The sequence below is a fragment of the Miniopterus schreibersii genome, assembly GCF_964146895.1.
Source record: "Miniopterus schreibersii genome assembly, chromosome: 19".
NCBI classification, from domain to species: Eukaryota; Metazoa; Chordata; class Mammalia; order Chiroptera; family Miniopteridae; genus Miniopterus; species Miniopterus schreibersii.
The window spans coordinates 32,533,836-32,676,208 of record NC_138119.1 but is presented as its reverse complement, the minus strand read 5'-3'; the positions used below and the strand labels follow the sequence as shown (position 1 = coordinate 32,676,208).

The 142,373-nt window shown below is 48.6% G+C and overlaps 2 protein-coding genes across 5 annotated transcripts; both read left to right on the top strand.

Moving 5' to 3' along the window:
* Positions 1–25,409: 25,409 nt before the first annotated feature.
* ATP2B4 (ATPase plasma membrane Ca2+ transporting 4) lies at positions 25,410–118,101 on the top strand. 4 transcript variants are annotated; one of them, XM_081121833.1, is made up of 22 exons: positions 25,410–25,837; positions 68,922–69,573; positions 83,287–83,484; positions 84,096–84,353; positions 85,054–85,179; positions 85,617–85,742; positions 86,824–86,859; positions 88,375–88,536; positions 91,033–91,247; positions 91,590–91,832; positions 92,424–92,665; positions 93,582–93,813; positions 94,647–94,826; positions 95,508–95,595; positions 96,352–96,458; positions 101,140–101,331; positions 101,813–102,026; positions 102,567–102,778; positions 103,357–103,464; positions 105,226–105,402; positions 108,515–108,695; positions 113,594–118,101. In XM_081121833.1, exons 2-22 carry the CDS (start codon positions 69,384–69,386, stop codon positions 113,617–113,619), a joined length of 3,513 nt encoding a protein of 1,170 aa, XP_080977959.1. In that variant the 5' UTR covers positions 25,410–25,837; positions 68,922–69,383; the 3' UTR covers positions 113,620–118,101. The 4 variants fall into 4 exon arrangements, with proteins under 4 accessions (XP_080977959.1, XP_080977960.1, XP_080977957.1 ...); XM_081121834.1 differs by lacking the exon at positions 86,824–86,859; XM_081121831.1 differs by lacking the exon at positions 108,515–108,695.
* Positions 118,102–138,235: 20,134 nt separating this feature from the next.
* On the top strand, positions 138,236–142,078 carry LAX1 (lymphocyte transmembrane adaptor 1; the record flags this gene model as incomplete). Its single annotated transcript, XM_081120524.1, has 4 exons — positions 138,236–138,368; positions 138,746–138,841; positions 139,408–139,493; positions 141,134–142,078. The coding sequence occupies 4 exons, from the start codon at positions 138,236–138,238 to the stop codon at positions 141,986–141,988; spliced, it is 1,170 nt and encodes a 389-aa protein (XP_080976650.1). The 3' UTR covers positions 141,989–142,078.
* Between the last annotated feature and the right edge of the window lie 295 nt (positions 142,079–142,373).

Genomic DNA, 142,373 nt, shown 5'->3' with positions numbered 1-142,373 from the left:
TATGTGCCCTGACCAGGAATCTAACCCACAACCTTTTTGGTGCATGAAACAACACTCCAACCCACTGAGCCACCCAGCCGGGTCCCCACTTACTCATTTCTGAAACACCCTCGCTGCCGTCAGCAGTCCTGGCACACAGCAGAAGCTTGGTAAAAATCTGCTGAATTGAATCAGCTCTGGAAAGGACCCTTCACAGCTCAGCCTCCCAGGTTCTTGGTACTTTAGCAAATAGAGACAGGGGTCACCTCCAGCCAGCAGCCTCTCCTGCTTGCTGAGGCTTGGTGATCGGGAAAGGTTTCTGACTGTGCCATATTTAAAATCCTCAGCTTCTGCACCCCCACCTCCCACAGCCACCCACATGCCTAAGCCTGGTGTAAAGCATTCAGATACTCTACCGCCGGAGGGGGTGCAGAAGCCCCTCTGGCCCCTGGCCATCCCTCCCTCAAGTGTCCCCGGTTTGGACTGCACGTCACCAGGGAAATCATCGTTAGAGACCGTTGCCCAGAGTGTAGGGGGGTGGGAGGAAGTCATTTCGATTTCTCAGGGAGCATAAATGCTTTTTTAATTGCTGTCAAGGCGGCTCCTCCAGAATGTGTTATTGATAGTGATTGCTATGAAAGAGGGGGAAAGGCAGCAATCTCTCCTTTGCTGGTGGCTGTCCTCCCTCCCCAGCATCCCACTTAATTTCCTCCCTCCCCTGCCAACCTCCCACGCCTCCCCCCTCCCGGCCCCCCTCCCTCCTTCGGTGCCCCTGCCTTTCCTCCTGCTCGTCAGTCTCTTCCTGCTCCTCCGGCCTCCCTCTCTGCCTCCCCCATGGGCCTGTCGCCCCGGCTCCCCAACCTCCCCTCTTGCTTTCCTTCTTTACCTTGCTTTTATGTGCACGCACCTTTATCCTAAACGTCCACCATTTAGCACTCCTCTCCCTTCCTTTGCCATGCCAGCCCCTCTAACCACTGCATTTCAACACCCTCTCTCCCTCCTTTTCTCTCTTTCTCTCCCTCATCCTGACCCTTTTCTGCTTGAGGTCTTGAACCCTCCGCTAGCCTCTCACCAGGAGAGAGGCTGGGCTATCCATGTGGCGTTTCCTGCCCCTGAAACCAGGGATACAGAAATGTTTATTTCCACTGTCCTTTTGTACCCAGGCCCCAGCCATCCCTCGCGTTCCCAGCCTTTCTCTTTGGTTTGTGCCAATTGGTCAGGCGAACTTGCATCTGTCCTACTGGCTCTGTTTGGGGCCAGCACTGGCAGAGCCTCCATAAGATTTCCCTGAGAAGGTGGGGCTGGGAGAAAACCTCAAGCTCCTTCCTTCCTTCCTTCCTTCCTTCCTTCCTTCCTTCCTTCCTTCCTTCCTTCCTTCCTTCCTTCCTCCCTCCCTCCCTTCCTTCCTTCCTTTCTTCCAGCTGGGGTCTTGCCCTGAGCCACCCGGGCTCTCCCCGAGGGACGTCTGAGCTTCGCCCCTCTCCTCTGCACTGGAAGCTGCCAAGGGCTTTGGTGTGGGCTAGATGCAGCCCTCCCGGCCTGCGCCTTTAAGAAAGCACAGGCCTTCATGCACCGCCAGCTCCTCCCGCTCCCTCCCCAGCTTGGGGGGGGGTGGGTGAGGGGGAGGGGAGCGAAGACGGAGATCCCCGTGGAGCCCCTCCAGGCGAGCTCATAAATAATGGCTTATCTTCCCCCAGGGACAGGAACTGTTCTGCTCTGGGTTCCAGGAGCCCGGGAGAAGGGAGACAAGGCTCGTTTATCTCTGCTTGGGCTCTGCCAGGGAGCAAATGCACCTTCCTTCTTTCTCGGCCCATTTCTCCCTCCCAGGATCTGGGGGGAAAGGAAACGGGGTGAGGAAGAGGACAGAGTTCCAGCCTCCTGCTTCCCCTCAGGTGTTCAGTCCACCTGGCCTGTCCTACACCGCCACCCAATGATTACTGAGCAGCTACTAGGTGCTACTGGAGTGGAGCAGCAAAGCTCGCCCACCCTCCCTCCAGAGTGCCCCGAGTCACCTTTTACAGCAGAGCAGGGGCCTTGCCGAGCCTCATCCTGCGTCCCAAGGGCCGCAGCTGTGGACCCAAAAGTAGTTGCTGTGAAAGCAAATCTAGTTGCACATACTGTTTACCGTGAATTTCCCAGACCTCTCACAGTCCCCCAGTTCCTGCCTCTTCCCCTGTGCTGGGGCTTCAGCAGTCTCCTCTCTCCCCAGGACTCCCCGCCTCTGCGAACCCCGCACCCCCACCAGTCTAGCCGGCTCACAGCACCAGCCGAGTCTGGTTCAGCTCAGCTGGACCTGCCCCTCCTGACTTGGTTCTACCTCAGTGCTTCAACCTGCTTTGCCTCCATGGCCTGGCAGGCGAGGCTTGAAGCTGTGCGAGTACATTTCTCCCGTCTTTGAGGCTGCACCATCTCACTACACCCCAATCCCACCCTCACTCACCAGGCCACCGTCATGCCCACAGCGACCCACCTGAAGGACACACCACCACCACCATTATGGGGAAGCACAACCCCACCCCCCACCCAAGGCCACCTTAAATGCTGCCAAGGGGTCAAGCTAATGCCAGGCCTGGCTCCTAGGAAAGATGTGGGAAGGCAGGCAGGTGTCTTGAGAGGCAAGTTGTCTCTGCTGTGATCTTCACAACAGGAGATTAACAATGACAAGGGCTTTCAGCAGGTGGCCGGACCCTGGCTGAGCCCAGGTCCTCACCCCATGCTTCCCCGCCAAGCCTGCACCGGTTACTGCAGACAGGACTGCGCAGAGTTGCTGCCATGGCCAGCAACGCGATTGCTCTCCTGTCTCCTGCTTGCTCTTTCTGTCTCTCCCTGAAACTCTTTTCTGAGCCTCTATGTATTTTCTCATCTCTTCATTTCTCTCTCCCTCAGACCATCACTGTCTTCTTTCTTTCTCCCTTCTCTCCCCCCCTCTTGTTTTCCTTCCTGCGTCAGAACTCTCACTTTCCTTCATCCCTCCCACCCCCCACAAATTCACGCCACCTTCCCTCTGGTGACTATATTTAGCTCGGAGCTGGGGGTTTAGGAAGGCGCTGCTGGAGCTGGCGTCTAGTCTTTAAGGTCTGTCAGTGTTTCCATAAGAGGCTCAGCGAGGATGAGTTTATAACTGAGCTGTTTCCTATCCTTAGGCACCAGGCCCTAGGCTGAGTGCAGGCAGGGAGGGGGCCTCCAAGTACACTGGGCTGTTCCCCCAGAAGTAAGCAGGCTCCTCAAGAGAGAACTGAACTGCAGGTTAATTCAGACAATGGATCTGGGGCCCTGAAGACCTGGCAAGTCAGGACTCTGCCATGGGTTAAGACCTCCGGGAGCCTATCCTAACCATAGAAGGAGCCAGCAGTGACCTGAGGAACTTTGAAAGAACCCTTTCCCCAAAGCATCTCACCAGCCTGCTGCAGTGTCTGTAATCCCCACCACCGTAGCCATGTCTTTATGTTAAACCAATCAATACCTCTAGAAGACCTCCTGTAGAACCTCATCTAACATTGGAGGGACACTTTACAGTGAACTGCATGATTTGAACACACTATTGCTTTAGATCCTCACAATTATGAGATCAGAATAGAGAACTAGAATATTGACTTGTTTGAAGAACCCAGTTTAGGAAGTGATACAGCTTAAACTTGAACTCAGGTCTTTCATCTCTAGCCCAGCCCCCCGTCCAGCATGCCCCAGGAGACCATCAGCCACCAGGCTCCACAGCTGGCAGGTCGGGAACCCCAGGTGTGAGATCAGACCCTGGCTGGCAGCTGGTTCTACTACTTAGTACTGTGTCGCCTTCAGCAGTGTCACTTCACTTCTCTGAGTCCCACAGAGGACTGTTGTGAGAATTAAAGGAGATCATGTTTTTGTGAATGAAAAAGAGGATATGCGATAAATCTGACAAGTTCAGTGACTAAACCTTTCAAGGTGATCTGATCATAAATTCCTAACTGGGCAGGTCATGGTGGGTAATGCCCCAAGCATATATAACTTCTTTAGTAAAAGATTTACCTTCCCCTTAAGCTGGCCCTGTCCATTGTTTCTGTGCATCTAGGGTAACTTACCTTTGAAATGCCAAAATAATCCTCTTTTTCAGACCCCTGGAGGCAAAACCACCCTCAAGGGAGCACATGATTGTGTTACCTGCATGCCATCCCTATTTTTGTAAATGTTAAATGTTGACTATCTTATACCCATCAGTGTGAAAGAGGTACATCTCTTCATTTTACTTTTCACCCAGTTATAGGGATTTCCCTGCCTTGCGTTCTTTGCCTCCTCAATCTGCCACCAATGGATTTCATGTGATTTTCCTTACATTCCTTCTTTTAATTCCAAATGCATAAAAAGAACTGCCAATCTGCCATTCTCCAGAGCACTTTGAGATCTTGAGTCTAGGCACGTCCTCATAAACACTCATATTTTTTATAGGTTTGGATGTTCTTGTGTTGACATTCTAAATGTTTGACACGTGGTAGGTGTTCAAAAAGGGTAAACAGTATCACTGGTATGTTAACATAGTGCACAGATCCCTGAAGGTATGGGACATGGGACAGCCATATTTCAAGGGAGAGGACAGTAGGGCTCTAGAGAAGTGAGTAGTATGGCAAGGGTGGCTGAGCAGCAGGTCTGGTTAGCATATAGCAGGTGCAGAGCAGGGCTGAGGGGAGGTGACTCAAATAACTGCTGCATAGTCCCTAATGTGTGCCCAGAACCTTATGGTATATAAATACCATTTGTATCTATCTGTTTACCTGCTCATAAGGGTTGGGGGATGGCTTGGAGAGAGACAGGACCAGCATTATAATCCCCCTTTTACAGATGTGGAAACCAAGATCCAGAAAGATCACAGCTAATTATTTCATTATTCATGCTTTCATCAGATATTTAGTAAGTGCCTACTGTGTGCAGATGCTGTGTCATATACCAAGCCTACTCAGTGACAGGTAGAAGCAGAACCCAGGGTGAGGATGCCCAGCCCCATGAGTTCTCTATAATAAGACCACTGTTCAATTGGTGGTAAGTGGTAGTTGAGCCTGAGCAAGGAGAAAAGTCACAGCCCTATATGAACCACCTCTGACCCTTTGGCCTTTCCCTTTCCCCTCTCTGGCTTGAGAGGAGCCCCATTGCAGTGTTTCTTTGAATGGTGGGCCAAGAATAAGCAGAGGGAAGGGAAGTTGAGCCAGGAAAGCTTTTGGACCCTTGGGCCCATGGACCCTTCTAGGTTCTTCACCTTTCTAAGCCCAACTGCAAAAGCTGTGTGTACCCCCCCATGAGAAGCTGGCTGTTCCCCTGGGCTTAGAATCCAGGAATCCTGACTTTTGGTCCAGAGCAGGACTTCAGAGAATTCAGGCCAACCAGAGGACAGGCTGGGGGGAGACATTCCTCTCTAGCCATTCCTCTTCCTTTCTGGAACAAAGGAAGCTACTCCTCAGCTTCTCTCTCAATGCTTCCCCTATTTCTTTCTCCTGGGGTGGGAATGTCATTTATAACATGAGTGAATGTGGATGGGCTGGAGGGCAGGGAAAGTTGCTCGGGAGTTGTAAACAGGAACACAGGACATGTTGCCTGAGTGGATGTGCAGTTTCCCTAAGTCCCATCCATCCATCCATCCATCCATCCATCCATCCATCCAATCAATCTGATTTACTGGGCACCTAAAAGACAAGTGCTGACACCTCAGTTTTTCCTCTTGCTTCTTTGTTCATGAGACCCACAGGTAGGAGGTGGGGAGACTTTCTGGAGGTCACCTCTTTCATCACCTACCTCTGGGAAGAGCCGTGCCCACTCCTCCAGCGGATGAACTGACTTCCTCAGGGAGCTCGCACCTGCAGTGGGTGATCTGCCACCCGGAAATTCTTGTTGGATTCACCTGAAGGCCTCCCCACCATCTAAGCTGCATTTACCACTGTCCCCTGAACCCTGTATTTCTCCTCTTTGATGTTCATTTTCTTTGTTTGTTTTCCTATTCATGTGGCCTCCTGGAAAGAGCTGTGGACCTAGGAGTCAGAAAGCCTCATTTTGAATTCCAGGTCTATCACTCATAGTGGAATAACCACAGCCTTTAATTCTTTGAGCCTCAGTTTCTTCATCTGTGAAATGAGCACAATAATGCCTGGCGGCTGTGAGGAACAAATGAGATCCTGGATGAGAAGCAGTTTTGTAAATTGTACACTGCCGCACTCCTGTGAAGACTTCTCATTAATTCCCCTTGTTTGTCAGACACCAAACAGAGAAGAGCTGGGGAAAGGAGCCGGACTCCAGGTCAAAGCTGGGGATTGTGGATCCTAATTCTGCCCTCTGGCCATCCAGACGACCGTGGGAAAGCCATATAACCTCTGAGCCTCGGTTTCCCATCAGTAAAGGAGACCCATTTGCCTGCTTCAGCCCAGGAGAGGAGTTGCTCATAAACAGTGATTGCTCACTCTCTCTTTTAGAGATGCTCTCAGCTCACCACTGCCAATTACTGTTTATTGAGCACACATGAGGCATTCTCCCAGGCTGGATCAAGAGATCTTTCAAAGGCATGGGCAGCCAGTCTAGCCCAGTCCTGCCAAGGAGCAGAGCAAGGCACCATCTCACCCTACATGTGCCTCTACTCCTGAGCAGAAATGATAGCTGGTTCTTGCCCCCGCACAGGTCACCAACACCCAGTGGGACCCTAAGTGATCAGAAATAAGGGTTCCTCCTCATGTCTGGGTGTACTAGGCTGCCAAGAGCTAGTGATCTCTGCTTCTCGATGTCTCTGGCAACTATCCCTCCTTTGAGCTCCTGCCTTGCTCCTGGGAGTGTCTCAAGGTGACATTGTTGCAGTAACCTCCTAACTGGTCCCCACGAGGCGAGCCTTGCTTCTCTCCCCTCCACCCCACTCACTGCTGTGGGATTCATCTTCCTAAAATACTGCTTTAGCCTCTCAGTTCCCTGCTTGGTACCGTCAGCAATGGCCTATTGCCTAAAGGATTAAGTTCAAGTTGGATGCAGTAGGACATCAGAATCGAGGGAATCCTGGCTCTGCCCTTGAAGGGCAGGTTACTTCAGCCTCTCTGAGTGTCAGTTTCTTCAACTGCAAAATGAGACCAATAATACTGTTATCCTACTGCTGTGATTAATCTTTAAAATATATAGAAGGTGTCTGACCAGAGTGGCTCCATTGGTTGGGCATAGTCCTGTGCACCGAAAGGTTGCTGGTTTGATTCCCAGCCGGGGCACGTGCTGAAGGCAACCGATCGATGCTTCTCTCTCACATCCATGTTTCTTCTCTCTCTCTCTCCCCTTCTCTCTAATCATGTCCTCAGGTGAGGATTAAAAATAAATAAATAGATAAATAGTAAAATATATCTAAGACACTGTGTCTAGCTTGTAGAAGCTACTCAGTACATGTTAGCCTCCTTGGGTTTTCCTTGGTGTTACTTCCCGCCACATCTCCTCCAGCAAGGGGCAGAGTGTGTGCCTACTTGCACAGCCACCTGGAATTCTGGGAGACTGACAGTGACAACCAACACATCCCATTCCTAAAAGCCAGGAGGGCGCTGAGAAATAGGTTCTGGGATTGATGATCAGCCTCAAACAAAGCGGGAAGGGGCAGTCTGCCCGGGTGCTGCGAGCGTGGAGAGCCCTGGGAAGGCAGGGGACTCAGGCTGAGATAAGGACACTGGTTCTTGATATATAAGAAATACTTCAGTTAGATAACTGAGCATCTCTCTTAAACGGCCTTGGCTCAGCCCCCTGGGGGGCCCAGTTCATGTTCTTTCAAGAGAGTATAAAACCAAAACAACAGGCACCATTGGCTGCAGAGCTCCTGCTCCCGCAGCCAGGAGCCGTAAGGAGCAGGGACGAGGGGCCAATGGGCAGGACAAAGACGGCAGCAACGGCAACTCGAGAGGACTTCACTTACCGTGTTATCAAACCACAGCGTCTGCCCGGGAAGAGTATGAGTCACCAGGACCCACAGAGAAGGGGTCAGGGGTGGGTGGGGTGGGGTGGGGTGGGGTGGGGTGGGCAGCATCAGGCAAGAAAAGCAAGTATTTGGGCGGCACGTAAGTTCTAATCCTGACACAGCTCTGGGGCCTCAGTTCCTTATCATTAAAAAGTGGGGAAGAATAATAACGCCAATTTCATAGCGTTGTTTTGGGAATTAAATAAGTTAATCTGTGTAAAGGGCTTTAGCAATAAATGTTGCTTATTTTGATAGCTGAGTTCCGGATGTTCCCAAAGTTGGAGAAGGAAGGGTCACATTCTCTCCTTATCTCCCACAGCCCCTGACAAGGACCCTTGGCTTCAGTTAGACTCACGTCAACTCTGATATTCTTTGGGGAGATGACCTCCCTCCCTCGGTTCCAGCCATTCCGCCTGGTCCAGATTCTTGAAAGCATCCCGACCTGCATCAGCTCCCAATGGACATCCCCGACACCCCCAGCGCCCCGTCCTCTCGCCATCCTCTGAAACCCCACAGCCTTCCTGCTGATCCTCTCAACAAATCACAGACCACTCTGGGACGTTCTCGTATCACTCACACCTTGATTATGCTGTTGGTTAGTTCTTCATAGGTGTAAGATTTTACACCTGACGACACTAGCTTTTTCGTAACTCCTCCTGCAGCTGTGACAAAGCTAAGCGCATACTTGATGCTAAAGTGAATGAACTGAGCTTAGTTGAAAGGACTGGGCTAATGACATCAGGTTTTAGGATCCAGGATATAGAGGCCAGACAACCGTGTTGCTCTGCGCTGCTGGTCAGTCAGCGATGGGATGAGCAGGCATGGATGAGCCTTCTACCACCTCAGCCAGACGCCCTGCAGAGGGGACCCAGAGCCTTTTCCTCTCTCACCTTACTGATTCCCATCAGACTGAGCTAGTTCAAGGTGACCAGAGCCTGTAGAAAAGGAAATAACCAGATGGCATCAGACTGACACAGCAACACAGACCCTGCTGCACTGGCAAGGCTGGGGAAACCACAGACGGGCTAGGAAGGAGTCCAAGTGAACTGTATCTCTGCTAATGTGAAAGTAGCTGGTGCTGAGTATCTAATCCGTCTATAAGGGCACAGGGAATCCAGGGAACAGCCAATAGTCTGGAGTCCATGAGGGATGGTGGCCATTGGGAAGCAGTTCAAGTGCAGAAGGACCCCAGCCAAGGCACCTTGGGAAGTACCTGTGGACTGGGCCATGACCAAGCTAGAAAGGTACTACTGGTCCCTGTCTGAGTGGAAAATGCTCTCAGAGGAGACACAAGATCCTGGCAGGCATAGTCCTGGGTTGGAACATCCTTCAGCTTCCCTCCCTCAGGCAGTTGCTAGTTAGGTTGTTCTTCCTCTCATCTAAACACAGAATTTCCAGATGAAGAGGAAGCCAGAGGGGAGAAATACTGTGGAGGTGATTAATACAAGTCCTGCTTCTCGCAATGGCAATTCAAACACTGGGCTGGCCAGAAGCCAGGACAGGTGCAGGTGCCAGGAAACAGAAGGGGGAGCAAACAGAAGGCGTGACTGACAAATCTATCTGCAGTACCCCAAAGAGGAGGGGCCTGTGAGTCTAAAGCATTACAAAATAGCTCGTAGGAAGAGAAATCCCCTAATGACATTACCTGTCTAAAGTGTAATTTTGAAATTTGATGCTAATACCTGCTAAATTCCAGGTCCCTTTGCTCTTATGGGTAAAATCACCCCCATCTGATTCTTTGATTGGTGGGGCCTTGGATAGAAAAGGTTAGGAATAGGCGTCCATGTATTCCAGGGTTCTGAGGCAAAGAGGATAGTTGCCTCAGTCTCAGGAACCAGAAGGTCCAGGGCAAACAACTTCTCAGGAGCATGTACCATTAACTAACTGCCACTACCTCACCCAGTCATCGCCGAATATCCTCAGGGCTGTTCCTGGGATTCTATGCAGCCTGCTCCCGCCCGCCCCACACTGAAGGCTCCTGAGGCATCAGCTCTGCTCCTGGAGTCCCCCCAGGGCCTCGCCCTTCCTCCATCAGGACAGTGCTAACATGCTGATCTTGATAACATCAGGTTCAACCAAGCTCCCGGGACAACTTTGAAGGGGGAGTAAAGTGAAAAAAGGTCAAATTATAAAAGGAGATGTGGGGGAAGAGAAATTCACTCCAGTTCCTTTCCCTGGGGCTAGTAGAAAGGGGCAACTTTTTTTTTTTTTAATGAACATGAGCCTCAGATCCAATATTGGTCAGAATTTTTCCCATAGCAATTTTTAAGAACCCAGATATACCTGGCTTGAGCTAAATCCATGAGTGTGTCAGGCCTGGCTGCAGACAGAGTTCTAAGATGTGGTCAGGACGGATTTCTCTCCCATGTGTAGCTGGACTTTCTACATTGGCTCCACTCTCAGGTAGCATTGGCAAGATGGCCCCAACTCCAGGGCTTAATCCAACCAGCTTCAATTCCAACCAAAGTCCAAGACTGAGTCGCTTTGCCTGTCTTGGGTTAAGTGGCCATTCCTGGAGACAGGGGTGGAGTGAATTGCACTCCAACTGCAAGATTTTAGCATGAGAGAGCAGATATTTTTCAAAGAAAAATGGAAGCGCTGTTACCAGAAGCGGACAAACAACACATGAGCACTCTGGACCCTATCTTGAACCAGTGGGTCAAGTTTCTTACTATGAGTTACCCAATTAACCACTGAAGCGTGTGTCAGGGTTGGTGAAGCGTATCAACAGATGGATGGTGGAGGAACAGCTGACGAACCCCGAGTCCCCAAGAGGCAGTCAGTATTCCTTACCTTGGTCTCTTCCACCTTAAAACAAGAGCCTGACACGGGTCACTGCATTTGACTTGAACTACCTCCAAGGCATTTAGGAAAACTGTGTGTTCAAGAAAAATGAAGATTGACTCACAAAAATCTCATCTCTTCTGGGTGTCCAAAAGAGGCAGAAACCACTGGAAAATTCTAGTTTTCATAATTCAGGGGCTATGGTGGCTTCAGGTTGAGAGTGTTGTGATGAAAGCTATACCAACTTTGCTGCCCAGACAGACGACATTTTTGCTTCCTGTGTAACACAAGAAGGTGGGAGAAACATCCCTGGCCACAAACTGGAATGGGAGGAATGGGAATCGAGGAGAGGGGACATGGCTATGGACGCTGGGTAAGCGAGACCATGCCAACCTGTCCTGGTTGGAGACTGTAGGTCTGTCAGTTGGCTCATTGGGGCTGAGTTTATCTTCCAAGATACCAGACTCAGTAATAAACTATTTTGTGAACTGTAAACATCTGACTAAATGTTACAAGAGGACAAGTAGAGGGCAAGGGCTAGTGATGGAAGAAAGTCAGAGGTTCAGGAGCCACGGACTCCAGGTTTTGGAAGAAAAAAACACATGGGCTTTAGAGTTAGAAAACTAGGTTTAAAACCTATTAGTGCTACACACAAGCTGTGACCTTGGATACGTTACTGAACCTCTCTGACATTCAGTTTCCTCTCCTATAAAAGAAAAATGATACTAGACCAGCTGAGCATGGCTGAGCGGTTGAGCATTGACTTAGGATCCAGATCTTAGTTCGATACCCGATCAGGGCACATGCCGGGTTGTGGGCTCGGTCCGCAATCGGGAGTGTGCAGGAGGCAGCCGATGAATGACAACTCTTTCATAATTGATGTTTCTATCTCTCTCTCTCTCCCCCCTTCCTCTCTTTGAAATCAATAAAGATATATTTAAAAAATAATAATAATGATACTAAGCCCTCAAGAAGTCATAGGCTCACCCTGGCCGGTGTGGCTCAGTTGGTTGAGCGTTGTCTCGTGCACTGAAAGGTTGCTTGTTCGAGTCCCAGTTAGGACACATGCCCAGGTTGCAGGCTCAGTCCCTAGTGGGGCAGCATCAGGAGGCAGTCAATCAATATTCCACTCTCACATCGATGTTTCTCTCTCTCCCTCTCCCTTCCTCTCTCTCTAAGAAAATTAATAAAAGTTTTGTTTTTTTTAAAGAAGTCATAGGCTCAAATACAGTGAGTATAACTAAGGCCTCTGCCACAATCCCTGGGATTTCAGAAGTATATGATCCACAGTAGGTATTGACTCCACCCAAGATTTCCTATTTCAAAGCTTTTTAAGCACTTCAACATTTGTTCTTTCACCAGCAGCCTCAGAAACAGATAGTGGAAAAGGGTGAGTTCCTAGAGGAGGAGTCATTGACCCTACTCTTCACTTCCTTGCTTAATTTCTGTGGCTTCCAAAGGAGTCAGAAACCGACAGCAGTGTCCCCAGGCCTGGCAAAACCCAAGATTAGCCCAGACCAGGCAGATGGCATGTTGCTCTTTCTTAAAGACCTCCAGGTAACAAATTTCTTGGCCTGCTTGCCTTTGTAATTCTACTAATGAGTTAGGATGCTCTTTCTTGTGACTAATTTCAAACCCTCCAGCATTATGTACTGTTTACATTCATTCATGTATTCCCTCAACTGTTGATTCATTCTTGCTGTAATAATTATTGGGTACCTGTCATGCCAGGCACCATGCCAACTGCTGGAAATACAGAAATGAGCAAGATATCTTTGCCCTCAAGAAGCCTGGAGTCTTGTGGGAAGGGGACACAATCATCATAGCACACAGTAAGCGCCTTAACAGAGATCAGCTCCAACACTTTGGTAGCCCGGAGGGCCACCTAACCTGAGTTTGGGAGAGGGGACTCAGGGAAGGCTTCTCAGAGAAGGTGACATTTGAGCTGAGTCTTAAGGCACTGCTGAGCAAGTGGACTTGAGCAACAGCTATTTTGTGACTTTATCACGCAAGAAGCCTAATGGGTTGGTTAGTGTCTGCTAATTATCTCATGGATGATACCGTGTTGACTACACTGGGGTAATTACCAAGCAGAAGTTACAATCCAGTGCCTGCAGTTCCAGGGTAATGACCGCTTGGGCACTAAGCCCTCTTGTGGTGAATGATGCCCTGTGGTCTCGGAAGCAGGTGGTCCAGCAGGGATGCACCACAGGGGCTGCTGTAGCCTCCACGTTCAATGGTGAGTACAGTAAAGGAGGCCTGGTCCTCACAGAGGCTGGGAGTGGTGGCCCATCAGGCAGGAGCACGGGATTCTCGATCCAGGATCAGCTACTGTTTGGATGGTGACAGGGACCCTCCTGCCTGATGTGGAGGGAAGGGCCAGAGGAACTCTGGAGTCCCCTCTTGTCAGAGGAGCCCATAGGTTCAAAATCTGGTTCTCTATATTGAATTTAAACCAAGGGTGTTGACTTAAGGTACTGCCCTGGGCCTTTCCCTCACAGCATCACAGGAAAGGTAGCCCCCAAGCTGCAGGTGTGGGAGCCCGCGGAGCTTGAGCAAACCCCAAACAGAATGTTGTCTGGCCACTCGCACTGGTCAGATAAGCCACCCCCTCCAGGGAAACCCTTTTTCCTGCCTACACGCTTCCTCCCCACCTCAACCACCAACACCCAGAAGAAAGTAAGATGCATGGAGCCAGGCTGGAGCAACTGGCAGAAGCAATTCCTCTTCGCCTCTCCCTCTCTGGCGGGCGCCCTGTCCCCGTCACCCGCACTCTCAGTTCCAGGGCGCAGAGGTGCCCCCAGGGTAGGAGTCCAGGTCACACATGTCAGTGTGGGGTGGGGTGCGAGGGAACACTCAGCGAAATGCCTGTATCTCAGCTATTGTCCTCTCTGTTTCTGGTGAGTGTCCATCATAATGTGTGACAAGAAGGGCTCAGGTTAGACCTTCTGAAGAATTTACAAGATTCTAATAGACAAAAGCAGGAATATATAACCTGAGGAGGCAACAGAGTCTCCTTGGGGGGTTGGAGAAGAGATTCTGTACCTGCGGAGCCCTGGGCAGGTGGGCTGCGAGGCGGGGGCACTTCCCAGGAGGAGCACAGGGAGCCCCCCTCCAGGAGACGTCAGGAGCAGAGTGGGCACTCGCTCGAAAGGACACAGTTTTTGTCAGACATTGGCCACTCCAGCTGTCCCCTCACCTTGGGGTGTGCTGTCCTGGCTCCTGCTCTGGCTCACCCCACCCAGCCCCCTTCCCAGGTGAAGCCTTATGCACTTCGGGCCTTGTGGTGGCACAGAAATGCTCAACCACCCTCCTTCCCTGCCTCCTGGAAGCTGTTAAACTGAGACGGACACGCGGAGGAGCCAGACACTCAGAAGCTCTCTCTTTCCTCCCTTCTGGCCACCATAGGTGGGGTCCGGACACTGCCCAGCCTCAGGTCTGCTCTTTCTGGAGCGCAGAGGGGCCAGGCCCAGGCCCAGGGTCAGGATTCTGAAACCTGAAGAACTGGCCTGAGGTGTGGAGGGCCAGAAAGCCTGTCTACTCAAGGGAGGGGACAGGAGTCGTGGGCCGGCTTTCACAGGACCTCTGTTATATTCCTGCCATAGAACTCAAGCAATTCAGTCAGCCTGAGCTTCAGTTTTCCCAACTGTAAAATGGGAATAGCAGCTCACACCCTATTCTTCCTCTTATATAGGACTATTGCAAGGACCAAACTGAATACTCTATGTGAAAAAGCACTTTGTAAACTGCAAACAGAAGAATTATTAAAGGCTCTGAACAGAGGACCTGTGAGATGGGACAGGTTGTAAGCTCTTCCTGTTTGACATGGGAGCCAGGAAGGATCCTTCCAACTGGCTTTTCTTTGATCTTATTTGAAACTTAATGAGCACTTAAGGCATTGCTGACACTCTAATTAGGATTGAAAATTAAATTTAAAAGTCATCACTCGTTCCCTTCTTTCCACATTCATTTCCTCGGCTCTGTTGAGCACAACCATTAACTAAAAACTATTTTTAAATGGCACAAATTTGCTGTACACTAAAACAAATGAGACACAAATATTTTGTTAGAAAGACAAATCGCAAACCAAACTTGAGTTTAATGGGAAAAAATAACCTAGTTAATGAGTTCAAGTGAAAACCAAACAACTGCAGCTTCCAAAACAATTGAACCAGAATGAAACTGGAACAGCAAGATATGCCCCCCAGTAAGTCAAACTGATTCTGCATACCATCAAAGGGCCTGGGGCCACAAGTGCTTCTGGCCTCACCCGTCTGAGTCTGCTTTCCCACATCAGATTCTGCACTCCTTCATCTGACAGTGCAGCCCTGTTGTTGAATGAAGCAGGGTGCCCCGTTCCTCAGGGGGTGCTGCTGGGGGTGGAGTTCTTATGATATCTCAAGAAAAATAATTTTCTAAGGCTTGCACGGGAAAATTGGTGATTTTTATTTGTGTGGAATTACATTCCTGAGTTTCCAAAGTTCCATTTCTCTTAGTCCAGTCATAGAAGTGTAGCTGGGGTTTCAGTAGAGCTAGAAGCAACACCAGTGTCCAGAGTTTCCTTTCCATGTTGGAGCTGGGTCCGGTTCAGCAGCAGGCTAGTTGCAGTCCATTAGTCCACTGTATGTGGTCCACATGGCCTGGGCCACCTGGCCCAATGCAGGAGAGCCCCACAAACCCAGAGTCATCCAAGCCCCAAGAGTCCCAGGACCAGCAAGAAGAACCAAGAGTATAATAAGAGCACAGGAGCGGGAACTTCTTTGTTCAGAGGATTAAGTATCCCAAATTCCCAATCGCTTGCAATGGCCACACCCATTCCAGCCAACCATCTCTGCCCCCAGGTGTGATTGACAATAAGCACCTTCACTAGTCCCCCCAACTTTACTGAGCATGTGTCTCTTTTCCCTTTGTTGGACCCCTGGGGACTGTAAAGTTGTAGCTTCCTGGTGAAGCTGTCTAAATGACATGCCTGTAACATTTGGCCTTCCCTTCTTTCCTGTCATTAATAACTAGGTTAATTACAACAGTATAAGCCCCAGGAGCCATTGATGTGCTAAGTCACCGGGAATGCAAAGATGAAGAGATGACCCCTTCCCACAGGAGCCTGTGGCCCAGCACTCAGCATTTACCTTTAAAAACAAACTCCCACTGCCCAGCTCAGATGCTTTCTCCCCCCTAACCTCCTCTAACAGGACATCTGCCTGAAATCAAAGAGTAGAATGGAATTCCACACCCCCACTAAGCCTAGTTATTGCCAGGATCAGAGCATGAAACCAGCAACACTACAAAACACCAAAAGTACAACAAATCTAAGTTGAGCCAAAAAGACCTCTGTGGTAACAGACTGGTGAACCTGACACAGCTCCTCCAAGCCAGCAGAGAAAGCGTTCTTGATTTAATTCTGTATCACCCTTGCAGACTCTGACACACTTTCTATAACGATCTCAGTAAAGGTTGTCCCATCCGGTCCTCTCTACAGAAATCGCAGGAAGTGGGAATACAAAATTGTTGCTTGAGTGTAGATGACCCACACTCAGCAAGTGTGTGAGCTGGAAGCCAGGCCTCCTGTAGAGGGCCCAGCAAGGTTCCCACAGTGGAAGGATAGCTGAGCTTGCTGCTGCTATTACTGCTGAGACACTGCTTATCTCTAATACTGCTAGAACCATCCATCCTCGGGCCCTCCCAGCTGATGTCATTGTCTTCCAGGAGCAAAGTCCTCCCTATCTGGTTAAAGCAGTTCTCACCACAGACTTGAGCGTTGTTTGATTATAGATAAGTTTATCTCAGAGGGTGAACCTTAGCTATCTGCGTTCTTATCTAGGTACAGCCTTCCTCTATCTCCTATCATCTTGGGGGTTTCTGCCTTGATATCTCTGCCTAGCACTTTAACCCCCAGTCCCTTAGCTGGCAGTCTTGTGGGCCAGTCTGCAGCTAAATTCGTTTCCCAAACTCTGTCTTCCAGGATCCAGCTTCTACTCCATTAGTAACCTTGCCCTGGGTTACGTATGGTAAGGACAGACAAAGGTCATGAGGGCAGATGTTGCTTGAATAAATGTCTTTTTTCCACACTGCCTTCAGCCATCACCAGACTTGTTCTGCAGAGGAATGAGAGACACTTGGAAGAATATCAAAGTCCAGTTGGAGTCCCACCAACTCTAAGAAGCATTCCTCAGAAGATTCTATGGGATTTTTCATCTAGACCCAAGTTTTAGACTTAATCACATACTTTGTTTTGTTGTTTCTCTGTTTTATGTGTCTCTAAAACTACATAGAGGCTTCTATAAGGCAGGGACTGTGTCATATGTTGAGGTAAGAACATCCAAACTTGTACAAAAAAATTATAAGCATTTATTAAAGTTTATTACGTGAAGGTGGGAGAAAGCACAGCAGGGAAGTCTCTATGATTGGATTATAGGATAGTTACAAGATTATGTTCTCTCTCGAGGGTGATTACCCTTCTGAAGGGTCCGAAAAAGAGGCATTTCAAGGGTGTGTTAATCTAGATGTACAAAAACAATGGACAGGGCTTGCTTAAGGTAAAGATACCTTTTACTAGGAGAGTTATAGGCCTGAGTCATGTCTACCCACCATGATCTACCCAGCTAGGAATTTATGATCAGATCACTCTAGGAGGTTATTTTCAGTTAGATTTATTACAGAGTTCCTTTTTCATCCACAGATATATGTGTGATATAAAATTGCCCCACATTGCACTGGGCACGGATTTTCCCCACCTGCCACCTAGGTTTCCAGCCTACCCTGTACACTGCTGCCACAGCCAGACTTATGACCACAGACCTGATGTAGCCACTCGGGGCCCTCGAGAGTTCAGTTCCAACCCATCTCCCCAGCCTTCACTCTATTTTTCTACCTCCATACATCTGCATATCATTACCCTTACTGCTCACACCCCCACCTTCCATCCAAAGCAGTTTAAAGCTTACTCTTCAAGATTTTCCAGGTACCTCCAAATACTAGAGCCTTCTAAAGTTCCTGTCAGAAGGAAGCACTCCTGGGATTTCCATAGCTGTATTTTCATACTTTGTCTTCTAACATGTACTACCAAGCACATAATAAGCACTCAATAAGTATGTTTAAAAGAATAACCATAAGACCTTCTATTGTGGTTATTTATGCTACGAATATATTTTTTCCTCCATTAAATTGTAAGCTTTATAATCTTTGTACACCTCATCTGGGCCCAGTGGATGTTGAAACAGTAGACATTCAAGAGATGTGTACCGAATTGAATAGTAGGCACTCAGTAATGAATGAAATTCACTGAAATGAGCACACCTAAGTGGTAGGGACCAGTTCAAGGGATTCCTACATTCCTATCTACCTATCTATATTCCATTTCTATATTACTTAGTACAGGTGACCAAAAAACTCCCACAATATAATCATGGATAATGAGTCATGCCATTAACTCATTGTAGGAACTCCAAGGGTATAGTAGAATGTGAGACAGAGTTGACTCAAATGCTTCCAGGGCTCATTCTTCAGCTTTCTCCTCTGCCTCTCCGCCTACATAAGCTTTACTCCTTCCTACCTGCAGGCTTCTTCCACGTGGCAGGAAACATGGCCCCTGATATTTCCAGGGCCTCGCTCCTCAGTGTCCACTGCTGGAGGGACACTCTTTGGTCTCAAGTTTAAAAATCCCAGGAAAGGCCTGGCTGCCGTGGCTCTGTGGCTAAGCATGGACCTATGAACCAGGAGGTCATGGTTCCATTTCCGGTCAGGGCACACGCCCGGTTTCAGGCTCTATCCCTAATAGGGGGCATGCAAGAGGTAGCCAATCAATGACTCTCATTATTGCTGTTTCTCTCTCTCCCTCTCCCTTTCTCTCTTTGAAATCAATAAAAAACATATTTTGGAAAAAAAATTATTTAAAAAATAGTAAAAAAAAATTAAAATCCTAGGAAAGGATGTAATTGACTCAATTTAGATCAGGTAGGAGTGGGACCCCTAATACAATGACCGTTCCCATTTTAACAGAGAGGAAAAAGACCATTTTAAAGAAGCACTGGACCTGAGCATGGGAGGACATTTGCTGTTCTAGACAAACAAAAGATAGGTATCCACAATGGGAAGAGATGCAATTTGCATGCAAGGGAGGTGGGGAGAAATGGCAAGGGTGGTTGGGGATCTCAAGCTGGAGCTCTCAAGAGGCCAGAGGAGCATATTCTGTTAAACACCTAAGGGAGACACAAGGCTTGACTGCATTTTCTTCAAGTGAGAGTTGGGGTAGGGACAAGATCCAAGTGATGAAAGCCATGAGGAGACTGACCTACTCTGAGAGGCCATGACACTCAGCTAAGAAGAGCCAGACTAGAGCTAAAGAAGCAGAGAAACTGTGAAGTCACGGAGGTGCAGTGATAAGAAGGAAAGGGGGCTACTAAGCAGCTGGGCAGCCAGCTACGCACAGCAGCCTAACCAGGAGCTTTTGATGGTGGAGGCAGTGCCTCCCGTTTGCGATGGGAGAGGGGGGGCACAACTCTACTTTCCCACATTCAGTGGTTATTTTTATGTGTAGACTTATTTTTATCCGTTTAGACCTCAAGCTGCTGCTGGAAGAAGCAAGGCACCAAGGCCTCTGGGTTTTCAGAAAACACAGGCTTTGATGGTGGGCTCAGCCATAAAGATCAGGCTGCAGCTGCCCCTAGAGTCACATTCACCCACTTCTCACATCCTTCTCTCCAGTCTACACAAGGTTGGGGATTGGAATGTGGTAGAGAGTGCCCTTTCTCTCATCCTACAAACCCCCACTGGGGATGGGGAGCACTGGGCTCTTCAAGAAGGGAGGGCCAGTGTGGCTCAGTGGTTGAGTGGCATCCTATGCACCAAGAGGTCACCAGTTCTACTCCCGGTCAGGGCACATGCCTGGATTGCAGGCTCAATCCCCAGTAGGGGGCATGCAGGCAGCAGCAGATCATTGTTTCTCTCTCATCGATGTTTCTCTCTTCATCGATGTTTCTATCTCTTTTTCCCTCTCCTTTCCTCTCTCTATAAAAATCAAAAACATATTTTTTTTAAAAAAGGGAGGACCTACCTGCTGGCTACCACAGAATCCATACTCCTGGCCTGCCCTGAATCCCAGCCAGCAGAGGTGGGGCAGACATCAGAAATTCTTTTGGCAGCACCTCCCTTGCAGAGCCCGGCTCCCTAGAACCCAAGGAGTCTGAGGAGAGAATCTTGCCTTTCAAATACTAACCAGGCATCATTTGTAGCTCCACATGCCAGGCAGCCAAAGCAGACTTGTCCTTTGATGGGACCACACATCTGGCCTAAATTGTTATTCCCTCAAGACAAGTTTACTGAACAGTTAGGCAATGCCTCCCCACACAGCCACTGTGGACAAGCTTAAAATATACTTTAGTATAGTTAAAGCACGATGTCAGATACTGTCTTTCTCATGATAAAGATGCAATTGACACTCACTGGGCACTAAAATGTCAAATTGTTGGAATCCATCAGGGAGTCTGACAGGCCATTAAATCTGAAGCCCTGTCCAGTTGATTCTTTTCCATTCATTCCCTGTCTTTCCCAACAATTGATCTGGGCTCCTGAAGCTGACATTGTGGTAGGAACATCCAAACTCTAACAAGGTACCATCTCTATTCCTGCCATCAGTTCTGCCACTGAAATGCCCTGGAGAGTAGGGTGGGGGGGCCAGAGAGGGGCAGGGAATGAATGAGAAAAAAACCCTCACCTTTGGTGTCCTCCTAGTGCAAGGAGGGTAAGACCTTCAATCCCTATAAAGCACTGCCTGGAAAACTATTTATAGGTGGTTTCCATAGAGGGTGGCTCTAAACTCCCTCCCTACCCTGTAATCTTCCATCACCTGGGCTGAGGAGAGGCACAAAGACAGGCAGGGGATTACTTTGGATTTGGTTCCCAAGATAGATGGCAGCAAGAAACCTCTAGCACCATACTGAGGAACTCCAAGTTCTGAGCCCAGTCCAACCAATCTAAAAAAGTTTCTTCAGGTGATTCCTTGAGACCTCTACCGCACCCAACTTTTAGGCCTGCCCAAGCCCTTTCCAACAGCTTTTCCATAAAAATAACCTGTCTTAGTTCATACTGTGTACTTTCCTAAAATCTCTCAAAGGCTCATAAACCTCAAACAAGCACCATCCGCCCTTGGTCTGCCCCATACCTCTTGCTAAGTGGCCCCAGGCCCACCACCAAGGCAGCTGGCCTTGGTTTGCAGTTTGGCCTCTCCCGGTCACCTCCAAGCCCAGTACAAGTAACAGCCATCTGCAAATCGCTTTGTAGCTCATACAAGGTGACCCCGGGCAGGGCACAGGCAGTGGCTGACCTTGGCTTGTACCTCCTAGGAGACCCCAGAGCCAGCATACCCCGTGGATAGCTTCAGACCACACGCCAGGGCACCATGCAAGCACCTCCAGGAGCGACACACTCAAGGGGTGAACTTATCAGGCACCAGAGGCCTCTGAAGCAAGTCCTGCTCTGTAGGGTCAACCCTGCACAGAAGATGCTCTGCTGTGGTTGTAGTCAGTCCTCACAGACAACTGGCCTGAGGGTAAATCCCTCACATTGACATGCCAACAGCAATCAAGGCTCAACTACAACAGGAGGGTGCACACAGCCCACACAGGGATGAGGGGACTCCTGGAGTGCCCAGCTTGGGTGACGAGGGAGGTTGTGCAACTGGGCACTCTAGGGCACCTGCTACAGAAGGCCACTCTACCAAGACCAGGAGACATAGCAGCTCTACCTAATACATAGGAACAAACACAGGGAGGCTACCAAAATAAGGAAACAAAGAAACATGTCCCAAGTAAAAGAACAAAACAAAGCTTTGGGGAGGGGGAGGGAACTAAACAAAATGGAGACAAGCAGTCTACCAGATGCTGAATTCAAAACACTGGTTATAAGAATGCTCAATGAACCTAGGGGAAGAGTAGCTGATCTCAGTGAGAACTTCCAACAAAAAGATAAAAAGATAGGAAACATAAAAATGAAGATAGAAAACATAAAAAAGAACCAGTTAGAAATGAAGAATGTAATAACTGAAATGAAGAATTATGATAGGTAATCAACAGTACATAGATAAAGTAGAGAATCAAATCAGTGATTTGGAAAATAAGGAAGCAGAAAACACCCAATCAGAACAACAAAAAGAAAAAAAATTTTTTTAAATGAGGACAGTTTAAGGAGCCTCTGGGACAACTTCAAGTGAACCAACATTTGCATCATGGGGGTGCTGGAAGGAGAAGAGAGAAAGCAAGGAATTGAAAGCCTATTTTAAAAAATAATAAAGGAAAGCTTCTCTAGGCTGATGAAGGAAATAGACATACATGTCCAGGAAGTGCAGAGGGTCCCAAACAAGATGAATCCAATGAGGCCCACACCAAGACACATCATAATTAAAATGCTAAAGATTAAAGACAAAGAGAATCTTAAAAGCAGCAAGAAAAAAGCAGTTAGTAGCCTACAAGGGAGCTCCCATAAGACTGTCAGCTGATTTCTCAACAGAAACTTTGCAGGCCAAAAGGGAATGGTATGAAATATTCAAAGTGATGGAAAGCAAGGACCTACAACCAAGATTATTCTACTTAGCAAGGCTATCATTTAGAATCCAAGAACAGATAAAAAATTTCCCAGACAAGGAAAAGCTAAAAGAGTTCATCACCACCAAACCAGTATTACAAGAAATGTTAAAGGTTCTCCTTTAAGGAGAAAGAAAACAAGGATTAAAAAAGTATGAATAATAAAATGACAATAAATACATGCCTATCAACAATTACTTTAAATACAAATAGATTAAATGCTCCAATCAAAAGACATATGGTGGCTGAATGGATAGCAAAACATGACCCTTGCACATGCTGTCTATGGGAGACTCACTTCAGAAAGAAAGACACACAGAGACTGAAAGTAAAGGTATGGAGCCCAGCCGGTGTGGCTCAGCAGTTGAGCGTCAAACTGGGATCCAGGCGATCAGGGTTTGATTCTCGGTCAGGGCACATGCCAGGGTTGCGGGCTCGATCAATGACTCTCTCATCATTGATGTTTCTGTCTCTCTCTCTCCCTCTCCTTTCCTCTCTCTGAAATCAATAAAGATATATTTAAAAAAAAAAAAAAAAAAAAAAGAAAGTAAAGGGATGGAAAAAATATTTCACGAAAATGAAAATAAAGCAAAACAAGAGCTGGGGTAGTGATACTTATACCAAACAAAAAAAGATTCGAAAAACCAAGTCTGTAACAAAAGACAAACAAGGACCCAGCAATTTCACTTCTGGGTGTTTATCTGAAGAAACCCAAAACACTAAATCAAAAAGACATATACATCCACATGTTTACTGTAGCATTATTTAATAGTCAAGACATGGAAGCAACCTTTGTCCATCAATAGATGAGTGAGTAAAGAAGAGGTACATATATACAACAGAATATGACTCAGCCATAAAAAAAGAATGAAATCTTGTCACCTGTAACAACATGGATGGATCTAGAGGGCATTGTGCTGAGTAAAATAAGTCAGATAGAGAAAGACAAATCCCATATGATTTCACTTATATGTGGAATCTAAAAAACAAAATAAACAAACAGGCAAGCCAGAAACAAGTTCATAGATATAGAGAACATTTTGCCAGTTACCAGATAGGAGGGGGTTTGGGGGGACTGGTAAAAAAGGTGAAGGGATTAAGAAGTACAATTTGGCCCTGGCCGGTGTGGATCAGTTGGCTGAGTGTCATCCTGTGGGCCAAAAGTTTCCAGGTTCGATTCCCAGGCAGGGCACATACCGAGGTTTCGGGTTCAATCCTTTGTCGGGGTGCACACTGGAGGAAACCAATCAATGTTTCTCTCTCACATTGATGTTTCCCTCTCTCTCCCTCTCCCTTCCTCTCTCTCTCAACTGCTGGCCAGGCAAAACTTATTTTAAATTAAAAAAAAAAAAGTACAAATTGGCAGTTGCAGAATAGCCATGGTATAGCAAAGGGAATAAAGTAAAATACAGCATAGGGAATATAGTCAATAATATTGTAATAACTGTGTACGGTGTCAGATGAGTACTAGATTTATTGGGGTTATCACTTTGTAAGTTATATAAATGTCTAATCAGTGGGTTGTATAACTGAAACTAAATAATATTATATGTCAACTATAATTTAAAAGCAAGAAATTATTTTTTTAAAAGAACTGGGTTTTTTTTTTTTTTACAAGAACTGTTTAACCACTCAGATAAACCTATCTTGCTTTAGGTAATAAAAAAAAGGTTCTTTCACTTTTGTCTGTTTAACTTTCCCTGGCCCAGAAATAGGATGTGGATGAGTTGTGGAGAAATAGTAGGACAGGAAAGTTAGGAGAGAACGGAAAGGACACAAACGGTAGGAAACTGGGAAGGGTGTTAATGGGCAGAGGGAAGCCAGTGCCCAAGGTCTAATTTACAATCCTGTTTCTCAATGTGCATGTGGTTCTTCCACCTGGGGCAGGAAGGACAAAGGCAAAGGAGGACCCTTGTGGTGTGAAAAGCTGGGTTAGGGTAAAAGAGGCCTCTTCTCAAACCCCTGAAGCTGTGGTGAGTCACCCTCTTCACAGCAGTTTGCAACTCTAACCTGCTTTCTATAAGCATGTGCCTATGAGAGTGTGTGTGCTGAGGTAGGTGTGGGAACAGCTCAGTCAATGAAGACAGTGTGTGTGAACCAGCTATAGTGCATGTTTGTACTTGAAAGCCGTAAGGGTCTAGGCATACTCTATGGGTGGCACTGTTGTACAAAGCTGGTAGGTGTGTGGCTGCGGGGGTGTGATTAACAGTTTATAGGCTGTGCGTAAGTGCGCTCGATGTCAGACTGTGTACAGATTAAAATGGAAATGTGGGCTGGCGTATGATACAAGTGCAGGAAGCCTGGGAGTCCCGCTGACTTGGTCTTGCATCCTGGCTTATCCGGATGTGTAGCCTTGGGCCAGTCACTGACCCTCAGTTTTCTCAACTCTGAAGTAAGGATTTACAAGGACCTTTCAAGACTGCCATGAGCATCAGAAAGGAAACCGTGCATACAAAGCATTTGGTGCCATAGCCCACACACAGTAGGTCTCAGAATTAGGCAGCTGTTATCATGCCCTGTGGATGTGCTTCTTGAGGGTACAGAGGCAAGAGGGAGCAAAATGTGACTCAGGATTGTTTGTGAAATATGAGTGAGGCCCCTGTACTAAGGCGTGTGTATAAGCCACGTGCTTTCGCGGGTGTGTGCATCCCATGCATCCCAAGCAATTCCTCTTCTTTCTCCTTGGGACCCCTGTTCAGACCCGGCAGAGGGTGAGAGAAGGTGGTACAAGCCTCCACAGACACCTTAGGTTTCTGGTTCCTGTGTCTAAGTGAGTAAGAGGTCGAGAGGCCCGTAGGACCCGCAGGAAGCCAACCGCCTGCAGAAGCTTCCTTTTTTCCCTCCACCCAGCAACGGTTGATTACTGCTACCCACATCCACCCCCCACCTCCACCACCTCCACCCTCCACCTCCACCCCCCTACCGCCGTACTTGCCTTTCAACAAATGAGAGAGCAAAGGGCGGGCAGAAAACCCGAGAGGAGAAAGGATTCCTCCCTCCTTTCCCCCATTCCCCCTTAAGGCGAGCCGGGAGGCCGCGGCTCTCAGGCGGGCCACCTTAACGGCGGAGGCCGCCCTGGCCGCCCGCCAAGCCCCACCTCCCCCGGCTCCCGCTCCTCCCCGCGCTCCTCCCCGCGCTCCTCCGCACTGCTGGGCAGAGCGGGCGAGCTGGAGTCCCTCCGAGTTGGCCGAAGCTGTTGCCATGACACGCATTTTCTTCAGAAAGCTGTGCTGTTGAGACCATCCAAAGCTGGGGATTGAGGCGGGTGGCACGAACTTCCTGGGGCGCCATCCTTCCGAGGACAGCAAGACCAGAGACACTCGACCCGCCCAGCTCCCCAGCATTATTTTCTTCCAGGAACCTGAGAAGTCCTTCCCATTGGGAGGGCCGGGTGCAGGAGACCCGGCCCACTCCCTGCCCCGGCAAAAAAGGCAAGAGAGCAAAGCCAGCATCTCTAGCGTGGCTGCTCGTCGGGGAGACCGGTGGGTGGTCATCCCCGCCCTACCCTGTGCATGGAAACCCGGAGGGAGAGTCCTGCTCCGAGAAGCCTGGATCTTTGCTAGAAAGAGAGGTAGGCTTGCAGAGAATGAATTGACTCGCAATTTGCAAACTTTGTTTCTTTCCTCCCAATGGCTTCTAAAACTCCCTGAATTTCCTGTCCCTGGCATAGTTCTTGCTGCTGGGTTTGGGGGGTGTGTGTGTTGTGTGTGTGTGTGTGTCCGCGCCCGCGCACAGATTTGTCACATACTGTATTTCTTTCCTAGACTCAGCTGAGAAATCGTATGATCAAACAAGTGACTTCTTTTTCTTTGCCTAGTTTTTGTCATTCCTGGGCTGTGGGGGTTGGGAAATGGAAGGACTGTCTCTTTCACACCCAGATCGAGCTTTTGGAAAAAGCAGTTCATTGCCCCCATCTGCTCCTGCCCTCCCCTCCCCCTTGGCTTGGGAATCAGACGCTGAATGGAAAACTTGCAAAAATATTTTCCGCGTCTGTTCCCTTTCTCGAAAGCCCCAAAGAGAGATGGAAAAAAAAAAAAGAAAAAAAAAAAAGGATCGCGTACGAAATCTTCAACCAGAAGGAGGGGCTGCCGCGGGGACCGGGAGATGGGCTCGCTGGAGGGGGTGGGGGTGGAGGTGGGAGCTAGGGGAAGCTGAGTGAGGAAAGGGAGTGCCCAAGTTAAATTTCTTTAGCGTTGTAGAGAAACCTCAGCAGTTTCTCTCTGCCACTTGCAAAACATCCCCAGACTTTCACGTCTATAATTAGCCGTGGAAAAGCTGAGAGTTCCCCGTGCCGCTGGTGTTTTGAGTGTGTCCGAAGCGTCAAGAACCAACTGTGTGAGTGTCTCCAAGGGCACCGCCCCATGTAGCTCTGGTCCCAAAGGGAAGCCAGGAGACGTGAAGTTGGCAAGTTTGCAATTTCCAGGCTGGTGATGGGGGGGCTGGTGAGTGCTCAGGGGTTGGGGCTGGTCGCAGGCATCTTTGGGAAGAGCGTCCCTGAGTGTCTAGGGGCTGAAGGGGGAGAAATTAAGGCTGGATTGCCCCTCCGGCCCTCCCTGCGCACACGCTCACTCACATTCCTGGCTCGCTCGTGGGGTGGAGGCGGCTGCCTGGCGTCGTCCCCGAGTCAGTGCGGCCTCGCACACTCCTCCATCTCCCCGAAGGGCCCGGCGCTGTCCTCCGCTGGGCGTGGGGGACGCGGGAGGGGCCGCACACCCTGGGAGCGAGTGGGCACGCTGCGGGCCGGAGGCAGCTCCCTCCCGGGCATTCCTGCTGGACTCCCTGTAACTTGCGGACGCGACGGCGGCGCCGGTTGGCCTGGTGGAGGGGGGGAGTCAGATGAAGAAATTCGCGGGCCCTCAACTGACGCCGCCGGGGGGAGGGGAAGTGAAATCCCATTCTACTGCGCCACCTCCTCCTCTGGGTGGAGATCCTCGCTCTTGCTTGCCTTTCTCTCTCTTTTTTTATTTTTATTTTTTATCCACCGCTCTTAAGAGCCTCCCTTCCTTCCTTGAGCCCCTCCCAAAGCTGCCCCTTCTAGTCTGGTCTTCTAAGGGGAGGTGCCCCGCAGCCCCCTCAGCTCCGAGCCCTCTTTACCTGGAGGAGGGGAGGAGACGGGGTCTTCCCCGGCTGGGCCGGGCGGGCCTGGGTGGGGGCAGGTGGGGGCGGGGCAGGAAGAGGCGGGGGCCCTGGTGGCTAGTGAGCCAGGTCCCCTCGTGGGCTCGGCGTGGGGACCTGCGGAGCTGGCTCCTGGGCCTGAGAAGCGCGCGCGTCGGTGGGGCCAGGCCGGGGGGAGAGGGAGCGGCCGCCCTCTGCCCCAGCCGGTTTGGTCGGAGGAGTGTGTTAAAAGCGAGGGCTTAGGAGCTGGAAAGGAGGAAGCGACTGACTTGGAGGAGCGCTTAAAAGGGGGCCGGGAAACCACAGGAACCAGTTTTCATTCTGAGGTGTTGACCGGACGGCACCCCAGAGCTGAACCCTTCCCTCCCTCCCTCCCTCCCTCTCTGTATTCTGATCGAGAAGGAAATGAGGACTTCCCCGGTGGGCAGGGGACCCAAGGCAGGATCCAGCCCTTGTTCTGCAGGAAGGGAGGGGGGTGCATTTCTTTGCTCCTGCACGGGAGCCCCATCCTCCCTGCCACCATCTTGCCGAGCTACACCCCCTAAGTCATGACGCTCCCCGCCCCTCCCTCTCGATGCATAATCCCGCCATTCCTGCTGCCCCCCCTCCCTGTCTTCAATAGTCCGACTAGGGGTAGAAGGTGGCAGGTTTGGGGAGGGGTCCCTAGCATGCACCGGGGACCTGCCCCCGCCCGCGAGCAGTGCGTGGGTCGGGGGCTGCGGGGCTGCGGCCAAATCTCTGCGGACCCGCGGCTCCTCCCGGCGGCTCCGCGCCTCTGGCGCCGCCTCGGCTCCACCGGGCTCTGCCGGGATCCGAGTTCCCGGGGCAGGAGGTGCTCCGAGCTGGCGAGGAGACCTCAGTCCTTTCCCCTTACAGTGCCCGCCTCCATGTGTCCCAGGCTAAATTCAAGGTCAAGTCGAAGGAGCATCGCTCCCTTAGCCTCTGGGACTCCCCGCGGCGAGCACAGTGCCCAAGTGTAAAAAGCGCTTGGTCAATGTGTGTTGGAAGAAGGAAGTGGCATTTTAGGGGGTGGCCTGGGAATCTACCTCATCCTGGCTGATAGTAATAGTGGGAGGGAGTGGCTGAGTCAGATTTATCAGATTTCTATGGTCTCTGGTATCAAAAGAAAGTTAAAATGGGAGGGCCCAGTGAGGGGCAGAGGTAGAGCAGTTAAGAGTTTGCTTTGGGTGCCAGTGCTGGAAGAAGTAAGGGGGAGGGGGCGAAGTTCCTAAGCAAGGGTATTGGGGAGCCTCAGTGTTCCCCACTTTCACAGACTGGAGGATCTTAAGAGGAAGAGGGGCCTGGGCTGACCCAGCACTGACCCAGCTGCCACCTGTCAGCAAGTCAAGCATTCCACAGGAAACTGCCTCTTTTTTTCAAGAATAGCTTATCTCAGTAACCTCCAGGGGCCCTTTTCTCTTTTATTCTCTGCTTCTGGCCTTGACCCAGCAGCCAAAGCCATGGATAAGCCCTGTCCATCTCAGGCATCCCAGATCCACCAAGCTTTGGAGGAAGGAAAAGGTGTTCATTCTTGGTCCCCAGGATGTTAAGAAGCATGCCTGGCTTAGGGTGACCCAGGTATTTGATTTGACCTTGAAGAGGAATGCCTTGCCCCGGGCCTCAATGGCTTCCCTGGAGGAATTCGTCCTGCCCTCTGACCCCTTCCCCTGAGCCTACCCCTTAGACAGGGCCCCCTTCAGTTCCCTGCTCCTCGGATACGCACTGGTTTCTGTCATCCCCAATTGGTATTTGGCGGTAGGGGTGAGAAGGAGAGAGGGATGAGAAAGGCAAGGCCTCTGGGTCATGAGGAAGCAGAACTCCTGGGCCCCTCAAACTTGGACGGCAACCTTTTCCCACTCATTTCCCCTTTCTGTGGAGTGGCCAGAGCAATGAAGCAGGTGCTGGGTGCAGTCCAAGAGGCTTGTGTGGAATGTTCTGTGCTCAGCTTCCTCTCCCAGAAGCTCTCTCTGTCTCCTTTTTCCTTTGTATGAGCCATTCTTGTTCCACTGACATATCTTCTCTGCACGTGTTAAAACAGAAATGACAGGGACTTTAGACTTCTGCCTGCACCCTTCACCAGCCCTCTGTGTTCAGCCCTCATGAAGGTGGATTGAGGAGGGAAACCAGGCAGGATCTAGTTAGAGCCAGAGCCCCGGTCAGGGAAGGAGTTGATGGAGGCAATTTGTGTTGGGGGGATAGTGGAGAGGCCAAAGGAGAGAAAAGGGAGGTGAGAACATAGGCGTCGTGGGGCGAGGGTCCCCTGCTCTCTTTTGCCTCTCCTCACTCTAGTTCCTGTCTGGCTAAAGTCTTCAGCCTTTTGCTTCTTTCTGCCCTGGTTTTCCAAGTGAAGTACAGAAATCCGGAAAGATGGACTGGAATGGAATCAAGAGACCTTTGCTCTTGCCTTTTTGCCATATCTCTAGGACAGAGGGAGCTTGGGGTCCTGTGTTACTGATGGGGAAGTTAAAAGACTCAGGTTGGCTCAGAGAAACTCTCAGCTCAGAACACCTCCTGATAAGATCCTCCTGGATTGTGAAATCAATGCTAGGAGTGCAAACCAGTACAACCTCTGTGGAGGGGAAGTTAGCAACATCTAACAAAACAACATAAGCATTTACCCAGCAGTCCTCCTTCTAGGAATTTATCCAGAAAAATGCACATTCTCAAATACTGAAAGACATATGTGCCAGGTGATTCTCTGAGGCATGTTTGTGATAGGAAAGGAAATCTTGGAAACTACCCAGTGCCCATCCTTAACAGACTGGTTGAGTGAACAGCAGTGCGCCTGTATAGTGGAGTACTAGGAAGCCAAGAACAATGAATGGGGAGGAGCCCTGTGAGCCTAAGCTACGTTGTTAAATGAAAAAAGCAGGGCACAAAGGAACACATGTGATACACCACCTTTGGGTTGAGAGAGCAGGAGAAATATTTTTTGTCGACAAAAGCACACAGAAAAGATAAACCAGAAATTAATTAAAATGGTTACCTATAGGGGGTGGGTAGGGACAAAGTAGAGGAGATAGGAATGGGAGTAAAACTTCACTGATTTATGCCTTTTCAGGCACTTTTGATTTTTGAACCAGGCAAATATTTTACATAGTCACAAGTTAAATTGGATCCAAAAGAAAAAAAAGGAAACTAAAGCTCACCACAACAGAGGCAGTGAACCTAACTGTTTATCATCTTGATTACAAGAAAATAATTCATTCAAGTAACTTTTTAGTTTAATGTCCTGACTCTAAATCCTTAATGGAATATGTATTCTAAAGATAAAAAAACTGAAAAAATAATCATGACCTTTACTTTGTAGGTCTGTTATTATTCATGGTGTTGGTGTCATAAATTGGAAACTTTTTTGTTTACTGTAGGCATAGATCAAATGAGTAACTGTGTTGATATTACCGAAAATCAGAGTTTCACTGTGGATGAAGAGAGACAAAAATACAGAATGGGGAAGGTGAGGAAGAACCCTGTGTTTCTTTGTTTCTCCTGGGTCTGTCTGTCCTCTGGGAGGGTGTAGAAGCAGTGCTAACACATAGCACTGAACACACCGCATGCCCAGGTTTTCATTTCTAAGCACCATTTCCCACTAAAAGGGATTAGTGCTCCTTGGAGAAATGGCTGATTTCAAGTCTGGGACTGGGAAACTACAAGTGAGTCATGCTATGCCAGAAAGCTAGAGCATGCTCAGGACAAAAGGACGTGGGAATTGGCTTAAAGGGGCTCCTGCTGAGCAAATCTGGGACACATTGAGCATCAAAAGAATAACATTAATAGATTGTAAGACACAGAATAAAGGATTCCATGAGTCCATTCTGACACTTCAAATGGAGCAGGACGGAAAAACTCTTAACAAATCAATGCCAACTAATGAAATGTAGAAGTAATGACAGAACTCGAAATTTACCACTTTGCAGCCCCCAGCATAAGAGCCGATTCAGGCCAGGCTTACTAGTGGATGGTAAAACCGCTGGGTGAAGGTTGGTCTCAGTGTATCGCCTCATGGATTACCAGCGTGCTCCTTACAAAAGGAAAAACCTGTCTGTACAGCTGGGAGAGTCAGCACTGCCCACCTTAGCCAAGGAACCAGACAGTACTGGTGGAATCACCTGGCATTAATTCGTTTTGATGTGCTATGAGAAGAATTTCAACCACATCACCTATGTTCTTGTCAAAAATGTTTATCCTGAATCTAATTATGAGGAGACAAAAGACACGTCTAGATTGTGAGCCATTTACATGACAACTGACTGAGACGTCAGAAAAGTGGATGTCATTAACGTTGTGTTCTGGGGAGAAGGGTGAGAAGACGGAAACTGGTGTAGATTTAAAAGAAGCTAAAGAGACATTATAGCCAAATGTAATGCGTAAACCTTAACTGGATCCTGGGTCGCGCGCGTGCGTACACACACACACACACACAAGGCCATAAAAGACATCCTGGAACGACTGGGAAATTTTTCATATAGATATTAGGTAATATGTAATTATCGTTAATTTTTTAAGGTATGATAATGGTAATGATGGTGGTTTTTTAGGAGAATGTCCTTATTCTTAGCAATTATGCAAAAGTATTAGGGGCAAAGTGTCTGCAAGTGATTTTCAAATGGTTCAGCAAAAAAGTGTGTGTGTGTGCATGCGCACACTCTCTTGATGTATGTATACATACATACGTTAAGAGAGAGCATACAGCCCAGCTGGCGTGGCTCAGTGGTTGAGCGTCCCCCTATAAACCAGGAGGTCACAGTTCGATTCCCGGTCAGGGCACATGTCAGGGTTGCGGGCTCGATCCCCAGGAGGGGGTGTGCAGGAGGCAGCCAATCAGTGACTCTCTCATCATTGATGTTTCTATCTCTTTCACTCCCTTCCTCTCTCTGAAATCAATAAAAACATATTTTTTAAAAATTTAAAAGGAGAGGGCATACAGAATGTTAACAATTGGTGAATGTAAGTGAAGGGTCTGAAGGTTCTTTATTTTACTCTTTTTCCAATGTTTTGGGTTTGAAATTTTTCCTAATACTAAGTTGGGGAGAGAAGTCAATGCCAAGAAGGACTCCCACATTCCTGGACTCTTCTCACTCATCTCCCAAAATCCTGGCCAACTAAGCTCCCTCATCCCCACCTAGCACACACACGGGGTCTCCTGACTCTCAGGGAATCTTCCTTCTCACCCTTATTGCTGTCACACCAGGTTTTTCCATCCAGATGGGAAGCAGCTGGGTACAATGGGTGGGCCAGCTGGGCCCCTGGGCAGCAGGTGGGAGCAGGCATTTCCCCCCACCCCACTCCTCCCATGCCATGGGCCAGCTGAGGAAGCCTAGGGACAGAGGGCTTTCACCCACCTACCTTTTGAGGAGGGGTCTCAAAAGGAATCCACCGACAGCCCAGAGACATCCTTTCTGGATTCTACAATTGAGTGATTTGGAGAGAACCCAGCTGTGCCTGTCCTGAACTTTCAAGCCTGGGCTAAGCAAGGCCTAAAGCTGCCTGAAAGAGACAGCCCCTCACCCCACTTCATGCCCCAAGCTGCACTGTCAGTGACCCAAATCACCGTGCTGCCCCCCCCCCCCCCCAGCCTGGCTCTGGAGAGAGATCAGGTTGCTAGCACTGCTCATCTCTCTCCTCTCCCTGGAAACCCTGGGGCCAAGCCTGGCGTGACTCAGGCTCTTTTCATGTAGGAGAGGGCTATTGATCCTTTAGTCAATTCCCCTTCTGTCTTGCCAGGGAGCCTGAAAAAGTGGGAGCCAGGAAGTTGGAAGGGGGCAGACAGGGAGGAGTTTGTTTTCTGTGCTGCCAGGCCCGCCAGAAGAGCACGGGACTGGGAGTCAGAAAACCGGTGATCTGGGTTGCTGTGTGGCCTTGACCGAGGCAGCTGATGAATACGAGCTTGGACAAACAGGCATTTCTGACTCTAGACTCATTTTCTACAAAGAGGCAAATCTCTCAAAGCCCAAACCGAACCATTTTATCATGGAGTCTAGCCCAATCTGACAGCTTGTAGTTAAGTTCCATCTTTCTGCCTGGGATGGCCAAAGGAGACCTGAGAGGTTCTGCCTGTGGACAGCCACCCTTGAGGTTGGAGGGTAAGACCTGTACTGATATTCCCCATCTCACCTGCCTGGAGGTTCAGTTGAGAAGTATATACTCAACACCTTCCAAGGCCACTACTCTGCAATGTCCTAGGCCAGAAACTAAAAAAAATTGGCTGGAGATACAGAGATCCAAGTCTTCAGGGTGTTGACTGACTTCTAGGGAACATGATCCCCCAAACAGTTACCAGGGCCAGGCATATGAAGTTGCCAATACGCAACCACTTTTGACCTACAAAACACAGCTTAATATGGTTCAAGTAATATTAATATGATTATACATTGGAAATCAGGGACCACAGTCAGTGCTGTGGGATAGAGAGATGAGATTTTCATCTGAACTGTGGTTGGGCTCAGAAAAAATTTGGGTAAAGCCTCCTGCTGCTAAGCCAGTCTGCCTTCCCTCTTTTAGCCCTGGAGGTAAACACATTGGCTGAGCCCTTGTCCAGACTGGTTGAGATCCCAGCATTAGCCTTTTTGCTAACTGGCCAGGGCTGCTGCCCCTGGGTAGAGAGTGCTGTCCCTTTGTAGTCCACGATTCCTGGGCCCTGAATGCCCTGCTTCATATCTCAGGAGCTGAGGATGGAGGAACCTAAGAAAGGAGGAAACAGAAAATATTCATCCAGCTCTTCCCCCTATCCGGTGGCAGACAAGAGCAGGGATACACCCTTAAAACCCCTTCTGGCACAGGGACACATGATGCTGGGAGCCGAAGGCGTGTTAGCGGGAATGTGGAGACCAGAATTTGGCACGACTCACCTGGAAATGATCCTTCGAGGAGGTGCTTGCCAAACAGGATATGAATGAGGAAAGAAGACAGATGTGATGGAGGAGAGGATGGGGCAGGGGAGGTGGGTGGGGAGGAAAGGCCGTGCTGCTGCATCTGGTAGGCGAGGAGGCTGTCTCCCCCCCACACCCCAACCCCACACTGGACCACTTTCAGTCTTTGTCTGAACCAGCACCAGTGTCCAGGGCAGGATGGCACCTGGCCTCAGCAGCAGCCTGCTTCCTGCCTGTTCTCCTGGTGCTCATAGACCCTTAGGATGATATCTCGATGTTTCCTCCCTGCCATCTGTACTACAGACTTCTTTGTGGGAAGCACTCATAGGACATCTGTTAGGATGCTAGAACAGGTACAGCTGGCATCCAAACTTCCAGGGGCTTTCTGACCTTGGTACAAGAGAGGTCAGGCACTGGGCTTTGGGCTGGATGTTGGAGTTTGGTGGGGGTAGAACATCTGAGATGAACAGGGTTGGAGAAGTGGTCCAATTTCGCTCTTTTGCAAGTGAGAAAACCTAGAGAGTTGCCCAAGGACACTGGACTAGTTTGAGCCTGAGCCAGAGCTGGAGCCCAGTTCTCCTTACTCCAAGTTTGTGAATGAGCCCCTGACCCCATTAGTGTATCACTTTGTGACCTAGATCAACGATGAACCTCCTCGGTCCCCAATTCCTCTACCCACGAAACAGGGAGAAACATTCCAGCCCTTGCAAGGATGCTGTGAGGCATGCTAGAAGCACTTGGGAGAAAGGAAAGATGCTAGAAACCATCAGAGTTCTGGGCCAGGGTTGTTGCTGCTATTATTATCAATTAAGGTCATTAGCACGAGAGAAGATGCAGAGGAGAAACACTGTTGGCACCACCCTCATCACTGCGCGGCTCCTAATGGAGCTGCATTTCTTTTCATGGTCCTTGTACAGCGCCTCTCAGACAGGGAGCCCTGAGCTGGGAGAAGGGTAATTGAGAGGGAGCAGAAGTCCTGGAAAGGGCCGGGCAGAGCCTTCCTCCTGCCTGGGCTTCCTTACCCCTGCCCTTTTCTCAGGGTGTAGCCACTCTGAAAAATCAGAGGAAGTGTGGAGGGGAAGCACTGTGACCAACTTCTTCCTCATCAGCTGACTAAGCCCGAGTGGATGTGGAGCTCTGATTTCGGGGCTCCGCAGAGAGGGGTTGCCCTAGTGTGACAACACAGGCTGATTTTATTGCCAGAGCCAATGTGTCATTCATTCCATTTGCTTATTCAACAAACACTGAAGTGCGCACAAACCGCACGTCAGGCACTGTGTTAGGATTTGGGGAGAAGTGATGTCCAGGAGGCAGAGAGTGGCTAAGAATGCCTCCTTTCAGCCGAAGGATGAGTGCCTGAGCCTAGGGGTGCACAGCAAGCCCTGGCTGGTAGTGTTCTAGGGAAATTGCATTTGTGTCCCTAGAGGACACTTTAACCCCTGACTTCAGCAATATAAAGCCTTGTCTCCATACACAATTGAGCTGGGAGGGGCCTTAAAGACCATTGCGGGGCAGCCCCTGGGTTACCAAAGAGACTGCAGCCTGACACTGAAGGACTTGCCCTGTCCTTTGCCCCAGCAAGGCTTCTCCCGGGCCAGGGCCTGGTGCCGAAGCTGGGTGTTCATAGAGCCTCGTATATCCTTTCCTTGGGGTGGCATCCAGTGTTACCTGATTTTGAAATCCCCTGCTTATGTTCTGGGGCCTCTGAGTCTGCTGCGATGCCCAGAAGAGATGTGAATGGAATCTTGGAATGAAAAGATAAACTCCTAGAGAAATCCTCCAGCTTCCCTTTTTATCCTTACTTCTCATTTTAGCCCCTTGCCCTACTTTCCAGAGGCAGTAATAGTATTACAGGATAGAAGAGTGGATTTAGATTTGGTGGTACATATTATACACACTTTTATTGAGCCTCAATTTTCCCATCTATAAAATGTGTATAATATCACCTTCCATTATCTACCTTATAGAGTGTGTGATTAGACAGATGAGGCATGGCAGGTAAGAGCATTGCATGCAGGCTGAAGCGCTGGATCTGTGTGCTCTCCTTCTCATTTCAGTTTCTTCTCTTTACTGCCCAGCCCTCACTCCCCACTCCAGATCCTTCTTTTACTGTGTCTTCCCTCTTCACCCAGATCAAGGCCTAAAATAATACTCGTTGCATCATAAATAATAATCACAACAGTGTAAGTAGTAGTCTGAGCTAACTAATATTCATTAATTATGTGCTCAGTATTAAACTTGGATTTCTCATTTAATATTCTTAGCAAATAATAAAGTCAACACTAGTATTGTCTTTGTTTTACGGATTAGTAAAGATGTTCATGAAACATAAGGCTGAGGTCCTACCTTCTCCAGCCCACATATGGATTTCCTCTTCCCATTGCTCAGTGACTGACTGGTTGACAAGAAAAGGGAGAGATTCAACAGCATTTATTAAATGTCGACTAAATGCCAGCTGCTTTCAAATTATGTCACAACAACCACCTCTGAGGCAGGTACAGGATTTGTCTTAGAGATTATCTGGTTGCAAGAACAGAAACCCACTCAAAGAAGCACAGTAAAAGGGGGCTTTCCTGGAAAGTTGCAGAGATCTCTCAGGATTTAGTGGTGGGTGTACAGCCCCATGAGGACTGTGCCTTCTGTGGACCTGCAGGCGCTCACTGCCCCCTTGTCCACATGTGCAGCACCCATTGTGGTTAACCGAGCAGCAGGTTCAGTCTCCAAGTTTATGTGACCATCCCACTTACCTCTCCAGAGTAAATTAGCTCAGTCTCAGTCCAGGAGATGTTGGTTCCAGCTCGGTCCAATCTGCACCCCTGCTCACAGTCTGTGGCCTGCTGGAGGCGGTGGAGACTAATCAGACATGACCCCGAGGCCTATCCCTTCACCAGGGCCAATGGGTGGGAGCAGATGTTTTTAGAGGGGAAATTCCTTGGCCTTAGGTGGATTCAAATCGAAACATGCTCTTCACCCCACCTGACTATCTCTAAGACGTCATGGAGATGATGCCCTGATTGCAGAACCAAAACAAGAGGCCATGTGAGTTGTCCCAGAATATGTGGGTTTAGGTGGGCCTGGAAAAATAGGTTACGTTTTGAACCCTGCTCTGTGCCAGGTATTTTATGTACATTATCTTTAATCCTTCCAGCATCCCTACAATATGTTATTGTCTCCATTTTACAGATAAGAAAGCTAGCATTCAAGAAGTTAAGTAGCTTACCCAAAGGTCATCTGGCTGCTTAGGGTTGGTTATTTGACCCAGGCCTTCTCTGACATTAAGATCTATGCTCTTTCTTAAAAAGAAAAAGACTATTTTACTTTGATTCTGCTGTAATGTACATTCCATGAGGGCAAGGATAGTCTTTTTGTTCACTGATGTGCCCCAGGCACCTGTAACAGTACCTGATACCTGACACATAGTGAGTGGATTTTGCTTTGCTATCTTCTGCACTCCTGGGCATCCCATGGTCAGAGGAGAAAAAGTAATAGTCTAGGCCTTGGGAAAAGGGCCACTGAAATATGTTGGGGTAACCCTCTGGGTGTGGGTGTGCCTCTAATCCTACTCAGCTCCCTCGGTCAACTGTGATGGGGACATTAGGAACAGTCCCTTAATCTGGAGGAGTCAAGGAAAGTATGGCCCTAGATCCCTCTGTGTTGCCCACCTGTACATCAGGCACTCAGCCCTGGGAGGGGAGCAGGTCAAAGGAGAGATCCCTAAGCACTGGATCATCCACTTACTGAGACAAGGAAACAGGGAGCCAAGGTCCTCTATCACTGGAAAAAAGAACACCAATTTCCAGAGTTTTCAGCCCCAGGGGTCAGAGTTTACCACATCCTGAGTCTCTCCCAGTGCCCTTCTCTATAGCAATGCCTGTGTCCTCAGTCACTCAGTCAGCCTTCCTATTCCCAGCAGCATGGTATTCTAGAACAGCACAGATTTGGGAGAGCCAGTGGAACTGGTTCAAGTCTGCCTGGCCATCTGTATGACCCTGGACAAATTATTTAACCTTGAGGACTCAATTTTCTCAGGAAAACGAGGATAATACATGAATATCAAGGGTGATACATGTTCCAAGGGCCTGGCCCATAGTAGGTGTTCATTGAATTTTAATTTTTCCCCTTCCATTCTCCCATTTCTCTTTTCCTTCTCCATGGATCGTGGCACGAGCCTGCCCACCTGCTCTCTGCTCACCTTTGGCTTGGTACATTTATAAGAGGGTTATAGTCTAGTACCCCCAGGAACAGAGGCCCAGAAGCCCCAGCTTGCTGCAGCTCTCCACCAAATGGCCTGCAGAGGCCCTGGGGGACCCATCATTTCCACGTGACAGGCTATCCTGTCAGTGCCAGTTCTGGGATTGTGCTTGATACTTGCGCAACAAGAGTCCTGGCAAGATAAGGCAGAGTGGCAGGTGCAGAGCTGCAAGCACCTCACCTTGTTTGTTCCTGCCCTGCATTCCTCCCCCAGGAGGAGATGCTGTCAGAGCCACTGCTGGGCAGGGAAGTGTCTTGTGGATGGAGGGAGCCAGGCTGGGTGACGAGGCTCTATCTACCTGCCTATAGAAACTGTGACCCAGGGATGTGATCACTATTCAGTTCCCCAGAGAAGCCACCAGCTGTCATTGGAATTGGGCAGGCCACTTGATAAACCAGCAGGGGAGTCCCTGTCTGGGCCTTCCCCTCTCCCCAGCACACACCCACACAGAAATTTTAGGGACAGCTTGGCCAAGGCAATGCATGAACCAGAACTTGCCTTCCCTGGAAGGGGCTTGGCACTGAGTGTCTGGGTGGGCCCTGTTCTTGCTCCTGCCTCCGATCCATCACCTGAGTGCTCCAGGCTTTCTTGGAATAGGGGGAATTCTCCAGCCTCCTCTCAGTTTCTCGGGGCTGGCATCCAGTGACGGGAGGTGCTTCCTGAGGAAGTGAGGCTATGACTGTCACTGAGAGCTCTGTGAGCCAGCCCGAGGCAGGGTGCCTATGAGGATGTGTTAACTGGTGGGTTCTGGCTGCAGCAGCAGCCGAGCCCACTCACAGCTGGTGAGCTACTGGGAAGGAGAAGTGGTGCCTTCATCATCTCTGCAGCCCAGTGGTTAGTACAGTCCTCAGTTCAGAGAAGGATCACCCATAGGGGTTGGATGGATGAATGAATGAGTAACAATAAACAGAAAGTTTTCTTTAAACTAGAGTCCAGAGCACAGTGAAGTTTACCTTCTTTCCCAGGGTCCCCATCCCTGTTCAACACTCCAGCACCTCATGCCTGAATAATTGTATCCTAATGACAGGCAGGGTGGCCTAAAGGAGTGAGTTCTAGATTAGTAGTTGGGGGACCAGGGGTTTGAACCATTTGTCACTTTTGGGAAATCACGGAACCTTTGTGGGCTTCAATTTGTTCATGTTTCAAGTGAATGCTTTGGCCTAAATGTACTTCAAGGACATTTCAGCTCTCAAATTCTCTGCTTCCTCCTACCTAAACAACCCTGCAGATTAATTCTAGTTGGTTACCAAAATTTAAAAATAAAATTTAACATAGAAATCCAAATTTCTTGCTTCTCAAAAACCAGAAGCTCTGACAACACTGGCCTACCCTTTTTCCACGGGCGTGGTTAGCAGGAGCTGAGTACCTGCTGCTCCGTTGAGACAAGTGAGTGCTTTCTAGTTTGCCGCAGACTCCTCCTCTCCCTGACGCATAGTGCTCAGCCTGCTTTGCTTATTTTTGTTCCTGTCTGGTCCCAGCAGGCATTTGAATTTGCAAACCAAGAATGGAGAAAATAAAACTTCTAAGAGTAAAGGCAAGGCCACTTAGGATGGGGAGGCAGCCCTGGGAAGCAGCTCTCTTGCTCCTCTAGGCTTAGGTGGCAGAGACTACGGGGATCTTCCTGGGAAGTTGGTGACTGGGTTGTGTAAAGACATAGTGCCCAGTGCCCCAAGAGACTTTGCTTAGGGACTTGGCCTGCCAGAACTGTTGAGCCCTTGGCTGAGGCATCTGTTCCCCCTTCACCCATCCCCCCCTCCTTGTACCATGCCCGGAGCCTCCTCTGTGTAACTCTGTGGGCACTGCTTGGAGGTGGGGAGAAGGGTGGGCTCCACTGTAGAACATTGGCAATGGTGGTAATTCCTCTTTCACTTCTTTCTTTTGTTCAACCCCCACTAGTGTCTTTGGCATTAAACAGGTGAGGCTGTTGGAAGGCCAAACTGCTCGCACACAGTGTGGGTTGGTCCAGGATCCCAGCTATATTCAGATGGGTGAGGTTCACATTCTCCTGCTAACAGTTGTCTCATGGCACCTGTTGCTGTAAACAGCTGCACTTTAGAGCTCCCCCGGGGCAGGCCACCCCAAAGCCCCTTGTCTCCCTGGGAGCTAGTGTGTGCCCTGTTCAAGTCAGAGCTGTTTCCCACCCAGGTCCTAGTCATCTGCTCTGAGCCCTGGGCAACTCTGCCTCTGTTACCCTAACCTGCTTACCCCCTCACAGAAGCTTTTCATATGTTCTGGCTTGTATACTTTTCTTCCTTCCTTCCTTTTCTTTTCTTTTTTTTTTTTTTTTGAGGGTTGAGGGAACTGGTTCTTTATTTTAAAAAGACACTTGTCAATTTTCAGAATTTTCAGTATCAAAACAGCTGCACTGTTGCTTTCTCTTTCTCCCATTTGGCCCCAAAAAGACTACACCAAAGGAGAGTACATTTTAAACCAATAAGCTGCAAGATGTGGACCTAACGGACCTGACAGAAACCTCACCAAAAAGGGGGTGTTGGGTAGAGAAAGAAACTTTTAAAGATCAACATGCTGCCAGCCCAGACTGTAGCGAGTTCTCACAGCCAGAGGGGTGGCCAGTGCAACCCAACCCCAAAGAAGCAAAGTTTCAAAATAATATAACATTTAAAAGCAGTTTTGTATATATGTACATGAACTGTTCAAGATTTCGCCAGCACTAACTGTTATATGCTTTTTAAGCTTGTTTTTTATAGCTTAATCAGTCATTCTGAGATCTGATCTAGTCCTGTGTTTTTCTTCTAAAGCCTCTATGTTTTCTTTCATCAGCCTTGCATTACCACAATCATCTCTCCTCTTTTGACACCCTCCCCTTGTCATAGTTTCCTTTTCATAGAGACACTGGCATCTGAACTCCAGTTTACATTATGAGGACTCTTTTTTTTTTTTTAATTAAAAATTTCTTTTCAATTACAGTTTACATTCAATATTATTTTATATTAGTTTCAGGTGATAGCATAGTGGCTAGACAATCATACTTTTACAAAGAGGTCCACCTGATATTTCTAGTACCCACCCGGCACCATACATAGTTATTACACTGTTATTAACTGTATTCCCTGTGCTGTGCCTTACATCCCCGTGACTGTTTTGTAACTACCAGTCTGCACTTCTCAGTCCTTCACCTTTTCACCTGGTCTCCCACTGCTCGTCCCTCTGCCTGTCATCAGTCTGTTGCCTGTATCTATGAGTCTGTTTCTATTCTGTTTGTTCGTTTATGTTGCTCTTCAGATTTCACTTATAAGTGAAATCATGTGGTGTTTGCCTTTCTCTGATTGACTATTTTCACTTAGCGTGACACCCTGGGGGTCCATCCATGCTTTTGCAGTACATCGTGAGGATTCTTGTCCCAGTCACTTTCAGAGACATGACATGGCTTTTGGTGTTCTCCCAGTGTTCTTTAACCTAAACGGTGGCTTTTGAGCAAGGCAGGTCTTCAGGGTTTTTTTTAAAGATATTTACTTTCTTTTTTCCTGAGTATAAAGCAATACATAAAAATAAATACCTACCAATTACTGAGCACTTACTATATACCAGGCACCATGCCAAATGCTGAAATTCCGTGACCTCATTTCCTCCGCAGGACAACTCTGTAAAGAAGGTGCCGTTCCTAGTCTTTCTGGAGGAGAAACTGAGGTTCGGAGAGATAAACTGTTTTATCCCAGGTTCCACAGCTACTAAGTGGGGTGTGTGGAATTCAAGCCATATCTCTCACATTCCAGAGTCTGAACTCTGTATTGCTTCATACAAGATCATTCTAGAAAGTTTGGAAAATCAGGAAGGCATAAAGGAAAAAATAAGACTTCTAAAAGTCCAGAGATAACAACATTTTGGTGTGCTCTCTTTTATTCTTTTATATATGTGGATAAGTATATACATTTTTTAAACAAAATTGGGAACATTGAATATTAAAAATTTTTTTAATTTTATTGATTGATTTTAGAATGAGAGGAATAGGGGAGAGAAAGATTGATTTGTTGTTTCACGTATTTATGCATTCATTGGCTGATTACTGAGCTACCCAGCCAGAGTAAATATTGAATTTTTTATTCACGTTTTTTCCTACATCATAAGGAATTGACCACCAGTCAGTCCCAAACACGGTTATGGAATCCAATAATAGCAGGCAACCAGAGGTGAAAGATCAATGGGATTTTAGAAGGGAAATAATGATACTGGTACCTACAGCTTTTGCCTTGAAAGGGGACAGTCTGGAGCTAGCCTGGGCGGAGCACCGCGTTCTGAATGTGGGTTGAAGAGATCAGAGAAGGGAGAGAGCTTGGAGCTCTTGAATTGCCTTTGAGAAGTTCCTTCCCTCCCTTTGTGTGCCTGGATCCCACATGAAGGCGCAGGCCAGCTTGTGTTTGAAGTGAGAGTTAAAAAATGCAAAGTGGCTTTTATACAGGCTCAGCTAAGGGCCACGCTTTCTGGAAGCTATGGAACATCCTACATCAATCCCCCTCTAAACCGGTGAGTAGAATTACTCATTAATCAGAGAGGCTGGTCCTCCTGCTGGGTTTGTACTCTTACACTGGCCTCTGGCTGGAGAGAACCAGGACGCTTCCCTGCCTTTGTTCTCTGAGATGTGTATGTGTGAAAGAGGCTGAGTATATTTTATCTGTGTTTATTTTTTCAGAAAAGATACTTTTAAAGGTGTGCCCTCCCTCTGGGGAGCATGCCTGCACCTTTCCCTTCCCCCTCTCCTCCCCCCACAGGCGTGCGTCTCCGAAACTCTAAGGGACCCCACTAGACTTGCGACCAGGGGAGCAGTGGGCGGCAGCTCATCCTGGGCTAACCCCTGAACCTGTCTCCAAGACCCCCTTTTCTCTGACTTCCCAGTGAGCTAAAGCAGCCCTGCCTCGGCTCATTTCTTTCCTGTAACATTTGTAGAGTATCAGAGCAGCCCCTCCTAGGTCTCTCCTGTTGCTTCTTCTATGCTAAGCCTTTCCTTGTTTCAGTGTCCCCAGCTTTAATAAATGTACCCTCAAAATAAAAAAAATAAAAGATACTTTTAAAAAAAGCATCCAAGTTTAAAGCGTTGGAAAGAGCAGGAGACTATCATCACTCTTTAGATAATTAGCAAATGTAGGGCTGGGGGCAAAGAAAAGGTCTAGTGTATATGACAGGGTCAGAGGGTCCCTGTGCTTGTGACAGATGATTCAACACCCTTGGCAGTTAGGATGCTTTGGAATGACATCCTGACGTGCCAGCCTTTGGAGGTTGTACCAAACAGCTCTTAAAAATTCGAGAGTGAGTCCTGGTGGCCTCCATGAGATACAGGCTTGTCCAAAGAATGTTGGCACATGTTCAGAGCAGGCTCGAGGGCTGGAACACAAAGTCTCGGGTTCATTCACGTACTGGTATCGCCTGGTGTGGGAGTCTGGGGAAGCCTTCCAGCACTCTGTGCCCATAGTCTGTCCCCTGGCCCACAGAAAGGTTTCACACCTGCACCTTCTTCCTTCCTAGGCCACCTTAGGGAGATGGATGAGAAAAATGGGGGGAGATGCTTTGGGTTTCCATTAGGAATACAGGGGGTTCTTCATTATTACACTGGTTTCCCTAGCAGCTCCTGAGACAACACAAGAGGACAGAGTGTTATTGTTGCAAATGCCACTTACCTGTTACACTTCAGCCTTTTCACTCCTTAAAATACCAGATAGTACAATCTTGACTACCTTTCAGGGTTTTTACAAGAATCACACAGGATAATGAATATGAAAGTACTTTGAGCCCTGGCCAGGTAGCACATTTGGTTAGAGCACCGTCCCGATAAGCCAAGGTTGTGGGTTTGATCCCCTGTCAGGGCACATAAAAGAAAATGAAAGAATCAACCAGCCAGCCGGCGTGACTCACTAGCTGAGCATCGACCTCTATGCTCCAGGAGATGGAGGTTCGGTTCCCAGTCAGGGCACATGCCCGGGTTTCAGTCTCAATCCCCAGCAGGGGGCATGCAGGAGGCAGCTGATCAATGACTCTCATCATTGATGTTTCTCTCTCTTTCTCCCTCTCCCTTCCTCTCTGAAATCTATAAAAAGAAATTAAAAAAAAAAAATCAACCTATCAATGCATTAATAAGTGGATCAAGCCCAGCTGGGCGTGGCTCAGCGGTTGAGCATTGACCTAGGATCCAGGAGATCCTGGTCAGGGCACATGCCCGGGTTGCGGGCTAGGCAGCCGATCAATGACTCTCTCATCATTGATGTTTCTCTCTCTCCCCCTCCTTTCCTCTCTCTGAAATCATTAAAGATATGTTTTAAAAAAAAAAAATAAGTGGATCAACAAATAGATGTTTCTCTCTCCCCCCTCCCTCTCTGTCTAAAAATCAGTCAATAAATAAACATTTTTTTAAAAAGAGAAAGTGCTTGGTACACCATAGCCTACAGATATATAGATTGTGATAGAGACATGAAGATACTTGAATGGGGAAGGCTGCTCACTCACCTGGCCCCTGAGGTTTGGAAAGCCATTTCTCCAGCTCACGTGAAATGTTAGCCCTCTTTGTTGGGTAGGATGGGTTGAGTCCCAGGAAGTGTGAATGATTTGCTCAAACTGGGTGAAAGATTTGGGAGTCCAAGGCATTAAGAAGAGCCTCTTAACTGAGTTGCACTCTTGACCATGCCACTAGCTAACAGTGTGACTTTGTACAAGTCCCTTAACCTCTGAGCCTCAGCTTCCTCATATGTCATTTGTTTCTAACCACGAAGGATTATTAGGATAATCTAGGGGGAGTGTGGAATCTAAATGGAAATGTTTTGAGAAATTAAAAGCACTATATATGTGAAAGGACATTGTTAGAGCTGAAAGGTGTTCCTGAGGATGAGAGGAGCCAAAGTTAGATGAAGTCCTAGAATCCCATTGTTTCAGAACTGGATGGGGCCATAGCTCAACGCCCTCCATATCACAGACCAGAAAAGCTGAAGCCAAGGAAACCGCACGGTCCCTCGCCCTTACCCTGACTAGGTCACACTCTGTACTCTAGGGATCAGGTTCCCCACCTGCGAAGTGGGGTGCCCCCCGCTTACCCCTGTCATCCCAGTGCTGCTGAGGGTAATGAGCTCATTCTGCATACGCTGTGCCATCCACCGGGCGTAAACAGTGTCTTTCATGCTAATATCCCAGAATCGCCCCCAGTTTTTGTTCCTGGTCTCTGAAGCCCCCCCCCCCAACTGAGCAAAGTGCGGGGCGGGCCCATGCTTGTTCCCCGAGGCCTTGGCAGCTTAGGGACCGGGCGCCCTGGAGGGCACTGCGGGGACGCCAGAGGTGTCGCCGAGCCCCAGAAACTGCAGGATTTCTGCGCGGGGTGTGGCGGGGCGGCCAGGTGAAGGGCGGGCTGAGAACCGGGCGGGGCCGGCGGGCGCCCCGGGCTGCCGAGCGGGGATTCCTGCCCCGGGTGTGGCGCGGGGGCGGCGCGGGGCCGGGAGGGCGGGGCGGCGCGGCTGCGGGGCCCTTGAGTCACCGCCCGGGTGAGTAATCCCGAGCGGCGGGTGCAGCCGCCGCCTTTTCTGCCCGCGGTGCGCGGCCGGGTTCGGAAGCGCTGCGGGCGCGTCGCCCCGCTGCTCCGGGTGCGGGTGAGGGCGGCGCGGGGCCACGCTGCGGGGCCGGGGAAGGCGAAGCTGGAGCGGGAGGCCCCGGCGGGCGGGGGCGGGGGGCAGGAGGCTCGCTCCGCTGTCGCCGACCCTGCAGCCCAGAGCTCCGGGTATGGGCTGGCGTCGGCTCCAGGACCCAGCAGGTCGCGGTGGGAGGGGGCTTGGGTCCCCTGGATCCTAGAGGCCCCGCCCCGGGTTGCTGACGCCCTGAGTCTCCCTCCATGGCCCCCCGCCCCACACCCTCGCATCCCCGCCCGGCCCCGCCAGCAGGAGACCAGGCCACGGTACCTGACCCAGCCTCCCTGGGTGCACCCCGCTCCGGCCGGGGGTTCCTGGAGGAATATGCATGTCGGCCCACCTGCCCTGCTTCCCTTTCCCCCCACCTCGCCCTCCACCGCAGCCCCTAAAGTAAGAATTTGTAAGTAGATCGATATTTTTTATTAGGCTGATATGATCAAGGCAGTATATTGACTGTGCTGTTAAATGGCAGTTTGGGACCGTGAAGGTGACAGTTCTCATCTAAAAGAGCCTTGCTAACTTTTGGCAGATCCATGGCTGTCTCTGATCACGCAGATTAAAAAGTGTTGCTGGCAGAAATAGTGGAAGCCTACTTTCTCTGTCTCTCTCCCTCTCTTCTCTACCTTTATCTCTTTCTTCCTTTTTCTTTATTTCTCAGGTGCACAGTTTATATATTTTAATAGTCTAATTAAGACACCAGAACCCACTACCCAAGCCAAAAAATGAGATCACCAGCATAACTTGCATCCACCTATGTGCCCTTTCTGCCCTGTCCCCTCACCTCATCACCCATCCCAACCACTCTCCGGATTTTGTGATTATTAGTCTCTTGATAAACATGTATGCCTAAACAAATATTTTATTTAGTTTTGCTTTATATTCTGTATTAAAAATCTATACTACATAAAGTCTTCTGGGACTTGCTTATTTTCATTCAGTATTATATTCCTAAGATTTATTCCTCCCTCTTGCGTGTAGCTGTAGCTCGTTCATTTTCTCTGCTATATAATATTCCCCCGGTGAAGCTAGCACCCTTTCTCACCATTTTGAAGATTACCACCACAAATGTTCTTGTTCGTGTCTCTTGGTGCACGTATGCAGGCTTCTCCTGGGTAGAGAGCTCAGAAGGGACTTGCTAGGTCTTGGAATAAAATATTCAGATAATGACAGGTTGTTTCCCAACACATTTGTAATAGTTCAGCCCCTACCAGTGAAATGTAGGAGATGCTGTTGATCCACGCCCTCTCAAGTACTCAGTATCGACAGACTTCATTTGTGCCATCTGAATGGTGTAAATAGGGTCTCTTAGTGGTCTTGATTTGTATTTCCCTGATTAACAGTGAAGTTGAGCAGCAGAAATAACATTCCACACATCAGACCCACAAAATTGCAGATACTGGAGTGGTGTAACCTGCAACCCTTCAGGGTGTGGGCCAGTGCTCTAACCACTGAGCACACGGGCCAGGGTGAAGTGGTTATATATTAAAAATTTTAAAATATATTTAATATGTTAAAAGAAATAAGAGTAGTGGAAGGAAACAAAACTCAATTGACCAGCTTGAGTTCTCTTTGGATATCTCGTGTCTCAGATATCCAAAAAGAACTTCTAGAAATGAAAGAAATACAGGGAAGGAAATTAAAATTGCAGTGAAAAGGTTAAAATAGTATAATTACAGATAAAGATAAAATTAGTGAATTGGAAGATATTTCTGGAGAAATTATACAGAAGATGGAAAAATGTGGAAGAGGTATAGAAGCATAGAAAATGGAGCAGGAGTTGGCAAATTTTGTTCTGTAAAGAGTCGGATAGTAAATATTTTAGGCTTTATGGCCCATATGGTCTCTGTCATAACTACTCAACCCTCCTATTGTAGTATGAAAGCAGCCATAGGCAATATGTGGCTGGGTGCTAATAAAACTATATTCACAAAACCAGACAGCAGGCCAGATTTGACCCATGTGTTATACAGTTTGCCAACCTCCAGAATAGAATGAAAAGATCCCAATATACATTTAACTAATGTTCCAGAAGGAGAGAATACAGAGCATAGGAGTATGGCAATATTGAAGAGGCAATGGTCAAGAGTTGATTAAAAACAATTATTATATTTATGAGACCTAATGAATCGCATGAAGGAGAAATAAACTTCACCTCTAGAAACATCATAATGAAATTACAGAACACCAAGGATAAGTAATTTCAAAGGAAACTCAAAAAGTCAGTTGCCTTCAAGGGAATGACGATTGATTTCTCAACCTCAACAATAAAAGCCCGAAGATAGTGGAATAATATCTTTAAAGTGCTGAGACAATAACTGCTAACACGAATTATATTATCAGTGAAAATCTTCCAAGAATGAAGGGAAAATTAAGGCACTTTGCAGACGAACAAAAAGAGGTTTTCATTAGAACAGCTTCTAAAGGAAATAGTTCAAGAAGAAACATTATCTAAAAGAAACATCTAAGATTCAAGAAGGAGTGATAAACAAAGGACATTGTCAACACGGTGCTAAATCTAACCAGTAATAGCAAAGAAAACAAAGATAACAGTGTCTAACTTACAGGGATAAAATGAAGCTATAATTAAAATCCCTAATAACAATAGCATGCAAGTTGGAAAGCGAGTCAGAGTTTGGGTGTTCTAAGGTCCTAATGCTTGGGAAGGGGTTAAAGATGTTAAGTTTGTAGGCTAACACTAAAAAACTAGGAATATGCAACTTCCAGACTAGCGGAGGGGAAGAATGTGGGAAGAAAGAAAAGGAAAGGAAACACGAATGAAGACAATAGGGAATGTGACAGTTAAAATATTTAAGGCTGCGATACAGAAACAAATAATAAGTATTGCCATTTCTTGAGTACCTACCACGTTAGTCATTTTGAGCCATTAATGTTCGTATTTTCATGTAACAGAGGGAGGAGCGGCGGGCACAAAGCAAGCATAAAATTCTAGTTTCATTATCCCTGTTCTTTTGTGCATAAAGCAAGGCCTGGACTTAGTAGCCACTCGTTTATTGAAGAGTGAGCTAAAGGGTGGGGAGCACCGATTCTTATCTAAAGGTGAGCAAGCTGAGGTTCTGAGAAACAGCGTGGTGAAGAGAAAAGCGGCAGAGAGTGTGAGTGTGAAACTTGCCTGTCTGCTTGGAAACTTTGTGGTACTGAGCATAATATGCCCCTCAGTTTTCCCATCTGTTGAAAGGGGGTCATTGAAACTGAGCCAGCAACCTCTCCGTGCATGGGATGACACTCAACCAACTGAGTCACACTGGCCAGGGCTAGGTCCCAGTTTAATACAGGCATACCTTGGGGATGTTATGGGTTCAGTTCCAGACCACCGCAAAAAAGTGAGTCATAACGTTCTTGCTGGTGGAGGCTCTTGCCTTCATGTTGTAAAAAATGTAACATCTATGAGACACAACAAAATGGGGTTTGCCCTAATGAGTAGGCTCTTAGGCCACAGTAAGAAGAAACGGCTTCTACTGTTGGAAAAAACAGTCTGGATGACCTTCAGTCTCTTCCAACCTTGAGGTGTTCCTCTGTTCCTTAAACAGAAACAAGGGAAGCACGTCTGCGTTTCCTCACTCGCATTCTTACTGATGAGCAGGCCCCTAGCAGCTCCAGACGCAGACAGGTGAAATGGGCTGACTGATAGCATTAAATAACCACAATAATTATATCTGAATGCTTACCAGGTAGCAGCACTGCATGCCTTTACATGGACTAATTGTCTCAGAATCTTTGGAAATATTTTAAATGGGGGTGCTGTTATCATCTGCAATTTATCAGTGCCCAAACTCAAGCACAGAGACGTGGACTAACTTTTCCAAGGTCAAACAGGTAGCAGTGGTGGGTCTGAGACTTGAGTCTGTCTGCCCACGGGGCCTGTGCTCTCCATCACCGCACTGTACTTGAGAGGTGACCTTGGTCCCTGAGAAAGAGTTCTCGTTTCTGAAAAGCAGCTCCGAGGCAATCTTATGGAACAAGTGTGGCATTTACCAAGCTCAGGTTTGGATTCTGGCTCTACTGCTTACTGTGTGGCTCTAGACGAGGTATTTAACCTGTTCTCTTTTCTACACAATGGGGCAGTATCACCCATTTCCCAAGTTTGTTGGAAGCATCAAATGAAATAATATATGAGGTATTCAACAAGGCTGTAGACACTGCATTTCCCCTGTGAATCCGAAAGACCTCAGCTGCATCAGCTCTAAGCAGATGCCTGTGAGCTCTGAGCTGATGATGGGGTGACTTTCAGAGAGTGAATAATGAAAACTGACCTTTTCCCCTCTCCTTGAAAAGATGACTTGCCCATTGCCCTCAATGCCTTTCCACTCCCATCACCCCCATATACACAGAGCATGGTCTTCAGAAGCCCAGTCTGTCCCGTCCCCCCCCTTGGCTCTGCCACTTAGCCTTGCCAGGTGGCCTACTGAGTTGTTTGATGTTGTGCCAGGCCCTCTGTGGGCTCCCAGTCCTGGGCATGTCAGAGGTCACTGTCTGGGATAAGTGACCTCTATACCACTGGGCCTCCACCTCCAATACCAAGATGGTCCTGAGCTCCCAGGAGCTGGGCTCACAGTCCTGAATTTATTTCTGCTCTTTCCTTCTCAGCCCTTCTCACCTATCTGTAGCAGCACCATTCTGTTTGCTTTCCTGTTTTCTTCCTTTAAAAAAACACTTTTTATGATGGTGAATGGCATTAATAATTTGTATTATTATGCCACCATCACTGCTATCCATTTACAGAGCTTTGGCATCACCCAAACAGAAACCCTGCGCCCATAGAGCGGTAACCCCGGCCCTCACCTCTCCCCACAGTCCCTGACAACCTCTCGGCTACTTCCTGACTTTACGGCTTTGTGCCTAGAGTAGGCACTTCGTGTACGTGGAATCACACTATATCGAGCCTTTGTTTCTGGCTTCTTCCATTTAGCATATTATTTTCTTTTTTGTTTGTTTGTTCTCTTTTAATTTAATTTTTAAAATTTTTTTATTGAATTTATTGGGACGACATTGGTTACAATAGCATAACATTTTCAGTTTTCACCCATGTTGTGGCATGTATCAGAATTTCATTCCTTTTTTTTTAATATATATATATATATATCTTTATTGATTTCAGAGAGAGGGCAGCAGAGGGAGAGAGACATAGAAACATCAATGATGAGAGAGTCATTGATCGAGCCCGCAACCCGGGCATGTGCCCTGACCGGGAATCGAACCTCGATCTCCTGGATGCTAGGCCGACGCTCAACCGCTGAGCCACGCCCGGCCGGGCAGAATTTCATTCCTTTTTAAGGCTGAGTATTATTTCATTGTATGGATATATCACCTTTTGTTCATTCATCTGTTGTTGGGTTCTCTCTTTTCTTTTGTTTTAATTTATCAATGCCTCTATTTTATAAGTAAAAAAATTAAGACATTTCATGAGAAATGAAATTCGTTTTACTGGCTAGGTAGGGCACGCTCTTTCTTTTAATCAGTCTTGGGGCTATCAAAATTTGCAGCAATATAGAGGGAACAGCCTACTCTTTCCCAGAAGCAGGAAACAGGAGTCACCGTCTCGGGTGGTGGGGAATTACGGCCAGTGTGTTGTTTGCAAAGGCTGCTCTGAAGCCTCCTCTGGGATGTCACCCTTCCAAAGGTCTCTCTTTCAACAAGTGACACCACCTGGACCCCGAAGTGCTGGTTGGAAAGGAGAGGAGGGATTGTCTGGGGCTCTGTCTTGCCTTCGCCTGCCTTCTGAGGACAGAGCCTGCTGTTGCCAGGGGTGCTCTGTTTTCGGCACTGTAGGCAAAGGGCCTAAAGCTAGAGCAGCGTTTGTTTTACCTGTTTCTGGGTCCGAGCTTTTGTTTGTTTTAGTTTGTATGTTTATTCTTATCAACTCGGTTATTTCTGGTCTCCTGCTTGGCTTCGATGCCCTTCAGTATTTCTGTACTACTCCGCTGTAATCACAGGGTGTGCCCTAATTTGGGTGCGTCCTGTCTTCTTTATTTAGACTCTGCGTCTCCGAGTTTCTGGAGGGGAAGGGCCCCCTTCCTTCCTTCCTCTCAGTCTTCCTCTGTCCTGTTTTGCTCTCCTCTCTCTGCTTCTTTTACACCCCTCAACACACCGGGAATTACATAGCGTCTATCTTGTGCACAATCTGTACCCTCAAGATGTCCACTGCCTAAGAGGATGACACACACCACATTACACACACCCTCAGCATGTGTCACAGTTGCCTCTGGGAGGAAGTAGGAAAACCCTCTGAGCTCATCAGGACAGGAATCCTCCAGCTCCAAAGTCCTGGGTTGGGCCTCCAGTTCTCTGTTTTATCCAGGCTGCCCTCCTACTCTCTCATTCCTGTTTATCTTCACTTTCTTTGTAGGACCTTGGAGCACATAGTATGTCTTAGCTTCTTCTAGGGTCTTTCTGCAGTTGCATGGCCTTCACTGAGTCATGCCATCTTTAAGGCCGCGTGCTACAAACTCTGCAGAAGGAATATTAGCATCAGTCCTGCCTGTCCTAAAAGGCTGCCCCAAAGGTAGCACATCAGAGTGCTTTGAAACGGTGTGGCATCGCCCAGATGTGAGTTCCTACCACAACCTTCGGTGACTCATGAACTTTTCTGCCTTTCTTTCTTGCCAACGCCACTTAAGAGGGAACCTCAAGCATACAGATTCCCCAGATATAATTGCAAAAGTTGGAGATGCTGGAGAAGTCCTTGAATGGGAGTACCAACGTCTGCCTGGTGCCTGGAGCCCAGGATGTGGACCCAGGCCTGGAAAGCATAGGAACAGGGGATGAGGGGTAGCCCCCCTTTGCTTCCATTGTTCAATAGTTTCTTAATGCAGTTGATCTTCACCTAAGGACACTGGTCCTTTATACACAAAGAAATAATAATCTTCTCAGCTTATGTGGTAAGGTACTTTCATTACCTCCATTTATCAGATAAGGAAATTAAGGCCCAGAGAGAATGGATTTGGAGGAGAGTGTGCTGAGAGAAGGCAAATCTAGTGCTACTGGAGAAGAGCTGTGATGAGAGAGCCTGTGAGCTGTGAGGGCAAGGGCCTGGCCACCACTGGGCGGTCTGGCCCCCAGACAGAACTCCAGGGGGGCCTAGGCCCATGAACCTGGCCGCTGTGACATCTTCAGCCCTTCTGGTGCATCCCCTGGTCAAACTGGATTTACTTCTGGTTTTCTTCCTTAGATATTTCTTAGGTTCCGTTACCCACGGCAATGTGCCACATTGACAGTTAATTGCAGCTGCTAGCCCATAAGGCAGCTTGTAAAGACGTTAGGAAGATGCCCCCTTCAGATGAATACAGCCAAGGGGTGTATGGCCCATCCAGCAACATTTGGGGTGTTTCATCTCCCAACAGCCTCCCTACCTGGGGCACCTGTTCAGGGCACACTCTGCACATGTGCGTGTAGCAGCCCTGGGAAGCCCTGAGAAAGCTCCCAGTGACTCAGGGTGTGGGCCTGAGCCCAGGGAGACCCATCTGTGAGTGAGTTCTTCGCAGTAGCTCGATGGCTGCAATTGGCCTGCGCACAGGTCATCTTGCTGTTCATTTGACACTTAAGATGGATTTCACCGTGTCATCTGCACCGGCCTGTGCCCTGCTTTCCAAGCTGTATCCTACCTTTTTGTCCCAGTGCCCAGCACAGTGTTTGACTCATAGATGCTTCACTATGTAAAATATAATACAATGTAAAATAGTATTAGACTGTCCCCAAAGTTCCCTGCATGGCTCTCATTCTGGGTGCTCTGAGATGTTTGATGCAGTTGGAAAACTGGGGTATCTGCTCCCTGAAAAGGCCAAGAATTTACCAGCTGGTGCAATTACTAGTGATGAAATGGTGATTAGGTATGACCTTCCTCCTAGCTTGTGGTCATTTGACCCTAGGCCGCTCTCTGCTTTGAGAAGATAGCAGGGCGAATGTGGCATTTACCCTACAATGGTGTCACAGTCACTGCTTCTGGGTGTAGCAGAGTCCTGAGCAGCTCTGTCTCCTTTCCATCTCTCCAGTAGAGCCAAGCTGGCACCAGCTCTGGCGGTGGTGGAGGAGGTGGAGGCCTCCAGAGGGTTCTCGTACAATGCAGAGAGCTGCCCAGGAATATGAAAGGGAACTCCTTGGCCAGGTGGCCCTGTTCAGCTGACAGCTCCTGCTGGGAGGACATGTTAGCATTTTGGCACTTGACACTTTTCTGCCCATCTGGCTCCTTTAGAATGAGAGTTGAAGACTCCTGGCCAGGGGACGTAGGAAGGTGATGCGCTGATGCCAGTGTAGGGGGTGGGCAGTGAGGTGGGCCTCAGCTCTGGGGAGCAGCACCTCTACACATCACTTGTGGGGATAGTTACCTCACCTGCCTTCATGTAGGCAAAACTCAGAGCCTTTGGAGGACATTTCCTTTCCCAAAGCAGCTCGATTAGCCTCTGTTTTTCCTGCCTTCTGTGGTGGGTGGACTGAGCATCTGATACTCGGAGGTCCTCATCTTCCTATTTACTTCCTAGGTTCATCTCGCCCCCGCCTGGTGCCTTTTTGTTCTATACATGGGACCTTCCACCCTGGCCTACACAGGAAGGATGGGAACTGTCAGGACTGTCCATTTTCTTTCCCTTGTAGCCTTCTGTAATCTTCTCATTTTACCCTATTCCCCTCCTGTCTTGGCCCTTGAAACTATTCCCATAGGAAGAAAAAGGCAGTTCACCTTCCCACCTCTCTTTAGGACCAAACCTCTGTTTGTTGTCTTGGAAACCGTGGCAACGTGGCCTAAGAGGCCACCTCTACCATCTTGGAAGTTAATGTTCCAAAGCCTTGTACTCCCAGCTGTGAGGTCTCTGGAATTCTTTCCCAAAGGGGCACAGGAGCCTCTGTTTTTTCAGATCTGCTATAAGGAGAACTTTCAAACCAACCAATCCCTCGATAATCCTTTCACAAGTGGGTTAGGAAAATGTTCTCTGTAAGATCTGGAGTGTGACTGTAGTAACATTAGCTGGGAGTCTGGAGGAGTTTCTGGAATGTGGTCTACACTTATTTTTCTTGCACTCTTTCTTCTTTCCCCTTCTCACACTCAACTACTCAAAAGACTGGTGTTGGGGGTGGTTATCTTTCAGCTTACACCAACTTTTTTCTGCTTTTTCTTCCCCTTGACATGTTTGTCCTTCTTGCTCTGGTGCTACCTTTTAAAGCCCCAAGTTGGGAATCCAGGCAGCTGGGATGATTAACGGCAGGAGCCCAGTAGAAGAATTCCACAGCCTTAGACGGCAAAGTTTCCATGGCCTCACTGCCGTGGGACTTCCCCTACGAAGGAGTCCTCTTTCTTGAGCTGGCTGTTGGAGCGGGGAGGGGGGAGAGCAGGCTGGTGTGTCCTTGGCTTCTCGCTGGATTTGACTGCTTGCAGAGACTGAAACCCTGAAGGGAGGGCACTGATCCCTCCCCCACTCAGAAAAGGCTTGTTCTCTGGTGATGGAGATCTTACTAATTTGGAACAGTTGGCCAGGGTGTGTGAGACTGGAGAAGGTGGGAAAAAAGTGTTCCTGCAAAATTTTGTAGAAGCAAATGTTGGGCAAATAGTGTGAGATGCCCACAAAGGCCTGGCTCTGCTGGGTTAGGATGCCTTTTGCTACCACTCCTCCTCCGGTCCCTTCTGTGACCCCTTGAATTCTTATACAGTGGTGGGGGGAGCTGGAAGAAGGCAGCCGTGTCACCAGGGAGTTGGGCTTTAGCCTCCTATGCCTACTCCCTACCCAGGCCTTACAGGCTCAGAGTAGAACCGGGGAGTGACAGTGGAGCCATCCTGCAGCCTGTAGTTAGGAAGGGCTAGCTTATTGTGCTCAGTGCTTGAATTTTCAACTCCTGTGGGAGCATTGAAAGGAGCCAGAGTCAGATCGTGCCTTTTATATTTAGTCTCCCAGCCCCTTCCTGCATCAGGCCACCTCCCTATTTGTGCTGGGTTGGAAACAGCCGAGCATACTAAATCCTGACTTTAGTTTTAAATTCATAGGAATAGTCTCATATCCTTCCTCTTCCTCCATCTCTGTTAGGGCTTCTCACTTCTGAGTCCTCGCTGTCAGCATTTTGCATACGGATTAGACTTAGCCCGGCAGGCTCCAGGTGGACTTGGGAGAGTGCAGACGGGCTCCTAGAGTTTGTCTTGTGCGCCTTTGGCCCATCACCCGCGCCCCAGTGACGCCAAGTGGCCCGTGTGGGCACAGCCATGGCAGCCCCGCAGCTCCCTGCTTGCTTCTCAGCATATCCGTCTCCCTTGCACTATTTGAACCAATGTGGGCTAGAGAGGGCTGATTGGCTTCAGAAATTACCCAGGTAAGGAGAATAGAATCCCAGCCAAGTAGGCTGTCCCTGGAGACGTGCAAAAAGAGAATACGAGAGATTCCGAGATTGAGGCACATGGGTTGGAGAGAGAAGGAGGGAGAGGTAATAAGAGGGAGGGAGACGGAGTGGGGGGGTGGGGAGGGATATACATAGATCTGAACGACAAAGTGAGATGTTTGGGAATGAGGTATATAGAGTCAAGTGAGGAGGTGGTAAGTTTGGGACTAGATGTTTTCCCCATGGTTTCTGGCAGCTCAGTGCTTCAGAAATAATCTGGAAAACATCCTTTTTTGCCCCTTCCTACAGACGTGCCCACCACCGCCGTCACCATAGCTCTCCTCCCCTGTCTTTCCTCAGAGGCTCTGCCGTGGTGTTTAAAATGCTGTGTGTGGGAGTGTAGGATCCAATGGGTGGCGAGAGAACTTAAATTCTTCATGTTTCCCTTTGCCTCTCCCTAGAGAGTGGATGATTCCTGCAGTGAGACCTGGTCTTCCTTCTCCCTGCCCCAGAAAAGCCTTGTACTGTGTCCTGGAGAACACGGAGATGGGCCTCCAACCCATTCAGGCCACCAACCCCAGGGCCCCAAGAGGGAGGAGGTGAGAGGGGGCAAGTGCCCAAGGAGTGGTTCTGGGGACTGGCAGATACATGATTCTCTCTGGAGACTGGCAGAGAAGCGTGGCTCATTCATTGACTCCACGTGTTGGGTCAGGCGCTGGGGAGAGGTCAGGATTGACTCCACGTGTTGGGTCAGGCGCTGGGGAGAGGTCGGGATAGAGAGGTGATACAACCCTTCTGTTCACTTAGAATACACTGTACCTTCCACTTTCTCTTCCCTGAGATTTCCATCAACAGTGACCAGCTGGGGCTGAGTCACCTCTGTCTCCCGCCCTTTGTGTCTTTCAACAATGGGCCCTATGTCCCTCACCATGGATCTGAGCCCTTTTGTGAAGAGATGTTCTTTCTAGCCCATAATTTTTGGAAGCTTACTCTGTCTTGGTGGCCCTGAGACATGTCTGCTTCTCTTCGTCTTTTTATGTATTCCCAAGGAATGGCCACTCAGCTTGAGTTAATACCCTGAGACTCAGGAACAGAAACACTTGTGTCTGGGACACTCGCTCACCTGTGGTGCCTACTCCCAGCTGTCCAGGATGGTGATCCACATTGGACCCTTTCCTCACCTCCGCCAGACCCTTCCTGCCCTACAGGAACAGTGGAATGCTGATGACAGTTGGTTTGACAGGCTTAGGAACCATGCCTGCTCTGCTCTTTTGACCCCAAGGTGCTGCCAAGACTGATTTCTGTCCCAAATTCTGATTTCCCCAGCAAGACCTTGTCAGCTAACCAGGGCTGTCAGTTGGGACTTTGACTGCTCCTGGGGCAGCGGAGGGTGCTTCCTCGATGGAGTCAGCAGCAGCCTCCCCCGTTTCCTGCCCTCTTTCCTCCCCGTAGGGTTTGTTCTCACTGATATTTTTTTTGAGCCATGGTGGCATCCTGGAGGCATTCAGTTGCCCTAAATTTACTTGTACCTGATTAATGTGCCCATCAGCAGTTGGGGTGGGGGTGGGGTTCTCCTCTTAAGGGCATACCAATCCAAAGGAGCTGGAATGAGATGGAGGAAGAGGGATGATAAATCCCGTATCATCTTTTGTACTCCAACTAGCTGTTTCTGGAAGGTGATTCTCTTTCTCTTGCTTAGATGTCATTTAGCGATTGACATCCTATGGCATACTTATCAAAGTCAGTATCCACTTTCAGCTTAGTTGTGTGTGTGACTCCAATGGCTGATTTCTGGTCACTCTCTACCTCCTCTGCCAAAACCTTTCCCAGGTGCCTGGTGCCCTGGAGACATGTGTCCCAGAGGAATCAACCTCACTTGTGATCATCCTTCAGCGTCTGAATCTTCCATGCTGACTCCTCGGTGCTGGCCAGGGGTCCTCACCACCCTAACTAAAGCCTTAAATCTTGTGCAAAAGTATCCCTTCACCCCAGAGCTCTCTAAGGAGTGAGAACAGGATGAAAGTCCTCTGCACAAGTGGAGGAAAAGCATGTGTCCCTTCAGAGGCACCTCCAGCAGGGAGCGGCCTGGCTGCATGCTGGGTGGCCCTACACCCTTGGGAGAGGGGAACTCTGCCTGGAGCCTCTCTTCCCATGACCCCTGGTGGAATCCTCAGTATCTTCATCCTGGTGACCTTGGCAGCCAGGGGGGATGGTGGCAAGGGGAAGGGATGTGAGGAATGCTGCTGGCTGCAGCCTCGCTTTGACCAGAAGGATGACTGAGGGGCTTTGTCTTCTGTCCGTAGTGGGGGGGGGGGGTGCAGAGGTGAGAAGATCTTGAGTTTTGGCCTTTCTCCTAGATGAGCTGAGCAGGAGGTGTAAGGACAAGAAGCTCCACCCTTCCTTCTTTAGAGGAGCTTACCTCTTTCCCTCACTCCTCACTCACTGCCCCTTGCTGGCCCAAGCTGTATTTTCTGCCTCTATTCTTTCTGTTCCTGAGAAAGTTGTGGTTGCTCTTTTTTATTTTTATTTTTTAAGCTGTTTTAGGGGGCTGGGAAAGGAAAACTTTAAAAGAAAAATAATAAAAACAGACCACTCTGCCATTACAGGCACATAAATAGCTGCACCGTGGCCAGGCTGCACACTTACTTTGCCATAGCAACCTAAACCGTGTTTACAGCAGCCTGTCACCCGCCTGGAAAACAGCAGCTGCTGCTGCTCTGCCAGCTGCGCCCCTGCCGCCGCCTTGTGCCCCATCATAGCAGTGGGTAGGTGTCACACACACACACACACACACACACACACACACACACACACACACCCCCGCCCCTGCAGAGGTATTGCCAGGGGGGTCTCGGGCCGGCTCTTCTGTGGGGGCTTTGGGGGTGGCAGGGAAAAGGCAGCCTGGGTCCAGATGTACCCAGGGGTGGTGATACTTGGGGAGCCCTGAGTGGGTGTCTTTTGGTCCCTCATTTTCTCCCCTCCAGCTCTCATCCCCTGTGGATGGAGGAAACAGGGGTGCGGGGGGTGCTCAGAGCCACCTGAACCGGAAAGGGGTCTGGTGTTTCTCTGACGCTGACAAGGTCGTGCCTTTACCTTTCTGAATAGACGCTGGCTTCTGCTACAGCCTGTCCAGGGACATCCTCTCCACTCTGCTCTCCCAGGAGAGGGCCTTTCCTTGGGAAGCTCAGGGGTCTTTCTGGGAAAGGGGACTGCCCTGGAATGAACAGAAGCAGAGCATCCTGGGAGGGCTGGAGAGAGAAGGGAAAGCAGGACCAGATATGTGTGTGACGACACTCTCCTGTGCCTCCCCTCAGCCTAGATCTGGGCGGTGTTTGGACTGGACCCCGTTCAAGGCCTTCAAGTGCGTTGGCTTCTGTTGTTAGAGGTTGTCATGACATTGTTTGCAGAGATGCTTCATAATTTCTGCAGCATTACGAAGTGTGGTCCCCAAACCAGCAGCATCAGCATCCCCTTGTTAGGGGACTTAGAAGTGCATGGTCCCCAGCTGGAGCCCAGAACTCCTGAAACCAGAAACTCTAGGAGCTGGCCCAGCACAGATTCTAACCAGCCCTCCTGGGGACGGTGGTGCTCCCTCGGGCTCTGAAACGCAAGTGCGAGGAGTGAGTGTGAGCAGTCTACTTTTTGAGCCCAGGCTGACTCAGTGGCTCTGTCTGTGCAAGGAATGAACAAGAAAGGGGAATGGGGACAGTGAGGTGACGGGTTACTAGGGAGAGCTCCCAGCTCTTTCCGGATAAATGCCTCTTCTCAGCACGGAGTTCTTGCCGTTTGTCTGGGACTCCAGGAAACAGCTGGGCTGAGAGAAGGCCGGATGGGCAAAGCCTTTGGCTCTCTGTACTCTGTGCAGGTGGGCTGTCTTGGAGTGGAGGGATGGAGCGCTGGCCAGGCTTGACGTCCAGCCTGTGGTACTCTGACTAGTGTGTGGGTCGCACAGGAATGTTGTTTTGCATCCTCTCTTGCTGGGCCCCTGGGGGAAGAGCAGCTGCCCACAGCACTCCCTTTCGGTGCATGAGATGTGGCCTCCCCAGTCTGAGGCCAGACAGCTTTCCCTCACCCCCGAGAGCTCCAGCAGAACCTGAGGCCTAGGAGCAACAAGATCCAGACCCAGTAGCTCCCCCTCCATGAGCATGGCATGATTCTCTGAAATTGGTTTCTAAAAATAACGCAGGATCCAACCCAGCTGCTAAAAAGCCCTTTTGTTCCCTTGAGGCCAAAATGTGGAAAAACCACAGCAGCCCCAAGAAAGGCAATCTGGGTGGCCCAAGGGAGTGCACATGCTAGATATGTGAACGTTACTGCCCACGGCCTGCCTCCTGTCTGCTGGCCTGGGAGCTTCCTGTCCCAGGTCCAAGGTGCTGCATCTTACTTAGCGTCAAAGACAGATGCTTTGCTAGCTCATATCCTGAGCATTTCCCACAGTCGGATGGGAGAGATCAGGAGAGGCTGCCAGCACCCTTTCATGAAACAGCAGACCTTCCAGACGGTACTGTCACTCCCACCTCAAATCAGCTCTGTCTTCCTTAACAGAAGGAAACGGTCAGCATTTCTGTCTCATCCTCGACATTGTTTTAGCTCTAGCTTGCAGTGAACACCCCCACACCCCTGAGTCACAGGAGGCCACAGAGGTGACCTGGGCCAGTATGACTCATTATTTGAAAGAGGGTGCATTCCCCATGGCTCTGGGGCCAAGGGACTGCCCTTTTTCATCTTGATATATTGATGCTATTTTTGGATGGAGGTGGGGAGCAGGGAGACATTGCCCTCTCACGCACATTTCTGATCCATGCCATGAAGCTTCCTGTCTTCATCTTTTTTTAAAAAAAAACATCTTTATTGATTTCAGAGAGAGGAAAGGAAGGGGGAGAGAGAGAGATAGAAACATCAATGATGAGAGAGTCATTGATCGGCTGCCTAGCCCGCAACGCGGGCATGTGCCCTGACCGGGAATCGAACCCTGATTTCCTGGACCTTAGGTCGATGCTCAACCGCTGAGCCACGCCCGGCTGGACCCGTCTTCATCTTAATGATTCCTGAGGTCTCCAACATGGACTGGGTCAACGGGCCAGACAATCAGGAGCAAACTGGCAACCTTGGGTCAATTCTTGGAATCGCTCTTTTGAGAATGTTTATGCTATCTATGGGCTCTACCTTCTCCCTGCCCACTGAAGGCATCTGGCCAGAACTGATAAGTTTTATCATCATTGTCATAACATATTGTAGACAGTACAGCTCTTCCAGGTCTGAAAAGTTTCAGCATCATGGTATGTTTTTATTTTTATTTTTATTTTTATTTTTATTTTTATTTTGTGGACCTCACGTGCAGAGTACTGAGTTGATCAACAGTGGACTCGTGGCCCATTATTATCATTAGTTCATGCAAGGCCCTTCCTGTGCTCAGTGTTTCCCCATATCCCACATCTGTTCCCCTCCTTACGTATGAACAGCATTCTAATGCATCTTTTTGTTTAAATATGTCCCTTAAAATGTATAGACTTGCTTTAGGTGCATGTATTTTTAATTCATGTAAAAGCTGTTACAGCACCTTTTGCCCCCACTAAGCACTGTTATTATCTTGTGTGCGTCTGATCTGTGTTTCTGTTGCATGATATCCCCCTTACCTAGCTCACCATCTCGGGGGCGGGGATCCCAGGTTGCCTTCAATTCCCTGTCACCACAAACAGTGTTCCACCGAACATCCTTGCACATGTCCCTCTGGACCTGTAGGAGAATTTCTGTGGGAGGTGCACCCAGGAGTAGATGACTGGGTCCTGGATGTGCATAGACTTAACTTAGCCAAGAAGTACCAGGCGGTTCTGGGGAGAAGGGATGAATTCTGGGTGTCTGAGACCCAGAGGCTAAGTGTGGCATATTTTCTCCAGATAGATGCTTCGACTTTAGCGCTACATTTTTGCTGCTAAATTGAAAACGCTGTCTGGGCAGCCGACTTTGGGAAGGGGGAGGGGTAAGCAAGGGAGGTGTGTGTGTGTGTGTGTGTGTGTGTGTGTGTGTGTGTGTCACCCTAACCCCCCTAACCAAGAGGTGATGTTGATGTTCTCTCTTTAGGAAGGGCTGAGAATTAGCCTAAGGTTCCAGGCCCCGGCCCGCAGGCCACAGTGTGCCATCCTATGGTCAGTGCAGAGGCCTGGTTCTGGCACCCCAGCCCTCACTGGGCTTCCTGGCACGGGCCTGGTGGTTGCTAATGATAAAGGCGGTGCCGCCTACCCCCTGAACTTTAGCCAATGGGCTCTGCCTCTGACCTTCCCACATGCCGCCAGAGCCTCGGTAGATTGAGGGGAGGGTGTGTGCTCAGGTCTCTTCTGTGAGCCAGCAGGCAGGAGAGGGGCAATTAGGGCAGGCAGGCGTGGGGAGGGAAGGAAGACCTGGGACCGCGACTAGGATGGCTGCCAGACCTGAGCGGTGGGAACTGGCAAGGGTGAGGTAGAACCTGGGCCATGGAAATAAGGGGCCTGTAATGAGGAGGGAGCAGAGCAGCCTCTGCGTGCAGTTTAGACCTTCAGAGAGAGGGCCTGGGGGGAAGTGGGGGAAGCCTGCATGTTGAGGAGCTTGCCAGCTTTCTTGACAGGGAGGGCACGAGTCCCTGAGAAGCATGAGTGCCTGAGAGAAGAGGCAGAGTTAAGACCTTGCTGGTGATGCACGGGAGGTGCCCCGCTAGAGGGAGAGGGAGAATCTAGAGACAGAGCTCTCTGAGCCTCTCCCAAGTCACTACAGGTTGCAAGGCCAAGGGTGTGCGATGACAGAGTGGAGGGAGCCCTCATCCCCACCCCTGGGATCTCCAGGTGGGAGATGGATATGCTTGAGATCGTGCCAGTCCAGAGCCAAGTGTACTCTGGCTGGGGGAGTACCCGATGTGGTGGAGGAGGGCCTGGGTGGGGTGTGTCTGCCCCCCTGATAAGCCCTGGATCTATCCCCACACCTGCCCCGAAAGTTCAAAGAGGTTAAGGAGGTGTTTTCCTGACCTATTTCAGAGCTTTTATGGGTCATGAGCCAGGGGCAGATAGGTATATGTTCTCATCAAACTTCAGGAAGTAAACCCATAGCTTCGTTTCTATTTCCTTAGTGTCCTTGTACTTGAGGCAGGGTGGCTCTGAGTTCAGACTAGGTCACAACTCCTGGTTCTCTGAATCTGTTTTCCCTGCTATGAAATAGGGCACCCTCCTTGTGGGCTCGTTAGTGAGGATCCGGTGAAACAATAGACATCATCATGATACTGGCTACTGTGTGTGTGGACCAACCAGTACACATCAGCCACTATGCTAGGCACTATATGGTGTGTGTGTGTGTGTGTGTGTGTGTGTGTGTGTGTGCGCACGCGCGCGCATATATATGTGTGTAAAGTGCTTAGCATGGTACTTGGCTCATTGTAGGTGCTCAATACTATTTCCCTCTCTTCCCAACCCCACCCTCATTTCTGAATATAGGGAGAAATAGAGCCTCATTTGGGATGAGGAAGGGAGCATCTGGGTCAGAGAAAAGAGAACAGGTTTTAATTTGGAGGGGTTGGGGGTGGCCCTGAAGCCGGTTTTATAGTTCAGTTGGTGCATCCCAAGGTGGGGCCAGCCTGCCCCCCTCCCCAGGCTCCCTTCTTCACCCCTCCCTGCCTGTGGAGCAGTGATGCTGGCTCTCCAACTAGAGCATCTGAGGGCTGCCACACCTCCCTCCCGCGCCCCGGGGAGGGCAGGCCGGGCAGGGCACCCGAGTCTGCGGTGCTGAGCAGCCCCTCCCACCTGCAGCCCAGAGGCCGGAGCTGAGTCTAGTGGCTTATTCCAGGCAGGCCTGGCTGCAGTGCTGCCCCAGCCTGAAGCCCTGGCCCCTTGCCCCTCCTGTTTCCTTTCTCCCATCTCCATTCATACTTTATTTCTCACACATTGCATCAGATTTAACAGGCGCCTTTGGCAGGGAAGACTCAGGGGGTGGGTTCCTTTTAGATCCTCAAAATACCTTACTCTATCCATACAGGGGAGTCACCCTTTTTCCTCAGAGCCTGGAGATCTATCTCTTCTTTAGCACCCCGGGAAAGTTTCCAAGAGTAAGGGATTCTTTGGACAAAATTGGAGGAAACAGAGCATCTTCTGACTATTGTTTATGGTTTGGTGGCTCAGGCCATGAAGTTCTTGTCCCAGGCAGGTCCTCTTTTCTGGAGCTTGCCAGTGGGCCTAGCTGCAGCCTGAGAATTGTGGGGAATTGTGGGGGTGATTCGTGTCTTGAGAACGGGAGGAGGGTCTGTTCGCCCTCATTGCCAAGGATATGATGGAGATGATTCCGAAAGAGAGCGAGCGAGGGTGAGTGTCAGCATTACCTTCAGATGGAAATGGCTACTTTCTGTAACCAAGAGGGTTCTAGGTATATTTTTCCTGCAACTATGTTCCCCGCACACTTTTTTCCACACAACTAATTGGCTCTAAGGCAATTTTGCCCTAGAAGATAAAATAATGGAAAATTAAAAGGGACATTAAAAAAGACATAATGATAATGCAACATGAAAAATTAAGAACAAAGTTTTTAAAACTTTATTGAGAAAAATGAATATACATGTCTTCCATTATACCTTTTCTGCTTGTTGATTGATCCTGTTAGGCATGGCACTTCTTGTTTGCTAAAATTTCTTCTCCCTTCATTGAGAGAGGTATCAATTTGCACTGCCTGGTACACTTTCGGTTATGACAAGAGGGAGGGCTCACGGGGCTCACCGAAGGATTTGCAAACGGATCTGTGACCATTTTCTAGTAGAGTTTGCAGGTCTGGCTGTACACAGAGCTTTGCAATCTGCTCCATGTGTGGCTGTCATCCACTGTTGTAAAACCACCACATCTACTGGTCACTCTATAGACCATTATGAGGTTCGAGATTCATATAATGTAAAAATGGGAGTAGCTGCAAGAACTTCATCCATGGAGAAATGAAACCAAACTGACGACTAGCTAAATACATGAAGTCTGCCAGATGTAAACTAGGCTGTCAACCAGTTATTTTATCTTGTTCGGCAAAATTGCCTTATGGCCAATTAGTTGTGTGGCAAAACTGCTTGCACCAATTGCACCAAAGATGTTTACGAGGAAACTCCCAGCACAACCCCAGAGCCACCTGCGTTTTAAAGGACCCCTTAGATGTTTAAAAAGAATGGCCTGCCGTCAAGGTCACTGACTTGCCAAAAACCAGATCATTTTTTATCTCCTTGGATGTCATTGTCTTCATCTGTAAGGTGGGGGTCACAGCTGTCCTACCTAGAATTGATATGCCAATGCTTCCACGTGTCATTACAAATTTAGGACACATGGTACAAGACTTTAGGAAGAAAAAAATTCAAATGATTTTATGATCATGTAGAATAACGTGATTTCTTGGCCCTGCAGGAAGGGATGAGAGACTTGCTCTCCCAGTGAGAACATACCTTACCCAGAATCCCCGGAGCCGAATGATTCATTCTGACCTGACAAGAGGTATTGCCTCCCAGGCGCCTGAGTGTTGTGTCTGAGGCAGAGGCAGTGTGAACACTTACAGATGATTCTTTGCCAGTTTCCTAATAAGGTCAGGGGCTAGGCAAGCTCAGCAGATGCAATGAGCTCATATCTCAGAGCTCAGAGCTTAGAGCTCAGAGAGTAGTGTGGGCACCTCTGAATCCACAGCAACTTTCATGGAGAAATAAACTGGGCTCCCAGCTGGGCACTGCTCCCTCGACTTTGTGCCAGCAGCTTAGTGCTTGGCCTCCTGAGTACGTGTCTCTCGAGCACGGGTGGGGAACGTCCGGCCCATGGGCCATATAGGTCTGGCCCTGCCAAGGCAACCACAGGCAGGACTCAATTCAATAAATCTAGGAGCTTTTTTCATAGCTAGTTTTTAAGTTGATAATGTTGTATGGCCCGTGAATGGTGTTATAAATATCCATATGGCCCTTGGGAGAAAAAAGGTTCCCCACTCCTGCTCTAGAGCAACCTAAAGCAGACAGACCTCATTTTTTTCCCACATACCCCATGTGTATTAATCTTAAGTGGCTTTTTTCTCATTAGTTGCCTATGTGAGTGGAAGAAGCTCTCCTCTTAGATACCTTGAGGAGAAGTTCAAAGCAAGAAATTCTGACTTAGACTGCTCCTTCTCTAGAGATCCAGGGCTGTGTAGCCTAGGGGTTATAACCTAGCTAATAGTAATTGCTAGTGAAGGCTCCTTGGGATCTTCCATTCTTCTTCTGGCAAGGAAATATGGAGGGGTACATGGGACTTACTGCCTTTCTACTTAAAGGGCTAGATAACAAAGTTCATTAAGCTCAGATCACCTGAGTGTCCTATACTGGACCCCGGGCATCTTTCATCTAAGATTTCCAAGCACTATTTCTGTCTATAATTCCACTCCTTTATCACTTTTTTAGGATGATATGAAAAGGTGGGGCTGATTCTTCCCCCAGGTTAGGGTGGGAGGAACTGAGCCCCCAGAAGACTGCTTGCCCAAAGGGTACCTGGGAAGATGGTCAGTCTGGTTCTGGATCTGCTGTTGGTTACTCAGTAAAAAGTGTAGCTGGATGCCCACTGTGTGCGGGTGCCCCTCGAGGCGCTGGGGAGAAGGCGGAGAACAGGAGTGAAACCTCTGCCCTCACGAGCGAGCACTGTAGTAGGTAGAGGCAGAGAAGGAAAATCTGACCTCCAGCTTAGCACGGTCAGCACTGTTCTCAGCACCCTCCCAAAGCCTAAGGAGTTCTACGGAAGGATCGAGTGGGCTTCCCGCTGCCGTAGCCCTTCCCACTGCTTCGGAACAGGCTTGGGGAGAAGCTGAACTGGAGAGAAGACTCTGTGGCCCTGCTTATCTCCATGCCAGTCTGAATAAAGGGATCTGGATACACTGCCTCCAGTTTTGTCCAGACCTCCTTGTTTCCAGGATTCTCTGATAGTATCGAAAAATAAAGGGAGTGCGATATTAAAAATAACAACAACAACAAAACAAAGCCCTGCTTGCTCAACCCTGTGTAAGTCAGAGTAGCTCTAAAAACCTGTGACAGAAGGAGGAGGCAGAAGGCCCACTGGGAAAGCGGGTCTGTGATCACCTCTACCCCAGGGGATCCTGCTGAGAGCAGGATTGATTGGAATCAGCAAGAACTTTGGCCACGTGTGATTTTTGGAAAAGTAATTGATAAAAGAGTCAAGTCCTTATCTAATAGTTCTTGTGCCTTGTTCACCTTCTAGAAGCGAGGGTGTCATCTATTTATTCCAGAGAGACTACCCAGAGCTCCTTGCTACCCCCTGGTAATGGGACTCAGGCCAGGGGCAACAGTTCACCCTCGGCTGCCCCTCCCCTGCCCCCGTGTTCTGGTGCTGCATTCAGGAGGAACCCCTTCACATTTCAGTGGCTGACGTGTGGCAATGGGTCCTGCATGGCACATAGAAGCCACTCTCTGAAGCTGAAGCAGAGAACAGGGCTCAGGATAAGCCTTCTTCTCACGGTCAGCCTTCCACCTTCTCACCTACACATAGCTCCTCTCCTTCACCTAGTCAGCCACCCAGTCAGCATATGCGAGAGGTGACGTGCCTTTGGAGGGAGGAATGCTGAAGGAGACCCTCTGGTGCTCACTCCTGCAGAGGCTGACTTTGTTCCCCTGCTGACATGGCTGTGGCCCTAGGCTCTATCTGAATCAAAAGCTGTCTTATCCCTCCCACCCCGGAGAAACTAACACTCATAGGCTTTAAACTCACTATCTTTTCCCTCAGAGGCCCTTCTGCCCCTTACGTAAAAAGGTTCCACCCTCTTTCACCAACTGCCTGAGCATTTTACTCTCCCCTTTGCTCCAAAAGCTTTGAGGAGGGAGGCGCTTAGCTCCAAGACCTGACCCTCCGGGCCTGACCTGCTGACAACTGCAGCAAGCTGCACAGCTTCTGTCCAGCTGGAGGCTGAGTACTCGAAGGGGCTTAGAGGATTTGGGGAGGCTGAGTACTCTAAGGGGCTTAGAGGATTTGGGCATCTTCCATCAGGCTGTCCTCCTGGTTTGTAAATGTATGTGTTGGGAGTAGGGAAGGGTATGGAGCGTGGGGGAGAGTGACAGACTGGCAGGCCATCCTCCAAAGCACTCCTTTCCAGACCTCTTCTCACCTCATAGAAGTTAGGTCAAGATGAAAGAATTGTGTAGAGTTCCCACAAATAGGGAGAACATCAGAGCCATGAGCGGTCATACCTTTATTTCCAAGTTTCTGAAGTTGTGGGATTTGTGTTGCTTGGTCTGGGAGAGATGAGCTATGAAGACTGGGGTGTATCTCAAATTACTTCCCTTCACTGGACTTTCCAGGCTGCCGGGGCCTCTGAGGGCCTCTCCTGAATTAGTTCACTTAGCTCAGAACTCGGCCATCAGCTGAGGCCGGGCACCAACTGCCACCTAAACCCTTGCGCTGGAATGAGTATCTCTTGCCTTTGCAGGTGCTAGATCACCATGGCTGCTCTAATTGTTTCTTTTTGTCTCCCTTTGAATCTTTATTCCAGAGATCCAGTTGCCACCGGCACCCCGGGAGCCCTCCTCCTTCTCCTGCTGCCTCTCTACCACAGCAGTTGCCCGTCGTTGCTAAGGCTGCTTCCATGGTAACATGCACACGCTGTTTACACTTCCATCTGGGCAAGTTGGTCTAAGCTAGGAACCTATCTACCCTGGACGACCACTTCCATCGCCACCTGGGGACGCCAATCATCGCGACACGTGGTCCGGCTTCCACTCGGTTCCCCCGCCCTCTTCCTCTTCTGGCTGCCAAGCTTCACAAGGACAAGGGGTCTGGGCTTGAGGCCCTGAAGCTATTGCACGAGAGATAGTGAACCAGGTTCCTGAATGGGCTCCCACAGAAGCAAGGAATAAGAAGTAGGCAGAGAAGCAAGAGACCCTGGTCAGTCGGAGGGAAGCTCCCCATTTTCTCTGACTGAGGGGGCCTGAGGGGCTTGGCAACCGCAGGCAAAATGACAAACCCAACAGAACATGCCTTGCCGGCCAACTCGGTTGAGGGCCATGAGGGGGACTTTGGCTGCTCAGTAATGGACCTCAGGAAGCTCATGGAGCTGCGTTCAGCCGATGCAATAAACCACATCAGCGCCAGCTATGGAGGCGTAATGAATCTCTGCAGTAGACTGAAAACCAACCCTGTGGAAGGTAAAGGCCGTGCCAGGAGTGGGGATTGGAGGAAGGTGGCTAGTGTTAAAAAATATTGCGTTTCCAGCTTCCAGAAGAAGCATCCGGAGCCCTGACTGGTATATCTGTGTCTAGTGGGAAAAGTACGGTATATGAAGCACTAAAAGGTGGTGAGGCCACAGAGAACCATTTCCCCCCTTTGTCCCCCCCCCCCACACACACACACGATGTTTAGGGACTGTGCTATTATTCTCTGAAAATCATTCTTTCCTACTTTTTCTGTATCAACGTACAGAAAGGAGAGTGTTTATCTCTATATTGGAAACATTTATGTTAGAGATGCTTTTATCACTAAATGATCACCAAGTGCCTTATTCTGTATTAGTGTTTGATTGCAACAGGTTTAAGATGTAATTTTCCCCATTGCTGATCTTACAGTGTAATTGGGGAAGATAGGCACAGTGAAAAGAGTAAGTCCTTCTACCCGATGTAGCACTTCTCTAATGTATACAGTTTAAAATAAGGTGGTACGTCATAAGGTATATAATTATAATTGTACCCACCAGATATTTGGATTACTCCTGTTTCCTGTCATGGAATTATTGATGACTTTTTCAACCCTGCTTGATACACTTTTAATATAGGTCTTCTTAATCTATACTTAAAAGAAACTGAAACATCCAGCTTTACGCTTGCCTGGCCCAGCCCAGTTGTCCAGTGAGCCATGGTAATATGAAATTTTGCCTCACCAAAATGGAGAGAGAACAAAATGAAGTTGCTTCCTCACTTCTGCCTGGTTTCAGCGTCTATGTTACAGATTCTTGTTTGGTCCTGTGGGTCAGGCAGGCCATGGTTGAGTACCATGAGAGGAAATAAAAATCTCGTCCTTTAGATGCCTTCAGTCTCTTGAGGTATACTATTTCTGAACCTTCCATGGACGCCACATCATATTTCTTGCCAATTCTAAGGACTCTTTAGGATTTGTTTAAAAAGGGGAAGGTGAAGATTTTTATCTAGATATCTGTTTATCGCACAAGCTTTGCTTTCTTTGCAATCTGAGAGAGCTGCTCTACATGTTCTTTTTACTTCTGGAATTCAGTTTCCTATCTTATAGGCTTTGATTCAAATATTAGCTCTACCATTTACTAGCTAAATAACGTTGAACAGTTTACTAGGCCCTAAGAGTCTGTTTCTTTGAAAATTCTGTTAATATCTAGCCCATAGAGTGGTTGGGATTAAATACTATAATGTATGTGCAGTGCTCAAATTTATAATGGGGATTCAATAGCTATCTAGATTAAAATGGAGCACATGAGCCCTAGCCGGTTTGGCTCAATGGTTAGAGCGTCGGCCCAAAGACTGTAGGGTCTCGGGTTCGATTCCAGTCAAGGGCGTGTGCCTCGGTTGCAGGCTCAATCTCCGGCCCAGGTCAGGGCTCATGCAGGAGGCAACCAATTGATGTGTCTCTCTCACATTGACGTTTCTCTCTCCCTTCCACTCTTCTCTGAAAAGCAATGGAAAAAATATCCTCTGGTGAGGATTAAAAAAAAAAAAATTTTTTTAAAAAAAAGGAGCACATGAGTCTGAAGATACTTGCCAGAATATGAGTGCCTAAGGAGTGCAAGGTGTTATTATATCTCCAGAGGTTACTGCATGTGTAGCTGCACCCACTATCCACCTCTTCCATTCACCTCTTGATGTCAAAAAGAGATCTGGTTGGGGGTGGAGGGCAGCAAAAAGAAAAAAGATCTGGTTGAGTTGGCAGAGCTTAGTTGCTTTCATGTGGCTCAGTCTTATCAGCTAAATTTCTTTATTCCACCACTCTTGTAGTAGTATTGACCTTAAAGAGAGGCTTTTCCTGTTAGGTTTTTCCGGAGATAATGCACCCATCGTTATTTAGACAGGATCTCTTTTTTTCCCCTTTCCATCCTGTTCTTGATCCCTTTGGTCAGTTGTTTCTCTGGCAAAGTGAAACTCAAGGGTCCAAATAAGCTGCAACCTTGGAAGCTCCTAATAAGAGGGTCCAGGCTTTCCTCCCCAATTTCCAAATCCTTTCTCATAGCTGCTACTGTTTACTTTCTGATTCCTAGAGAGCTTCCATTCCCGAAGGCCAACAGATATTCTACTTTAGTGTCAACCTCAGGTATCAAATGTTACAAATGGAGTTAATGCTCTGAGATTCTTTCCCAGCCCAGTTTCAGGCTGATAGTTGAAAGTCTCTTCGGATAGCAGGTGCTTCTGTTGCCACAGACCCTGGCCATGCCTAGATCCCACTACCTCTACCATTGGCACAGGTGTCCACCCCCGCTTCCTAGGCCACAAATATGTATCCTGATTTGTTTCAGTGTAAGACTTATCATGGTGCTGGTACTTGAGCTGGGGAGTTAGGGTGTCAGAAAACAACTTCTCCATGAGTAATTTTTAGCCCCCCAGTGTCAGCAATGACCTCCTCCTGTGTGAGAGGAATAGAGGGGTAGGAAAAAGAGACACCAAAGAGCTATGACACAGGAGTCTCTTCCCAGACAGGGGCCAAGCTATTTAGAAGACCACACTGAAGTGCCTAACACCCTAGCATAGTTTTGCCACCTGTGGGAGTTTCCTGCAGACTAATAATATGAATAAAGAAACTTACTTGGTGCTTGAATTCTCTTGGTTGGAAACCAAGATGAAGTAAGATTGGGAAGATGGATTCCTAGAATATGACTCTTCAGAAGACCCTTATTTTTTGTTGATTGACAGCGTCTGTAGTATAGATGGACAGATTTTTTTTAACCATAGTTCTTAAGGGGCCTCATGAAACTTGAAGTTTATAACATTTTTGACACTAACATTTTTTATGTTTTTAAATTTTATCTTTCAGTTAGTTTACATTTAATATTATTTTATACTAGTTTCAGGTGTACAGCATAGTGGTTAGACAATCATGTACTTTACAAAGTGCTCCCCCTGATATTTTCAGTACCCACCTGACACCATACGTAATTATCATAACATTATTGACTACATTCCCTGTGCTGTACTTTACATCCCCATGACTGTTTTGTAACTACCAGTTAGTACTTCTCAATCCCTTTGCCTTTTTCACCCATTTCCCCAACCTCCTCCCCCACTCTGGCAACCGTCAGTCTGTTCTCTGTATTTATGAGTCTGTTTCAATTTTGTTAGTTCATTTATTTGATTTGGATACCACATATAAGTGAAATTATATAATATTTGTCTTTCTCTGACTGACTTATTTCACTTAGCATGGTGCCCTCTAGATCCATCCATGTTATTGCAAATAGTAATATTTCATTCCATTTTCTGACCAAGCAGTATCCCATGGTGTAAATGTGCCACAGCTTTTTATCCACTCATCACTGATGGGCACTTGGGCTCCTTCCATATCTCAGCTAATGTAAATAATGCTGCAATGAAAATAGGGGTGCATATATTGTTTCAAATTAGTGTTTTGGGTTTCTTTGGATATATATGCCCAGAAGTGGGATCTCTGGGTCATCAGGCAGCTCCATTTTTAATTTTTTGATGAACCTCCATACTGTTTTCCATAATAGCTGCACCAATCTGCATTTCCACCAACAGTGCACAAGGGTTGCCTTTTCTCCACACCCTTGCCAACGTTCATTGTTTGTTGATTTGTTGATGGGAACCATTCTGCCAAGTGTGAGGTGATTTCTCGTTGTGGTTTTAATTTGCATTTCTCTGATGATTAATGACTTGAGCATTTTGTCATGTCTCTTGGCCATCTGTATGTCCTCTTTGGAGAAGTGTCTATTCAGGTCCTCTGCCCACTTTTTAAGTGGATTGTTTGTTTTTTGGTGTTGAGTTCTTTGCAAATTTTAGATATTAACCTCTTATTGGCCATATCATTGGTAAATATCTTCTTCCATTCAGTAGGTTGTTTTTTCACTTTTTTGATGCTTTCCTTTGCTGTGCAAAAATTTTTACTTGATGTAGTTCCATTTGTTTATTTTTTCTTTTGTTTCCCTTGCCCAAGGAGATATATCAGAAAAAATATTGCTAAGAGAAATGTCATAGATTTTACTGCTGTGTTTTCTTCTAGGATTTTTACGGTTTCGAGTCTTACATTTAAGTCTTTAATCCAATTTGAATTTATTCTTGTGTATGGTTGTAAGAAGGTGGTCTGTTTTCATTTTTTTACATGTGTCTGTCCAGTTTTCCCAACACCATTTACTGAGTAGACTGTCTTTACCACATTGTATGTTCTTGCCTCCTTGTCAAATATTAATTGACCATATAAGCGCGGGTTTATTTCTGGGCTTTCTAGTCTGTTCCATTGATCTATGTGTCTGTTTTAATGCCAGTACCATGCTGTTTTGATTACTATGGCCTCGTAGTATAGTTTGATATCAGGTAGTGTGATCCCTCCAACTTTGTTCTTTCTCAAGATTGATATGGCTATTTGCAGTCTTTTGTGTTTCTATATAAATTTTTGGATTTTTTTGTTCTAGTTCTGTGAAAATATCATTGGTATTTTGATAGGAATTGTGTTGAATCTATAGATTGCTTTGGATAGTATGGACATTTTAATGATGTTAATTCTTCCTATACATGAACACAATGTATGCTTCCATCTATTTGTATCTTCTTAAATTTCTTCTTCTTGTCTGATTGCTGTAGCTAGGACTTCCAGTACTATGCTGAATAAGAGTGGTGAAAGTAGACATCCATTCTTTTTTTCCTGATCTTAAGGGAAACACTTTTAGCTTTTCCCCATTGAGTATGATGCTAGCTGTGGGTTTGTCATATGTGGCCTTTATTATGCTGAGGTATGTTCCCTCTATTCCCACTTTGCTGAGAGTTTTTATCGTAAATGGGTGCTGGATTTTGTCAAATGCTTTTTCTGCACCTATTGATATGATATATGATTTTACATATTTCATTTTGTTTATGTGGTGTATTATGTTAATTGATTTTCAAATATTGTACAAACCTTGCATCCCAGGAATAAATCCCACTTGATCATCGCGTATGATCTTTTTAATGTATTGCTGAATTTGATTTGCTAATGTTTTGTTGAGGTTTTTTTACATCTAAGTTCCTCAGGGATATTGGCCTATCTTTTTTTTTTTTTTTGTCGTGTTTTTATCTGGTTTTGAAATTAGAATAATGTTGATCTCATAAAATGAGCTTGGAAGTCTTCCCTCCTCTTGAATTTTTTGGAATAGTTTGAGAAGGATAGGTGTTATTTCTTTGAATATTTGGTAAAATTCACCTGTCAAGCCATCTGGTCCAGGACTTTTGTTTGTTGGGAGTTTTTTTTTATTACTACTTCGATTTCGTTGGTTGTAATTCATCTGTTCAAATTTTATGTTTCTCCTTTACTTGGTTTTGGAAGATTGTATGTTTCTAGGAATTGATCCATTTCTTCCAGATTGTCTAATTTGTCAGCATATAGTTGTTCATAATATTTTCTTACCATCCTTTGTATTTCTGTGGTGTCAATTGTTATTTCTCTTTTCTAACATAGTTTCATTATTATAGACTTACATTATTCTAGGGGCAAGTGGGACTTAATTTTAATTCATGTTCTCTCTCTCTATCTCTGTCTCTCTTTCAATAGGCCAAAAGGTTTTTAATTTTTGCCTAAGTTCTTACCACAGGTTAGAACGCAATGGAATATTTCATGTTTTCTGACTCAGACCTCATGCTAGAGCAGCAACAGAGAATCTCAAAGCACAGATAATTTAAGTTTGTTTTAATATTTGTCAACATAAGAACCCCCAAACCTGTAGAGAATTTTTGTAAGAATTTATTTGAGCCAAACTGATGATATGCCAGGAAGCAAGGCCTCAGATGCTCCAGAGAATGACAGTTTTACAGTTTCTTCTATAAATTTGGAATTAAGGAGGGAATATAAGGAAGATTACATGACGGTGGGAGAAAGCCAGGTGGGGAAATCTCTGTGATTGGATTACAGGATATATCAATTCTTTCCCCATAGAGCTTTCCCACATTGGTCCTCAGCTGTGCTGCCCTTTTTAGGAGAAAGCTGTTTTATGAGGAGGAGCCAACAATAGAGAGAGGTCTATGCCCAGACTAGAAAGGACAAAGAAGGGGAGCCTTAACTAAAGAATAAATCATTATATGTGGGCTTTGTTCTGGAAGGTAAAGATCATTGCTGTTGAATTTGGATCTGGAAGAATGTTGGTGGGAATTCTACCCCATGTTCCCTCTGTACCCTGCTACTTCTTCCTCTGTAGAGTTGAGGGTGTGACAGTGGGAGACAGAGGACTTCCAATTCCTTTGCAACCACGTTCAACAAATATTTAATATCTAGCAGGTGCTAGGGATACAGGGATGAACACAGCAGACAGTTTCTCCTTCTATAGAGCTTACAGGCTATGAGAAAATACACAGAAATTAAGGCAGTTTTGGAAATATTGTGTGAGTGCTATGTATGTTATGGGAGCACACAAGTATGGGGACCTAGGCTGAAGGGATTGCAGGGGACGGGAGGGAGACTTGGGAGTTGGAGATAGGACTTCTGTGTCATCTGCTTGCCTAGGGAGGCTCTGGCCTGGCCTTTGTGGGGGAAGAGCAAAGTTCCCTCTACCCTCAGTCTTCTGGAAGGTCTAATAATCAAATAGATGAGACAGATTAGCAAGAGAAAATAGCCACATTTAATACATACATATGTATGGGAACCCCACATACATGAGAGGGTTAGAGACACTTGCAGGAGAGATTCAGAAATAGAAAGGGAACACTGGTATATAAGTCATCCTGAGCTAGGGATGAGAGAAGGTGCCTGGGGGGCTTAAAGGGCCCTTGCAGGATGATAGGAAGACAGGTGTTTAGTAAAGGGAAGTTTGTTCTGCCGTATGGGTGAGTCAAACAGGTTATCTTCGATAATCTCTTATTTATGGGGAAGCCCCCTAATTTAAGTTATTCTAGGTAGTTAAAGGGAGGGGCACAAATTTCTCTTGAACCTGAAGCTAAAATTGTCTTTAGCTCAAAACAATCCGTTTACCATAAAAGCATATCTTTGGGTAGCTGTTCGAGCCCCCACATAATTGCCACCACTTACTGAATGTTCCTGGCGTAAGGTGTGAGCATCTTGGCATAATTACTGAGCATCTACTAGGTTTAGGGAGCTGAGATTCCTTTGGGAGTAAATGGCAGCAGAGGAAAGAATCTGTTTTAAGACAGTCAGCCCAAATTACAATTCTGGTTCATTAACTGCAGGATTTAGGTTAATATCTCCTCCACCTTAAAATTTTAGGGGCTTAACTGTTCCTTTTACCATGTTTTTGAGGTCAGTGGCATGTTCTACCAAGAACTGTTCATTTTTCCACAAGCTGGGACATACTGGGGTTGGGCTCTTCCTCAGTGTGGCAGATTGAAATTTCTAGAATTGTCAACCTGGGGGGAAAAAACTGAACACATAGCCCCAGTAAGTGTTCACCTACGACATTACTATATCACTATTAGTACTTCTAACACTAATATTATTTACATAATTAGATATTCAAGAAATAAAAATGTATGAACTAATATAAAAAGTTCTAGTGTTTTTCCACGGCTCGACAGAGAGCTGCGCGCCCACTGCTTAGACACCACTGCTTTAGAGAACGTCAGTGGTGAGGGAATGAGGGAGCAGGATGAGTGAATGTGGGATGGAACAGATGTGAGAAGATGGACAACTGGCTTCTTTCAGATTTTCTTCTCCATCTCTGCTTTAGAATATCCATTTTTAGGAGCTCCTCAGTTTCAAGATAGCAGAGCAGAGCCACCTCTCTTTCCTCACGCCCTCTGTCCCATAGTCATCATCTTGAACCCTTGCCCCAATTCTACTATAAAGATGCCAAATAGATCATCCTAAAGACAATTCATGTGGGCGTGGCTGCAGACTCACACTCTGCAGAGGTCACACTTTGGGCAGATATATTAGCCCTGGTTTAAGATGTGAGAGAGACTCAAAACAAACGAATATCGTGGGGGGAGAGCGAGGGGTGGAGGTGGCAGACCCACTCAGACAGCCAGAGAGCAGGAATGCTGTCGTGTGAGTAATTCAGGCAAGTCCAGTAGCTTCATAGAAGAAATATTTAGGACTTGGTAGAGGGGTGGGGAAGATTTCTCACAAAACCTGGGGGAAGCAGCATCCACAGCCAGCCATATGGCAGATGATTGAGAAAAACAAGAGAGTAAAAGTGCCCTCCCCTTTGTCCCTCCCCCCTGCAGGGAATTCCGCGTTGCATCCTGGGAGTTCTGTCTGGTTTGAGTTACTGCCTAGGGCTGAGTTAGGCCAGCAGTGGGCCTTCTGCTAGCCCACCCCCAGGCTCTAGGAATTCTTGTCTCTCCAGCCCCTCCTTGCCCAGAGCTGGACTTCTGGGTTAGCTGGCATAATGCTGCCAGGCAGGGGGCAGAGAAGTCTTGATGGGAGAGTGGTTAAATCTTCCTGAACCTGAGCGCCCTGCCTGTCCTCCTCTCCCCTTCCACCAGGCCTGGAGCCCTCTGTGCTGCATTCCTCTGGCAGCTTCGCAGAAACTATTGCAAGTTTTGTTTTGATTTGAACCTTCTTGCTGCTGTCTTGCGTTGAACCAGCTGCTGGGGGTGGGAAGAAAGGTCGCAATTCCTCCTTGACCCCCCTCCTTGACCCTTGACTGAGGCCAGTGTTGCCTCTTCCCTGGAAGTGGGGCCTTCACTCTTCATTGAGCTCTGAGGTGTGAGCACTGAGGAGTGTGACCGGGATGGAAACACAGGCACACTGCATGGGAGGAAGCGGCGAGTAGAGGGCTGAGGAGGGCCCTTGGGGAACTTGCTCTTCTCCCTGACAGGGTTGGGGTGTTGAAACAGAGACACAGCAGAGGGCCAGATGGGGCATGTTCCCTGAGGAAGTGCCCGCCGCTCGGGGTGTTTTGGACTGGACTGAGGAGAGGGGCAGTCTTCTAGAAGTCGCCATCCTTTTGCTATCCACTGGACGGGATTGCTTTATCTCTTGGGGCTGGGAGTCCAGCAGACAGAGCACCTCCCACACTGTGGGTGTGTTAAACTGGAGAAGCTGAAGTGTGGAAACTATTTTGGTTAGCAGCAGGAGCTGGCTAAACCTCCTCCCTATCCAGGGTTTCTAAGGTAGGACTTGAAAGGTATCTGATGTCTGTTCTCATAAACCAGCGAAGACTGCCTTCAGATCAACCCAGAGAAACCTCTCCCTTACTGTCTGTGTGGGAGAAGATTCGGCTGTCTCTTTGGCAAGGTGTCATAACTCAGACAGCTGGGAAGTCCCTCGTGAGGCCCAGCCTAGCCACACCCTTTCTGGGGCTGAGCTGGTTCTGATAAGGGTGCCTCTGTGGAAAGTCCTGGCTTCTGAGGGAGGCTGGCCCTGGCCTCAGCCTCCCTGGCCCTCATCTTCTGGAGCCAGGCCACTGAGGGCTGGGCTGCAGCTCCTCCCTAGCCCCAGGTCCCAGCACAGGCTCACAGCACACACAGATTTTCCATCTCCCGCCAGCCTGGGCAGGGGCAGGGTCACTCCCCAGCGTGGAGTGGGGGCGATGATTTCACAGCCTGACATTCCTGTCGCCTCTCCCAGCTCAAGTGTTCAGTCTGGTTCTTAGGGCCAGAAGCACTGCTTGGGTGGAACTTTCCCATGTTCTGTGGACAAGGTTTCCTCTCTTTTCTTGATGTGTTTTAAGGGAAACCCTTTTCCTATGTTTCCAGCATTTTCTCCCTGCTGAGCCTTCCTTCCCACTCCAATAAGCTGTGTATTTGAGAAGCAAGTGCAGAGATCAAGGACTAAACCCCCTTCCTGGGCTGGACAAGTATGAATATGCGATTACAGCTGCTGGCATTAGGGCCCACGGGCCTCCGGGGGTAGGGGAATTGGAATGGATAGCCCCACATGGCTTTCGGTGCCATGCCACATGCCTGAGGGAGGGTTCCCAAGGCTACTATGCTAACAGCCCAACCTGCCCCTCCCTGCCTCAGGGCATGCCGGGAACTGGGACAGCCACAGGGCTTCTTAAGGTAGCTATTGAGGAGGTTAGAGTGACTTAAGGTGGGTGAGAGAAAATGGCAAAAAGGAAGTAAGTGTGTGACTTTGAAGGCATCTAGGTAAGAGCAGGCCTGACCTTTTTTGTTTTCCATACTGTGTCGTTTCATTTGCTTGGATCCAAAAATGGCCAGAATGAACCTTTTATTGAATAATTGAATACAAAATGTATGGGTTGGACTCTGACAAACCTGGTGTCACCATCCCTGAGGCTAGAACTGATTCACCCCAATTGTAGCAGTGGGACCAGGGCTGATCTGCGTAGAGGCACAGAGGAAAGCAGCAAGTGGGGCTGCCCTGCGGCGAACAGAGTAAGGTGACCAACCCTTCCTGCTTGCCTGGGGCTGAGGGGGCGTTCTCGGGGTGTTCTCAGGAGGCGGGGGCTTCATTCCCAAAACCCGGAAAGTCCCAGGCAAACCAAGACAAGTTAGTGGCACTAGGAGGAAGCCCCAGCCGAGTGCAGGTGCCTCTACACCCCAGTCCCTCTGTACAGGTTGGCACCCAGTTGCTTCCTGGGCAGTGGTAGAGCCTCTGTTATATACTAAACTGAGTAGTTACATAACCTCTCCAGGCCTTAGTTTGCTTATATGTAAAATGGGGTTAATAGTAGCTACCGAATGGGGTTTGTGTTTGCATGAGAAAACACCAGTGTACCTAGTGAAGCGTGTGACACAGCAATCACTTAAATGTTAGCAAACGTATCCATTACTCATTCAGCTCATTTGACAAGTTTGTATGCATACCATGTGCCAGGCACTGCTATAGATCTAAGGAACAAAGACAAAATTCTGCCCTTGTGGAGGGGGCTAGACAAACAATAAAGGAATACAGTCTGTCATATATTAAGGGAGAAGGCCCCTAGAGGGAACACTTGAGCCGGGTAAGGGGAACGGGAGTGCTGGGCAGAGAAGTCATAATGTTAAATACAACGGTCAAAGTAGGCCTCCCGAAGAAGGTGTCATTGGTACAAAGACCTGACGCAGGTGAGAGAATGAACCCTACCTGAGCAAAGAAAATGGGGGCCCCGGAAAAGAAGCGTATCTAGTGCATTCCGAGGCTGATAGGAAGGCTAGCTGGGCTGGGATCTCTGTGGCCAAGGGGAAAATGGTAGGAGTTAAGGAGTGGGGGCTGAGAGCTCCTAGGGGGCCTTATTGGCCACCATATGGTCTTCAGTGCCCAGTTTCACTCCAAGTAAAAGCCACCAGAGGATTCTGAGTAGATGAGCATCATGAATTGGGTTTGAAGAATATTGTTCTGGCTACTCTGTCGAAGAGACTGAGAGCAGGAAAGCAAGGGGGAAGCAAGGAGACCAGTTGCAAGACTTGTAATAATCCAGGCAAGAGATGATGATGGCTTAGACCAGGATGGCAGCCGTGGAGAAGAACTGAGTGGACCTGGGGTATATTTTGAAGGTAAAGCTGACAGGATATAGTGGATGAGAGAGAGAAAGGAGTCAAGGATGTTTGCAAGGTATTAATGTGAGAACAGAGAACAGAGCAGGGCTACCTCAGTTGGGGTGCTTTTTGCTAAACTTCTGTTGTGGTGGTTGCTGTCGTGATGGTGGTTGTGGTTGTTGTCGAGCCTTCATTAAGCTGTTGTGATGTTCCTTATGATGACCTCTGATATCTGATGTCATGGTTTGCCTTCACAGTCATGTCCTCACCCTTGTTCAGGAGGGGACGACCGCCTCTGTACATTGTAAATCCTTCTTCCTTGAGAAACTTCCAAGTAGACTGGCAAAGATCAGAGCTCCTATTCCCTCAAGCAAGCCTGGCCCCCCAGCACAGCAGTCCCCAACTTGGCACAGCCTTGCTTTCTAGGGTCCCCAGGGAGAAGGAACCAGCAAGGCCCTGCCCCCAGACAACCCTGCCTCTGCCTGCCTGGGGATCAAGATGCCTTGCCCAGGAACACTTTTCCCATGCCCTTGCTTTCCTTTCCTGCTGGGAACCTGACTTCTCAGAGTGGTGGAGGCAGGAGCCTCTGGAAAGCAGCCCTACTTGCTTCTGATGCTTTTGCCAAGCCCCACTCCCCTGCAGAACTCAGCAGGGCCACACAACTGGAGGCCAGGGAGGTGCAGTTGGGCACTAGGAGGCAGGAAGCTGGGCTGTGAACATCGGGCACCAGCTCCCTGTTTTCCTCTCCTAAACACTAGCAAGGGGAGTGTTCTCCAATTCCAGGCTCCCCAAGTGTGGACGCCAGTTCACTCCCCGCTCTACGTCCCAGTCAGGGTCCCAAATCTACCTTCCCAGACAGATGAGTGTTTCATGTACCTCTCCCGGTGGTTTTGTTTTTAGGATAGATAAGTGGAGGCTGTCTCAGACCCTGTAAACAATATTCCCTTTTCAAAATCTTTTTTTGTCTGGAAGTCTTCCTTAAATCTGACCCACATCTTTCCTCTTGGTATTTAAGATAACACTCCTGGGTCCAGTGGAAATGGAGAGTAGATATTTGCCCTCATGCTATGCTCCCACCCCCGTCAGTGGAATACCCCGCTTGTTGACTAAAGTCTAAAGAAGTCCTCTGGCATCAGTGTCTCCATTTTCCATTTTCTCCTTGCAGCTTCCCATCATCTGCTTTTCTTTGCCCTCTTTGTGCTCCCTTCTCTGATTCTAACCCTCCTCATCTGCTGACCTTTTTTCGTGACAGAGGTTGCCCCACCCTGCCTGTGGGGGACCCATCCAGCTGTGCAGCCAGTAACTTCAAATGCCAAGAAGGGGCTAACTTGCTGTTGTGTGTAAACAACTTGAAAAAAGCCAATTGGCAGTAATGGAAATTTTAGGATTTCCCCACTTCCCTCAAAGTGTAAACCCTGAGGCCCAGCAGAAAATCATAACTTTAAGGAAAGCACTGGGAATAACTGTTTCCTCTCTGGGAACATGCTTAGAGCACGTGTGCACACCGGCAGGTGTGCAAACATACGAGCGTTAGCGGGAGTATGCTGGTAATCAAGGATGTGTACTCTGAGTTTGTGGCTCTGGCTTTTTTTATTCCCTTTTTAGTCAACCTGAATAGCAGTGCTTCTCTCAGCACCTAGTACTTAGTCTAAATATATAGTATCTAATAGAAGAGTAGTACCTTTCAGTGGTGTATGTTTTTGTTTCTATGTGTGTGTGACAGAAACTGAAGGGCATGTGTACTCAAAGGGGACGCCCAAAGTTGGAGTCTCAGAGCCTCCTTTCTGTTGATCTCCTAAAGCCACTGAAACGTGGAGTCAGGACAGCTGCTGGGGCTGTGTCTCCTGGCCTCCTAGCATGACCTTGAGCAGATAGTTCATTCTTTCTGGCCTTGCTGTGTGAGCCAGTGGGTGGAAGCAAACTCGGTTTTTAAATCATCACCAGCATTTACATGTCAGCGTGAGAGAGAAGTACTGTGTGAGTCCCAGGAAACATTTTAGTGTTGTGTTCTTAGAGCTGGGGCCTGGCACATAACCAGTGAGGAGGAGACGAAGTTTTAGTTCTGGGCTAGCTTACCCTGGAGACTAAGGGAGCAAGCTGCCCCTGTGACCAACTTGTCTTAGTTTGCCCATTTTTCGACTGAAAATTTCACACCCCCTGAGTCCTGGGCTAATTGGGGTGGTTGGCCACCCTAACTGGATCTCATACTTGGGCAGATCAGGACGCAAGGGGCCTTTTTATTAAAGGGGTCTCTTCACTGCTTTCCTCTGTCGTTCATCTGTCCCCGGTTTTTCTCACTCATTCATCCCATTCCTATCTCCTTTTCAGGTCTCTCTGGGAACCCGGCAGATCTGGAAAAACGTAAACAAGTGTTTGGACAGAACTTAATCCCTCCCAAAAAGCCCAAGACCTTCTTAGAATTAGTGTGGGAAGCCCTTCAAGATGTCACACTCATCATCCTGGAGATCGCAGCCATCATCTCCCTGGTTCTGTCCTTCTACCGCCCCCCTGGTGAAGAAAATGAACGTGAGTAACGCCCAGCAAGACTCCGGTCTGGTTCTTTCCACAACCACCAAGCAGCACCTAGTGCTGGTGGCTGATATTATACTTACACGGTTTCCCCCTGCTTGGGACGGGTTCTCCAAAGGAAACCAACAAGCAGCTAATGAGCTGTTCTTCCAATCCAGGCTGATCCCAGGATCCTTTCCCCTTCTCCCATTGAAACCCTTATTTAGAATGTCACGAACCCTCTACCCTCCCAACCAACACAACCCTGCTTCTCATAGTGCCCCCACCAATATTACCGGCACTTGGGGACATAGCAGTGGGAGCCTGACCGTGGCGGGAACCATGCGTTCTTTACGTGTGACCTGCCTGTAATTTGCATTGACGTGTTTTGTGCTGCTTAGTCCCTTGCTTCTTTGGGGTTAACGTAACTAGTGATTTGGTGATGAGATGATGCCCAGCCCTGCTGTCCCCCAGTCACCTTAGAGGGAAGCTCTTTTACCCAAGGGCTTTAGTCTTACCATTCTCTTCCCCCAGCTCCCATGCTGGGCGCTTGCAGAAGCACTGCCCCTATTCGTAATGTCAGCAAAAGCCCCTAGATGATCCTTCTTTCTCTCCTTTCCCTGGGCTAGAGTGTGGTCTACCTGTAAATAGCCCAGAGGACGAAGGGGAGTCAGAAGCCGGCTGGATCGAGGGGGCGGCCATTCTATTCTCGGTGATCATCGTGGTGCTAGTGACGGCCTTCAATGACTGGAGCAAAGAGAAGCAGTTCCGAGGGCTGCAGAACCGCATTGAAAAGGAGCAGAAATTCTCTGTTATTCGGAATGGTCACATCATCCAGCTCCCTGTGGCTGAAATCGTGGTGGGCGATATTGCCCAAATCAAATACGGTGAGAGCTCCGTGATTCTCTCACCCATGCCACGCCCTAGCTGAGGGCCAGGTCCTTTGGCATAAGGGGCTAGGAATTGCTGAGGATCCAAAAATACATGACCCCAAATGGTGTTAGTCTAGACCTAGGCTAGAGTCTCCAGAGGTTGTGTAACAAAATTCAAAGAAAGAAGTAACTGAAACTCTCCCAAAAGATTGTCCAACTTACTGTGTCTTCAGGTTAAAAGAATATCATATTCGGGCCATGGGAAGGTGTTTGGGAACCAGTAATTGTTGAAGTTACAATACCTGGGAAATAGTCTTGTCCCAGGTTGTCAGAGCTGAAGTTGTCTGTCTTTCTTTTTTTGGTTTTGTTTAGTTTATTGATTTTAGAGAGAGGAAGGGAGAGGGATGGAGAGATAGAAATATCGATGAGAGACATCGATTGGCTGCCTCCTGCATACTCCCTACTGGGGATCAAACCCCCAACTGGGGCATGTGCCCTGACTGGGAATTGAACCGGGGACCTCTTGGTTCATGGGTCAATGCTCAACCACTGAGCAGCACCAGCTGGGCTAACTTTGTCTTTCAAAAGCTCTGCGGCTACTCCCTAGGCCATTGCCTGTATGTGTGGGGGTCTGAGATGGGGTTGGGTGGTCCCCACCCTCCGCCAGGCTCTTACCTCCCCTCTCTCCCTGTTGCCCTCCCCCTCTGAACACTAGGTGACCTGCTGCCTGCAGATGGGATCCTGATCCAGGGGAATGATCTAAAGATTGATGAGAGCTCTCTGACTGGGGAATCAGACCATGTCAAGAAGTCCTTGGAAAGAGACCCCATGTTGCTCTCAGGTATGACTTTTGCCATCGTGGTTCCCATTCTGCCGCCTCCCACACAGCCAGGCCATAGAGACCCGATGCGGACCCTGCTCTCTTTTCTGGCCGTGCTCCACCTCCTTCCCCAGGACTCAGCTGGGGCAGTGGCATACGGGTGGGCTAAATACAAGGATGTATGTAACCTAAACGAAGCAAGTGCTGTAGGGGCCTTGGAAGGGCTCCGCCGGAAGGGGGGTGGGGTGTGGAAGGCGCCTTACCCTAAAGCAGTTGGCACCCTTATCTCGTTACCCCCGCTTTACTTGCTCTGTTTTAAATGGTCCCAGCTCGTGACCTTTTCCTTCTGTCTGCTGAGCGTATCATTGTCCACGGGGAGGAAGGACTTGTGTGTTTTACGCCAGAGCACAGCTAGGTGTAAAAAACAACACTCCTCCCTCTTCCCCTTTCTCATCCAGGGACCCACGTCATGGAAGGTTCTGGCCGGATGGTGGTGACTGCTGTGGGTATCAACTCCCAAACTGGGATCATCTTTACCCTCTTGGGGGCCAGCGAGGGAGAGGAGGAGGAGAAGAAGAAGAAAGGTAAGGGGGCTCGGGAGGAGAGCCTCTCCCCGCCCGTCCCCTGGGCAGACTGGGAAGCGGGGTGCAGATCCGGGTGGGAGACTGCCGGAGGGCGAGTGTATGTCCAAACCCCTCGGGGAGCCAGACGTCCGCCCGGGCTCTGCAAGGTGCTCTGATGAAAGCCAGATCCGGGCTCTGGCTCCCAAAGCGGGCTGCGCCTGAGCCTCCCTTCCTGTGCCTGTTGGTGGGATGTAAAGAGGTGAGTTCCAGAGCCTGCCCTGGCCCTCCATGCCCTCTGCGCAGTCCTCCGACCCATCCCTTTCTTCCTCAAACATGGGGGGCAAGTGGGCCGCGAGGGCCAGGGGAAAACTGGCCAGCAGGTGAGCCTGGACTCCTGCTGAAACCACGGGCTGTCGGTGGAAGAGACCAGCCAGGACAGTGAGCTAGCAGCTAACGTCTGCTGGGAGTTAGTCCTGCCTTTGCCAGTCACTTGTTCTTGAAGGAAGGGGAGACAAGACAAATGAGAGAAAGACGGTAAAACCAAATCTACAGCTTTCCTGAGCGTTCCTCCTTCCCTGGGAGGAGAGAACGTGACCGCTTGGATGGACGACCGTCTTGGGCTGTTTAGTGGAGGGCAGTTTATGAAAAGGGAGCAACAGCCTCCCTCAGGAGCTGGACTGTTCGTCTCTGCAGATGAAGTAGGAGGAAGCTGCCTGGTGCTGAGGGGCTGGCGTGGAGACACTGAGGAGCCTTTGCCATCAGGCAGAAGCAGTCCAAACCTCTTGCTGCCTAACCCCCGCCCCCATTTCTCCAAGTGCTGCAACTCAGGTCGGGAGCACCCTCAGTGGCGGCCGTGCTCCGGGAGAAGGCAGCTGGGGTGTGGGTGTGCACTTACCTGCACGAGGGGTCTGGGCCGTGTCCCGTGGTTCAATGAGAAGGGATATAAGTAGAGACGTGAGCTTCTTTCACATTCCCTTCTGTGCAGCTCAGTCCCTTTGCTATCGCCCTTTCGGGCTCTGAGCAGGACCAACAAATTGGATATCTGATCTCTTAACAGTCCCTTTGGGTCTCCACCCCACTTTTTTCTTTCTTGTTCAAACAGGTAAAAAACAAGGAGTCCCCGAAAATCGCAACAAAGGTAACCTGTCCACCCACTCATTTACCATCTCTACCTGACTTCACTCAAGCCAGACCTTTCCAGGCCACCTGCCTTCTCCCTTTTCCTCTCCATAAATCTGTTATCTGCTGCTGTGGCCCAGATGCCTCATCCTGAGGAAGGTGCAGAGATTTGGGGTGGTCTCAAGGTCCCACTCTCAATCCAAGATGGGACAACAGCACCCTCTGCTGTTGGCTCAGGGAACCTCATGTCAAGGTTTCTCTTGGGGAGTGTGTGGGATTAATCTGTTGTTCTTCCCAGGGTGCTGAACTCTTTGCCTCGTTACCCTAGGCTGGATTTAATCATCGGTTTCTGGGTTGGACGACTTCAGGGTCCGTATGGTGGAGGGCGTTGGGGTGGGCAGTCCCTGCACCCTCCTCTGCTAGCTTCCTCATCGGTGTTCTCTTCTGGTCTGGAATCCTTCTCTGCTGGTCTCAGGTGCTTGGAGAGAGCCTTTTCTCTGCCTCTCTCCCCACCTCTTTCTTTGTTCTTTCCACAGTCTGTTCTCTTCCCCCGATCTGATGTGTGTTTCTTTTTTGGTGGCTGTGCTGATATCCCGTCTTCGTCTTGTTTGTGAGTCTGACAGCAGAGACAATGTCAGGAAGGGCATCCTAAGCCGAGGGGCCAAGCTCTGCAGGGGTGAAGTTGAAGGGTGTGGGAACCAGGGAGCACTGCTCTCCTCAGACAGCTCCTAGAAATCTGTTTCCTCTGTCACCCATATCAGAGTAGTCTTTAAAAATAAAGTCTTCACATCAGAGAACCAGGGCTGCACAGAACTAATTCTTTAATTTTAGGTATCTTTAACTCTTCTTTAAAAAGCAAACTGGATTTATATGTCTGTCTTTATCCCTTCTTTCTCTTATTCCAGAAGTCCCTCCACCAGCTTCTTCCTCTGCCCCAGAAGACTAACCCCAGGTCCCACTGTGTCTCCCTACCTTTGTCAGGGATTTCCTTCCCCTGTTGTTCGAGTGGTATAGAAGGAGCTGGAGAACACCCTGGTGGGGGGGAGGGTCTGTGTTTCTTCCCTGACAGTCTAGGTGTAGAGAGAGTGAACCTTTGAACAGAATAGACTAGGACCCTTACCCTCTGGAAACATCTGCCAGCTTTCCCCTCAGCCCCTTTCTGCAATAAAGATTCACATTGTAAGCACTAAATTCCAGGAGGGATGGTTGTTGGTAATTGTGCTTAGTGTTGTGACTAATCTTCTCGCTAGAATAAACTTGGCTTGGGGCTCTGAGATGGTGCCAGGAAGCTGCACCATCTGAGGACATCCATACCCCCAAAGCACCCCTCTTTTATCTCTAGTTAGGATAGTATCCTATGAGAGGGTTGAAGGCAGGCGCCCTCTCTGACATGGGATGAGGGTGGTCAGGACTGATGTCAGGGGTCCAAGGTGGATCCAGGAAGAAGACAGAAGGGTGTTTTGGTTTCCACCTGTCTGCTGCTCGGTGCTACCGCCCGGCTTGCTCACCTGTCCTGTTTGTGTGTACACCCTAGCAAAGACCCAGGATGGAGTGGCCCTGGAAATCCAGCCGCTCAACAGCCAGGAGGGTGTCGACAGTGAGGAAAAGGAGAAGAAGACAGTCAAGGTGCCCAAGAAGGAGAAGTCGGTGCTGCAGGGCAAGCTGACGCGCTTGGCCGTCCAGATCGGGAAGGCTGGTGAGCAGAGGGCGGCCTCCTGGCCGTGGCCATTCATCAGGGCTGTTCCCGTCCCCGCTGCTGTGATTCCTTTCTCTCCACACCACCAGGTCCGACAGAGGAAGCTAGAACTTCCCAGTGGCCAGGGCAGTGTGGGCAGCCGTGTCTTCTGCCTCGGCCGCCCTTTGGCCACCCCCTCGGCTTTCAGAGAGAAATGCTTCCCCATGTGTAAGGGTGAAAGGCCCTGAGGTGTCTCATCCAAACAGATGGGAAGTTAAGAACTTATGTCCCAGCATGGGAGGTTTACATGAGCAAGAAGGGAGGCTTGACTAACTGCTTACCTGCCACGTGTATGGGCTTGTAAATCCTTTAAGGGTAGAGAAGGCTGCTGTTTGTTGGAGGTAGTTCCCCAGCAGAGTGTTAGCACCAGGCCGGGCACAGAGCCATAAATTCAAAATAAGGACTGCGGGGGGAAAGGAAGACAGCGAGCACAGGCTGTTTCCAGAGGAGGTCACTACAGGCGCTGTGTGTACCGCGGGAGGAAGCGGCTTCTCCTGGACTCGCTGCTACACCTGTCCTCTTGTAGTGGTGGGACGGGGCGAGGGCTTGGAGGAGGGAAGGACAGGAAGGGTGCTCCTTCAGTGGGCAGATCCCTCCGGGTACGTCTTGTACCTGTTTACTTTCTGAGCCCACCCCTCCCTTACTACAATCACAGTCTAGCTTGGTGCACCTCTGTGTGTACAGCTCACCTGGAGCCTTGTTAAAGCACAGTGTCTGATTCAGGCCTGGGCAGGGCCTGAGACTGCATTTCTAACAGGCCCAGGTGAGGCCAATGACGCTGACCCACTAAGCACACACACAGCTAGATCTGTGCTGTCCACTACCTTAGCCACTAACCGTGTTTGGCTGTTTCTAGCTAAATTGATTAAAATCAAGTACAATTAACCATTCAGTTTCTCAGTTCACATTAGCCTTATTTTGATTGGTCAATAGTGACATGTGGCTGGTGGCTACTGTATTGGACAGTGTAAATAGAGAACATTTTAATTTTAAACGTCCCCAAGAGTTCTGTTAGACAGCGCTAGTCCAGCCTGTTCGTTCTGTTCTCTTACCCAGCTAATCTTGACTACTATGAAATCTCTTAAATATAAACTCTGCATGGAGGAGATGAACTGCAGGTGTGGAATCAAGCCATTGCGCCTGACACTCAGGTTTGAAACATGAAACAGGCTCCGCCTAATCCCTCCTATTTTCCTCCTAATCCCTGTGTTGTCCTGGAAGAAGGACAAGCTTCCTGATGGCTGGCCCGTCGTTTCCTCTGTTGTTTTATTTTACCTTTCAACGAGGCTGGGACTAGGGTGAGGCAAATGAGGTGCTTTGCGCTACCCTGAGTGATACCTCCTTCAATTTTGTGCCCTAGGCACCTCGTTTGCCTCACATTAGCCCCGAGCCTAGTGAAGCGAAGTGTAAAAGAACACACTCTCAACACACTCTCACCGATACTCATTGGTCACCTCGAGCCTTGCTCGGCAGGCCCTCAGGAAAAGTGAGGACCCAAACCAGACTATGGTTTAAGGCAGATATTGTGCCACAGATATGGGTACCCCTGACTGATCCCAGGACAATTGGAGCCCCTGGGCCAGTTGTTTACAGACCATGAGCAGATTCTTCCATTTGCCTCAGTGTGTAGGTTGACCAGCTGTCCCAGTTTGCTTGCGACTTTCTGTTTCAGAACTGAAAGCGGAAGTCTTAAGGAGAATTCTTTTCCTCCTGAGTTCTCCCGCATCCCAGGAAACTGCTCAGTCTACAAATCAGGATGGTTGGTCCCCCGACCTGTGTGCCATACCAAAAGCCCCTCTGTGCCGCAGTGTCCTCAGAAGAGGACACAATGATAGGAACTCATCTCACAGGGTTTTCATGAGGATAAAATAAGTTTATGCAAAGAGTTTGCCTGGCCCATAGTAGGCGCTATATAAATACGTGCTGTTATTGCCGCCGTTTGTCTGTGCCTTCAGGAGAAGGTTGGGAGGCACTGTGGTGAGGGGTGGTCTTGTAGGTCCTGTGCTAACACCATAGGGGCATTGCTGTAAACAAGCTGCGAAATTGCCTGGCATTTGCAGGCTGCTACGGGGAAAGTCTGCATTGATAAACTGCTAGGAAACTGGCAAATATGGTCACTACATTATGAATCGTGGGAAGAGGGTAGGTCTGAGAGAGGATCATAGAATGCTGTTTCAGAACACTAGACCAGCCCCGTTACTTATACACAAGGAAACAGGCCGGACGGGGTCAAAGACTAGACCAAAACTGGTGCCGTGCAGAGACTAGAACCTGTGTCTTTTCCCTGCGCTATCACCTGCAAGCTGCAGAGAATGGGCAGGGGATTTTACTATGACTTTCGGGAGGTAACAGTTTTAAAAATTGGGGACAAAGGCTACAACTTAAGCCAATCCGTCTCTGGCTGGGGTCTTAGGAGTGCCCTGGAACCGGGGTCCATGTGACTTGTTCCCTGTTCAGGTCTGATCATGTCTGCTATCACCGTTCTGATCCTGATTCTCTACTTTGTGATTGACAACTTCGTGATACAGCGCAAACAGTGGCTAGCCGAGTGCACGCCCATCTACATCCAGTACTTTGTCAAGTTCTTCATCATCGGCATCACTGTACTGGTGGTGGCTGTGCCGGAGGGGCTGCCACTGGCTGTCACCATTTCACTGGCCTACTCTGTGAAGGTGAGACTGGACTGATACTTCCTCTTCCTTCAGGACAGGGGTGGGAGAAGAGAGTGCCACGTAGCCTTTAATGAAGGGACAGGCCATCTGTCTTCTGTGGACTCTGGCTGGTGCCTCATAAGAGCACAAGTCCCTGGCCCTATGGAAGGACCATCGTGATAGTTGCATCAGAGTTTAAATGACCCGGTAGAATCTAAAGAGGATTCACAAGAATAGTGTCCTGCATTTTTCTGTGGGACAAGAGAATGAAATGTGGAGAGATGTTGGCTAGGAAATGGCCTTTGACCTACACTGGGGAGCTCAGCTGGTCCCCTCTCAAGCCTTTTCTCTTGTCCTCTGTAGAAAATGATGAAAGACAACAACCTGGTACGGCACCTGGATGCCTGTGAGACAATGGGCAATGCCACAGCCATTTGCTCTGACAAGACAGGCACGCTGACCATGAACCGCATGACTGTGGTGCAAGCTTACATTGGAGATACCCATTACCATCAGCTCCCAAGCCCTGACGCCTTCGTGCCCAAGGTCCTGGACCTTATTGTCAACGGCATTTCTATCAACAGTGCCTATACCTCCAAGATCCTGGTAAGCTCTTCCTTTGCCTGGACATTTGGAATGGGCATAGAGGGAACATTAATTTTATCTGAGACAATTCATCTTTTTTGTTCATTCTGCCTGAACTGCCATTCCATACTGCATGTCTCACTCTTACGTGAACTTGTTTGGGGTGAAACTAGGGAATAATCCATATGAGTAGGTTGGGGGATGGCGGGGGGCGGGGAGGAGGGCAGGTAGGAACCTATGGCTGTGAAATGCCCTCCAATTACCATGTAAAGGCGGCATCTCCAGGGAGATGCCCCATGCTGAGAGCAGAACTGGGCTTATCAGGAGGAAAGTGCTCGCTTTCTGGAAACTCAGAGAGGGTATTAGATAGAATAAGACCCACGCAGGGTGAGACGCCAGCACCAGCCTCATGGCAAAATTAAAACCTATAACCCGGATGGCTCAGGGGCCAGTCCACTGACCACTGTCCGTCTGCCCTTGAATAGGACAAACGCCGTCCTCCCACCCCACCCCGGGCTCTGGGCATACATGTGAGGTTTTGAGGGATCTTTCCCTCCCGAGTCCTCCCTGGCGGAGGCGTCTTCTTCAGTAGTGCCCGGTGTTTCCTCCCAGCCTCCGGAGAAGGAGGGCGGCCTGCCGCGGCAGGTGGGCAACAAGACGGAGTGTGCGCTGCTGGGCTTCGTCACAGACCTGAAGCAGGACTACCACGCGGTGCGCAGCGAGGTGCCCGAGGAGAAGCTCTACAAGGTGTACACCTTCAACTCGGTGCGCAAGTCCATGAGCACGGTCATCCAGAAGCCCAGCGGCGGCTACCGCATGTACAGCAAGGGCGCCTCGGAGATCATCTTGCGCAAGTGAGCGCCCCTCCCCTCCCCTCCGAGACCCCCCTCAGGTCTAGGCACGCCCCGCGCCGAGCCCCCGGACGCACGAGCCTCGCAGTAGCTGAGCATTTACTTAGGCCAAGCATCGTTTATAAATACCTTAGGTGACTCGTTTTATTTAATCCCCACGATTCAGTGAGGTAGATGCTATTGGCATCTCTTTTTTACAAATGAAAAAGCAGAGGTACAGCGAAGTTAAGTAACGTGCTGGAGGTGACACAACTAATAGTGGCACAGTCAGGATTCAGACCTAGGCCATTCAAGCTTCCATTTCCTCGCCTGGAAACAGAGAGTAGTACCTACCCATCCCACAGGGTTGCTATAATTAAATGGTTCAATGTATGTAAACGCCTTGCACACAGCAAGTACTTGAAATGTTAGTTCTCTGTTCCCTTTTCCTTCTCATTCTCAGTTCTAATTACAGGGAAGTTGTGTAACCTAATCAAAGTGGCTGGGTTATCCCTGGGTCATTAACAGTCGACCTACATGGGTATAGGGCCAGTCACTGAATTAACCAGCACCTTCTGTCAGTGAGCACATTCTTGTTGAGCACACCCTATCCACTGAGCACTATTCTAGATACTGGCCACAGAAAAGGTCTCCCTACCTTTGAGAAGTTCAAAAGAGCGGGTAATCCACAAATGGCACTGACGCTGCATCACACATGAGTAGGAGCAGGTGACATGGAGGAATCACAGGCTTCGCCTGTGCCTGTCTATCTACAGGCCACCCCGCCTTGGAAAAAGGGACCCAGCTGGCTGGTGGTAGAGATTTCTGGCCATGGAACAGTTTTTAGAAGTATGCAGAGTTGCCAGGATGCCTATAAAAGACTGTAGAGACACCCTGGGTGGGAAGAGGGCTGCTGCCTTCTGACTGTGCACCTCCCCAGGTGTAATCGAATCCTGGACAAGAAAGGAGAAGCCATGCCATTCAAAAATAAGGACCGGGATGAGATGGTGCGCACGGTCATCGAGCCCATGGCCAGTGAGGGACTCCGGACCATCTGCCTAGCTTACCGAGACTTCATTGATGTAGAGCCCCCATGGGACAATGAGAGCGAAATCCTCACTGAACTGACCTGCATCGCAGTGGTGGGCATTGAGGACCCTGTGCGCCCGGAGGTGAGACTTCGGGTTGGAGAAAGGGCAAGAACACATGAATGGAAGTCTTCCAGTGGCCCCCGGCCCACGTGCCAGCCCAATGTGACCCATTGGGAAGCCTTCAGGAGTCCCTGGAACAAGGGCACTGGGCCTGCTTGCAGTTGTGACCCACGCAACTGTTACCTGATTGCTTCTCGCTTTCAAGGACAGCTGTGTCTGTGCTTTCAGCTGCAGAGTGCTGACCGATGGAAGGCACATGCCTACGGTTAATGCTGTCCGTGGGTGAGAAGCATAGTTTCACTGGGCTTGTCATTTGTTTCCTAAGAACAGTCAGGAGGCTGAATTAATCAGGACACCAGCTTTGTCTCTAGCCACCTTCTTTCAATCAACACATTTTTGTTGATCTCCCCAGAATAACCAAACATTATTCTTGACACTGGGGAATTGAAAACATCTCTGCTGCTACGAAGTTCAGAGAGATAGGCTATCAATTTTCAAGACCCAAAAGCAGGAAAAGGTGTCATGCATTTGGGAAACTACAAAGAATTGATATGGTTGGAGCATGGGCTGGGGAGGATGGAGAGTGGTAAAAACTTCTGCTAGAAAGGAAGGCAGTGGCCACATCTCAGAAGCCATATGTGCCCTACTAAGGAGTCTAGATTATAAGCAGGAGAGTGAACCTTTATACTTGGCCCCTGAAGCCAGTTTCCCCTTCAACTCATGGTACACTGAGCAAATTCCACAGTGCGTATTATGGGTGGGACAGCAATAAGGTGACACTGCTTCTAGGGTGCCTCTGTCCTGTCCACAATGAAGGAACAACTTCTCCTCTCCTCTTGCCCCACCCTCCACAGGTACCAGATGCTATTGCCAAATGCAAACGAGCTGGCATTACTGTCAGAATGGTGACAGGAGACAACATCAACACAGCCCGGGCCATTGCCACCAAATGTGGCATTGTGACACCTGGGGATGATTTCCTGTGCTTGGAAGGCAAGGAATTTAACCGACTCATCCGCAATGAGAAGGGCGAGGTGGGTCCTGGGCAAGAGGAACTGGGGCCTCATTTGGCAAGGGCAAGGCTGGGTCTGGTGTAAGACATCTGGGACACATGGGGGAAGGTGGGTGCCTTTTAAACTAAAAGCTATTCATAGTGAAATATCCCTTCCCCCAAAGCTGCTCAGATGGTAAAATTAAGAGCTTTCTGCTCATGATCTTCATTCTCAAGCTCGCTTTTGAGAAGTGTCACTGACTTTTCAGATCTTTCCATTTTTTCCAGTCCACCTTGTTCCTCCTGTGTCACTGCCCTGTGGCTAACAGTGGCATGGGTTTGTAGGGGGGCGTGGTCTGGCTGTGGGGCATCCCAAAGCTTCCTGGTCTGTGCAGAAATCGAACCTAAGACCGCAGAAGCACCACTTTAGGCACCTGAGCCAACAGCTAACCCTGGCTCACATTCTGTCAAGGGTCTAGAAGTAGGGGGTCAGCTCCCAGATGCAGAATTGGGAGGATAAAGACAAGCAGGACCTGAATGGTCACATTCAGGGACTCTGTCCTTGGAGACAGGCGGCTGCTTCATCTGGCCTAAAGGCCATGCTAGCACTGCCCCTGGCCGTGGAGTTCCAGATCTCCAGCAGCATAGAGTGGGTGGGAAAGGGAGATTTTCCTGGATGGCTGTCCTGAGCTTGACTGACCTATGTGTGGTCTGCTTTTGGCAGGTAGAACAAGAAAAGCTGGACAAGGTCTGGCCTAAGCTTCGAGTCCTGGCGCGATCTTCCCCCACGGACAAGCATACGCTGGTGAAAGGTGAGGTCAGCTCCTGAGTAGGTGGCAGGTAGAGGAAGACAGGCCAGAGTGGGACAGATAAAAACCATAAGCCAAAGCAACTCATGTCCCGAATAGGGTGGTCCTGGGAGAGCTCTCTGGCTCATGGTGGGGATACACAGTTTAGCTAACAGCTGAGCCCTGATGAGTATGAGACATATAATAAAGTTGTTTTTAAACATTACCCTACAGGGTGGGGCAAAACAGGGTTTACAGCTGTTTGTATGGAAAATAATACAATAATTAATAATAATACAAGAATAAACTGTTTCTCATACAACTGTAAACCTACTTTTGCCCCACCCTGTATGTGATTTGCCAATAATACTATGAACTAAGCAGGGCAGGGTAAACTATTTCCATTTTGCAAATAAGGAAGTTTGACGCTAAAAAGACAAGTAACATACCCAAACTGCCCAACTGGGAAGTGGAAGTGGTACAGCTGGACCCCAGGTCTCCACCTTCAAATCATTTGGAGCTTTGGTACCAACAATAGCCGTCTTAGGGCCTCAGACAGTATGTGACACAGACAGACTTTCTTTGCTCAGAGTGCCACCCATGAAACAATGTGCTGCCCCGGAAGATAGTCTAGAACTCCCAGCAGAGGGAAACAAGAAGGCAGGAGGAAGGGAATTGATGGCAGGAGCAGGGAAGACGACCGGAAAAGCGCTTTGTGTGGGGAACAGGGCTGACCTCAGGTGGCATGTGGGGACTGACTGAGGTGTGTCTTTTTCCCAGGCATTATTGACAGCACTGTCGGGGAACAGCGACAGGTGGTGGCTGTCACTGGTGATGGCACAAATGATGGGCCGGCTCTGAAGAAAGCAGATGTGGGGTTCGCCATGGTAAGCAGCTCGGCAGTGTCTCTGCCTGACTGGGAGCTGCCTTCTCCACTAGGAAGCCAGGGCGGGCTTCCTGTGCCTTCACATCCCACTGTGCTCTTTCTCTGGCTCCATCTCTCCGACCTACCTAGCCAGTGATAATATGTGTAAATGGGTGACACAGGCAGGGCAATCAGGACGTGTCATTACTCAGGAAAACAAGACAACTTCAACTTGCCCGCGAACATGGTGATATTTTCTGTCTAAGCAGACTGGAAAATTCGTGTTCCGTATGGCGCCTGTGCTCTATGGCCAGCACTACTCAGCACTCTGCTTTTCACTTGTGAAGCTGGGAGCATCAGCATCACTTGGAAAGTTCATTTAAAGTCACATATTCCAAGGTACCTCAGTTGGGTATCAATAAAACGTATTTAAAGGAATCATAATACCATCTCATAAGAAAATTGCCTCCTTACTGTCATCAAGTATCTAGTCAGTTCACGTTTTCCCAATTGCTTCCTAAATATTGTTTTTATGATTTGTCCAAATAAGATCCATACATTGCAATTGTTTGACATATCTCTTAAATATCTTTATCTATAGCAGTAGTTTTTAAAGTGTGTTCCTTCTTCTAGGTGTACCTGGAAACCTATAGAAATGCAGATTCTCAGGCCACCTCAGATCAAACCAGAAAGCTTGGAGTTGGGGCCCAGCAATAGGCCCTCAGTGATTCAGATACACCCTAAAATTTGAGAACCACTGATCCAGTAAGATCCCTGTGTCGAGTCCCCAAGACCACCCTTGACATTTATGGGTTCACTAAAAGGACTCATGGGGCTCAGAGTATAGCTGTACTCATGGCTAAACTTTAGTACCTTGGTATAGAAAAGATATAGTAAGGGGGCAAGTCACAGACAGAGTTTGGAGACGTCCACATGCAGGCTTCCCTATGCTCTCTCCCACGGTGAGGGGTCACACAGCACGCTTTCTTCCAGCAACAAAAACAGCAACACGTGATCTTCCTGCCCAAGGAAGCCCATCAGAGACTCAGCACCCAAGGTATTTACTGGGGTTGGTCCTGTAGGCACCTTTGCCCAGCACATCCTGTGATTCCAGAAGGAAAGTGGGTGTTCAGAAACCATATTGTTTGGGCACAGTGAACACTTACTAACTTTCAGTTAATTGTTGACTGGGAGCATTCCCAGAGCCAAGTTTCCTGATGCCAGCCTTACAAACAGGCCTCTCTAAGGACAGCAGTCTCAGGCTCGCTATGTTAACTCTCTCCTGCACAATTCCCTCCCATCTTTTTTTTCCTGGCCATTTAGTTTTGGAGAAACCAGATTGTATGTCTAAGTAGAATATCTCACAGCAGGGATTTTGTTGATTGTAGCCCTGTTGTGTCCTTTAACATGTCCTTTTGTTCCTTATATTTCCTATAAATTAGTTATTAGTTGTAGAAGCAATCAGATTCTAGATCAGTAGGGCTACAAAATGACATTCTGATTTTCTTTACTTGTTAACTTGAATATTCTATAAAAAGAAATGCTCCCTTATCAATTCTTCGGTTACTCTGAAGTTCAGTTCCTGCATGAAAAGTTAAATGCCTGGTTCTTTTCCTTTATCTCCCAGTTTTCAAAATACCAACTTGACTTTTTAGGATCCTCCAAAGGTGACCAATGAGTATTATTGTGAACTCATGGATTTAAGCATATTTGATGTGTTTCAATCCATTGCCCATATTATTGTTTTGATGCTCACAGTGGGCCATCATGAGCCTCTTCAGCCCTGCTGAGTTCTATTTTTTTTTAAATCCTCACCCTACAATATTTTTCTGTTGCTTTTCAGAGAAAGTGGGAGAGGGAGAGAGAGAGAGAAATGTCGATGTGAGAGGGACACATCTATTGGTTGCCTCCCACATGCACCCCAACTGGTGCTGGGATCGAGGTACATGCCCTTGACCTGAATCGAACCCAGGGCCCTTCAGGCCGCTGGCTGACACTCTAACCACTGAGCCAAATTGGCTAGGGCTGCACTTTTTTTTTAAAAAATATATCTTTATTGATTTCAGAGAGAGGAAGGGAGAGGGAGAGAGAGAGATAGAAACATCAGTGATGAGAAAGTTGTCATTGATCGGCTGCCTCCTGCAGGCCCCCTGCTGGGGATCAGGCCTGCAACCCAGGAATCCAACTGGCATCCTTTTGGTGCACAGGACAGTGCCCAACCAACTGAGCCACACCGGCCAGGGCCCTGCTGAGTTCTTTTGATACAACCCCCAGCTGTGTCTATAGCTTCCTTAGTTTCTTATATGATAAGATGTTCCAGAGTCATTGTGTGTATTTCTTGTCCTAGTTCTGGAATCACTCATTTCTCAAAGGCGTCCTGCTTCATTTTAGTGAGAAATGGTATTTAGGGAACACAGTCTGAATGTCAGGATGTTCCTTACTACTGAGTAAGTCATTGTTTCTAGACCTTATCAGTGGACAAAACTAGGAAATATGTCTCATGTTTCTTTGATGTTTCTGTGTTTTAGAGTAAAATACTTCATGAATCCTTATTGATATTTCCAATTCAAATTTACAGTTATAGAACTTTAACTCCCTTATTTTATTTGACTTCCCTGATTTTTATTTATATCTCTTACGCTAAAAATTTTGGCTCCTAAGGACATTAACATAATTATTATTTGTTTTATTCTAAAATATATATAATGGTTTCAAAAGAGCAAAATACAATTACTCTACTAAAAGCAGTTAAAGGTTTTTCTTACAGTTTTTTTTACCCTGCAGGTACATCCCACTAAGAATGTACCATCAACTTACTGTGTTTTTAAAAAGGTCATTTGGGATGTATTTCCTTTGTGTGGTTTGTGCTACCAACTGGTTACACCAGTTTATTTACATCATGTTGCTTTCCAGTTTAGAGATTGTTTTGTTTTGTTTTGTTTTGTTTGTCATTTTATGCCTTAAAATGGTAAGGGAAGTATGGTCCCTTTTTTTTTTTTTTTTTCTTTTTTTAATCCTCACCTGAGGGGCATGTTTTTTACTGCTCTTAGAGAGAGAGGAAGAGAGAGGGAGAAAAACATTGATGTGAGAGAAACAATTGGTTGCCTCTCATATGCGCCCCAACCATGGACTGAACCTGCAGCCTAGGTATGTGCCTCACCAGGAATTGAACCCACAACCGTCTGGTGCACAAGATGACGCGCCAACCAACAGAGCCACACTGGCGAGGGCTAGAGATTGCTTTTTAAACTTAATTTTGTTTTATACTTGTATAAAGTAGTTATGTAGTTCTAAAGCCAAATATAGAAAATAAGGCCTATCATAGAAATCTAGCTTCTATTCCTACCACCTCCACCTTGTTGCCTCCCTCTTAACAGGTGATTTATGTCTTTAGTTTTTGGTTTATCCTTCTGTTTGCTCCTACAAAATATAATTTAATGGGTAATATTTACATCTCACCCTCTTAGATGAGTGATACTTACCTATAATTTAATGAGTAATATTTACATCTCACCCTCTTAGATGAGTGGTACTTACCTATAGTGCTATCTGTTCTCACCTACGTATACGTACTAAGCACTTTTTTTCCATCTTGTTTTTTTCACTTAACAGCGTAACTTGGAGATTATCCCACAGTAGCAGTATAAAGAGATATTCCTCCTTTCTTTCCTCCTTTCTTTACAGTGCATGGTACAGCATTGTGTGGATGCATTAGAGAACTTTTTGATGGGGAAACTGAATTGTATAGTCTAACAGATAATCATTTGTTGCAGTCTGGATAGGAAAATATACTACCAGGTAAAGAGAACCAGTAATCTAGTAATGCAGCCAAGTTAACAAGTAAGCACCTCTGTGGGTTACAGAAGTCACAAGCTGTGGACTAGAAGTATGGTCTGGGGGTGTCAGGGACAGCTTTGCAAAGCAAGTAGAGCTTAACTGATGGAACATTAAAGATAGGTAGGATTTAAGTAGACGGAGAAAGATGTTCCAGACTTGGGGGGGATGGTGTAAGTAGAACTCTAGGCTCTACAAGTGAATGAGAGATGCAGGGACTTGTGAATAAACCAGTGGATTTCGAGCAGAAAGATATGTAAAGAGCAGGTTGGAAACTGCATCAGGGTTCACTTATTGAGGGTGCTGACTGCCAGACCAGAAAGTTGAGCATCTAAAACACAGCTTTCAACCCCTGATATGTCTGTTCAGAAACACTCAGTGGTTTCCCAGTGGTGGGATTCTGAACAAGGGTAAGACTTCTGCGCTGTGCTGCCAGACTACTCCTACTTAAAGTTGGGGTGGGGGATAGGGACTTAAGTGAGGTACTCGCTGTCACAAACGAAATTTAAGCATTTGGAGGTAGGATACATAGGACTTGTTCCCTATCTTTTAATTCCTTTCTGAGGCGGAGGAGAAGGAATGAAGAGGGACAGGAATATCAAAAGATCACTAATTTGCAATCTGGGTTCAGGAGTAAGGTGGTAGCATCAGGTCCCAACCCTCTTCTCTGGAGAAGTGACAGTAACACATCTTCCCTTCATTTTCTTTGGGAAAGAACTCAAGGCTTAGGATTTGTGTCGCTAGTGTGCCCTCTAGTGTAGATCTAGTTCGGAAGCTTCTTGGAAGTCGGGAAGTGGAGTCTGGGTTCAGGATGCTGGTAAACTCTGCTTTGTCCAGTTTCTCAGTTTTCCTTCCCCTTCTTACCTCAGGGCATTGCAGGCACAGATGTGGCAAAGGAGGCATCAGACATCATCCTAACAGATGACAACTTCACCAGCATCGTGAAGGCAGTGATGTGGGGACGAAACGTCTATGATAGTATCTCCAAGTTCCTGCAGTTCCAGCTCACTGTCAATGTGGTGGCCGTGATTGTGGCCTTCACTGGAGCCTGCATCACTCAGGTGACGGGAGTGTGTGTGGAGGGGGCTGAAATGGGAGATACGAGGCAAGGGTTAAGAAACGTGGGGAATGCCCATGTACCAAAGGTGGCTAGTTAAATCCTCAGTCAGGGCACATGCCCAGGCTGCAGGCTCGACCACCAGTAGGGGGCGTGCAGGAGGCAACCAATTCCATGTTTCTCACATTAATGTTTCTCTCCCTTCCTCTCTCTAAAATCAATAAAGTGCTTGAGTTAGCACTTACATATCAGCCACTGGGATGGGTACTTGCAAAGTACGTATTATCCTCATTTTACAGGTGAGGAACCCGAAGTTCAAGGAGGTTAGGTATTTTTCTCAAGGTCACTCAGCTAATAAGTGGCCAGACCCTAAGTCTAGGTGGACAACAGGAGCTAGGCCATCTCGAGGACAAGGGTGAGGCTGATGAGTGAGGTGAGGGTGGTTTCTGAGGAGAGCTGAAAGGACTGATTCTTCTTCCCACTAGGATTCCCCATTGAAAGCTGTGCAGATGCTGTGGGTTAATCTAATCATGGACACGTTTGCCTCACTGGCCCTGGCCACAGAGCCTCCCACAGATTCTTTGCTGAAGCGTCGCCCCTATGGCCGAAACAAGCCCCTGATCTCCCGGACTATGATGAAGAACATCTTGGGCCATGCTGTCTATCAGCTCACAGTCATCTTTCTCCTTGTCTTTGCCGGTGAGCCAAGTGTGGGGTGGGGTGAGGTGGTGGTTGGGGTGCCGGATGAAGACGGGGCAGAGAGTGGCCCGAGGACAGGAGGCAGAAGGGAGCAAGCTGAGCACAAGATGAGGAGTCACAGCAGCTCCACTCTCTGAGTGTGTCCTCTCTTCCTGCTACAGGGCACCTTATGCTGGTTTATGTACTTCTGTTAAGAATATCATTTTACCTTTCTTTGTAGATTATAAAACCAAAGCTCGGGTCACATAAAAGTGGCGCCGAGATTCAAATCTATGTTTGCCTGACTCCAGGGCACATAGTTTTACAACCGTGCTGCACTACAAGAAGATAAATATCAACGGAGCAAACAGAGAGGGTCAGATATGTTGAGATCAGGGCTAACATTTAAAATATTTAATAACTAATGTAGCTCAGATACTGACCAACTTGAATGGACACCAGCCATCAGCAGCCAGTATGGCCACACCAACGCGTTCTGACTCAACCTGAGCACTCATTGAGATCATACTTACCCTCCAGTGCTTCCCCTCTCTCCACTAGGTGAGAAATTGTTTGACATTGATAGTGGGAGGAAGGCACCTCTACATTCCCCACCCAGCCAGCACTACACCATTATTTTCAACACTTTTGTGCTGATGCAGCTCTTCAATGAAATCAACTCACGCAAGATCCACGGAGAGAGGAATGTCTTTGCAGGCATCTTCCGTAATCTCATCTTTTGTTCTGTGGTTTTGGGAACATTCGTCAGCCAGGTGAGATTCTAGCTGGAGTGGGGGTAGGAAGTCTGGGGTGATGCAGGCCAGAAGCTAGGAGCCAGGGTTCCCTAAGTACCTAGGAAAAGGAATGAGGGAGTGATGGGGACTCAGGCTGTCGGGTGTTGGGTTCTCCATTGGCTTCCATGTGGACATGGCTCTAGACTTGGAACCCGCTTTGTCAAGTGCTCCAGTGCAAGGCTGCATGTTGGCAGCAGATAAAATAAGGCTTGTAGAATCCTTTCATTATCTTTCTAAAACACAGAAATCTCACAAAGTGACCAAGAGGAGGGTCACTGTCTTCTACCCCTTTTCCATGCCTCTGGTGGTAAGAGGATTGGGCCCTTCCTTCTTGCCCTAGTCAGAGGTAAGACTGTCTCCTTATCAGAGTGTTTAAAGACTGTGTCTGTCTCCCCTTCTCTCCTTCCAGATATTTTCTTTCTCCTTTCCCAACAAGCAAATCAGGACTTAGACCACAAGAATCCTGGGGCAAAGGGTTACGTGGCTCTGATGCCCTTAGCTGGAGGGCTGGCTGCCTGTTCCCTCCCTGATGGCGGGCTGCCCCTTCTCTGTTCTAGATTATCATTGTGGAGTTTGGGGGTAAGCCTTTCAGTTGTACGAAGCTCACCCTGTCCCAGTGGTTTTGGTGTCTCTTCATTGGCATTGGAGAACTGCTGTGGGGTCAGGTGAGTACTGGCCCACCCTCCCTGTGCATTTGCATGGCCTATAGACCTTTTCTCCTTTCCTCCCCACCCCCTCAAGTTTTTTAAATTTTCCCATCTTGTAGGATGCCAAGGTGGAATGATCACTGCCCATCACTTTAGAGGCTTTAGCTCTCTTCTCTAACCAGGCTTGGGACTTCTCTGAGAAGGGAGTGGAAATTTTCAATGAAATTTTGCAAATAATAATAAAGTAAGGGTCTTAGAAATAAAGGAGTTTACAAAGCATATGCCTTTTTCCTAATGAAGCTTCAGTCTGGCACTGGCTACTCTGCTGACATAGTTTAAGGCTCCCCCACCTCTTCTGTTCCTCACCATGGCCTTATCTGGGTTGAAGGCCTGACTTGCAGCTAAAATAAATCCAGACTCACAAGGTCTCTAGCCTAGCATCCATCTCAGAGCATGGATGTTAGATCGACGACCTGAGTTTAATTCCAGCTCTCCTTTTTACAAGTTAAACTTTGAACAAGTTTCTTAACCACTGTGTGCCTCAGTTTCCTCAACTTAGGATAACAGGGTCATTGTTAATTGTTAATCAACAAATCAGTTACTCTACAGAAATAACTTAGAACAATGTCTACTACCCTGTAAGTACTGAGTAAAATGTTAGCTGTTAATATAGTAATATCGTCAGGTCTGGTAAGAGTGTCATTCCCTTCCTAATACCACTTTGCAAGTCCTCTGCTTTGCTCTAACTGACCCCAAAGGTTCCTCCCCAGGGCTGCAGGCTTTCCCCCAGAGACCTGTTTCTTTCATACCTTCTAGATGCCTCCCTGAAAAAGTAGTATCCCTGTTCTAACCCAAGTCCCTCCACCCTGCTCTGTTTGCTGAAGTTCATTTCCCAGTGTGTCCCTAAAGCGGCTTACACTGAGGTGAAGCTTGGTTGTTTCACCTGCTGTTTGAAACTCTCACCTGAGTGTTGTCCGTGACTATGCGGCCTTGATGGCAGATAGCAGCCTTCTGTATCACAGCAGCTCCTTCCAACATCCGAAAGCTCAACTTTGACATTCTTCCTATTTCAAAACCCTTGGGTCCATGCTGGACTGCCCACACAGCCCTTCTTTCCCATCTGAGCCCTGTCTTCTCCTCTCTTATGTAAAGTAGAATTGATTGACAGGCACTAAGCTCACCAAGTGGTTTACTTTGAATTACAAGCCTACCCTACTGCTCCACGGCTTCTGGTATTACTCATGTCCTTCCTTCCATGGCCTGTCCCACCTACTTCCTCACCCAAGTCCAAGAAGGCTTAGTATCCTTTCACTACAGTTTTATAACAAGGAATTACTTTGTGTGTAGTAACTAAGAAGAGGCTCGTTCTTTTCCAACACCCTCTCTACCCCTCCTTCATACACATGTAATGTGACCATCCAGTCCCCAGACTTGTTTTCCCCCAGGTCCTGGTCTCTATGTACCATGCATCGTAGTTCTGCTTCCCTGAAAAGACACCTGGCATAATGGAAAGGAGGAACTGAGACAGGGGGAGAAAGAAACGGAACTAGGCAGATGACTAGTCCAATTCTAGAATATAAGTTGTCTTTTGGATGCCCATAAATACGGGAAACCTTCCTGAGGTCCTCTCAACTCATAGGCACTCAGTAAATACTGCTGGACTGGACTGGTGCTTCTCCCACTATTCTCGCAGTGAGATGGGTCATAGGGCAAAGAGGAACCTACCCAAGGGCCTGACCCTGATTCTGGTCTTTCCCCTTTTGCTGCACCTTTTCTCAGGTAATCTCCACAATACCTACCCAATCCCTGAAGTTCCTGAAGGAGGCTGGGCATGGCACTGCCAAAGAGGAGATCACCAGGGATGCAGAGGGGCTAGACGAGATTGACCATGCAGAGATGGAGCTGCGCCGAGGCCAGATCCTCTGGTTCCGGGGCCTGAACCGTATCCAGACTCAGGTACTTGGATAGTGGCCTAGCCTCATCCTGGGAGAAGAAATCACCCCACCTTGGGAAGCTTGGGGAGGGCAGCAGCTTTTGGTGGCCAACATTTCTTCCCTTCCCAAGGCCCACTACTAATGGGCATTCCTAGCTCCCTAGCCTTAAGGCAGATAGGGCCAGAGGCAGCTGCACAAGCTCCTCTGAGACGAGAGTAGCTGCAGGGTCTAGAGCATGGGACACTGTCAGTGTAGCCCTTTAGCTTTGGGTTGGTTCTAAAGCCCACTTTGCCACCCTCTTATTATCTTCCCCACTTGAAATTTGAAGTTCATGGTGGGGAATCTGATGGCTAAGTGTGTATAAATGACAATAGTCTCTTAATGCCTGAGTATCTTTTGCAGGATTCAGACTCGCTTCCCAAAAGGGAAGCTATAATTTCTTCGAAGTTTTTTCTCTTGCAATTTCTGAAATGGGAGAGGAGCTGCTCCTGTTGCTTTTAAGTCCCCTGCCTATAGCCCTGCAGAAACTTTGCCCCCCACTTTCCATGCAGCTGTATCTACCTCCTGGGTGAATGACCTGGTCTAGGCATTGCTAACCCTTTCACTTTCCCTGTTCTCGCCTCACATACCTCAATTGTGTTAGTCCTGAGATTCCCACCTCAAGAGACTTTAAATCCCAAGACCTCAAGGGTGCCCTCCAGAGAGCAGGCTGATTCCTCTCTACTGATTGGCTGAAGATCCAGAAGTAAGTTTCACTCTCTGAAATTAGCCTTGCAGATATTTAGACAGTTCCCTAGTCAACCCACCTCTTCTCCTTAGTGCACAGAGAAGAGGTGCAATGGATGTTCTCAACTAAACACCTCCTGAGAACTTGTCTCCCATAGTCAAGACAGCAGGTGGAAGTGGGCAAGAGAGGCCAAGTAGGAAAACACTGGGACTCTCTTCCCTTCTCTGGAGTTTCTCCTCCCAGAAACGGAAATTCCCACAGGGCCTGCACCCACTGCCTCAGGACATCCAGAGCTCCCACCCCCGTCCCACCCACTCTCCAGGCTGCTGAGCCCATCCAGCAGTGGCCTCATGTGCCCAGAAAACCTGGCACCTTTGGCTCCTGTCACTAAGGCCCCAGTGCTTTCCTTTAGGTCTGCTGTTTTCAAAATAACCTGTCTGCTTTTCTTCCCTTCAGGATCCTCTGTTTCCTCCTCTACTATGTGATTTCTTTCCTAGCCAGGATTCCCTTATCCCAGTGTCTCCTGGCTCCTTGCCAGTCTTCTCTTCTGGGGGCTTGAGATTTATGGGTCGTCCTTCCCCCCTCCACTACCAGTTTTCACTCCCTCGACCATGTAGTTCCATTGCCTACATAGCTTTAAGAACACTGCCTTTCCCTATTGGAGCATGAGGCAGTTGGGCCAGAATGGCATTAAAGCCCTGAACTTAGGCAGCAAAAGCAGCCTGTTAAAGACGCCACAGTAACCAAATCCATGCCATTGCAGTGCGCACCTGACTCTCTAAGCAGACAAGGCTGCCTGTGCCAACCTGTATCAGAACACCTAAAGCTCTCTTTTGGTACAATTCTTCAGCCTCAGCGGGGTCCTAACAAAATCCCCTGCATCTGATTGCTGGTTTTTGTTGTCATTCTCATTGGCAACACTTAGGGTGGGAGGTGCTGCCAAGCGGTTATCCCCTCCTGGTCCCTTTAGCTGGGGAGAGCTAAAAGCACTAGAAAGCAGAACTTTGAGAAACAAGGGCTTCAGTCTTGGGAAGGTACAGGAAGATGAGCCCTTATAACCCTAATAAGCGCTGAGGAAGATGTCTCTACGGCCTCTTCTTGCATGGGGCTGGACCCTCCCTACATGCAGACCCTCCTCCCACAGGATCAGGCTCCTCTGTCCCCTGGAACTGAAAACTGATGAAGGGGTGGTGTTCTAGCTCAGAGTCCAGAAACTAGCCCTCAACATTTCAGGGCCTCTCAGGGAGCTTTATAAGTAAGAATAACTGCCTCACAAGGTGCTTGCTTTCCCACCTTCTCTCCTGGGGAAATGCAGTCAGATGAGTGGAGTCAGCACCCTTCCAGCATTCCTGGGAGACTGCCCACCGGTAGGAAGCATGTGGGCTTTGTAAAGGTGATTCTAACAGATTCTGAAGGATAAAGGAATTCCTTTCGATTTGTCCCTTGTTACTTAAGGGTCAGGGTAAGGATGGTAGGTTTGGCCGAGGCCCCACACCCAGACCATTGTTGGAAAATAAATGGCATGAATTGCTTCTGTCTCAGAGGAGCAAGGCCCTGGAGACCAGAAACCACTGTCTAGGACTAGACTTGAAGCTGCTCACCACCCACCTAGCAACAGCTCTTTCTGCCCCTCCCTCCTGCAGTCTAGCTGCTCAGTTATTGTCGGCTTTTCTGCCAGACATTTCTGGATCTCCAATTCATTGATGCAGCTAGTGGCATTCTCTCTAAAGAGCCTGGCATTGGATTTCTGAGCTCCATCCTCGGTCCCTGTCCACCTCAGACCAAGGTCTCAGAGAAGAAACCCAGAAGAGGGTGAGCCCAGCAACTCATGGTTCAGGAACCTTCCCACTGTGGTCACCTGTGTATGGGCTACTCCATGCCTCTGTTTTTTCTTTAAACACATGAGTTATTTTCCTGGAAAATCTGTAAAAATAGGTAGTTGATTTAATTGGTTTAGAGGTTCCTGAGCCTCCAAATTCAGTAATAGATACTTTTTCTTCTATCGTAAATTGCATGCCTTATTTTTTAAGAGTACAGGTGAAAACAGTGAATAAGCTGTCACTGTCTGTGAGGCATCATGGAGTGTGGATGTCCCTTTAAATGTTAGACACTTTTGGACACCAGCTCCCCTAAAATGACCTTCACGGGCTAAAAGGGGAGAGCAGACTGGATTCTGGCTGGGTATTCGGACTCCATGCAAATTGTTCCTTAAATGAAGTGTGATGTGCCATGGGCGCGTTTCCCCTGCCCCCCACCACTGCCTTGTGTGTGAGGGAACCTCTGGCTTTCCACCTCCTGCCCCGTCCCCAGCTCCTTCCGTGCCCCCCCAGCCCTCCGACGCGCCCCTTCGCCTCCTCCTCCTCTCTGACTGTGGAGCAAAGCTGTTTCACTCTCTGATTCTTTGCAGATCGACGTAATTAACACATTCCAGACGGGAGCCTCTTTTAAGGGAGTCCTAAAGCGACCGACCATGGGTCAACACCTTGATGTAAAACATGTTCCTAGGTCATCCTATGTAACAGTTGTACCAGTCAAATCTTCCCCCACCACTTCTGTTGCTGCTGCTGTTTCATCTCCTACTCTGGGCAGTGAGTGATAGTCTATTATGATGCATGATTTGCTGAAATGACCACAAGAGAGCACGTGGCATCACTTTAACCAACCGTGGTTATCTTTTCCTTTTGGTTGTCCCTTTGACCTTTGACTTAAGGGAAGAAAAATGGGACCCAAAGCCCACCCCCAAACCAGGCTGTGTGCCCTTTATTTATTTATTTACTTATTTATTTACTTATTTATATATTTATAATGTTGCAAAGCTATTAAACCATGATCATTTTAAAGACAATAGTCCTGTTTTCTGATTGTTCCTCTGCATTGCTTGTTTCTTCCTTGAGTTTTTTTGTTTTCGCTTTGATCAGATAAGTTGCTGCTCCTCTCCTCTCCTCTCCCGCTCCTTCGAGTCTAAACTCTCCCCCCTTAGGCTAGATGTGAGGTCAGGCCGGATGAAAGCCCAGGACCTCCCTGCAGTTGGGGGCAAGTTTGAGACCTCCTAAGGAAGCTAGGAAGGAGCTAGTGTTCCCATGGGTGTTTCTTACCAGGAGACCTGTCATAATTGAGACAGTATTGAACTCTGCCACTAATAATGGTCCTTTTGGCGACCACTCATTGTTAGCTGGCAGTATTGGAGTAAAAGCTACAGCTGAATGTGAAGAGACGAAAGTGTTCAATTCAAATGAACAGGGCTGAGCAGCACTGTTTTATTTTTCAGGGACGTGAAACCAAATTCTGGTTTAAGAGTCAATTAGTTCACATCTGGGTAGGCTAAAGATATGAAAAGGTCAAAATAACTTATTTTTTTTCACCTGTTAAAGCTCTTATTTATTTATTTGTTTATATATTTAGGAATTTCTGAAGAGCAACCTTTTTTTTTTCTTGCTTCTAGGAATAGAATAGAAAATAGAAGCAGGAAGTTTGAAAACTATTGCCTCGCCTATAGTGAGCCCTTCATGTCGCATTTTGCTCATAAAGCTTTAGGAACCCCTCCCTTAGCCAGCCTGTCCATTGAAATGCGATCTGGGCTCAACCAGTGGTGTTCCCATTGGTCGATTATTGGATTCTTGCTAATGCTCATGCCTTCCTATCCCTAGTCATTTTACCTTTCCCAGTGGGATACAGAGAGGAGAGGAGAGAGAAGTCTGTTTGCTGATGGTGCTCTTACAGCATTTGGTAGGAAAGGAATCTCTCTATTAAGTATATTGTGAGCTTCAGAGACGAGTGTTTCTCTCCATTCCTCCTACCCTAGGATATGTTTATTGATTTTAGAGAGAGAGGAAGGGGGAGAGAGAGAGAGAAAAAAATAAGAGAAACATCAATGTGAGAGAGAAACGTCGATCAGTTGCCTCCTGTACACACCCCAACTGGGGATCAAACCCACAACCCAGGTATATGCCCTGACTTGGAATTGGACCGCAGCCTTTTGGTGAACAGGACACCGCTCCAGCCAACTGAGCCACCTGGCCAGGGCAGATTATGTGTTGTCTTTTTAACCAACTGTAGGTGTTCTCATGTGAGGTATTGGCAGGGAGGGGTGGAATTTCATATAAACACATATTTCTTTAGGCCCAAAGGCAGTCAAAGAACTAAATAAGTTTTACCCTGCAAATACCCAAGAGCCTCTCACTCTAATCCTTCCATATTCCTCTCTTATTTCCATTTTCTTCTAGTTTTGCCATGTCCTTTGAACTAATTTTTGGTTTTTTTTTAATCATACCTTTATGCTAGGAAGGGTTAGTATCAGATATCCTAGCGATTTGAAGGTAGAAAGAGCTAAGCAGAAGACAGAGCCCATTGGGCTCTTGTAGAATTGCTGGTAAAGGGTAGGCTGCAAACCATCAAAGACTAGAAAATCAGTCAGGAGAGACAGGCCATACTTGCTCTTTCTCCAGCGCCCTCTTTCCTTGGAGGCCCTAGAAGTTATAGTCATGCATTTTAAACTCCCCTTTCCCATTTCAGATCTCCAAATGAATTCAGTTATTTATCTAACCTTCAGTAGATAAATCCCTAAGATTTCCCTCTATAGGAAGGCCCTAATCTCTTCTCCTCCCCTGGTTTCTGAAAAGCGAGCAGAAAACTACAGAAAACCAGCTGAGGAAATGGAGTCTTATCTGTCAGTTCATTGAGCTACAGAGAGTGGCCCTTAGCATTAAGGTCTAGCCAGTTGGGGCTCCTGAGTCACGAGGAAGGGCTGATTTGCTGAGTGGAGAGAGCCTAAAGCTTTCACAGCACTTGCCTCACGAGCTGTCTTGTTTCCCGTACACCGCTCATGCACCCGCCAGCATGCATTGGCAGGGACGAGACCTGGGGTGAATTGGTGATGGTGTGTCTTTGTGATTGTTCATCGGCATGTGTTATGTACTCTCTGAGGCCAGTGTTGGACTTGAGGAGCATTCTGGCACAGCCCTATGCCCTCTACCTAGTCACCCTTTTCTCCACCCACCAGGCCTCCAGATGCTACTCCCTAGCTTTCTGACTCCACTTCACTTGAGCTTCCCTTGCAGGTGACTGGTTTCCCTCTAGATTCCAGAAGTCCTGCAGTCTAGCCAGATGGCTGTTCCTTGCTCCCCCAAAGAAGAAAATGTCCCTATTTTTTTCATCTACCCACCCCCAATTCATTTTTATCTCCCTTATTGTTTACCTGTAATAGTGTTACGATCACCCCAACAGGTGAGAGGAAAAGCCAGCATATTGGGCTCCACAGCCTCACTACAACCCCAGTTTTTAAAAATCTGTTTTCTATATTAGACTTCACATATAGTTATTTTTATAATGTACTCAATGCTTAAAACAATAGAAGCAGGAAGTTTGAAAATCACTGATATCGAAGATGATCAGCTGCTGGTATAAAGGTACCTCTGCTCACCTGCAGCACTTATTAGAAATTTTGAGATCGCAAGAGCAGGTGAACATTATGGGCTATGGGATCACTCCTGCTGGGGGGGGGGGGTGTAATGGCTTTGAACCCATATCTCTTGACCAGGGCCAAGGGAGAAAGCATTGGGTTTAGGTTTACTTAAACCAAGTTATCCTGCTCGAAGTTTGATGTAGATCAGTTAAAACTTGGGACCTCCCGAAGACCAGATGGAAACTATTCCATCGAATCTCCCCTAGATCTGGATCAGAGAACATGAAAGGTACAATTCATGCATCAGATGGTTAATAGGAATCACAGAAGGAGGGAAAAGTAGGTCTCTACTTTCTGTTCAGCATGGTGAATGTGTGCCCTGGTTCCTTGGTTCTGCTTGGCTGAGGTGTTGAACTGATTCTGTTGAGTGGCAAAGCATCCTTTGCCCTCTAAGCTCTGAGCACTCTCAGTCCTGGTGGGTCTGCCAGGCTGTCACAAACTAAGGAAAGATAAGGACAGCCTCGCCAGCAGACACAACTTTAGTGAGCCTTCTCTGCACATTATTTTTGAAGGCTCTCTACAGTGATAGGAAGGACTGGGCAATCCAACCAGACTATTCGCCTGACTCTCTGTACGCTCTGCTGTCTCCATGTTCTTACCTCTTCTCCAGGGACATACTCTTTGGTTAAACAGCAGAGGAATGAAAGAGGTGCCCCAACCCAACACTCACCATTCCTCCCTATCCCCCTCCCCACTTCAACAGTTTTTCCTGTGTTACTCCCATTTCTTTTCCAAGGAAAAGAATTTTTTAACAAGACTAGGATCAGCCAGCTCCCAACAACAAAAATCGTACAATTGCTTTCTTTCCCCCTGGCCTCTGTCTCCAACCTGTCGGGATCCAACTTTCTCCCCTGACCCCAGTCCTACTAAATCAGGTTCTAAATTGTCCCTTAGAGAGACCTGCAGTTCAGAAAAGCAGACTGCCAAAGCAAGTCCCGATGGGTAAGGCACAGGCTGGTCACAGAGATTAATTATGGTCAATTTTTTTCATTTTTCTAAATTGACTGGATCCCTTTCCCTGCCCAGTAAAACTACACATGGTTCTTCCCCCTTCGTCTTCTTCATCCACCCCGTTGGACAAGTCACTTGTTTGTAGCACTGCCCCCTGGATTGCGCCCAGCCAGGCCCCTCCTTTTTCTGTTCCACATAAGATCATGCTTCTCTTTCTGGAAAAAGCTGCGAGGCTGGGCAGAGTTGCCATGTATCAGAGGCATAGAGGGTGTCCGAGTGTGAGAGCCAGGCCTTCTCTGTAGTCAGGGGGAAGGCGGCTTTTGATACCTTCGATACCCGTGTTTCATCTACATCTCCCAGGGGAGGGACGGAAGGAAGGGGACAGGGTGGAGGTTGCGGGATATAAGTATGTGTGTGTTTGCCGATGAAAGCAGTTATTTCATTGAAAAGTATAAGTTTTAATTCCTTGCATGCTGCTGACACAAACGGAGATTGGTTTGTCTGCCTTGCTGCATTGTATCCATAGTCACTCATCGCCCGAAGTGTATTGTGTACAGATTGGTACGTGTTTGGCTCTTGGAGGGTTTTAAACAGATAACTAAACCTCGATGTGTAATTTTTTTATTCCACATTCACAAAATGTTGGGCCTCAACACAGAAATCCACATGTCTGAATCATCTTTTAAATTTGGCTATGAATTTGCACCTAGTTCCAACCCTTGTGACCTCTGTTCAAAAGAACTAATGAATCTTTTTGTCTCCTGTTTCATTTTAAGAGTGGATTGTTTGGGAATGCTAACTTTGCTTTGGGTTTTCTATCTTTTCAATGCAGCTTTTGAAACATCCCAGTTGTTTGCCATTACTCACCTCACCCCACCCCAATGCTTGAAATTTGAGCCACGTAAATGTTTTTAGTGTTCCATGATCTCTTCTTTTATGTATGGTTGTTGTTGTTGATCAATAACGTTTTGTAGTTTGGGTTTTGTTTCTCTCCTCAAACCACCAGTTTCTTGTTCTACTGGCCAATTCTCATACCTGTATTTTCTCACCCCTCTCTTCCTCCCCCTGGTATAGATCAAAGTGGTCAAAGCATTCCATAGTTCCCTCCATGAAAGCATCCAGAAACCCAAGAACCAAAACTCCATCCACAACTTCATGACCCACCCTGAATTCGCCATAGATGAGGAGGTGCCACGAACACCACTCCTGGATGAGCAAGAGGAGGAAAATCTTGAAAAGGTTTCTAAGTCTGGGACTAGGGTGCTCCTGTTGGATGGTGAGGTCACTCCATGCTCCGACAGAAACAGCTCTGTGATGGTGGATTGCAGCCAGGTGCATATTGTTGCCTCCCCTTCGGACAGCCCTCCACACAGCCTGGAGACATCCGTTTGAACTTCATTCTGACTCCCATCCGTGCTTTCCCTATTTCCTACTCATCTCTCCCATCTATAAGGTGATGATGGGACTTTTCACTGTCGTGCCAGCTGCTCCCAAGTATGCGTGAGCCCCACCTGACCACGAAGAGGCAAAGAACAGACCTACAAGGATTTCAACTTAAACTTGAGTTGGGGTTTGTAGCAGGGCCCAGTCAAGCCCCAGGCAGGTAGCAAAGAGTAGAATCTACTCCTTGGGTATATCAGTTGTCATTTTTAAAGAAATGATATGATCCTCTTGGCATTCACCCCAACCCAAATTCTCCCCCAGTATTCATACAGATGTTGCCATCTCCTGACTTCTGGATTTTACCCTACGAGTCTGTGCCATGTAAAACTTCACTTAAGGGTTCAGAGAGACAAATATTCTCAAATGAAACGTGTGGGAAGCAGGAATGGAATGTATGGAATTAGCTGAAAGGGCGATTGTTTTTAAAATTGTTTTCCCATCTTGAAAGCTTACACCTAAAGCCCTCTAGCTCTTTGTACCCTTCCAGTCAAACTTCACCACACTCTCTTGAGTATTGTCTTCCTTACCTTCACTTTTTTTTTTTTTTAAGTTGTGACGATTAAGAAAATGGAAAGGACCTGAATGAATTGAGTCAACTTTGGCCATTCCCCCTTCTGGACCTTACGGAACCATTGATTTAGTTCTAGAGGCAGACAGGCTTTCTTTGCTAACGGGGTCTTTTGAAGCAATTGAGAGCTAGTAAGAATGTGTTAGGTTATCTAATTCTAAACTTGTCGGGTATGTGTGGTTTCTAAGTACTAGGGAGATCAGCCTTGACCGTGAAGCTTGCATATGTGTGGTATGTAGTTTTTACCGTAACCCTGAGATTTCTCTTCTTTCTAAAGTGGTGGCAAATGAATCTATTGAGAAAGACCCTGCCTCTTAACTGAACTTGGATATTGAGGCCCAGAAGTTGGCTGGTCTAGGACAAGATAAACCATCAAAGCCAACTCTTGTAGAGTCCTTGAGGTGACCACTACTGCTTTCAAAACCATCTACCAAGGCTCTTCCAGGGAAGGACCTGATTGTTGGGGAAGTGAGTGTTGAGAAGCCTTGGAGATGCCAAAGGGCCATTCTAACAGGATCTGAGAAACCTGAAACCTTGAGCTTAGGTGCCTGGGTACCAGCTTTGATATTCCCTTCAGTTGTCTAACTCTACTCTTTGCTGTGTTCCCTAACTTGTCCAGTCTCTGAAAAGTTCCCAACCTTTCTCAAATACTCTGATTTTGAAAATATATATCCAAAGTGGGAAGCTCCAGTGACATTTTGCTTACTTAAAGGAGCAAAAGACCCACCCTGAAAAGCTCTCCTCCATCCTGCCTTCCTTTCTCACATGCCCCATTTGAGCCCCTCTCCAGAACGAGCTCACCTGCTGCACAGTAAAGCCCTGTGCCTTCTTTCCCTGGACACTGCCCACAGCATCCCTCTCGCCTGCCTTTCAGGATGGGGACTCACTAGGAGGTTTTTCAAGTGTTCCTTAATGGGACAAGGTGGAGCCACATTTGCAGCAGCTCCATTTCTATCCCTGTGCAGGGGTTCTCTCGTGTCTGCCAGTTCCCTCCTCCCGCGGGGTAGATGGGGAAGCTGCCCCCTCTCTGCAGAGCGAGGGGAGCGGGGGAAGGGGCTCGAGGCGCTTGTGAACTGCCACACGTCCCTTTGGGAGAGTAAGGGCGCCCGCACCCGACTTCTCCAGCCATTTCTTCTGGATGCCGCCTCTCTCGCGCTTTCACCTGAGCTGACCAAGGTAGGAAGAGTAAAGAAACAATACTCCCTACACATCCCCGTCACTACAGAATTTACCAAATTGGATTTGGGTTTTGTAAAGGTGACACGCGTCAGTGATCTTTTCTCTGTCTGGAACATGAGGGAGGAAAAACAGCTCGTGCAAGGCGTTAGGTGTTCACATGTATATTTATTAAGTACATTGGAAGATTTCGTTCTGTCAAGTCTTTTATTACCTCAGATCAGTTTCAAAAACAAGCCAATAACAAACTTTGGAGGCTATTTTACCATTCCTGCTCCAAAAAGACTCTCATGGTGCCGGACAGGTTACTCCTGAGAGCTTGTGTCTACTTTTAAAGTCAACGGTTTTTTGTGTGTTCTAGTTTCCACAGTAGGAGAGAAAAATATAGAAATATTATGCAAAAAAATATATAGTTTTCTTTAGATCAGAAACTGGTATTTTTTGAGTCAGCCATATGTATTTCATTTAAAGGATTTAAAATAAAGTGCTGTCATGTAACCCTGTGGAGGGAGCACATAACCAGCTGTTTAACATGACAGGTGACTTAGTATATTTGTAATTGGTTTTAAAACCAATGCAGCATAATTCCTTTCTCCAAACAGCCATCTTTATACTTAGGGGGAAAAATTTGTTGGGTTCTAGACTTTTTTAATATAAATTTTGTTGATATGGAATTGAGTAAGTTTAAGTGTTTATGTGCCTATGTTTTTTATATATAAGTTTTTTCTATTCAGTTTCAGTGATCCAACTGGCAGTGAGTAAATATGGCATAAGTTAATACAGCTTTTCCCCAAAATGGTGCTTTGGATTTGAAAAGGGTCTGATGGGGAGAAGGGGAAATATTGTCCTAGATTATTACTCTCCTGAGAAGCCTAGAAAAATGGGCAGTAGACTGGATGGGGAGGAAAGCATCCAGCCAGAAGGGAGAGCCAGCAGCAAATGCAGGTGGGCCCCGCGGAGATGGGTGCCAGGCTCTCTCGTAGCTTAGCGATGAGCGTCAGGGGCCTTGGTTGGATTTTGTTTCTTGGTGAATAGCTGGCAGAGTGGTACCCAAGACATGAACATCTCTTGGGCCGCAAGGATACTCTGATTTGGGGTTTGCGTTTTTACCTCCAACAGGAGGTTCTTTTACCTCCTGTTGTCCCTGGAGTTTTCCATTAGTGAGTTTTTCTGCAAGGATCTGAGTTGGGACCTCTTCCCCTTCCCTAGAAGGGTTTCATGCAGTAGATAAGGTGGGGTATAGAGCTCTAAGTGGAAAAAACGAAGGCTGGGTCTAGCCCTGCCTGACAGTCTTGGGGCTAGAGCCTTCCTGTAGGTGCCCTCTGACCTCTGAAATGACTCACATCCCTACAAGTTATAGAGAGCCTACCTAGAAATCCCTCTGGCACTTGTGGGTTCTTTAAGTTTGGGTTTCTTTTTCCCCTTGGGCTTCAGAGGGGAGCGTTTGCACTTAAACCTGAGTGATTACCTCACTGCCCCAAACCCAAAGGGGCGTGGCAAGTTCACACATGCCCTGAAACCCCAAACGCAGAGCTTCCTTTCTTTCCTGCTTCCTTGCCCATCGCCTGAAGCAGCCCATGATGCCCTCACAAAGTGCACACTTCCTCACTTTCACAAGGGACCACCCCACTGCCGTGGTGGGGGTGAGGCATTTCTAAATGCCTGCTATTAAGCCATTCCAGCCCCTCCCTCAAGTAGACCAGACGCCCTCCATTTAGCTCAGTGCCAGTCTTTTTTGCCTTCCCAGCCCTGCTGTTAGGCCTGCTGTCCCCTTTCCTCTTGATTAAGAGAGATGGAGGGAGGTGAGCTCCCCGTGACTGGCTGTTGGCTCATGTTTTCTCCCCATGTGTATGTATGCCATATGTGAATATGCATATATATGTGCCAACAAATCTAACTACTTGGTTCTTTTCAAATCAGCACACAGATAGGAATTTTTTGAGTTTCTTTTTTTTTTTTTTTTCCTGTAACTAGTATAGCAAGCACTGGTTTTTTTTTTTGTATAAAAATAAAAACAAAACAAAAGCTAGGCCATTGTGGTCTGCATGACATCAATAAGCAAATGGTGATAGCAAAGCAATGCGTACCCCAGTGTGTGTTGCCATAATTTGCAGTTCGGCTTAACGGTGCACCCAGCCTGTATTTGCATTTTGATATTATTTAAGCTCTCTGTACAATGTTTTGCATGTATTTATATGGTTCTTAGAAAAAAATGCTATAAACTGGCAAATCTGAAATTGGAAGATGTTATTCCACTGAGGCAGGAAGAACAGAAGAGGAATTTTTTTTTTTAAATGGGAAAAAGGGAGAATTGCTTTGGAACCAATGAAATGTTGCTGATGAGCAGAGATCAGTACTGCTGTGCACTGAGAATAAAGCCCGTGCCCACCTGTAACCGCTGTCCTCAATGTGTCTGCACTTTGGGATAATGTCACTGGCTGGCTGTGGAACGAAGTTGAGAAAGGACGTCATAGTCATGTTGAGGAACACCCCACCCCCCACCCCCGCTGGCAAGCCCAGGACTCGGCTTATTAGTGGCCCCTGACCTCTGCCGGCATCGCCCTTGGTGGTGCGTGGCCTGGTTGCCAGTTTCTTTCCCTTATAGTACGGGCTTTGCTCTGCCCCCTGCTTAGAATCCACGGCCAGGGAACCGGGAGGCTGGAGCTTTGGAAAGAGATGAATTTGGAAGGATTAAGAAAGAGGTGGGCTTGGCAGTCCTTTTCTTTCTTTTCTCTGCTTTATTTATTTTTTTAAAATGAAATTTCTTTGGGGAAAATTTATTCTCCTTATATTAGCACTTTTCCCTACCTTCCCTCTGGAGCTCTCCAGCCCCCACCTTCCTGAAGTGTTTTTGTTTTTAATATGTCTTTATTGATTTCAGAGAGAGGAAGGGAGAGGGAGAGAGAGAGAGAAACATCAATGATGGGAGAGTCACTGATGGGCTGCCTCCTGCACGCCCCCGACTGGGGATGGAGCCCACAACCCTGGCATGTGCCCTGACCGGGAATCGAACCCTGATCCTAGGTCGATGCTCAACCGCTGAGCCACGCCAGCTGGGCGGGCGAAGTTGGTTTTTTTTAATTGTTCCATTCATTGAGTCTCTAGCGTGACTGATATCAGGCCCCAATTTCAGGTCAAAACAGCCTTCTGGCAGGCCTTTAGGTTCTGAAGTTTCATATCTCAGAACTCAGGCCTCCTTCCTACAGCTCTCATCCAGTGGACAATGGAGCTTTCTGCTGTCTTCTAAAGCAAACGGGAGGACTCTGCCAGCTCCCCAAGCCTCCTTCGGACAGTGTGATGCTGGGGAACAGCCCCCTCCCCTGCTGCCTAGCAGGCCGGCGGGGAAGGAGGGCGCAGCCCCGCGGGAAGAGGCTTCCGTGTGAGAGGTCTTATCCCCACTTTCCGGCCTCAGCCCCGGGCTCTCCCCACAGCAGCCACACTGCCCGGCTTGTTCCTCTAAGCCCTGGCCCATTTGGCTCAGAGGGTAGACTGTCGGCCCGCGGACTGAGGCTCCTGGCCGAGGGCACGTACCTCGGATGCAGGCTCCATCCCCGACCCCGGTCGGGGCGCATGCGGGAGGCAACCAGTCGATGTGTCTCTCCCATGGATGTTTCTCTCTCTGTCTCTCTCCCACTCTCACTGGAAAGCAATGGGAAAAATATCCTCGGGTGAAGATTTAAAAAAAAAAATAGGCTGCAGAGAAAAAGTAGGTAATCACAGAGGGTGGATCTTATTTGATATAGGAGTCCTTCACAAAGCAGAATTAGTCTTTTTTTTTTTCCATCCTAGTTTCCCTCCCAAGTACCCTTGCCAAAGGGATGCAAAACAGCCCCCCCACACACACACCCCTAGAGTCCTTTCTAAAGCTTGGCCCTAGACCTCCCCTCTTACTCTCACCTTGTCTTTGCTGGGCCTAGCTCTGTGCCTCTCCGCTAAGCCAAGCAGGGTCTTGAGGATGCACACCTCCTAGCCCCAGATGTAGTAGGGCACAGAGAAGAGTGAACTTCACAGTAGCTTTCTGGCAGAGACCAGGGTCTCCTAAGATGCTGGTTTAATGGAATATAAAGCCAGCTTGGCTCCTTGGGAGTCACCTTTGGAAAAGACCACGCTCTTTCATCCATCTTTTTCCCTACCCCCAGTTCTAGAAAAGATTGATTGATTGTGGCCAAGGGCTGGAAGATTGCCCTCAATCTTTAATAATAGTTTGTGAGTTTCCCCTTTCTCAGCCACCGTATCCTCTCTCTGTGGTCACTGGGTTTTTGGTTGCTCTCCATCAAGACTGCTGGTTCCCTCCCAAGTGCACACACAACCGGGCAACTCCCTGAATTACTCTGGTAAATCCAGAGATGACTCTGGGTACCAGTGAGCTGGTTACCAGCTTCTGACCTGAGTTTGTCAGGGCCTGGTCTTCAGGTCACTGCAAGCAGGAAGGAGAATGAAACTGGCATGTCCTTTATCGCAAATAATTTTGAAACTTTGTTGTAAATAAAACATGCAAACATGTCACTTTTTCTGTGTGGATCATGTCCCCAATGTGAACCTAAGCCTGCTAAGTCCATTAACTGTAACATTTTTAGCTTTAAAAGGAGTAGTTTCTGGGTTCTGGAGCAGTGTCTCTGATGGCCTCCCACTGCCATCTCCAGAGAGGCTACTGTGGAGCCCAGAATGCCATGTCACACTTACTAACAAAGAGAACGGAAATGATCTACATACTTTAAAAGTCAAATTACAGTCAGAAGTTTGACATCGGCTTGTGAAATCTGAGCAAGGGGAAATACTTGAACTTTCTGAGTGGCCAATGCCATCATGGTCGGCCAAGTGCATCCCACTCTAAGGGACGGACCTGGTCCCCGAGCTTAGGCTCAGGTACTAGTTGGTTTCCCTGATGTCCCCTGTAACGGAGGTCACATAAACCACCCTCCAAACAGCACTGTTGATTAGGTTACATTTTCTTGCTGTGCTAGACCCAGGAATACTACATTAAAAGACTAGTTGGGGTCTTATAGCTCTAGATCTTCTGATGCTGGCCTTATTTAAGGCAAATGTGCATGAAAACTTACTTGAAAGAGGAAGTGAGGCTGGGGAGGGGAGGGCTAGGAGCTAGTGATTGCCCTCAGCCACATGTAAGAGGGAGAACAGCCCTAGTGGGTGGTGCAGTGGTTAGAGCACACCGAAGGGTTGTGGGTTTGATTACTAGTCAAGGGCACCTGCCTGGATTGCGGGTTCCCTCCCCCCACCCGCTCCTGAGAGAGGCAACCAATCAATGTATCTCTCACATCACTGTTTCTCTCTCCCTCCCTTGGGTGAAGATTAACAAAAAAAAGGAGGGGGGACAAACACCCCCAAGATGATCTCTTCTCTTATGAATTTCCACATTTTCCCTACCAAACCTTTGAACTGCAACTGCGCTGATCAAGTAGGAGAGAGAGTGGTTTGAATAATTCTCTGCTCACCCTCTGGTGGAAGATCTAAACAGAAAAATGAGAGAGATGGAGTAAAATAGTGACGTGTGGCAGCCCAGGAGGCAGGAGACGCGTGTCCTGAGCCCCACCCTGTTTCTTGGCTGGCCTGATTTTCCATCTCTACAAAAAGGCAGTTAAATTACATCGACGATTTTCAGATTACACGTTGAAGATCTGAAAGGTATTCCTCAGAGTGGACTCAGCCCACAGAGTCCAACAAAAGTGGCTTTTTAAAAATGTCTTTGGCTTCCAGGTTAGCTGAAGCTTTATAAAAAACATAACTTGAGAGCACTGTGAACTAGCCATCTCTGAAATGCTATGATTCTGATTAAGAAACCAAATGATCAGGGCTGAAATAATCCCAATTTGGGTAACAATGATTATAGTTCAGCTGAGATTATTATCAAGATGATTCGGCTTTGGAATTTGCTGTGGAAAGAGCAGTTGTTTGTGAATCCAGAGATCTAACTCAATGAAATGGCATAAAATTTGACCAGAGAAGCGGTGGAGTGGGCCTGGGAATTAGAAGGCCTGTGTTGTAATCCCGACCCTGCTGCTTATTTGCTGTGTGACCTAAGGTTTCTCCAACTCTAACACTTTCCATTCTTGCTCTAGTCTCTAAAATTACTATAGAAAACGACAGCATAGCTCTGAAATATCTTTTATTGAATTTGTTAGACAAGTTCTCTTGCCCTGTGATCTGTACAATTTTAGGCATTAATACATCAAAAAACTAAACCAACTTGATGTGAAAGCACAGCTATATGTAGTAGTGATTCCACAATAAAGTTTTCTTTTTTTTTTAAGTAAAAGTGTTGTTGATCCTGGTTGAAAAAAATATCTCTGGATTGGGCTTTATTACATTAGGCATATAGTATCACAAGAAATAAAGTGACTACCGATTGTAAAGTGAAGCATTCTTTAGATTTATTTGGTGTGTATTTTTTTAAAGAGTAAATATAATCATTCCTACAAAAATAACCCTTGGAGAAGGTCGAGACAGCACCCTCTTCCGTTGTTCGACGCCCCTGGAACGTCGCATTACTGGGTGCGTGTTAACAGGACTGCACAGCGCCTCCCCGACGTGGGTGGGCAGGCTTCGCCTAGGCGAGGCCACTTCCACCTGAAACAAAGACACACTGCTCCACAGCCCTGCAAGGACAAGAAATCTGCTCTTGTTTCTTTTCTAAATCAAATCAAACATAGCGCCGAACTAGCTAGCGCTCACCAAGACCTGTGAGAGGCCTCCCTTAGCCGAGTTACGCCAACCCCTGAACCCCAGGAGGCCCGAGGAGGCGAGCGCTGCCCTGCTCCCAGGCTGACGGGAAGGGCTCCCCGACCTCGTCAGCAAGGCCACGCCAGCCAAGGCTCAGCCTGAGCGGGAACAGAAACCACCCCCCAGGCTCGTCACACGCCTTTTGCTTCCAAATTCTCCCTCTTCCCAAAGGCCCTGGGTGCAGTGGGGGCAGGGAGCAGAGAGTGAGAAATATTTCCGTGGTTTCTAAATCTCTCTGTCCTAACCCTGCTCTCTCACGACTTGAACTTCAGAGAAAGGTATGTGCTGCCTTTGTTCTCTGTTTCAGACTTGTCTGGGCCCGAGAGGGCCTCCAGGATCGACGCAAGTGCACAGGGAGGCGGGGGAGGCCGCCGTCGGGGCCGCTGTCAGGGCTCCCGGCGAAGTCCTGCCCGGTTGTCTCAGCTCCCAAACCTCCTGTAAGGAAGCCCGGCTGGAGTTCTCTCACCAGGGGCAACTTGGGCATTTTTTTGGACCCAGAAATGCAAAAGCCATGTTGACCCCCCCTGAAGCCAAAAGAGGCCCAGCCCAAGAGTCAGGGTGCCCTTCCTCCTGCGGCAGGGGGCGGCGCCTTCTTCCTTTGGCTGATGAGTGGGTGGCAGGAAGAGACTAGACAGCGATTCCTTCCTCAGCCCCCCACCTTTACACGCCCAGGTCACAAACTCACAGCAGCAATGAGCACTGAGGGAGCTTCTCAGGGGGCGCAGGGAACTCATGGGCAGGCGCCGTGCCCAGTGCCGGAGATACAACAAATAAAACAGTCCCTTCCCTGGCCCGTGTGACTCAGTGGTTAGAACTTCGGGCTTCACACTAGAGGGTTGTGGGTTCAATTCCCGGTCAAGGGCAGGTACCTGGGTTGCAGATTCAAGTCCTGCCCCCACTCAGGGCACATGTGAGAGGCAAACAATCAATGTGTCTGTCTCACATCGATGTTTCTCTCTCCCTTCCACACTCTCTTAAAATCAATGAAAAAAAATATCCTCATTCCTTGGGTGAGGATTTAAAAAAAAAGTAGTCCTTGTCTAGAAGGGGTTCAAAGTCTCCTTGGAGAGACAGACATTTCAAAAAGGAATCCCACAGCTGAGAAGCACTGTCATGCAAGGGGCCATGGGGACACAGAAGAGCGGAAACCTGGTGCTCAGGAGGGGAAGCTTCAGAGGTGGAGACAACTAGAACACTTAAAAAATAAATAACAATTTTGTTGTTTTGTTTTTATAAAAATGACACTTGATCTTTGTAATAATTCAAGTAATAAGTGTCCAAAGAAAGTAACAAAATACCTCAAGCCCCAAACCCAGAAATAACCTGTAGAAACGCTTAAATGTGACTTAATTGGAATTCTCCTAGAGAAAAAAAAATCTGCTGTTAACATGAAGAAACTTGCCGTTCAAAGGTCCTGAGTACCAAAGTGACAATGAGTTGGGTCTGCTGGGAACGCAGAGTGCCCGCAAGGGGGACTGCCAAGGCTGACCAGGCGTGAGGGCGTGTCTCTTAGAAATGTGCACTTAAGGAACCAAGTAGCCCACAGAAGGCAGGCAGGCTGAGAATGAGGGAGGAGGGCAAAGGGGCCAGTCCATTAAGCATAAAGAAATGAGCCTAACGCATCATGTGATGATAATATAATGAGCTCTTGCATTCGCCAAGGGCAAGGCCAAGCATTTTTCACTGTTAGCCCAATTAACTCTCACAACAGCTTTACCTAAGTACGATTATTATTGTCATTTTACACCTTAAGAATATGAGAGGACCTGCCCAGGATCACCCAAGTAGTAATTTAGGATCTGAACTCATGGTGATGTGAGAGGTTTCTGGTGTTTTAAAATAAATCCTAATGCCGGTAGGAAACAAATCTCAACTGAGTAAATGTGAAGATCTAATCGGCTTTATTAAGCGAATTAATAAAGCAGCATCCATCCCATCCAGCAAATAGAAGGGTGCTCCAAGGGGCTGTACAAACTGGAGGGTTTTTGTGGGAAGAAGGGTGGGGCGGGGGAGTTATTAGCCAAATAATAACAATAAAAGGATTACTTTTAAACCAGGACCTCTTTCTGGGGAGGGAAAGGCAAGGGTTTATCATGCAGATTGTCCCTTCTTTTGCAGGGGTGAGGGGTGTAACAGGTGCTTGGCCAGAAAATTCCAGACTGGTTGATTAAGATTATATTTCTGAGAAAAGTTGAAACTGCAATTAAATCAGGTATTAAGTCTGGGCTTTAGCACAAGAGACACCATTTTGGGCCTATGTTTTTTTTCTTTAACAATATTTTAGAATTCACATGTCACATTTGACCCCTGAAATTATTAAAAGTGACTAGAAGGAAATGTTAGAGCAATCAGGTTTAAAGCATCTACCCTATCCCAGGAGTGAGTAGTTTTCTTCCACTGTTATGATGAACAGCTTCAGACACGTATTTTGTGTTTTAATTGTTGGTTTAATTGGCTTGTGTGTGGGGCAAGAAAGAAGAGCAGGTGAAAGGGTGCAGCCAGGGCCTGGAAACCTGAGTTCCATCTGCCACCAGGGACCTCCTTTAAGGAGTGTGGGGCAGGAGAGAATCAGAAGACCAGAGGCAGGATTAGTCTGACTCGAGCAGGCTCAGTAGATAAGAGATGATCACATGCAAGAGGAAGTTCTTTAAAAAAAGATTTTTTTAAGTGCTAGGGTTCTAAGGTTTGGTTCTATCTGCCTGTCGGGGGAAGGAGGCTGCAAGGGGTGTTTCAGAGGCGAGATCCCCAGCATAAAGGAGGCCTGTAGAGCCCGGCCGGGCGTGGCTCAGCGGTTGAGCATCGACCTAGGATCCAGGCGATTGGGGTTCGACTCCCAGTCAGGGCACATGCCCAGGTTGTGGGCTCGATCTCCAGTTGGGGGCGTGCAGGAGGCAGCCGATCAATGACTCTCTCATCATTGATGTTTCTATCTCCCTCTCCCTCTCCTTTCCTCTCTCTGAAATCAATAAAGATATATTTTTAAAAAATAGAAAAAGAAGGCCTGCGGAGCTGATATCGAGAGAATGATTCCCCTTTTGTTCCATACAGTGCTGGTTACATAGACTATAGCAAGCAGGGCGCTAATATTGCATGCGCAGTTGCATTCCACTGCCCACGCTTACATAAGGTCACCATCATGCGCACGCCCAGAATGGTCGGGGTCATGGACGGGACATCGAGACCTACAAGCCCTCCCTGACACACTTGACGCTTCACCCCCCAGATCGTGGGGGACTGTCCTGTAGACCATAGGGCAGTGCCCTGGGCCCGGAGACCACAGCAACAATAGAGGGTACAGCAATTCCTTGCTGCTGAGCCCATTCCTGGGTTTTTGCCCTACAAACAGCATATCCCGGTCACTGTAAATGACATGTGGCATCCCCTATTGGGCTGCCAACCATTCTAGCGCACGTATAGTATGTTCCTGATCTGTCCGGGTGACCATTCCCGTGGCATGTCAACGGCATTAGGAGATATTTTAAGCCTGTGGCTGCAGGCAATGGGCCAACGTAATCCACTTGCCAAGTGTGTAACGGGAACTCACCCTGCTCAACGTGGCCTGCACGCCATAGCACCTGAGGTCTGCACGGGCGATGTTCTGCACACCAGGGACACTGGTCTAAGACGTCCCTGGCGTCTGCCACTGTCAAGCAGAGGCCTCACCTTTTTGCCACCATTTCCACGGTATGCGCCCCGCATGGCCCAATTTCATATGTAACCAGGAACCTCTGAGTGCCGGCTCCGGCATCTGTTGAAGTGGTCAGGCCTGAGCCAGAGCGTCTGCGGCGTCACTGCCAGGGCTTTGCAGAGGCTTGTGGCCTGCCACGTGATGCAGGGCCGCATGAACAGCAGCCAATTGCTTCTTAATCAAGGAATAGCGGACTTCTGCCCCTTTCCACAGCTGGGACCAAATGCCAGTGGGAGCCTTCCGGGACCCACGCGGTTGCCACAGTCTCCAACGAAGCCTGCACCGTCCACATGCACTGTCAGTGGAAAGGGCAGTGCAGGGTCCACTACCCATAAGGTCTGGGCTTGGGCCACTGCCTGCTTAGTGGCCACAAAGGCCTGTTCACTTTCTGGGGTCCAATCCCAGGTTTCCCCTTTGCGGACTAACCGGTGCAGGGGCTTTGCCAATTGAGCCATGTGGGGTATAAAGTTTCGCCAAAACCCTAACAGGCCTAGATAGGCTTGTAACTGTTCCACCGTCTCCGGACCGGGAAACGCCTGGAGTTTATCAATAACGGCATCGGGCATAACTCCCGTCTACCCGGCCAGACAACACCCAAGAATGTGACAGGTTATCCAGGCCCTTGCACTGTCTTCATTGACTGCGCACCCCCAGCCCGCCAGGGCTTCTCGCAGGCTCAGGGCTCCCCCTTCCAAATCTGGAAGAGAATCTGAGGTCAGTACGAGATCATCAATGCAATGGGCCGCGTGCACAGTAGGGGGTTTGGGCCAGGTGGCCAAATCCTGTGCCACCAGTCCCCAGGGCATATGCAAACAGCTCCGCGGTAAAGCCACAAAGGTCCATTGCCCACCCTCCCAGGTAAAGGCAAATTGTTCTTGGCTCTCCGGAGCACTGTCAATGGAAAAAAAGGCACTGGCCAAGTCCACAATGTCGTGGCGGGTTCCAAGTTCACGGGACCATCTATCCGTAAGCTCGGTAACGTTCAGGACGGCTGCGCGCAGAGGAGGCGTCGCTTTGCTCAATTCCGGATAATCCACAGGCATCCGCCAGGAGCCGTCGGGCCGTGCGGGGGAACTGGGCGGCCTGTGGCTGCCCGCGCCTTCAAGCTCCAGGACAGCCGGTCCGGGCTCCTCGTGCGCCCCAGGCGGCCGGTGCTGTGCCACGCCCGCCACCCGCGTGGCCGGGGTGAGACCAAGGGGCGAGATGCGGCTGCCCCCCAGTCACGGTCTTAACCACGCGCCCCGCGGGCGGAGCTCCCCCTGCGACGCGGCGGCGCTCGGGCCCCGCAACACGCCCCCCCACGTCCTCCGCAGCGGGGGGACCACGCGGTGCAGGCGCGGGCCGGCCTCGCCCAGGGCCAGCGCGGCCGGCTGCACCCCGTCTGCCGCCCCGCCCCCCTCAGTGGCAGCGGCCTGCCCGTGGAATTCGGCGGGTCCCCTACCGGAGCAGAGTCGCCTCCCGCGGCCGCCGGGGGGACCCTCTGCGCGCTCTGCTCGGGTGAGTGGCCGGCGTTCCCGCGGCCGCGGGGGGGACCCTCTGCGCTCTGCTCGGGTGAGTGGCCGGCGTTCCCGCGGCCGCCGGGGGGACCCTCTGCGCCCTGCTCGGGTGAGTGGCCGGCGTTCCCGCGGCCGCCGGGGGGACCCTCTGCGCGCTCTGCTCGGGTGAGTGGCCGGCGTTCCCGCGGCCGCCGGGGGGACCCTCTGCGCTCTGCTCGGGTGAGTGGCCGGCGTTCCCGCGGCCGCCGGGGGGACCCTCTGTGCCCTGCTCGGGTGAGTGGCCGGCGTTCCCGCGGCCGCCGGGGGGACCCTCTGCGCGCTCTGCTCGGGTGAGTGGCCGGCGTTCCCGCGGCCGCCGGGGGGACCCTCTGCGCCCTGCTCGGGTGAGTGGCCGGCGTTCCCGCGGCCGCCGACCAGCTCCTCCAGGCCTGGTCGCCGCCCCCGGCTGGCCCGCGCGCGGTCCTTAACTCGCCGGCGGCCCCATCTCCGTCCCGGCGGCTCCCAGGACTGGGCGCCGGGAGGCGCAGCGACGACCCGCCCCGAGCGGCCGCGTAGGGGGCGCACCGGGCGCTGCGCCCGCTCCCCGGGACCCCCCCTCCCCCCCCGTGCGCGGTGCAGCCGCTGGCCTCGCGCCTGCGACTCGGGGTTCCCGCCTGGCGCGTCGGGGACCAGGCACAGCAGCCCGCGGCCTCCCCGTGGCCCCAGGGACGCCAGCCTCCAGGAGCCCCAGAGCCTTCCTGCCCTCCTCGGGTCGGGGCGGCACAGTACCCCAATCTTCCAGGGGTGCCCACGTCCCTCGGTGCCGCCTCTGGGCACCACCACAAGGAGGCAGGGGCCGCATGTCCTCCCCCGGGGGTCGTTCTCAGAAGGAGCCCAGGGGCACCCACCTCATCCTGTCGACTGCGCCAAGTGGGGGGCTGCAAGGGGTGTTTGGAGGCGAGTCCCCAGCAGTTGCATTCTGCTGGATCGTCCTTGCATAAGGTCACCGTCGCGCTCACGCGGGCTCGTCAGGGTCATGGACGGGACACGGAGCCTCCCAGCCCTTCCCCGGCACACCTGACAGGCGGGGGACAGTGAGGACCTGGAGCGGCAGAGCTGGGGAGAGCCACGGGGGCCCCTGCCCTGGGGCCCTGTGACAGCAGGGACAGGGCTGGGCTGACGGCTGAGGAGATGGGAGAGGGGCGCGGTGCTGAGGCGCCCGCTCCCCTGCCACACCCGAGCCTGCTTCCTTGCGGAGGGTGAAGTCAGAGGCTCCTCCTCGCACCCTCACAGTGGGCTTAGGACTCTCCCAAGAGGCAAAGACAGCTTCAGGAGATTGGTAAGGGAGAGGGTAAGAGAGAGACAAAGGTGGGACGATCCTCAAAGCTGGGGACACTTTAGGTAGACCCGGGACAGACTGTTAGGCTTCTAAGACAGGTGGGCAAAAAGCAGGACTGGACCCATCTTCTCCGGAAGAGCCCTGTGAGCGAGACAGCCAGCCACTGGGGGCCGCTGAGGCAGGCCTTTGGGGAAGGGGGTAGAGGGGCCACAGAAATGGCCTCCAGGGGCCCTGCTAACCCAGCATGAGCTGCACTCTGGGACAACACCCAGAGCAGAGGTTCTCAAAATATTGAAACACGGATCAGCTCCATCGAAATCACCTGGCAGCGTTTGTGACGACACCCTTTCCACCCTCCGCCCACAATTCAGCGTCAGGTGCCAGAGATCCGCACTGGTGTCTAAAAAGCACCCCCCAGTTCTCCTCAGACCTGCAAAAAAACCACTGTGAGCCGGGGGGCTTGTCAAACATGACACGCCTCAGGACCCCTGGGCGAGCAATCACAGATGTCCAGCCACCTTGCCCGCTCTAATCCCACTCCCCACGGCCCACAGCGCCAGGCCAGCGCGCAGACGTGTTTGCCTCTATCTTAGCGAGAGCTGAGCAGCGTTTCCTGTGCCTTGGGCCTCATCAGCACGGTGGTGGAGTTGCTTCCTGTCACTGACTCTCTGTTTCCATTCTGGCCAAGTGTTGATTTGCTCTTTTCTCTCTGCTTTGGGGGTTGGGGAGGATGAGCTGCTCGCAGAGCTTCTCTCGGGCCTCTTGGCACTTTCCACCTCTGTGCCCCTGGCTCTTCCACCGGGGGCCAGGGCCTGCGGCTTCCACCTGAGCCGGGCTCCAGGGCCACCGCACCCGGGTGAGCTCTGCCCTCCTGCAGCGGGCGTTGCAGCCACATCCAGGTAGAACCAAACCTGTCGCTTTTGTATTTTGGGTAACAGCCTGACATTTCAGGGGTAGACACAAGGTAGGGAGTTTGTTGGGGAAAGAAAATTCTAGAAAGAAAGATTTGAAGTTTAAAAACCAATAGACATTTTGTGTGTGGGCGGGGGGCCCTTTGGTGAATAAAGATTTAAGAAGAAATTTTGAGAGTAAAAAATTGTGTGTTAGGGAGTGTTTGGAAGACGTGGAGACAAGGAGGATTTCTGTCATTCTTATCTACTTTTTAAAAAAAAAAGTGGTTCTACCACACAGGATTATATGTAAAATGCAAACTAATTTTCCTTTTCTCCTGGGAGTCAGCAACTTAGGAAAAGTGGCAAACATCCTGTGACCATGGATGTCATCACCCCGACCCTTTCAGAAATCAGAGGGAGGACTCCGGAGCCCAGCACCCTGAAGGTGACGCTCAGCAGGCTGGACGGGTGAGTGGCTCAGGGTAGTGGACAGTCACGGAGAACACTGGCCTACCCTGGGGGGCTTCCAACCCAGCAGGGCTGCCATCCTTACAACGAGGCCCAGGCCCGCTGAGACCACCAGACTCGAGGCTCAGGGAATTTTGCTCTGAGAGGAAAGGAATAGGTGTTAAGGAATAAATGGAGTCATTGGGGGAGAGGAAAAGCTGTGATAACACAGGATTTTCTTAGAGCTAACTGCCTGGCCTGGTTGAATTTCTCACTCCTCAGAGGCCCTGATCACTGTCCTCAATCTTTCCTATCTCAGGTCCCACCAACGGCTCCTCAAAAAAGTACTAGGTCCCAGCACGATAAAAACAAAAGGCTCACTTCCCAAAGATGTATTTTAGGTCTTAAAAACTTGCCATGAATGAAACATGTAATCATAGATATGATAAAGATGTGTTTTAGGCCCTGGCCGGTTTGCCCAGTGGTTAGAGCATCGGCCCGCGGACTGAAGGGTCCCGGGTTCAATTCCGGCCAAGGGCACGTACCTTGGCTGCAGGCTCGATCCCCGCCCCCAGTCGGGTGCATGGGGGAGGCAACCAATCCATGCGTCTCTCTCACATCGCTGTTTCTCTCTCTCTCTTCCACTCTCTCTGCAGAAGCAATGAAAAAAATATCCTCAGGTGAGGATTAAAAAAAAAAAAAAAGATATGCTTCAGGACATAAAATCTCACAGAACTAATCACAGATATCAATTATATGCTTTACCTTTACTTTCCATGTCTTCCTAACAAAAATAAAAGTTCATCAGCAGTCAAAACTTTAGCAACACTGGTAGGTATAAATTTCGGTGCTATGGCAATGGTACAACTCAATAATAATGAATTTAAAATTGCTGCAGTTCGGGGAAATAAATGTTATCATGACAAACATGTGTCACTTGCAGGTGGACAGGGAGGGGAATTGATGGGGAATGAATTCATAAAGTCAGAACCCTGGATTTCCACCCCTCAAAAAAAAAAAGATTTCTGTATTCATTAATTTGTTTATTAATTCACTTACTCATTCATTTAACAAATGTCTATCAGGCCCTTACTGTTCCAGGCACCAGGTGAACGTGATGGACAAGTCCATGACCTCTTGGAGCTTATGGTCAGGTGGGAGAGTCAAATACAAGCAGATAAACAAATGAATGTATAATTTAATGTCCGTCATAAACTCTATGAAGAAAAACCAGAGCAGAGTAAGGGAACTGAGAATAAGGTGTGGCCAGGAGGTGACATTTCAGAAGAGGCCTGAATTAAATGAGGGACTGAGCCTTGCAGGCAGTCGGGGGAGAGCGCAGCAGGTCTGAGACAGCGCTGTGCTGAGCGTGGGCAAGGAACAGGAGTCCTGGCAGAGTCGGGAGGCGCAGGAAGAGGCCAGCGCAGCGGGCGCTGTGAAGGGCTCACCGGGTTGGGACTGTGGATGTCATCCCAGGTGTGATGGGAAGTCACGGAGGGTTGGGAGCAGAGGATGACACAGTCTGATTTACTGTTTGGAGGATCAGGCTGGCTCATGTGTAAAGCTGGTATATTGGGGCGACGGGTAAAATCAAGAAGACCCATTAGGAAGGTTATTGCAAAGGCCCGTGTGGAACACACTGCAGCTTAGGCCAGGTGGTGGCAGAGGAGCGGAGAGAGGTCACTGGGTTCGGGAGAGATGCCCAGGGTTGAGCAGCAGAATCTGCTGGCTGACCAGGAGTGGGACATGAGAGAAAGAGAACACCCAAGGAGGATTTTATTTTATTTTATTATTTTATTTTGAAAAGAAGAAAGCAAGAATTTTACTGCAGCAAAAATGTATTTAGGACAATGAAACGAAGAAGGGCATAGAAGCAACAGGAGAGCCGAGGCTGGGCTGCTGTGGCTCCCTGGGAAGTCAGAGAGAAGGGGGGTCTTGGAGACAGGTTCAGTGGGTTAGCCCGGGGCGAGCTGCTGCTGCCCACCGCTCCCCTGGTTGCAAGTCGCATGGGTTAGGGGATATGTGCCCGTGGGGGAAGGAGGGGGAAGGGAATGGCACAGGCATGCTCCCTGGAGGGAGAGCACCAGCACATTGGGACCTTCATTTTCAGGGGTTTTAAAGGCTGGTCTAGGCCCTGGCCAGGTAGCTCAGCTGGTTAGAGCATCATCCTGATAAGCGAAGGTTGTGGGTTCAATCTCCGGTCAGGGCACATACAAGAATCAGCCAATGAATACATTAATAAGTGGAACAACAAATCAACGTTTCTCTCTCTTGCCCTTCCTCCCTCTCTAAAATCAATCAATCAACAAAACATTTAAAAAAATAAAACAAAGGCTGGGGATTTAGGGGAGGTCTTAGAGCAATAGAATATTCATCAGCTTTAGGCTGCCATACCAAAATGAGATTTATTCTCTCAATTTGTCTGTCCTTGGGTGGGATTGGCCAGTGGCACTAATTGGATTTCTGCTATCTGTGAGTAGGGTGATTTAAGCTATTTACCCTCCGGTTGGGAAAGGAGAAGTGGAAACCATTTACTCTCAAGTGTCCTTGGTTTAGGGAAGATAGGATTTACTATGTAGCTGCAAAATGCTATTTAACTATCTGTCTCAGTTTCTCTGTTCTGCTTGTGCTGGAATTTTCCTAGCAATAACATTCCTCCCTCAGAAATTTCCACCCCTAAAACCTTTTAGGGTTGATGAGGGAGGATGGTCTGTTTTCAGTAACTACTTCCTGCTGATAATGGCCATGGTCCTTGCCTAGTGAGGGTATGGAAGTCTCTGTCCCTGCCTGATCTGAGGGAGACAAGGGAATGGGATTTGAGACTGCAGTAGAGTTGCACTTCAGGAGATGGTGATGTAGATAGATCTATATTGTATAAACAACTAATTAGGTAATAAGGAGTATGCCTATGCAAACAGAAAGGAAAAAACAAAGATTAATGATCATAGCAAATTATAAACCAGTTTCTGAGTCTGTAAGACTGTCAGTCGAGAAGGCTTAAAGTTTCTTTTGCTGGAATGAAAGCAAACGGTAACAATTTGATAGCATCAGATGCTCAGGTAAATTCTGTATGGTTGACATTGCATCAACAGTTCTTAACAATTCCAAGTCAACACATGGGAGAAAAATGAAACATTAGCTTGGAGGCTTGATGACAACTAGAAGAATTCAGGAATCAGTTCAGTTTATAGGCAAAAATGAAACTTTAAAGACAGTGAACTGCACTAAAGTCCAGTATCCACAATTGGGCGTTGCGATTTCCATGAAACACAATTTTTCTCCCTGAAATCACATTCAATTTTATTAAAGAGCCAAATTAAGGACTAATTTATTTACTTTATTAAGTTTAGTTTTAATTTGGCCTAATTATTTGCATAAATGCAGTAAGAATAGCGATTGATTACATAGGCTTTTTAAAATCTGCTTTGCTGGAATTTCATTCATAAGAAATCTTCAGATTGAGCTTTAGCCAGCCCCTTAGGGTGCAGAAGCCAAGCCACACAGTTGCTATCTGAATTTGCCTGCAATGCCTATAGATTTGGGTGGATTCCTCACATTCTTGAGGTCCCCAAAATGTCCTGAGTTTCTTTCTTTGCCATCTTCAGGATAGCAACCTTTGTTCCTTACCTGGAAAGACTGCCATGAACTGTGTGAACAAGCAAGGTACCAGGCCATTTTTTTCAAGGGGCATTTATGGGCTTCAAAGTCAATCTCAATTATTTAAGTCTTTCCGGTGACAGCCAGAGTCCAGGAATTTCTCTCTTGATCATGACATTCCAGTCAAAGAATGGATGGTTTTATGCGTAAAGAGAACAGATTCTTATTGGATTTATGCAAACAAATGAATTGTAATGCAAATAATATTCACTCCTTGAGAGTTGTCAAATTCTGGAGGGATTCGGTAGGGAGAAATAGATAAATGTCTCGATATTGTTTATGAGGATATAATTTACCATATTGTTCTAGGGAAATAAAAACAAGCTTAACCAAGGAGTAAGTAACCAGCATTCCTTAGATTGATGTTGGTGAACACATTTCATGATCTTTAGAAACATAGGTTCCTTTCATGGCAAACACACTCACTTTCAAGCAACTACCTCCAAAAAGCACAAGACATTCATCAGCTCCAAATCTACTTACAGACTTTCTGCAATAAAAAGCCAAAAGCAAGCTAACTTAAGACTTTTCTAGCAATCAATGTTTAACAGCTGAAGTGAGTTAGTTCATCTGCTCAAATGGCTAAAGTGGCGGGTTTTTTCTTTTAATGAGGATTACCTTCCAGAAACTTGCATCCTAAAAGATGGCCCAGCTAGCCCTGGCTGGTTTGGTTGAATGGTTAGAGCACTGGCTCATGGACTGAAGGGTCCCGGGTTTGCTTCTGGACAAGAATACACCTCTCGGTTGTAGGCTTAGTCCTGGGTCCCAGTCCAGGCTCATGCGGGGGGGGGGGGGGGGGGGGGGGACCAATTGATGTGTCTCTCTCACATCCACGTTTCTCTCTCTCTCTCTCTCACTCTCTCTGAAAAACAATGGAAAAAATATCCTCAGGTAAGGATTGAAAAAAGTTAAAAATAAATAAGTAAAAGATGGCTCAGCTAAGAGTTTTTTCAGGTATTTGTATCTCAAAGGTACAGGGAAAGAGATGCAAGCTCCTCCTAGAAGGACATTGGTTTCATAAAGCCAGTTATTTATAAGCATTTTTGAACCCATTAGAGGAGGTTTTGAGGAAGGTAAAAGATTTAGTGGGTTTTGAGCTGTTTCTGGAGCCACACTTCTGGCCCTGTGAAGACTTCATTTGTAAAACAAGGACAATTTTTCAATGCCTCAACAATTGGCCTGTCACCCAAATGTTGGCAATGGACTGACAAATTCATCTATCCATTTTTAGAATGTTTCTTTCCACTTGGGTACATTTTTTCTAGTTTACAGACAGCACTTAGCTTAGGGTAGCCTCTTAGAGCCATAAAGTCTTAGATATATGGAACTTCTGTCCATTTCTCCTAGTTGGAAGGGAACAGGTTCTGATTTTAAGTCAGATATTGATTAAATATTTCTGCCATTGGTACAGAAGCTTTACACTGAAGGAGGAGGCAACTTAGGTTAGGTGTGGTTAGAAATGGGGGAAGTAGTCCCAGTAGCTATAATGGCCTTAGTGGCTTCCCTTCTTATGATAATTTTAACTTCTCCCAAACTGTTGAGAAGGGGAAACACCCTTGGAGCAACTCTATGCTTGCTTCTGGTTTCTTTTCTCTTCCTAAGTCCCATTTTGGTTTTCTACAATTCTTTTTAAGGTGACCTGGCTTTCTACAATAGAAACAAACTCCTCTACAGTCTCCTACCAGACCCCATTTAGCAATTCTGTTGCCTTGCTCTCAGAAACCAGTAGGTGTAGGTGGGGGAACTTCGTGGGCCTTTAGGCAGGGTTCCAAGATAAGTCTTTGTTTGGCTGTTATACAGTCAGGGTAGTCAATTTACATTTCCAGAGGAGATCCTCCTGTTCATGTAATATGAAAAAATGTCCGAACCTAAGGTATTTCTGACCATTTGCTCTGTTGCTTGAAGAGAGTTAATAAAAAGATGCTATTGTGAGTAATGCTCCTGTTTTGAGGCCATAACTCCCCATTAGGGAGCTTATACTGTGGCCAGACTAAATTACAATAGAAAATGTCTTTTCTTTTTAAGGTCTGGGGTTCAAATTGTGCCCAGTTAGCCAAAATCCAGGCCAGGGGGACTCCTGTCTGGCATAGAAGGTTGATTCCCCATCTGGAGGTTAGGAATTAGAGAGCCCAGGGTCCTAGGGTCAATCCCAGAGACCTAGGGTCCCAGCGCTGGAAGGCCAGCTTCTGATGGCACAGCCATCTAGCGGGGTGAGACACAGAGGGTACCCCGTGTTCTCACCATAATCCCAGGTTAGGAATTTGAGAGCCCAGCATCCTGGGGTCACTTCCAGAGCCTGGCTTCAGAGCGCTCGGGGGCTAGAGTCTGAAGTCTCAGGGGTCTAGGGGGATGAGACCATGTAATCTCACCATAATCTGAGAGGATGGGAAGTCAAGTTTTACCAGGTGACGAGTGTCTTCGCAGACCTGGTTGGGATGGGATATGCCTAGGAATCTGGGAGCAGGCAAGTCTGCTCAACTAAGGAAAAGGGGCAGAAAAGAAAAATAGAGCTAGTGTGTCCAGAGGATAGATAATAGGGTAAAGGGGTTTTATAGATCGAGGAGAGTTTTTCTAAAAGGTTCTTAATGTAAATAATGTAGGAGCCAGTAAAGGGAAGGACTGAAGGTTTGAGGTAATTTTAGGGAGCCCTCATTTATGGTCCTCAGAAAGCAATTCTAATTGAAAAGCCAAAGGTAAAAACCAGCCATCTTTTTTCTTTTTTTTTTTTCTGTCCTGTTATCTTAACCCTAGAGTCTCTCAACCCTTAATCTTTAGCTCTACCTCCAGGATTTAAAAAAAAAAAGCTCAAAGAAAGCCTGAATTTAACTCCAAACAAATGCTCCAAGGTGCCTGCACAGTACGGCAATCTGCAGAGAGAAAAAGCCCCATGGCCAGAGGAAAAGCTGCAGGGAGGAAAGAGAACAGTCAGTCATGTCCTTCAAGCCACGGTGGCAAGGGTGATTGGTGATAAAACAATCCTAGTCACAGCACCAAATACATTTTACTGGGGAGATGGGGAGACCTCGGTTCTTGTCTCCTTGAGGGAAAGATTTCAATCAAGAGACCAAGTGCAGAAAAGACAGCAAGAATTTATTGACTGCAGCAAAAATATACTTAAGCCAATAAAACAAGGAAGGGCACAGAAGCAACAGGAGAGCCGAGGCTGGGCTGCTGCGGCTCGCTGGGAAGTCAGGGAGAAGGGGGGCCTTGGAGACAGGTTCGGGGGTTAGCCCGGGGCGAGCTGCTGCTGCCCACTGCTCCCCTGGCTGCAAGTCTCATGGGGTCCCTGAGGTTAGGGGACACATGCCTGTGGGGGAAGAGAAGGCATGGGCATGCTGCCTAGAGGGAGAGCGCCCAAGGGTGATTTTAGGTGGAGCTACTGGATGGTGGGAAACACCAGAGGAGGAGCGGGCTTATGGGAGAAAGGGAGCTCTGTTCAGACAGATTTGGTTTGAGGTGTTAGGCAGCCTCGTGGAAATGACCAGGATAGAGTCGGATAGACAAGCCTAGAGCTCAGGAGGAGGAAAACCTTCCCTGGCAGATGGCCTGGTTTCTGACAGCTGGGGGTCGCGGGTCTGCCAGTGATTCCTTCTGTGACCTCGGCTGGCTGCCCGCTGCCACCGCAGGCAATGAAGAGCAGCGGCCCTGTCGCCGCAGGGAAGTTGTAACTTGCAGCGAACTTGCTCAGTGCATTGGCGTTGGTTCAATTCCACAGAGCAGAGCGTTGCTTGGGGACCAGCTCCGCAAGTTGGTGCTGAGAAGGTTATTCAAGTGCACACAAGCTGGCCTCCGTCACAGAGCCACTCCCCAGTTGTAAATCGGCTAATCCTTTCCTCCTCCAAAGAGGAAGCCCGGGAGCGGGAACGGGGAAGCGAGGACAGATGAACCTGCCTTCCCAAGTCTGGAGGCCGGTGTGAGGCAGTGGAAAGAGCATGATCTTTGGGCCCAAAGAGCCCTTGACTGGCTTTCCATCTTGGATCCTTCCTACCTGTGTGATCTTTGATAGATTACTTTCCCCTTCGGAATCTAAATCTCAGGTTTCTTGGCCGCAGAGAGGCAGGATTGTTGTAAAGATTAAATAAGTTTCACAGGCAAACCCCTGGCATCCAGTGAGCATTCACATGGGTTAGTTCCTTGTCCTGTGTCCAGTTTCCTTCTGTCCACGAAGAGGTGACCCTCTCCCACCACGCAGCCCACCCCAACTGGCCTTCCTTCACTGGGCTCCCACTCCAAATCCTGGGGCACTAACTCCTGAGGGAAGCATCTTCTTCAGCCCCATCCCCGGCTGGGGCATGGCACTCCGTTTTCCTCACAGAGATCAAGACCAGAGCAGCAGCATCTTTTCTGGGTTTGCGGGACTCCTTGCCGTCCTCCTGGCCGCCGCGGCTCTCTGCGCCCTGTGGAACTGGAGTAAACGGAAGAAGCGTGAGTCCCCTATTTGTTCAAAGCTGAGACACATTAGGACCAATAATCCAGCCTGGCATTTAAAGCCCAGTTTATTCCCCAGGGATAAACTATTTCACCAGGGAGTCCTCTGTTCTTACCCAACACACTGATCCTTGTCTCCCGCAAGATCCCAGGCTGTGGCTCCGAAAGGCTTTGTGCTGATTGGAGAGCCATCTGGATCTAGTACCCCTGGGCCCTGGCTTTCTCCTCCTGCTCTATCCACTGAGTCCCCTGTCCTTATAGCTCAGATTTGTTAAGAGTGAAAGTGTATTTTTTATGGTGCAGGGTGAGGGTGGGGAATACTTTCAGGGAGCATCTCATCCCCAGGATTCCCCTTCTGTGTCGTTACCCTGCAGGGCGAGTTCCTTACCTGCACTTGCTGACTCTGCCTCCATCCAGACGTCGAGCCAGTAATATCTATGACCTCTTGCCCCGGAGACAAGAAGTGCTAGGTGGGTCTTTCTAATCTGTGGAGTCAACATGCAGAACTTCTGCCCCCAGAATGCACCTTTCACCACCTGGAAGCAACTTTCTCTAAGCTTCCAGCACCTTCTGCCCTTCAGGGAGCATAGAAAAGAAAGGGCTAGATAACCGTAAGATGCAACTCCATTGGGGGGGGGGGGGTTAGAAAGCTCTAAAAAAGGAGCAGGGGGTTGTCTAGGTTTGGGGTTTTGGTTTTTCCTGACATTAAGGTAGCAGAAGACATATGGGTGTGTCTAGGGGTGGGGCAGATATTCCAAAGAATGAAGGATGGGGCCGTCAGCATTACCGCAGGGAGGGCTCACCCAGGAGCTCCCTTCCCAGCCTCCCACCCCTGTGCTACTCTTCTCAGGTCCCACAGAAGCTGAGGAGGCTCCAGGTCTCAGAGCACATCATCTTCATAGTTCTGAGCCTCTCGCCACAGAACACCAGCCCCCAGACACCAGACACCACGCAGCCCCACTCCACCCATGATGCAGGGAGTGTGCAGGCTGAAGCTGGGACTGGCTGTCTCAGGCTTTGTTCTCTGTCCTTCCAGGGAGACATCAGGTGAGGAGTACCCTCATGTTCAGTGTCGAGAGCCTCCTCTCCAGAAACTCGGACAGCCCTTCCTCCGGCAACGTGGTAAGAGGAGCGTGCATGACCTGCCCCTTGGGAGAAATTATTTGTTTCTGGCGGAACTGAGGTGAAAGAGTTGGAGGTCACAGATCTGTGTCACTGCAGACAAACAGTGGGTCCTTTGGCACTCACCCTTATAGGCCCATTAATAAATCAGGAAGACTAGCTTCAGGACCTCCCGCTGCCCAAGGAGAGGAAGTAAGAAAGCTAGGAACCAGTGCTTGGGATGCTAAGAAGGACACCAGGGCACGAGTCCTCCAGGACACGTTAGAATTGCAATGGGTGGTTTTAACAAAGACACGGTAACTTGCTTGTTCAAATGAGCGGGGTCCTCTTCAAAGCAGTTGCCTCAGGAGGGTCGCAGATGCTCCAACATGGCTGTTGGTGCTCAGAACAGACTTAAAACCCTGCTTTGGGACTTACTTCTGGGGCTTGTGCCAAATTATTTTAATTATCATTAACAGCAGAAATAGTCATAAATCATTGAGCGCTGTAGCTAGTGTGGAAAGCGTTTGATCAAATGCGGGCTTCCCTTTGAGGTGCAAGGAGAGAATTACAGCTCGGAACTGGCCCCCTGTGGCTGATGCTGTGGCTGAGGGTAGCTCCCAGGAGTCCCTCACGGTGCAGGGCAGAGGCACAGGGACAGTCAAGGGACTGCTTCGGAGAACAGGGTGCTCGTTTCCATAGGGAAGTTCTTGTTTGCTCGTTTGGTTTTATGGTGATCCCGAGTAAATGCAGTGTGCTAATGGTGTTTCTGTCATTACCTGGCCTCTCGCTACCACGTGGCTACCTCCGTATTGCCACCTCTGCTCCCTCCTCCTACAGGTCCCATCCTTGGACTCCACTGATGCAGGGCAGGGCAGAGAAAACTCCATTGCCAAAGCTAGTTCCAGGACTTGGGTGGGTCCTCGGGGGATTCTGCAATGAATCCCCTGACTTCAGCCCACAAATATGGTTAGTTTGGACTCTGTAGTGTTTGAAGAATATTTCAGCCAGTTGCCAACTCTTAAAAATCTAAAAGATCTCACATTAAAGTCCAGATGTCCAGCTTTTCTTGAAAATTCAGAAGTTCTGGAAACATCAGACCAGCATCCCCAAATGGCCATAATCAGCTGAGTCTGTGTCAACTGCCCCTTCAGTAATTATGGCGAGCACTTCAGGGTTTTCTGTGTGCCAGGAGCAATTCTAAACACTTCCCCTTAGTAATCCGTTCACTCCTCACAGAAACCTTATAATGTAGGTTCTATAATTATCCCCATTTTATAAGTTAGGAAACTAAGGCAGGAAGAGGTTTGGTAACTTGCTCGAACCCAGCAGAGCGGTGAGGCCAGGATCTGCACCCCGTCTGAGTCACTATGCTAGATTGCCCCTCAGTGTGCTCCTCCCTCCCTCCCCTCCCCATCGAACCCTCACATTGGGGCCAAAACACAGTTACTATTTACCGTCACATTACACGGTTGCTTTCCCTAAACTCAGCCCATTTTGCTCACACCCGCCTAGCATCCAAAGCCTGAGACCCCTGGTGCAGAGCCATTCCCCAAGGTGGAGAACTGAGTGGAAGAATGAGAGAAGGGTGCTGGGGGGGAGAGGAAAGGCTTCCCCCATGTCTCCTTCCGTCCTCTCTGGCTGTCTCCTCTCGCTCACAGACCTCCCAAGCAGGCGACGCCCTCCAGGTGCACAGAGCCCAGCCGCTGGCTGTGGGCATCTATGACAATGCCGCCGGGCCCGGGATGTGTGGAGACCTCACCCCCTCAGCACACTGCGTCGGTGTCAGAGTGGCTGGAGACTACTCCAGCATTTCTTCAGAGGGCTCCAGGGAGTATGTCAACGTCCCCACAGCAGAGGAAATTGCTGAGACTCTCGCTTCTACCAACAACCCCGCTGGGGACCTCTTTGTGCTCCCAAGTGCTCAGGAGCGGGGATTTACTGAGGGAGACGAGGGCTGTGGCAATGCCAGCGACTGCACCAGTTTTTTGTCTCCAGGAACTGAGAGCAATGATCCACTCAGCGATGAGGAAGGTTCTTCTCAGACCTCAAATGACTACGTCAACATGGCAGAGTTCAGTCTTGGGGCCATGCAGGAGCAGCAGCCATGGGTGTCTTTTCAGTGCTGCAGAGATTATGAAAATGTCCCACCAGCAGATCCCAACGGAAGCCAGCAGCAGGCGGAAGAAGTGACGTCCTCAAACACAAACTGTATAGAGGGCAGGACAGATGGTCTAGGGACCCACGTACAACCTGTCATGCAGCCGGGAAGGTTTTTGGTTTTAGGGGATTATGTGATTTATCAGCCATCTGCACAGAGTGAGAATAGTCAAATGGAACATGGAGAAGAGATGTCAAATGGGGACTCTAATGATTATGACGTTGTGCTGGCTGCCAAGTTAGGAGGCGGGGACTCTGAGCAGGAACCAAACCCATGGCTCCTCCCTGATGAATTAAGGCCCACCTGCCCAGCTGGAAAGCCACAGGGGCTAGCCTATCCTGCCAAATCCAAGTGAAGACCCTTGACCATCCTTGTATTTCAGTGGATTCGTTCAGTTAGGCTAAAAAGATGCTGAGTAGGGAGCTAAGAGGTTTATAAAAGCAGAGGTTTGGAAAAGCCAGAAAGAAATTATTTTCAAACAGGGTACCATTATCTCTCCTACCAACCTTAGAATGTTTCCTAAAACTGCCTTTTAGGACTCTTAGGAGATTAAAAATGAGAGAGTACTTTAGTGCACAGTAGAAATATAAAGTAGTCTAAAATCATTACCTTCACTAATACCAGCAGGGTGCAAAGCAAAAGTTGAGATTATTTTGTAATATGAGCAGGGGCCAACAGGAAGGAAGAAGTCCGAGGGGTTGGGGGACAGTTTCCACTTTGAAATGAGGATGGACCACCCA

Bases quoted from the DNA above. Each gene is read 5' to 3' on its own strand.
- ATP2B4 (XM_081121831.1), top strand. From the start codon at position 69,384: ATGACAAACCCAACAGAACATGCCTTGCCGGCCAACTCGGTTGAGGGC. The intron at 92,666-93,581 runs GTGAGCGCCCCT...GCACCTCCCCAG, and splicing joins TCGGAGATCATCTTGCGCAA to GTGTAATCGAATCCTGGACA. The intron at 93,814-94,646 runs GTGAGACTTCGG...CACCCTCCACAG, and splicing joins AGGACCCTGTGCGCCCGGAG to GTACCAGATGCTATTGCCAA.